Raw genomic sequence first — 122,604 nt, forward strand, 5'->3', positions numbered from 1 at the left:
GACGCGTCGTTTGAAGCTTTGTAAGATCCCAAAAGACGCAGGAATAAGTAGTAGGATTTAAGAGTGTAATAACGGACTAAAACAGAAGATGGCAGCACTGCATGTACAAGGATGCCAGCTGCCGTTAAACCCCGAAGAAGAAGAAGCTCTGTCCCAGAATTCATAGCGCAGCCCAGCTCAGTTTCCAACAATGGCGGCAGCTAGTTAGTTTTAATATTACTCTTATTATTCTTTCTGGGTCACAAAATAAACGTTTAACATATTTTCAGGCGAGAATGTAGCTGTGTAAACCTCAAATATCTGCTCAGTTTATCAAGACACCACATATTTTCAAAAGCGCTCCGACGTTTTCGGAGACGTCTCTTACCCACTAGCTCGATAGCTAGCCGGGGGCTAGGCTAACTAGAGCCGTGAGAACACCGGACTCCCGGCTAATCGTTTTCAAGCCCTCCGCCGTCTTTCGCTACTCAGGTTAAATATATATAAGTCACTTAGATAACTTAAAAATGTTATTGTTTGGCTTTTTTTAGTATTTTATTTGTTCCTGAGTAAATCGGTTTGCCTGAGATTAAAGTTATAGTTTTCACACAGCTGAATAAATGTCAAGCAGATTAAACTCCATCAAAACAATCTGCAAATGTCATTAAAATTTAATAAACTATCATCTTGTCTTTATTTTTAGTTAGCACATACCTTAAACACTTAAAGCTGTAAGCTAATGATAGTTATATAAGAGCAGATGCTGCTGGTGCAATAAGCTGTACGTTTTACGTCCAAAGGATGATGATCTGATTAGTCGACTATCAAAATAATCGTTTGTGGCAGCCCTAATGCACAGACTGATTTGTGCTTTTAGGCTTTATAGGGTAAAAGGTAAAGACCCTACAGTAATATAGAGAAAGCCCAACAATCAAAAGACCCCCTATGAGCAAGCACTTGGCGAAAGTGGGAAGAAAAAATGCCCTTTTAACAGGAAGAAACCTCCAGCAGGCTCAGGGAGGAGGAGCCAGTTGGGGGTGAGGAGAGGAATACTGAAGAAAAGACGCGCTGTAGATGAGCTCATTTCTGCCACATGAGCTTTCATGCGTTGGATGAAATGAATAAATGAACAGAACAATGAACTTTTATAGAAAACCTTATGGTGGCCTTTATTTACCATGTCTGCAGAAGTTATTGACTTGTATTTTATGCTTTGTTTGTCTTTCTAATGCATTCTCTTTGATAATATAATTCTCATATTCTAGTACAAAGCCTCATTTTGATCCTCTTCTTTTAGGCCATGGACATAACTGGTTTTTAACTACGCGTTCATATAGAAAAACTGCAGTTTGTCTTATCAAACTCAGATCTGGGGACAAAGATTAATTGTCACTGATCCACAGGGCCCAAGGTTTATTATTTAGGATTAGAGATGTGGAGATTTTAGGTATATTTTTAAATCATTAATGTAATTCCATCAGAGGTCCTTTCTTTATGAAGTGAAGTTCTCTAACCTCCGTGAGCTCTTTGCCAGTACTCATAGTTTTTGTGTTTGTTTTGCAGATGATTCCTCTGGATTCCTTTGTCGGGCAGAGTGCAGATGGTAAAATGGTCCCCATTATCCCAGGAGGGAACAGCATCCCTCTCACCTTCTCCAACAGGAAGGAATATGTGGAAAGAGCTATTGAGTACAGACTGCATGAAATCGACCGTCAGGTACAGAAAAGGCCTTTACACACCAGACATGTCAAATCCATGCGAATATTTTGTGTGTTAAAAATATTTTTCGGACTCACCTCTTCAGTACAACAGCACAAACTAAACAGATCTGACCAATCAGATCACTGCCTTGGGCAACAAATGCAATTTTAAGTCAAATCATGTAATGCCATCTGTCACGGTCTGTGGAGACAGGCCGTGCGGTGGTGTGTGTGATGGACCCAGGTGCGTACACAAGTGAGTAGACGGGAGTGAACTTAACAGAAAGCGAGCCTTTATTATGGCTGAAGACAAAGTGTACAAACACAGCAGGGATAGGTGACTAAACTAGACTATAACTAAACTGGGAAAACTAGTAAGTAAACCTAAATGCAGTGAACAAAGAACACCAGACTCTTTCAAAATAAAACAGGAAATCCAGAGACATGAAGATAAATCATGACATGATCTTAACATAACCACACAGACATGAAACATGACAGGTAGACGCACGAATCAGGGAGACTGAGTACAGGAGGAGGTGACAGAAACAACTAAGAAATGAAGGACTAAATAGCACCTAGAAATTAACTCGATCAAAAATGGATACAAAACACTGGGCCACATGACCCAGCCCATGACAGTATAGAAATAGTAAAATGTTTCTATTTTACCTCAGATTGGATGGAGTCAGATTCTCAGTGTTTTATGTTTCCTGTTTAGAAACATCAGGACGAGCTCGTCGATGTCGACTCTTTTCACAGTGGGGTTTTTTGAGGATCATTTTTACTTTCAGCGTGTGTATACATTACACCGCATGTTTCTGTTTGGAAAATTTGCAAAATAAAGGGGAAAAAAAGGATGACTAGTACAACATAAACTCTTTTTCTTTTCTTTTTTTTAAAAAACAAACAAATATGTGTTTATTAAAAACATGGATTCACTTCAAAGTCATAAAAAAGAAGTGCGTGTGGAAGTGTATTAAACCTGTGTCGGGTCAAAGACCCACTTATTGGCCATAGCTGTAAATAAAGACTTCGGATAGACGTCCGGGAAGCATTTTGACTGGACTTTCCTTTGGAGTTTATTTGGGTCATATTAAATTGAATTGAACTTGTACGTCTTGGTCATACTGCTTAAGGACGTCTCAGTCACCAGTTGTTAGCCACTGAGCATTCACAGGGGGATGTATGGATGATCCAGATACAGGACCACAGTGTTTGTCTGCTGTTTCAACATGGAAACCTTAATAACAGCAAGCTGTGAGCAGGAAACAAACAAACGTCTCTTTAGCTGATCTGACCGTTAGATAAAAGTCTTCTCCTGTGGGCTCTTCCAGGTGGCAGCAGTGCGTGAGGGCATGTCGTGGATCGTGCCGGTGCCGCTGCTGTCCCTGCTCACTGCCAAGCAGCTGGAGCAGATGGTTTGTGGCATGCCGGAGATCTGCTGCGATGTGCTCAAGAAGGTGGTGCGCTACAGAGAGGTGGATGAACAGCACTCCTTGGTGCAGTGGTTTTGGCAGACCCTGGAGGAGTTCTCCAACGAGGAGCGTGTCCTCTTCATGCGCTTTGTCTCAGGTCGCTCGAGGCTCCCTGCTAACACGGCTGATATCTCCCAGAGGTTTCAGATCATGAAGGTGGACAGGGTAAGTGAAGCAGGGCACTGTCATCATGAAAAATGCCCAATTATTTTCCTTAAATTCCTGGGGAATCTTAGTGATATTTAGGATGGTTTATCTGCAATGAGCTGAGCAGGTAAAATAACCTTTCTCTGGATAAGGAAGAGACAGAGGACCTCAGTCTATGTCAATCTGGGGCATTTTGGTTCTTTTGGTTCTCGCATCTTCAATGGACCGCTGCGTAACTCAGGACACTATTAGAAAACTATCGCTATGAGTGTACAATAACATATTTTTGCATTTCCTAGCAGTGGGAATGCTGAAGTGTTTAAAAACATTTGAAATAGTCAAAGCTGAACTTCCTGAATGAGCTTAATTTAATTAGATTACCAAATTATCAGCCAACGTTAGTGTAAAAAGTAGAAGCACAGAATTGAAAAATGGGCTAAATAAAACCAAAAAATCCATCATTTTACTCTAAAATAACAGCCACTGGTGTCTGCTTTCATCCCCGGTTATTGTGATAGATATTTGTCTCTCATAAATGTCCCCAAAGCGCTGCCTCCTCCGTCCAACTCTCCCACAGGGAACAATGTTAAAACAGTTAAAACTACACTGTCACGACATCCACATACTAAACTCTACAGATGGGAAAATAAAGAATTTGTAGACTAGGAGTTGTTGGTGCTCACGGTGAAAGAATTTTTCTCTTAGGAAACATTTCAGAGACAAATTTCTGTCTGTTTAAACCTGAAGCTGACAGAAGTCTGGGTCACATGACAAGAGTCACTATAGCAACCGGTCCTCACACCTGCATCCTGATGGCGCTCTCTCATCCAGCCAAGATTCATCTCAAATTCTATCTTTTAGCTGCTGCTGTGTCCACAGTTTTTACTCTCCAGCCTTTATCTTAATCTTCAAACGTAGGACGGTTCGTCTTCAGCCTCACAAACCGACTCTGCCTTCAGGCTCGGGCTCATAGTAGCCCTGGCCTGCATCGTAATTAGTGAATTAATTAAAAAAACAACACGGTGCTTCAGAAACACTGTGCCGAGGCTTAGTTCATCAGCACATCACTCCTTTAGTACCTGATTCATTGCTTTATAAGGAAGTGAATCACTGGCAGGATGTGTGGTGCGTTTTCATGGAGCTGCTGTGACATTGAGATGTGGAGTCAGCAACAAAAAGATGTTCTGCCTATTCCTAAATAAAAACCTCTTTAATAAGGAGTTCTACCCACAGGTCTGAACTGTACATATATAGTGATAGAATTATAAGCATCACTAATCTGGGAGTTAAACGGAGGCAGATCTTAAACTTCAGAGCTTTCGTAGGGTCCAGCTTTTTTTAATTTGAGGCAATTAGGCAAAATAAAGCCCAATTTATCAAAGCAGCTTTTTCAGACAGTAATCTATGCCTTTGTTACATCCAGGCTGGGTTATTGTAACGCACTTTATTGTGATGCAGTTCGTCTTTTAACTGGAACAAAAAAGTCTGAGCACATTACCTCCATTCTAATTTCACTCCACCAGCTACCTGGATGTTTTAGTTCTTTTATTTGTTTTTAAATCTCTAAATGGCCCTTACCTCTTGGAGCTACTACAGCCATACACACCTGCCCGCTTCCTTACGTCCGCCAATCAGCAGCTCCTTAAGGTACCAAAAGTATAAATTTAGAGGTGCTTTTGAGGAGGCTGCTCAAAGGGGCTGCAGCTGCCCCTTTGAGCAATTTTATTAAATTAAATTTTATTTTATTTGTTTATGCTATTTGTTTATGTACAGCACTTTGTGAACCCTTTATGTTGGTATGGTATTATATTTTGGTCACTGGTGAAATACATAATCAAGCAGAGGCCTCACAGTCCCAGCCGATTATAAGATTGTGTTGTACATTATTATATAGTCTTTTTTATGAATAAAAAATATCAAGACGTCACAGGTTCTGTAGAGTTGACAGTCGCAATAAAGCAGTTCATTTAATTTTTAGATTCAAGCTGCGCTTCATATTTTTGGCCACCAGAGAGGACGGTGCTGAAAAGCTTCGAGTCATGAAGTTTCATCTGTCCATTAACCATCTTAATTCTACTATTCACAGAGCAACAGACTGTCCATCATAAACATATTTAAGCGACGTTATCTTGAATCTGTGCCACACCTGCACAGAGACACTAAATATCTTGCTTGTCGTGTGGGCTACAAGTAGACCAGAGTCAGTGCAATCAAACACACCTGCCTGCAGTTCATACAACCCCATCAAACCACTGCCAACTAGTGCCCACTCCCCACATGGAGAAGAGGTTATCTAGGCAACATTATGTTACACCAGGGTATTTAAAAGCAGAGCAGACTGGGAGGCGGAGCCTTGAGCTTTCACGTCCGTCTTCTGTGTCATCACCACCATTTTTTGATAAAGCTGGGATGACGTGAATCCTTCTCATGATGCATGACCACTTGCATGTTTCTTCTTCACTCACATTCACTCACTTTCCATTCAATCATTAGTGTACTGTTGTTTGTTCTTTACCTTATTATAAAGGCCTTGAGGCGACTGTTGTTGTGATTTGGTACCAACTGAATGTAGAAGAAGAGAGCAGCGTTTGGCCACAGAATGAAACTGTATGAGGTTTAAGTAATTTTGAATTTGTTGTGTGTCCTCCACAGCCCTACGACAGCTTGCCCACCTCTCAGACATGTTTCTTCCAGCTGCGCTTGCCTCCGTACTCGAGCCAGGCTGTCATGGCTGAGAGGCTGCGCTACGCCATCAATAACTGCCGCTCCATCGACATGGACAACTACATGCTCTCCCGAAACGTGGACAATGCCGAGGGCTCTGACACTGACTACTGATCCAAGCGGTTCCACACACGCACACAAATCGGCAGAAATGAGCAGGAACAGCCAGTATTATCCAAACCGCACCGTCATAGGAAACTCTTAAGCAGATGGGCCATTTTCTAATCTATTTTATGTCGATTAAACAGCACAACTTTTCATTTCTCTTTGTGGTTTATTAGCAGTTTTTATTGACACAAATTCAAACGAGAAATGCATTTAGTGTTTTATTATCTTTTTTTTTTGTGCACATCCCATTTTCAGGGTTTCTGAATGGAGATCTGTTTATTTGTTTGGAAATGTGTATAGAACATTATCAAGCAAGCTGTGGAGAAAGAAACACATTGTACATTGTGTAAAATGCTACATTAGGGAAAATGTCATATTTATTGTTTTCATTGCCTATGCCAAGTTTCCCAAACCATATAAAAGACCTGACAATAAATGCTGCATAATTGATTTGTTCTGTTGCTGGAGTTTTTCCATGGTAAAAAGAAAAACCCTTCATCATAAACAGATTAATTTATGTGAGAAGTACAAAATACCACAAATGCCACTGTTTGACAGGAGGAAAAAAAATAGTAATCAGGGGGAAAAACGACCGGAGCAGGTGAACAGATTCTCGTGACACGGCGCTTTGGGAAGTCCCTCCTTCCCATTTCCTTATTTTTTTGCATATTAGTCATATTTTCATTATTTCGATCAAACAAATGTTAATGTCGAACATAGATGTCCCTAGTAAATACAACATGCAGCTTTTAGTTGATTCCATTTATTACACAAAACAGCCGTAACAAATGTTAACTCAGTCAATCTAAAATGAAATCTTCACTTTAAAAATGCAGAGTTTTTACTGCAGTTATCTTTATGTGATAGTAAAATGTTTTGATGATCTGAAACAAAGTGAAAAATATGCGAGAACTCAGAAAGGTCTTGATGCAGGCTCAATAATCCAGGTAAGGAAATCCCAAAAGGTTGAGTCTGTTCATCTGGACGTTTCAGTGGGAGAAACGTTTCATCGCTCATCCAGGTGACTTCTTTGGTCTCAGCTGACTGCAGGTTTCCCCGAAATTGAATTGAAACCAGACCTAGTTTTATTCTTGAGATCATCTTCTGCTGGTCTAACAGCACAGGTATACACGGAGCTAGTCTTCTGTAGTTCAACAACCAAATCTGTGAGATTAATATCCTTTTTTATCCACGTTTAAACTGAAATATCATCATGCATCATTATGCCTTTGGATCACTTTTCTAAGGGTAAATGGAAAATGGCCTGCATTTGTATAGCGCTTTACTTAGTCCCGAAGGACCCCAAAGCACTTTACACTACATTCATCCACACATTCACACACTGGTGATGGCAGCTACATTGTAGCCACAGCCTCCCTGGGGCGCACTGACAGAGGCGAGGCTGCCAGACACTGGCGCCACCGGGCCCTCTGACCACCATCAGTAGGCAAACGTGACCGATCTTGATGAAACTTTGCATAAAGAAAATTAAATACATAAAGCACATATAAAAAATATTTTATACAAATTCCACAATATATTTGTGCATTTGACAGGTCAGCTGAGTACAGAATGGGATGTCAGATTAGAAAGTTAATAATATAAACATGCACATATTTGCATGCACTCACTGAGGGCAGGCAAACTGATGATAATGACAGTGAGGAAGAGCAGAACCCAGAAACAGTTTTGAGGTGCTGTTAGGAGGTCAGGGGTCAGTTCAAGGTAAGATCTGTGTGTTGGTGTATTTGTGTTAGGAACAAATCTTGTCAGAAATACATGCGCCTGAATTGTATTGACAAAAGCATTTAGAGCTGCAAAGTATTGTTCGCTCTGATTTTCTTTCCTGTGCAGGTTCCCAAAAGATAAAATTAGAAGTTTAGTGAAATGAGTAGTCTGCAACCCTCATTCTTAAATCAGACTTTGACTAGACAGACAACTTGTTTAAATCATAGTACCGATCCCATCAGTTTTTACATTTGTTGGGATTTATTTCTCAAGTTTTATTTTTTACTTGGCCTGTAGTTGTATAGCGATGTCATTTACCATAAAATGAACCCAACACATTTTAAAGTCACTTTTTACAGCAGAACTTTACAAAAACAATTTTCCATATTCTCCAGAATTCTGTTGTTCATGTTAGGCATGTTAATCATGAACATCACACACAGTACCAGGTCTTTCCAGTGGTGCCAAAACCTGGACGTTATGCTGGAGCCCCAACCTGCGCATCCAGTTTAGGCGCTGGCTCCGATGGTGTCCTGTCTGTACCTATCGGCTGCCTCCGGAGTCCCACAGGCTAACCAAGCCCGGTAGGTTGGTTACCACCACGACAGGCACCAACTACCTTGCGGCCGCAGCTCCGTGCAGCAGCTTCGGCAATGGAGGTGCTGAACACGGTCCATTCGGACTCAATGCCCCCAGTCTCCTTCGTAATGCTGTTGAAGCTCTGCCGGAGGTGTGCGTTGAAGATGTCGCGGACTGGGGCCTCTGCTAGACGTTCCCAGCACACCCTCACTACGTTTGGGTCCTGATCCAACTCACCACCAGGTGATGATCAGTTGACAGCTCAGCCCCTCTCTTTACCCGAGTGTCCAAATCATATGGCCTCAGGTCTGGTGATACGATTACAAAATCCATCATCGACCTGCGGCCTAGAGTGTCCTGGTGCCACGTACACTTATGGACACTCTTATGTTCGAACATGGTGTTCGTTATGGCCAAACTGTGATTTGCACAGAAGTCCAATAACAAAACACCGCTCGGGTTCAGATCCAGGAGGCCGTTCCTCCCAGTCACGCCCTTCCAGGTCTCACTGTCGTTGCCCACATGAGCATTGAAGTCTCCCAGTAGGACAACAGAGTCCCCAGGGGCAGCACCCTCCAGTGCCCCACCCAGGGACTCCAAGAAGGCTGGGTACTCTGAACTGCCGCTCGGAGCATAAGCACAGATGACAGTCAGGACCCGTTTCCTGACCCAAAGGCGAAGGGAACAAACCCTCTCGTCCACTGGGAGAAACCCCAACATACCAGTAGCAAGCTGAGGGGATGCCAAGATACCCGCCCCAGCCCGACGCCTCTCACCAGGGGCAACTCCAGACTGAGACGGAGTCCAGCCCCTCTCCAGGAGACTGGTTCCAGAGCCCAGGGCAAGCGTTGAGGTGAGCCCGACGATATCTAGCCGGTACCTCTCAACCTCACGCACTAACTCAGGCTCCTTCCCCACTAGAGACGTGACATTCCATGTCCCAGTTGCCAGTCTTGGTAGCCGGGGACAGGGCCTCCGCTCCTGGCCGCTGCCTGACTCACATTGCACCCAACCCCCACGGTGCCTCCTGCGGGTGGTGGGCCTGCAGGAAGATGGGCTCATGTCCCTTTTTCGGGCTGTGCCCAGCCGGCATCCATGGACTAAGGCCCGGCCACCAGATGCTGACCCTTGGGCACCCACCCCGGGCCTGGCTCCAGGGCGGGGCCCCAGTAACCCGAACCCGGGCAGGGTAAACTGTTCCCTCGATGGTCTTTTCATAGGGGTCTTCTGAATTGCTCTTTGTCAGGACCAATTTGCCATGGGAGACCCTACCATGGGGCGAGAGCCCCCACACAACATAGTCCCTGGGATCCCTGGGACACACAAACCCCTCAACCACGATAAGGTAGCGATCAGCAGAGGGGCAAAAAAAATCCAAAACAAGCAAATTTAACCCGACATCTATGATTTGATTTCTTTGCATGTGTGGATTGGATGGGTTGTTACTGAGATCAGGTGATGATTTCATGTCAATAGCGCCTTTAGAAATATATTTACTAAGAAAACTGGTGACGTATTCAATACTTGCACTGCTGTATGAAAGGATATACTGTGTTTGGTTGTGATTGTCTGTAAAAAACTAACAAAGGCCTCCACTACCTTACAAAGGTATCGACCTAATTAAAAGGAACGACAGTAACATCTCACATCCTCTGGAAAAAGAACGAGCAAACACGTATCCTTTAGCAAAGCTTTTATTTAGGTCTCTGCTGGACAGGTGGGATTTAGATTCTATGTAAATTTACAGGTTTGTGTCTGTTAATGTATATAAATATATAAATTTCCTCTTCTATGTGCAAACCAATAAGCACGCCAAAGCATGAAGAATAATTAGTCTCCAGGTCAGACCTGAAAAGACAAGGAAACATTAACCATCATGTGTTGTTCACACTATTTATATCCAATGAAAAGTAAACTGATATATAATGTTGGATCTGGAGACTTTGCTATGTCCAACTGTTTGTATTCACTTACCAGACACTTTATTAGATAAGCTTGCTCAACTGCACATGAAATCAAATATTTAATCAGCCAGTGACATGGCAGCAACTCAGTGACATGTAGGCATGTCAAAAAACCCTCAAGTTCACACTGATAATAATTTAAGTGATTTTGATAGTGGCGTTTAGTGCCATATAGGCTGGTCTGAGTATTTCACAAAATGCTGATCTACTGGAATTTTCCCACATGATCACCTCGGGGGTTTACAGAGAAATAGCTGCAGTTCAGTCTTTTGTTGGTTTGCTGGTTAGATTTCTCTGACTTTCAAAGTGATAAGAAGAGAACAGTGCCTCAGAAAAACACTGAAAATGTAATGCTTCTTACCTGACTGATTCATTCCACCTGTTGGTGCTGAAGTCACAGAGTCTAGAGGAAAACAAATGCGCCTGGTTAGCATTAGAGCTGTTAACACTAACACAGTTGACTCCCTTTCTTTCAGGCCTCAGTTTGTGCCATGATCCCAAAAAGAAATGACTAATTCTCAGGTATAAATAAAAAATAAACAAGACTCAAGTTTTCCTTTACAATAAACAGGATGGAAATTAAAATGAATACATCCTACCCTAATACCTAATACTTAAAATATTATTTACAGGGTGGGCCATTTATATGGATACACGGTAATAACATGGGAATGGTTGGTGATATTAAAGTCCTGTTTGTGGCACATTAGTATATGTGAGGGGGCAAACTTGTGACATTATGGGCGATCGTGGCTTAAGATTTGGATGTTTGTCTTGTAATCGGAAGGTTGCCGGTTCGAGCCCCGGCTCCGACAGTCTCGGTCGTTGTGTCCTTGGGCAAGACACTTTACCCTACCGCCTACTGGTGATGGCCAGAGGGGCCGATGGCGCGATATGGCAGCCTCGCCTCTGTCAGTCTGCCCCAGGGCAGCTGGGGCTACAACTGTAGCTGCCTCCACCAGTGTGTGAATGTGAGAGTGAATGAATAGTGGAATTGTAAAGCGCTTTGAGGGGTCCCGAAAAGCGCTATATAAAATGCAATCCATTATTACCAATAAGTTTGATGTGTCACATGGCCCTCTTCCTATTGAAAAAACAAAAGTTGTATCCAAGATGGCCGACTTCTAAATGGCCACCATGGTCACCACCCATCTTGAGGAGTTTGCCCCCTCACATTCCCAAAAAACAAACAAACAAACAAACAAACAAACAAAAACTGTCACAATTATATAAATGAGAATAGTTACTGTGATGTTTACAAAGTCTTGTTTGAGATCAAGAAAAATGACGAGTGGGTCTGACTGTGAAACACTGCTTCTTCATTTGCTAATGAGGTGCACAGAAAAATAATATGACAGATTTTCAAATTACACATGATTCATTTCATTCAACATGACCCTAAACTAGCGATGAGCAAATGAAGCTTACTGAAGCTTGTATTTAAAAAAGGTTCATCACTCAAAGCTTCCCAGTAGCTTTTGGTGCCACCTGGTGGGCAAAACTATGAAGAGCAGCTTGAATCTACAAATTAAAATGAACTGCTTCATTATGATTGCCCACTCTACAGAGCTAACAGCTAATAGCAATCTAATATTGGGCTGCCATTGTGCTGCCTGTATGTGCCTCAGGTCCTTGTTTCAAACTGTAACAGGGGATTTGAGGTTTTAATAAGATGGACAAGTGTCATAATGCTGGATGAGCTCATTAACCATTACAACTAAGTAAGATGCAATACAATAACTACAACTTGAAAAAATAACAATAAAAAAAATAAAATAAAAACTAATGATAATACGTTCAATTACGTCCTTTGTTTGTTATGACTGGTGTCTGTCACATAAATGTGAGATTATGTGGGTCATGTTTAGGATGCTTCTATTTTGACCTTTTCAAAATATTTGTTCTAGCTACCGTTGGGGCACGTGGTGACCCGATTAAATCATAGTTTCCGGTCCTGTTTCATCTTTATTTGTCACATCTACGTTCTAATGTGACTTGGAACAGTCTACTGTAGGTGTGTTACTTACTGGCTAACTGCCTCATTATACATATTCCCATCCCTTGTGTTGGGGTTCCATCTAGTGATACGTTTGGGAAGTGGTATACTAAATGTGAGCGCTCCTGAAGAGCAGACTTTCCCCATATAAAACTGATAATTTAATTATGTCTGGTGCAGGCTGGAGTCTTCCACAAACAGCATCAACATGCTGGTTCAGACGTTTTATTTTGAAAATTACTTCACTACATTCTCGGCTAAAAAATATTTAAAAAGTGCAGGTGGTGACACACAAACAGGTTATTTTAAAACTTAGCTTCCAGTTTAGAGTACCACCACCACTGCCGCTTGTGATTTGAAATGTTAGAGTCTGTTGACAAGCTGCAGTGACAACATTAGCCCCATCAATTTGACGTGTGAGGTTGACATGTATTAATTAATTAGTTATTACATTAGGTTGTGTAATATAATGAGTTACATTTAATGTTCCTTGCTAGAAAGGTTTGATGTCAGCTGGCAGGCTTGGTGCAATGAAGAAGGTGGCTAAAAAGTACAGTAGGCTGTCCAAACAGCCAAGCTGCTTGAAGAGGAACACCAGAGAGATAGAAGGCAGGAGAATAAACCAGCTGTTCTCTATAGAACCAGCCACGGTTTACTCTCAGTGGCAGGGGAACAATATGAGAACAGAACCACCGAGGCTGGCGATGGAGCGATACTGGAAGAGCATATGGGAGAAGGACGCAACTCATAACTGCATGCTCAGTTTCTAGTGGATCTAAGAGCAGACCACAGCGACCTCCCTGAACAGGATCCAATAACCATCACAGTGGCAGACATCCAAGAAAGCGTCTCCAGTATGAAGAGTTGGACAGCACCAGGCCCAGACATGGTTCACGCCTACTGGCTGAAGAAGCCGACTGCACTATGACGTCACAATGATGCCAAAACAGGCTGAGAGCAGCATTTTCTAATAAAAATATCCTAAAACAAAGTTTCATATCTCAGCATGGTGTGCAATGTTTCCTTTAAAAAATGAGGAACCTGGACAAGTAGAGGACAAAAACAAAAAGACCTGGCAGGCCTAAAATGTCTAACTACAGTTGATAAACAATATCTGAAAGTCATATCTTTAAGAAACAGGGATATTTCTTAAGGATAGGACCAGCGAGATACTCTATTGCCCATGTTTACTGCAGCAATTCAGTTCAATTCAATTTTATTTATAAAACCACCAATCACAACATCATTCCCCTCAATATACCTTACAATAAACCTTATATTGTGAGGTAAAGACCCTACAATAATATGTTAAAACTTCAGCAATCAAATGACCCCCTTTGAGCAATCACTTTCTCACCTGTCAAACTCACCTGACATTCTGGCCAGCTCAATGCTGTAGTCAGAGAACTCATGCCGTTTGCTCACCGAGCAAATGTGAGTCCCAAAGTCCTCCAGTCTGACCTGCAGGATGGTGAGCGTGATGTTGCCTGGGCTGTAGCTGATGGTGTAGCCAGCCGTGCAGTTCTGAAAGGCTTTGTGTTTGATATAGTGACACAGCAGCTCATTGAGAGGACTCCTCCACTGTATGGATAGCTGGAAGATATGCATCTGGTCCTCATAGTGGTATGAGCAAGGCAAAGTGGCGCGCTGGCCCGGCAGGCAGAGCAGTTTCCCAGAGCTACCTTGAGACACAAGAACTCAGGGTTAATGTTTGTGAAGATGCTCAAATCAGCATTTTTTAATTTTTAATTTTATATACGTACTGTGGTGGTTCATTTACAAACACAAGTCTAACTTACGTGTTTTTAATTAGAAATAATCAAATTGTTACATGCTTACATTTACACAAAATGTCAGAAATCTGCACTGTCATGAACGTGTTTTTCACCAAAAATTGAAAACCAAATTTTTCATGATTTGTTGGGTTAACCCTTTGGGGTCCAGGATATAATTGGCTATAATTTGTTGTAGTTTTTCCTTCCCACTGTCGCCAAAGTGCTGCTCATAGGGGGTCATATGATTGTTGAGTTTTTGTCTGTATCTATTATTGTACGATCTACTGTAAATATAAAGTTCCTTGCGGCGACTGTTGTTGTGATTTGGCGCTGTGTAAATAAAATTGAATTGAATTGAAAATACTGTATTAACACAATTTATCTGTAATCACACAAAAAACAAAAACTAGTAGGATTTCTTTTTACTGTAAAAACCACAGACGTGTTTAGTGAATGATTTCATAACTTGAAACTCAAAAAAACTGTAAACGATAAATTTATATATAACTATTTACCTAAAAATGCAGCCAATGCCTCTGGCGTTTTTTGTACAACCATTTAAAAATACCCTATTGCCAGTCTTGGCAACCGGGGGTCAGTCCGCCAGGGCCTCCGCTCCTGGCCGCCACCCGGCACACAATGCACCCGACCCCTATGGCGCCTCCTGCGGGTGGTGGGCCTGCGGGAGGATGGGCCCATGTCTCCTCTTCGGGCTGTACCCATGGACTAAGGCCCGGCCACCAGACGCTCGCCCTCGGGCACCCTCCCCGGGCCTGGCTCCAGGGTGGGGCCCGGTAACCCTATCCCGGGCAGGGTGAACTGTTCCCTCTGTGTTCTTTTCATAAGGGTCTTCTGAATCGCTCTTTGTCTGGTCCCTCACCCAGGACCAATTTGCCATGGGAGACCCTACCAGGGGGCAAAAGCCCCCAGACAACATAGCCCCTGGGATCCCTGGGACACACAAACCCCTCCACCACGATAAGGTTGCGATTCACGGAGGAGGAGCGGCGGAAGTGAGCTTCCTCCGAAGGGTAGCTGGCCTCTCCCTTAGAGATAGGGTGAGAAGTTCGGCCATTCGGGAGGGGCTCAGAGTAGAGCCGCTGCTGCTCCACATCGAAAGGAGCCAGCTGAGGTGGTTCGGGCATCTGACAAGGATGCCTGCTGGGCGCCTCCTGGGTGAGGTGTTCCAGGCATGTCCCACCGGGAGGAGGCCCCTGGGCAGACCCAGGACACGCTGGAGAGATTATATCTCTCGGCTGGCCTGGGAACGCCTTGGTGTTCCCCCGGATAAGCTGGAGGAGGTGGCTGGGGAGAGGGAGGTCTGGGCCTCTTTGCTTAGGCTGCTGCCCCCGCGACCCGGCCCCGGATAAAGTGGATGAAGATGGATGGATTTAAAAATACTAAAACTAAAATTAGAGAACAATCAGGTTTTCACAATAGGTGCCACTCCAAAAAGTAGTTTTTCCGCCACAAGACAGAGGAGAACACCACAGGAACCTGCAGGCCTGATCGCTCCACCGTTTACACTGCAATCTGCTATTGGTGGCTTTTCAGCAACATCTGTGATATTCAGCAGTGCCCTCAACAAAATAACGACTACACTACCACACACTAACTGCACACTCCAAACACACTAAAAGACACAAATTTCTGCCTTTTACACCAGCCACCCTCACAGATTGGTGAGCAGGCTGTAGGATTCCCATATTCCAGCTGCTTTGGATTAAGGACTTTCTGACAAACACAAAGGGTAAGGGTGGGCCCCCAGCTCTCCTGTGTGCTGAGCCCCCTGCTCTTCACGCTATACACACATGACTGTGCCCCCGCTCACCAAAGTAACACCATAGTCAAATTTACAGACGACTCCCCTTTGGTGTGGGTCATCTCTGGGGAGCATGAGTCTCTACAGGGATGAACTGGAGTGGCTGACAACGTGGTGCAGGGACAACAACCTAATCCTGAACACATTTAAGGCCAAGACGATTAAGACCACATTAAACCAGTTTACATCAATGGGGATGGGGTGGAGATGGTGTCGGAGCTCCTCTTCCTGAGAGTTCACATCATGGAAGACCTGTACTGGGGTGTGAACACACGGAGATGGCAAAGAACTAAACACCCTCACTGCCTCATGAAAAGCAGGAAATATTATAAAAAACATCGCTCATAATCTGTAACTGCCGCCATCAGGCAAAGATAGAGACGCATCAAAACAAAGACAAATAGACTGAATAGCAGTTTCTACTGTGTAACTGTCAGGGCATTAAATGACATGTAATCACCTCCAATTTAACCTGATAAGTGCAGTGCAATGGATCACATCCTATGCAACAGTGTTACATGTGCAATAAGGTTTTATACATGATACTGAGAGCTTGTGTGCAACCTCTTTGTTTTTATAGTATCCTTTTGTAATCATATTCTACTTTGTGACACCACAGGGACTGAATTTTGTTGTACTTGTTACAACGACAATAAAGATTTTCGGATTCTGATCACTTCCTGTTACAATGCACAGTGGTGCTTTTGTGTAGCTTATCTGTGTTTAACTAAAACTTACGCTGTGAAATAAGACGTTATGTATAATCTTCACGTGTTTTATCCAAAGTACACTCTCTGTTAGCTCTGTTAGCTCTGTTAGCTCTGCAGGCAGATCCAGGAAAACAGGATGTCTGGGAGGAGGAAGTGTACTCTAAATAGAAGCTATCTGAACGCTACCCCAACAGAGGTCGATTATCTTGTTAATAATTTCACCTCCTCACTTCGTACGACTCTGGATACTGTAGCTCCGGTGAAAACTAAGGTCTCTAATCAGAAGTACCTGACCCCGTGGTATAATTCTCAAACACGTACCCTAAAGCAGATGACTCGTAATCTGGAGAGGAAATGGCGTGTCACAAATTTAGAGGATCATCATTTAGCCTGGAGAAATAGTTTGTTGCTTTATAAAAAAGCCCTCCGCAAAGCCAGAACAGCTTACTACTCATCACTGATTGAAGAAAATAAGAACAACCCCAGGTTTCTCTTCAGCACTGTAGCCAGGCTGACAAAAAGTCAGAGCTCTTTTGAGCCAACCATCCCTTTAACGTTAACTAGTGATGACTTCATGAACTTCTTCACAAATAACATTTTTATCATTAGAGAAAAAATTACCAATAATCATCCCACAGATGTAATATTATCTACAGCTACTTGTAGTTCCATTGATGTTAAGTTAGACTCTTTTTCTCCAATCGATCTTTCTGAGTTAACTTCAATAATTACTTCCTCCAAACCATCAACGTGTCTTTTAGACCCCATTCCTACAAAACTGCTCAAAGAAGCCCTGCCATTGATTAATTCTTCGATCTTATATATGATCAACCTATCTCTAATAATCGGCTATGTACCACAGGCCTTCAAGGTGGCTGCAGTTAAACCTTTACTCAAAAAGCCATCTCTAGACCCAGCAGTCTTAGCTAATTATAGGCCAATCTCCAACCTTCCTTTCATATCAAACATCCTTGAAAGAGTAGTTGTCAAACAGCTAACAGATTATCTGCAGAGGAATGGTTTATTTGAAGAGTTTCAGTCAGGTTTCAGAGTTCATCACAGCACAGAAACAGCTTTAGTGAAGGTTACAAATGATCTTCTTATGGCCTCTGACAGTGGACTCATCTCTGTGCTTGTCCTTCTTGACCTCAGTGCAGCGTTCGATACTGTTGACCATAATATCCTGTTAGAGCGATTAGAACATGCTGTAGGTATTACAGGTACTGCACTGCAGTGGTTCGTATCATATCTATCTAATAGACTCCAATTTGTGCATGTAAATGGAGAGTCCTCTTCACACACTGAGGTTAATTATGGAGTTCCACAGGGTTCAGTGCTAGGACCAATTCTGTTTACATTATACATGCTTCCCCTAGGCAGCATCATTAGAAGACATAGCATACATTTTCACTGCTATGCTGATGACACCCAGCTCTATCTGTCCATGAAGCCAGATAACACACACCAATTAGTTAAACTGCAGGAATGTCTTAAAGACATAAAGACTTGGATGGCCACTAACTTTCTGCTTCTTAACTCAGATAAAACTGAGGTCATTGTACTCGGCGCTGAAAAGCTTAGAAATATGGTATCTAACCAGATTCTTACTCTGGATGGCATTACCTTGGCCTCCAGTAACACTGTGAGGAACCTTGGAGTCATTTTTGACCAGGATATGTCCTTCAACGCACATATTAAACAAATATGTAAGACTGCGTTCTTCCATTTGCGCAACATCTCTAAAATTAGAAATATCCTGTCTCAGAGTGACGCTGAAAAACTAGTTCATGCATTTATTACTTCCAGGCTGGACTACTGCAATTCATTATTATCAGGATGTCCAAAAAACTCACTGAAAAGCCTTCAGTTAATCCAAAATGCTGCAGCAAGAGTACTGACAGGGACTAGAAAGAGAGAGCATATTTCTCCTGTTTTGGCTTCCCTTCATTGGCTTCCTGTTAAATCCAGAATTCAAAATCCTGCTCCTCACATACAAGGTCTTAAATAATCAGGCCCCATCTTATCTTAATGACCTTGTAGTACCATATCACCCTATTAGAGCACTTCGCTCCCGCTCTGCAGGCCTACTTGTTGTTCGTAGAGTATTTAAAAGTAGAATGGGAGGCAGAGCCTTCAGTTTTCAGGCCCCTCTTCTGTGGAACCAGCTTCCAGTTTGGATTCAGGAGACAGACACTATCTCTACTTTTAAGATTAGGCTTAAAACTTTCCTTTTTGCTAAAGCATATAGTTAGGGCTGGACCAGGTGACCCTGAATCCTCCCTTAGTTATGCTGCAATAGATGTAGGCTGCCGGGGGATTCCCATGATGCATTGAGTTTTTCCTTTCCAGTCACCCTTCTCGCTCACTATGTATTAACAGACCTCTCTGTATTGAATCATATCTGTTATTAACCTCTGTCTCTCTTCCACAGCATGTCTTTTATCCTGTCTTCCTTCTCTCACCCCAACCGGTCGCAGCAGATGGCCGCCCCTCCCTGAGCCTGGTTCTGCCGGAGGTTTCTTCCTGTTAAAGGGGAGTTTTTCCTTCCCACTGTTGCCAAAGTGCTGCTCATAGGGGGTCATATGATTGTTGGGTTTTTCTCTGTATCTATGAAGCGCCTTGAGGCGACTTTTGTTGTGATTTGGCGCTATATAAATAAAATTGAATTGAATTGAATTGAATTAAATAGAAGGCCGCAGTTCACTACCAACCCATCCATCTCCCAATTAATTTTTCCCACTCGCCAAGGAACAAACTCCGGTAACTGGTGATTCTGTTTTGAGACATGTGAAGCTAGAAACGCCAACAAACTGGAAAAGAACTGGTGTTGTTGGGAGACCGTCCATCCCACTTTGAATGGAGCAGCTCTCATTTCTAGAAATCTGGCCAAATTTATTTAACCCACCAAAACGTCACTATTCAGAGTTGAAACCAGAAAGCCGACCTACCTTTAAAAGCAGGGTCAGACCATCAGCTCTTATTACGCTGCCTTGATGACATCAAACAGTGGATGTCCTTAAATTTTCTAAAGCTAAAGGAAAATAAAACTGAAGCTGTCATTTTCAGCAACTTTGTCAATAATCACATCGACAGCACTCTGGGCCTCCTTTCCTGCTGCTGTCAAACACATGTCAAAAACCTCGGTCTCTGCCTTGATGGCTCTTTTAAATTGAATAAGAAGGTGAGTGCAGTGATCCAATCCTGCTTCTTTCAGTTAAGACAGCTAGCCAAGGTAAAGCCAAACCTCCTAACGTCTTACTTGAAGATTAGACTACAGCAATTCATTGTGTTTTGATCTCGACCTCCATTCATCATCTTCAGATGGTTCAAAATGCAGCTGCTCACCTGCTAACTGGTACCAAACGGAGAGAGCATATAACGCCAGTTTTAGCTTCTCTACACTGGCTTCCTGTCTCCTACAGGATCCAATTTAAACTTTTACTTTTTCTTTCTAAGTCACTAAACGCCCGAGCCCCTTCTTACCTGTCTGAGCTCCTCTCTGTTTATGCTCCAGGAAAAACTATGAGGTTTAGCTCAAAATTAATGCTGTCCATCCCACGGACTAATCTGAAATCTCGTGCCGATAGAGCCTTCTCTGTGGCAGGTCCCAGACTTTGGAATAGTTTTCACCTAAATATTAGATCCGCACAAACATTTGCAATTTAAATCACGACTAAAGAGACATTTTTATGCCCTGGCTTTTAACACACTATGATCCAATCATTTTGGTCTTATTTAATAGTCTTAGTTATTGTTTTAATTCTTTTATTGTCTATCATTGTTTTATGTTGTTATTATTGTTTTACATTGTTTCTTTTTAATGGCATTTTTATATTGTTAAGCACTTTGTGCAGAAAATGTGCTATATAAATAAATTTGATCATTTCTTAATAACATTTACAATAATGTCAATTATTGTATCATTACAATAACATAATGTTCCCTTACAGGGAGGAGGTCAGCGCCCTGACCCACTGGTGCCAAGACAACCATCTCACCCTCAACGTCACAAAGACAAAGGAGTTGATGGTGGACTTATGGACTTCCAGAGTTGTAGAGAAGCACACCCCGATTACCATCAACGGCGCTGCTGTGGAGAGAGTGAGCAGCTTCTGTTTCTTAGGTTTACATCTGGCGGGTGATCTCACATGGTCTGTTCACATGAACAGAACAGAACAGTCTTCTTTCTCAGGAGACTGAAAAGATTCAGCATGAGCCCCCGCATCCTCAGGACCTTCTACTACTGTGCCATTGAGAGCATCCTCACTGGATGCATCACCACCTGGTACGGCGACAGCACCGCTTACAACCACAAAGCTCTCCAGAGTGGTGCCGTGTGCCGAAAGGATAATTGGAGGTGAGCTTCCCTCCATCCAGGACATCTACAAGAAGCGGTGCCTGAGGAAAGCTGGGAGGATCATCGAAGATTCCAGTCACCGCAGCCATAAGTGTTCAGACTACTTCCATCAGACAGGAGGGGCTGCAGGACCCGGTCCCAAACCAGCAGACTGAGGCTTTTCCCATCAGGCCACCAGACTGCTGAACACGTCATAGAAACCTCACTTTCACTTACTGGAACTCCATATTGCACATATATACCATTTCTTTTGCACATCATTCATACTGCTGACCTCTGCATATTTTATATATATGTATATACATATTTAGTAATGTGCATACATTCTTATATTTGTACATATATTTATTCTTATAATTCTCATATTCCTGTTCTTATATTTGGCTTGTATCTTATGTTTCTTGTATTTTTCACATCACTGTTGCTTGTGAAGCTCGCACACAACAATTTCACTCCCATGTGCTGCACCAGTGTGCCAGTAATGTGATGTGACAATAAAAGGGATTTGATTTGGTTTAATGGATTGCACAGCAGTGGTGAATAGAGTTGAACACAGTAGATGTCTTTCTGAAAGTGCTGTTACTAAGTCTGTTATCTTCTTCAATGCCATGTGCCAGCACAGTGCAGAGCAGCTACTTGAATGCTACTCTGACAGAGGCTGATTACCTTGTTATTAATAATATTAATATGAATATTTACATCTTCACTGTGTATGACTGGATACTGTAGCTCCTCTGAAAAAGAGAGCCTCAAATTAGAACTCTCAATGCTCATCTTACAGCAGATAACTTATAAGTTGGAGAGGAAACGGCGTCTCACTCATGGCGTCATTTAGCCTGGAAAGATAGTTTGCTGCTTTATTAAAAAGCCCTCTGTGAAACTAGAACATCTTACTATTCAAAACTGAGGAAAATAAGTTCAGCACTGTAGGCAGACTGAGCAAAAGTCATAGCTTTGTTGAGCCAACCATCCCTTTAACCTTAACCAGTCCATTTACCATCAATGTGTCTTTTAGACCCGTTAATGACATTAATGACCCCTATAATGCCCTTTGTATCATATAAATGAGTTTCTGAGACCTGAGTCTCATCAACATGATCAATACTTGCCATCATTTCAAAATGTTATGGACAAAACTCTTTTTTGTCTAAAATTAACATTGTTGTTAACAAAAAGTTGCATTTTGTATCAAATGTGATACAAAAAATATAACAAATATATAATTAAAATAATACACAACATGACATAGTGTGGATTTTGTTATAACGGTTATTAAACATCACAGCTCCAAAAAGTCTGAATTGTTTGATTGGGCGGGGTGTTACAGGTTAATGCACTAATCCTAAATATGATCATCTCTGTTAATTAGTCTTAGCTAATTATAGGCCAATCTCAAACCTTCCTTTTATCTGATCATGTTTTTCAAGTTAATTTGTTTGTGTCTGTGTGGTTAAACCTACCTCCTCCACCCAAGTGTGACAGAATCAGTCCAAGGTACAGTGCAGCTGTCCTGCTCTGTTCGAGAGGTGTTCTCCACATTTGTTAACAGATTGACTCCACAAGTTCAAATACAAGATTCGAACACAGAGAACCGCGAGCCCGAAGATGAAAAGTGCTATCATTTTTGTTTTTGCTGTGGTGTCAGTTTACAAGCTCTGGCTGTAGGAGAATCTGAAGACTAGGTAGACGTAATCTGATTCTTCTGGATCACAGAAAAAAAATCTTGTTGGTGTTTGTGAAAAAGGAAAAATGAACTTGGATTTATACCGCATGTTTCAGTAGAATTCAAGAACAGTGTACATGGACTACAAGATGGCAGAAAAACATCCAAACTTCTAGTGAGAAGACCTTCAAGAAAAAAGTTCAGCCAATAGAAACAGTCGCCAAATCATACCACAGAAAATACATGAAGACTGCTACTAAACATTGTCCCAACAACTCTGCCACAGTTGAGGAATTATGTTTTGTCTTATGTCAATCCTTTTACCCTTACTGTAGGTTGGCCAAGCTAAGAGAAAGGTCACCAGGCTTCTCCGGGCGTTGCACTATTGGGCGAGGGCTCAAGTTCCTCAGAGTATGTTTTTTCCTGTCCTTGTGATCCCATGGCATTTCTGTACCATTGGTGTTTTCCTTATACGAGTTGTCAGAAGATCTTCAAATGGACCAGCCTATTTGTTCAGTGGTTATACTGACTTCATTGTTTGTAATGTGATCACTGTATGAGATGCCCAGGATCAGATGATATTTGATTTTCCTTTACAGTCCTGCTGCGAGGGTCAGGATTTGCAGGAATATAAAAAAATGGACTTCATTGAAATGTGAAATATGTCATCTTCACCTGTACCAGTGTAGACGAACATAGCATAGCCAGCAGATGGTCCTGAATACCTGGGAAAACAGGCTGGCTGGGTGACGGTGAAGAGGAAGTGTAGTCCTAAACAGAAGGCCCCAGTAAACTGTTCATGTCTCTAATCATTTTTCCCCACTCGGTGACACACCTGCCGAGGAACAAACTGGTATTTTCAATTCGGTTTTGAGGCACGTGAAGCTGGAAACACCAGCAACCATAGTGAAATGTCTTCCAGGCGCCAGAACCGGCGACACTGAAGGAACCTGAAACTACTGACTAAAGATATGTAAATGATGTAAAATTATTACACTTGACACCTGGTTACGTCAATTGGAGTTCATTACAATTAATATTGAATCGGTGTGTAACTTTGTGAAAACAATGTCGTAGTTTTCTCTTGTCCCCTTCCCAATCGGACCAGGAGGGACATGTTTAGCCACATGCTCTCCTTACATTACTGGCTCTCTGTGTGGTGTCCAAAAAATTATGTAGGCTTTATAGATAAAGACTGCATCTGCTCCCAGACCACCAACCCTCTCTATTGAGACAATTCAAACTGATCAACACAACCACATCGACTGACGGATGACAAATTCTGTGTGCAAGCACTTTGGCGACAGTGGGAAGGAAAAACTCCCTTTTAACAGGAAGAAACCTCCGACAGAACCAGGCTCAGGGAGGGGCGGGGCCATCTGCTGTGATTGGTTGGGGTGAGAGAAGGAAGACAGGATAAAGACATGCAGTGGAAGAGAGACAGAGGTTAATAACAGATATGATTCAATGCAGAGAGGTCTGTTAACACATAGTGAGTGAGAAAGGTGACTGAAGAAGAAACACTCAATGTGTCAAGTCTACACCTCTTGCAGCATAACTAAGGGAGGATCCAGCCCTAACTATATGCTTTAGCAAAAAGGAAAGTTTGAAGCCTAATATAACAGCGGAGTTAGTGTCTTTGACACACCACGGACCCACACAGCGTTCAATTATAGTTACACAGTTCATTTTTACAGCGTGTCAAAACACTAGATGCTTTTCTTCATGGCAGCTCAGCCACACAGCTTCCTGTTCGGTGCTTCGACTGCTCTCGACAGCTTTCCAGCTGTCTCTGCAAACACCCACACCTCCTCTGCAGTCACAGGTAATCCCTATTAACCAAAAGCTCAGGTGTCAGATTGCTTGATAGAGTGCTTCATACCCACCTTCCCCGTGTGCTCATACACCTTGAAGAACAGAATTTGGTGTGGATGAAGTGTTTGATAAAGATGGGAAAATGAAAGCAAAACAGTGGAGCTGAAAAGCTAAAAGAGAAAAAGAAAACAGATGAAATCGAAACAGATGGAGCAAACTTTGTCAAATTAACCAACATATGGAAACATGGACATGCAAAGAGAACTGAAAATAGATAGTGGAGTCAAACTCAGGACCTTATTGCTGTGAGGCAACAGTGAAAACCACTGCAGCAATAACATCAGTATCAGCAATGATTGGTAACTAACCCTGGCAGTTCCAGGAGATTGCTGTTATATAGGTGAGGGGGGTGTACGTAATGCGGTAAGAAACTAGACAGAGGGACAAGGAAGAGATTCAAGTGAAATAATGTTTCCTTTGACCATGGGCCATTCCTCATAGCTTTTAATTGTAACAGTTTTACCGTAAAGGTTGTAACATTGAAAACATCCTGACACAAAGTTTGACATCTTGGTTTGACAGCTGTCCAATGAGAAGTGGCAACTTAATAGGATTGTTAAGACTGCCAGGAGGATTGTTGGTGCTCCTCTCTCGTCTCTGGAGGAGATCTACAAACAGTGCTGCACACGCAGAGCTTTCTCCATCATCAGAGACCCCCACCACCCCTCTCACGGCCTGTTCTCCCTCCTGCCGTCTGGCACGAGGTACAGGAGCATCAGCTGCAGAACCACCAGGATGCTGGAAGCGTTCTTTGCACAAGCCGTGAGACTGATAAACACGGTGCCTTGGTTGTACCTCAGGAGGTAGAGCAGGTCATCAACTGATCAAAATGTTAGTTGTTAAATCCCTGGCTACTCCAGCTAACCCCAAGTTTTTCCCAGTCCATCCATTGTAGCGTGTATGCTAGATAGAAAGCACTTAAGGAGAAGAGAAATAAAAGGCTGCTTGAATGAATGGGAGGATGAGGTATGTTATATAAAGCGCTTTGAGTTATTAAACTATAGATTATGTTAATTTTACACATTAACTTCATATTTTAAGACCAAAGAGTCTTGCTGACAGATTTCTTTCATTTACTACTGTATTTATTTATTTTTACCATGTAGGAAAAACTGGCCGAGGGCCGTTTTCCTATTGTCCTGATTGCTCCTATTTGCAATCAGGAGACGCCCCCTGCTGGTCATTAGAATGAATGCAGTCTTTTGACTGCAGGATAAACTTATGTAGGTGCATAAACAGTGTAATCTAAGAACAACAACCACAACAATGGTGTCAGAGATGAAGTTCTGAGTTAGAGACATTTAGAGAGCATGAAAAAAAAGTTACACTACATTTAAAAAATATATATTAACAACATCGTGAGCAACAAGGAATCACACCGAAGTACTGTAATCAGTTTATTGGCAAAATGAAATATGAATCCATTTGTGAGTACATACTTATGACACCAACAAGCTATAATTGAAGAAGGCCATGTACTTCTAAACAGATGTATCCTTTTGTGTCTTACAAGGTTAATGGGATGTTATTTACGCGACTGTAAACAAAGCAAAAGAAAAAACAGGCCACTGAGAAAACCACATACTGGCTTGAAATTAAAATTGTACACAAATGAATGCCAAGGATCCGTGCTAAAAAATAGTTCCATCATGTCACACAGTTCAAACACAATTAATGCGCTACTCTCAAACATCTGGATTAAACAAGGTTCCATACTTAAGCCTAAAAATGCTCTATTTGCTTGTTTAAAAATGCCAATAGTAAACGGCAACACTTTTAGAAGACAAGTATATTTTTAGTACCTTATTATTTCCTTTATTCTTTTCAGACTTAAAAGCAATTAGGAGAATGGGAAAGAATATCGTTTAAAAATTGAAGGAGAGACCTGCTGCCATAGAAAATACTGGAAGGAATACTTTGGGGACTCAAATTCTTACAAATAAACACTTAAATTCCAGACAAACTACTATAACTTTACACAATAACTCAAAACACTGGCATATAAAAATAAAACAAAACATCCACCAAGTGGACTTTCCAGAATCGTCAAAACGTTGCTTTTCTCGGCATTTTTACAGTGCTGCAGGCATCTTATCATTAAAAGTAGATACAAACACAGGAACTCCTTTTTCTGCTTTCTTTTTTTAAATGGCCATCATGTGAGATACATGCATATATATTTTTGAATGATTTGCTAACAATAGTTTGTGTTTCTTTTACAGTATATTGTCAAAAGCATTGGAATGATTAACCATAAAGGGTAAAACCTCTGAAATGATTCCAGTGGTTGAATTTCTCACAGCTGTTTACCTCAAACGAACATGATGGCCAAATTGGAAATTCTGAAAATTCAATGGCTAATTTTGCTCATTAATGCCTCCAAAGCAAAGGTGAATCCATTTTTGAAAGACTGTTTCACTATTACACATGCACAGATGGTTTACTTTCAGATTTTCAAGGGAAACTAAAAGCATGCAGCAGCAAGTTGGCACTGTGGAAACCAGCAACACTGGCAGGGAAAGAAATCCTCCAGTACGACACCTTTCTTTATTAAAGTGTCCTCTCAGCATTTTTCAGCTTTGCGCTTTGATCCAAAGTTTTTAAAATAAAACCAGACTGACAAAAAGCCTTAGAGGATAAAATCTAATAAAATCTAAGGAAAAAAATAGACATATTTCATTATTACCCTTGGATACAATTTCACCAAATACTTTGCTCCCTATTTGTGTGTTTCTTGAGTTCAGTAATGTAAACTTCAGTATTTTGGCACTTTGGTATAATCCTCCATGTGGACGTTCCTGCACAGGCAGATGGACAGGATCATCCCCAGCAGCTGTTGACCAGAGAAAGACACTTTTAAATTTCTCATTTTTAAGTTATTTATTCATAAACATCTTGAACAAACTCAATCTACAGTTTCAACACATCGGAATTACCAAGATTTCAGCACGATTACTTCTCTAGTCTGATATGAGCTCATTCTTAGTAGCAAACATTAAAAAACACAGTAAACTAATAACACGAAGAGTCTTTATTCCACACACTGAACACCTTTTTTTTTTTCTTCAAAACAAATATTTGTGACAAAAAATTGTCAGAAATTTGTGAAAAAGTTCTGCATAGCGTAACGCCACAGAAGTGTATGAAAGTGTGTGAGAGCAAAAAAACATCAGATCTTTGTGTCACAACTAGGGATGGGTACCGGTGGCACCGGTTCTGACATAAACGGTAGTAACCAGACCGAAAAGCAGCGCACATTTCGGTGCTTTATTTTTCCTGAATGTCATGCACTTTAGATTCTAGCCAATCATTTTACGTTTCCGAGGATAGTGGGCGGGTCCAGGTACGTACGTTCTTTTAGAGCAGAGCTACAGATTAAAAATGCCCAAGGCGAAGCGGTCAAAGTCTGGCTGTACTTCACAGCAAAAGATGCAAACTCAGCAGCTGCAACAAGTGCTTTAAGCTGATACTGTGATACTGTCAAAGGAGGTAACACCTCAAATCTGATGAAACACCTGGCGACGCATAGCGTTTTTTTTAAAAGCCGAGAAATGCGCCGTATTTGATAGCTTGCTGCGAGACCTCACACCGAGCACATCTACTGCGGGTGTGGTGCCTGTTATCGACCCGGAGTTAGCAACATCCCCCAAAAACCCGAAGAGGAGAGTCCTGGCCCCTAGCCCTGCCAGTGTAGCAGAAATGATGAGGATGATGATGCAGCAGCAGCTGTTCTTCTCTGCGTGAGTAGCTTAATGTTGTTCGTGTGTAATTTACGTTGAGTAGGCTAACCACGTTATTACATTAATGCATGTAAGGTGAACTAGCAAACACCATCATAGCTACATGCGGCTGTCTTCTTGTTTGATGGCAGATGCTCCCTTCACCCTGGACAAAAAGGCTAAAATGACCAAAGAAAAAGTGGAAAACAGTTAAACATGAGAGGTTTTTGGACAAAGTTTGTGTTTTTTCCATTGTTTAAGCTGCTTCCAGCCAAGAGTGATACCATATATGCCCCATAGCTGCAGAAAAGGCTAACATTGTTATCTTTTTACAAAAAAACAGCTGAACATGAGAGGTTTTTGGACCAATTTTGTGTCCTCCATTCTTTAAGCACCGGTTTGAGCACCGTTTAAGCACCATCACCGTTTCAAAAGTACCGGTTTGGCACCGGTATCGGATAAAACCTAAACGATACCCATCCCTAGTCACAACACTGTAAATACAGGAGCTTTTTTGAGAACTGCTCAGCCTTCACTGAGAGATTATTCAGTGTGTTCAACAATGACATGAAAGGTGCAGCTGCTTGTTTTATTCGTTTTGTTAAATTTTTTAAGCCACTGTAACAGGTATTATTTTGCATATCGTTTGTTTCTTTCATGGAAACCCAGCTAGTTATAGGTTAGTGAGAGTTAATGACGTTGTACCTCAATAAGAGTCACTCCAAGGCAAACGCCTAACACAACCCCAATGTTGGTGAGGAGCCATGTCTCCACGCTGGCGGCACATCCCTGATTAAGACAAGAACCTTATTGACTGGAAATGCGTCTAAGAGACAGCAAGTATGTGAACGGAAAACACCATTTACCACATCGTATACAGGCCAGTCAGGTGTCTTAGCCTCACAGAATCCACTGTCAGAGATGTTTCCAGCAATAAGTGAGATGTTCTGGCAGGAGCAGGGAAACAGCAGCTGCGAGCTGTTGACGACGATCATGTTACCACTCCAATCTGTACGATCAATCCAGCCACAACACTCCATCTACAGATGGGGAGAGTTAAGCACAGGTTTCATTTGTAACAGCCAAGGTTTTACTCCCAAGGACGTTTGACTGGAACGGCTGATGAAGAGGTTGATACACATAATCTTATACTCGTTCTGGAACAGCTACTTTGGGCCTGATTTCATGTTTTTCAATTTAACACCCATGTAAACATTTCTGAAGAAAATATCAAGGTATTTTATTTACAAATGTTATTAATATACTTTCATATTTTGGACTGTAGGTTTTTATGTTATTATTTTTGAGTTTTTCTCTGGTGAGAAAGTATTATATTGTTATATGAAATTCCTGTTAATGTCAACATGTTGCCGGGGAGGTTCTGACATCACACAAACCTTAGTTCTAGCTACTGTTTCACTTGGAAAACACTGGTGTGAACCAGGATTAGACAAGTTAAATGTTCAGTTTCCTCTTATGTAGTGTGAGAATTTTCTGTGATTACAGATGTCTGGAAGCCTTTAACCCTTTAAGACCTACCATAGAACCAAGTCCGCCAGAGGTTATATTATATTTTTACATGCTGTGGAGCCATTTTTGGGAGCATTTCAAGTTGCTATACATCAATACAACCATTATAGCCCAAATTTTAATAATATGTCTGCATTAAGTGCATAGTAATTACATAAATTGCAAAAAAGTGCAATAAACTACAAAAAAATTGAAAATCGTTTTTGCTTTTTTAACATATATTTCTAGTTAGAGAAATTTAAGAGGCTTATCCCTCAAAACTGTAAATACAAAAAAGTTGCACAAAATAGTTTCCCACCACAGGAAATTTATTTTGAGTGTCTTCATACTTTTATTTTTGAAATACACCAATTTTTATATACTGCAGGAAAAACAAAAATAAATATTATAATGCAAATTTGCAAAAAAACAGCATATGCATCAAAATAAACTATTTCCAGCAGTGCAATATGAGTCCTAAGCATCCCAGAAACCACACAGAAAGTCATAAAGTCAAACAGAACTTTTAAAAACACCAGTATAGGCTCATGAGGCCCTGATGGTATAAAACTACATTTCCGCGAAAATTACGTCACTTCCGGTTTCGGGCAGGTCATGGTGGACATGTAAAAGTTCGCGCTGACGTCTATTCCAACGTAGGAAGTGTTATGAACAGCTGATCGGATCGGCAAAGCGTGTTTCTGGAATATTATGTTTTTGTTGCTGCAAGTGCTTTTTATGCAGTTTTTGCAAAGCTATATGTGGAAGGAAACTGTGACCGAGGACAAGCTGATGGCATAAGATGTAAGTACAACTCCTCCGGTTTCATATGCAAAAAAAAATTATTGCGCTAGCTTATGTGGTTGCAGAGCTACCGGGATTTAAAAATAGTTACGCAAAACAGAGCGTGCTGCTCTGACCAGTTTTAAAGGGTTAAGATCCACACAATGCAGTCAAATGGAGTATTTACATCATGCAGCTATCTTATATTAAAAATGATATTGTAAGTGTGTTGAGATAAGGTGACTACACACTAACAGTGCTGAAATTTAAACTCAGGAAATCTGCTGATTAAAATAACTGAGGTTTAGATCACTGAAAATTAAAGGTTGATATTAAGTCATTTTTGCTTATCAAGACTGCAAAGCTATTTTGTCACGAGTGACAGAATCTGTTCATATAAAAATGAAATTTGATTATTTCAGAAGAAACTGGCTGAAAAGAGAAATCTAGAGAGCTATTTCAAGCTACATTACCTTCTTTTGGAAACACATTGATGGAGAAGTGGTAAATGGCAAAAGTCCTGGTCCTTTTATAACCCTTTACTGCGTTACCTGAGCACCCTTCCAATGCCCTGCTCTACCTCCTGAGCTCAGTGGAAATTAAGATTGTTGTTGCTCAGTTCCAGACAGTGTTGGGGAGTAACGGAATACATGTACCGCCGTTATGTATTTAAAATACAAAATATGAGTAACTGTATTCCGTTACAGTTACCGTTTAAAAAGGTGGTATTTAGAATACAGTTACTTTGTTGAAATAAATGGATTACACGGCGGTACTTCCCTGTTTCATATTGTGGCGGGTCAGGACTGTTTGGGTTTTGTTTGACAGCTACGTTCTGTTGTTCCAGGCGGCAGCGTTACGGTTGCCATGGTTACAGGGTGACGCTCTCTCTCTGCGTGTTTCCTGGGTGAGAGAGGCCTTTATGTTGTTGTTGTGCTAAGCTAATAGGCAGAATGCTACAGGTATAGCTCTAAAGAATGTAGCATCATAGGCAGTGTAGTCCGTGCTGCAGGGAGAATGGACTGCCATACACGTTATGTGTCTGTGAGCGAGGGAGGGAGAAAAAGGAAAAGTACGAGCTGTCATCGAGCAAAAACGGGAGCTGGAAGCATGTAAATATAATAATAACCACTGCAGCCAAGAAGAGAGCCTGACGAGCCCAGCTGTAAGTAAGCTATTAAGACTCGACTGTACACCGTGTTCGTGTTTTCCTCTGAAACAATAAGTTCCGTTGGAGCAGCCTTTCAACGCCTCTCTCTGTCTCTGCTAGCAAAGTTGACCCAGACAACAAAGTAAAGCTAGTTTTCGGCTACGAGCCGACACAGAACCCACCGTATTAGCCAGAGGTCCCTTTACTACGGTTCGGAGCCGCGGACCTTCAGTAACAGTAATAAATCACAGCAATAGTACATTCATGTAGTTGTAAACAGCATGATAATATATTAAGTAATCCAAAGTATTCAGAATACGTTACTCTCATTGAGTAACGTAACGGAATACGTTACAGAATACATTTTGGGGCATGTAATCTGTAATCTGTAATGGAATACATTTTAAAAGTAACCTTCCCAACACTGGTTCTAGAGTACAAAAATAAATTTTCTAATATATTTCAGACAGATTCTTATTAGTCTCTTTAGAAAACTTAATTTGTCTTCTTTGTCTCATTTAGGTTTTCAATGCATTTTCCAGCATCAGCTGACAAGAGCAAGTCTAACTGTATAGTTACAAAGTGTAAAGCATCAAACTCCCCCTGTTAAAAATGGATTTCCTGTGTTTCTTGCTTCTAGCTAGGACATTTCTGCCATTTTGTACCACTGAAGATATTTTTATTGATGGCTTTGTATTTCAACTCACGTTAGTCTGGATGAAGTCCCAGGCCTGCTCTGTGGTTGAGTTGTTCCCAGAGTATTTGTCCAGTACCTTAGTGATGACCTTGGAGATCTGCTCGTTGACCTGAAAGACAGCAGGCTGACAGAGTTGGTGAAACATGTATTACATAAACATATAAGCAGCGTAATATGCCCACACTGTATCCATGTTTGAGCCAATGTGTCTCTTTTGTGTCTTCTTTTTGTGAATATATTGTTGGATGGATACCATTCAAATGAACTAAATTAAAACACCCTCACTACATGCTATGCCAGACACTAAGTAAAATAAAAATTTCTCAATGTGGCATGTTTTAAATCTTATTAATTAGAAGGACTATGTGAGTTTTTGTCAATCATAGCAACAATATTTACAGCCCATCGTATCTTCATTTCAATTATGATGACTAACATCTTGTGTAGGTCTTTCTTGGAAATATTACAGTTCATTTGCAAGAAAGTACAAAAAAGGTTCTTCTGAGAATAATTGGAAAACATAGCTATACTTATTTTACACAAGTTTAAAAAGTTTATGAATGCAAAAAGACAAAAGAAAAAAGAGACGGACTGTAGGAGCAAAACTGTATTCTGTTAGCAAAGAGTGTAAACTAATATAAATTCTGGTGAAAGGTTTGGATGCAAATGTCTGCTGTTCAGCCTAAACAAAAAGAGAAGCTTATTTTGAGATAAAACATCTGCTGACCTGAAGAAGCTGACTGCACCCTACAAGCGTCTGGCAGCACAAATGAACCTGCTGCTAGTTCAATTCAATTCAATTTTATTTATATAGCACCAAATCACAACAAAAGTCGCCTCAAGGCCTCAAGTTGATGAGAGACATCGAAAAAGGCCAACCGAAGACCGGACAGTCCTGATCCCCAACGACCCCCAGAAAGGGCCGGCCCCATCCAACTACCAGTCTCAATAACCTGCTTCAGTACCACATGGAAGCTCCTGTCAGGCATCATAGCGGCTAAGATGAACAGGCACATGGCTCAATACATGAGTGAGGCATAGAAAGGACATGGCAAGAATACCAGAGGTGCGAAACACCAGCAACTGGTAGACCGAGCAGTTACCCAAGACTGCAAAACCAGACTGACCAACCTGTGCACTGCCTGGATTGTGACAAGAAGGCCTATGACTCGATGCCCCACACATGGATCCTGGAATGACCTATACAAGAGCAGAAGAACCCTAAGAGATTTCATCAGGAGCTCAATGGGGATGAGGCCAACTTCGGGCCAATAGCACAAGTCACCATCAAGTGTGGGATCAACCAAGGAGATGCTCTGTCCCCACTGCTGTTCATAGGTCTGAACCCCCTCAGTGAGATAACTGACAAGACTGACTACAGATACTGACTTCGGAGCAATCGTCAGCCACCGGCTTCATGGATGACAAAAAGCTGTATGCCAAGAGAGAGACATGGATTCGCTGATCCACACCACCAGGATATACCGCAACGACATTGGAATGTCGTTCGGACTGGAGAAGTGTACTTGGATGATAACAAAGAGAGGGTAGTCAGAATTGAGGGGATCGAACTACCAGAAGGCAACATAAAGCGCCTTGGGGTGACTGTTGTTGTGATTTGGCACTACATAAATAAAATTGAATGGAACTGAACATTGCAGACATTGAGGACAGCTACAAGTACCTGGGGATCCCACAGGCAAATGGGAACCATGAAGCTCCCCCTAGGAAAGCTGCAGTCACCAAGTACCTGCAGAGGATCAGGCAAAAGAACAAGATCCAGGCTATCTACACCTACACCCTGTGGGGTTAGGTTAATTGGTGATTCTTAATTGCCCATAGGTGTGAATGTGAGTGGTTGCCTGTCTCTCTGCGTCAGATTGGTGATCTGTCCAGGTTGAACCCTGTCTGTCACTCTATGGCAGCTGGGATAGGCTTCAGTCACCCAATGACTACAAACTGATGTGAAGTTAGTTTAAGTCTGATACATAAAGATTATGAGGAAGAATAAATCACCAGCCAAAACAGAGACTGAACTGCAGAGGTAGCAAAAGTACAAAAATTCTGTACTTAAGTAGAAGTACAGATACCTAAAAAGTACTCGAGTAAATGTTGAAGTACTGTATGAAATGCACTCAAAGTAAAAAAGTAACTCTTTCGAGGACGTTTTTTTTAAACAGCTATATTTGTGTAAAGTTAACTGAACCTGTTATGTTAATGTAATAACAAAATAGCAAGTGGGAATACAAACTTTATTTTAGAGTTTTTTATTCTAATTGTCCTCAGCTTGAACCAATTAAATAGAAAAGAGCAGAGAAAAAGAAGGAAATCTATTAAAATCTAAAATCTATTTTCTGTTGCCTACATTGTAGAGGGTGACTTTGCCTCTAAACAGGAAATGAGTGCAGGGTTAAAGTGGGATACAGCAGGTGGGGGAACCCTAAAACTGATTGTAATGGCTCAGTGTGGGGAAAACAACTCATAACTGGCAATAATTTCTCATGTGAGCTCCAGTAAACTCTTGGCTCTGACGGAGGCGGTCGCATCTTTCCCCGTGTCCCTCACCTTATCTTTCCTGCTTGGCTTCTCATGTCCGTCTCTAGTCTCAACTAACGTTAAGAGAGAACCTCAGAGAGCCTCTCCATCTTGTTCTCTAAACCCTAAAGAATTATGGATTTGATCAACTGGTCCCTCAACCCAATTGACACCCTTTTGACGACGGGAAGCCAGGGTTCGAGAGAGCCTGATTGTCCTGGAGGGACATTTCCTGCCGGATAAACGATGGATGGGTGGCAGCATTGGCACGTTGTTTGCCTGGCGGGACTGTCGATTGAGGACATAGAAGATTTATACCTATTTGGAACCATGATAACAGGGTTCTTGCTGATCAGAGCTCGGCTCTGGCTTATCAAAGATTAAAGAAAGCGATTACAGCTGGTCAAAACCCCACAAGGCTGGCCGCTATGATCGAAGCGACGGGAAATACCGCTTATTGACACCTGCAGTCATTGTGCAAAAAACAAAACAAAAAATTCCCCCAAAAAATCAAAACTCTGAGCCAATTTAAACTCTAACTAGAGTGCATGGTTGTGCCTTCTGTTATGTGACATCCTCTGGGATTTACACGTACAGGACTGCCTTTCATGTGTTGCTGTTTAGGATCAAATCGGTTTGATGTTTGAAGCCTTAAATCTGTCAAATCAAAATTAACGAGCCTGTTCTGAAAATGTAAGGAGCAGTGTTGGTCAAGTTACTTGAAAAAAGTAATCAGTAACTAATTACTGATTACTTCTCCAAAAAAGTAATCCCGTTACTTTACTGATTACTTATTTTCAAAAGTAATTAAATACTTAGTTACTTAGTTACTTTTAAAAAACACGATTTACAACCTGAATAGGTGATAAAGTGATAGATCTTTCAGCCCAATTCTACTTTTTCTACATAATCCATCATATAAAATGTAATCAAATGGAAAAGTCTCTTTTTAAAACTTGTTTTATTAGTTTTAATCTTTTAACTTTATGCATCAAGCAAAAATTTAATTATCTGCAACATTCTCTGACTGGAAGAAATTAGTTTAACATTTAAACCTATTTTCTGCACATTCCAGCACATAAAATAAAATATTTTTTGTGTTTACACTCAGTCTTTCAAATAGATGCAAGTAAAACACAGCAGAAAATAAATAAAGTCAAAGACTAGCGGTCCTGTTGCTCTAGTTTCACCTGTAAAGCAGGAGTGGGGTAGGCGGAGGGTTACCCTGGTGCAGGTGTGCAGCGGTCAGTGGAAGAATCCGCGAGTTTCTCTGTGAGTTTCCCATTACGTCGTAGCTACTCGGTGCTTGCTCGGAAGTTTAGGGGTTTTTTCGCTGTAAAAAGAAGTTTTCTTCCCACGCACAACGGACACTAATGTTTTTGTCACTTTTTATGGAATCAAACTCAAAGTAAGGTCAGTACTTCCACGCTTTAAACGCTGCACGCTCATACTCTCTCTGCACTCGATATATGATCCATTGTTGATCTGCACACAGCTGTTGTCACGAACGTCGCACTCGCTTACGTCACTGTCATGAGACATTCTCGCAAAAAAATCACGGTTTTAGTAACGCAGTAACGCAGCGTTCCTACAGGAAAGTAATGGTAATCTAATTACCGTTTTTGCAATAGTAATCCCTTACTTTAATCGTTACTTTAAAAAAGTAATCAGATTACAGTAACGCGTTACTGCCCATCTCTGGTCCTCAAAATTAACGAGCCTGTTCTGAAAATGTAAGGAGTCAATATAAAGAGAACTACTCAGTTAAAGCAGAGATACATGAAAATTCAAAGTACAGTAACAAAGTATTTGTATGCCATTATTTAACACTTCTGCTGAACTGATCCAAACCACCAGATGTAGGTAATCTTCTGCTTCATCAGCTAAGCATTTATTGTTGGACCAATGACTGAAATAACTCATAGCAGGAGTAGGGGAGGTTTGGCAAAAGGACTGACTTTGCAGTTGATATAAACTAAAGAAAACCTCAACCCTCATCTCTCAAAATAAACCAAGAAAAAAAAATAGTAAGCACTTTAAAAACTATTCTTAACCATGAAGCTTTCACTGTGTTTTACTTCTGGCTGAAATACCTCAAACTAAATAACTAAGTCTGAACACTGTCACTGCTACTGTAGGTTTTTTTTTCTTTACACGGTGGGTCCATTTATCACAGCATGTGGATGAACTCAAGTTTGCAATATTTGAAATGACATCACTCACCACATCCTTCTGAAAGTAGATGAGGGCACCAGCTGCACACTGAGTGATGAGGATGAGCAGGAGGACGCTGAAGTACTGCGGAGGATCACAGAGAACAGTGAATACAAACATTTAGGGGCGTGTGAACAGCTATATGTTAGTTAGTGGTACATACACAAGCATATCCCTCTATTATGTTTTACTGTTGTCAAGAGGGAGAGCAGCAAATAAACTCCATATCCAAATGCAGTTTTCCCCAGGCTGCCGGCCATGCCAGCGCCATCTTACCCTCCGACTATACATACATTACACAAATGGAGAAGACAGGTCAGAGAGGTACAACATGGAAAATGCAAAACATGAGGAAAGACGAGAAAAAGAAAGAACTCCCGCCAGACTGAGCTCCAACGGGGAGATCAGTTTGAGAACAGAAAAAAAGAAAGTGTCCCTTCACCCGGTTAAGCAAAAGTCAACAATCTTCGATCAATGCGGACGGCCTTGAAGGAGGAACAAAGAGTTCTGACAACAATCCTGTTATCATGGAGATTTTTGTTGTTCCAGTCAGCTTAGACCTTGGCAGCCTTCAGCTGGCGCCAGTGGGATAGCCGCATGAGTGAAGATGGTCAATGTTTGGGTTTAGTGCGAACAACTGCATCCAATTTTTACAGCTGCTCTAATGTCCGTCACTGGTCACCAATTCTCTCAATTCCCATTGTTCTTCTCCAAGAGCCCTGCCAATCGTCTGTCATGTCGGCCAGCCTTGTGGGATTTTGAACAACTGTAGCCGCTTCTTGTTCTTCGATAAGCCAGCTCCAATCAGCCAGAACTCTGTTATCATGGTCCCGAATTGGTAGATGTCGTTCAGCGTCCTCCATCGAGAGCGTCACCAGACACACGACGCAACCGACCATCGAGTATCCGGCAGCAAACGTCTCCGCGGGACACTCGGGCTCTCCCAAGCCCAGGAAGGTGTCAATTCCGTTACGGGACCAGTTGATCAAATCCATGATTCTTTAGGTTTTAGAGAACAAGACTGAGAAACTCTTTGAGGGTCAGAGAATAAGCAAGACTATACAAAAGATGAGAAGCCAAGCAGGAAAGATCATGGAGAGGGAGAAGGAGAAAAGTGTGACCGCCTCCGTCAAGAGCCAAGAGAGAAAAGAGAGCTCAGAGAGAGCTTTTGTGCTCAGAGCTGTTTGTTTGTTGGTCTGAGGCAGCCATTCCCTAAGTTAAGAGCGCTGTGGCCCACTTTAAAAAAACAGAATATGAAGATAAAAAGTCTTTTCCTCCTTCCTGATTTTGTTTATTTTAAATATATGCAACCATGTTTTAAATGTTTGATTTTTAATGGCAACAAAAACTAAAATTAAGCATTTGTGATAATCGGCAATGTGTGTTTCACATCATTGGGAAGGAATTCTGGCCCACTCTTCTTTGCAGAATTATTTTAATTCAGCCCTGCTGGGGTTTCAAACATGAACAGCTTGCTGAAAGTCCTGCCAGTGCATCTCAAGCTGATTCACGCCCAGATTCTAACTTCAGAGGTGAACCTGCTGGTGTGCTTTGACTCATTATCCTAACCCAAGAGCACATCCTGTCATTCTCCTTCAGGATTTTCTAGTAGAGACCAAAACTCATGGTTCCATCGATTATGACAAGTCGCCCAGCTCCTGAAGCTGCAAAGCCGAACACCACACTACCACCACCACGTTTCACTCTGGCATAATATTATTTTTGTGCAACACTGTGTTAGTAACCAGATACCAGATGTAACACCAGTTGTAACAGGACACAAACCTTCAGTCCAGAGAATATTATCCCCCAAAATGTTGGGACTTATCGAGATGTTTTTTTGACAAATACACTTTTGTGTTCTTTTTGCTCAGCAGCGCTTTGCGCCTTGAACTCTCACGTGGAAGCATTTTTTGCCCAGTCTCTTTCTTACTGTTGAATCACAAATGATGAATAACTGAGGCCCTATTTATTTCCCCTAATAAATGAAATGAAAATTTTGCATTTATTCAGGTTATATTTGTCTTATATATAAGATATATTTAGTTTTATAATCTGAAACATTTAAATATCACAAATAGATGAAAAAAAACAAGAAATCAGGAAGGGGGACAACTTTTGACAGTATTCTAAATAAATGATGTACAAAGTCTGCTTATTGACAAAATCTCCTATCATCAAGAAGAATTGGCTGCGTGAAGCCTCAATCACTATTTTCACAACACTTAGAAGAAACATTGTAGAGATGCTAGAAAAAAAGCCACAAAAATTTAGAGTGGACTGCTGAACACTGGATAACAATGGTACTGATAAAAGGGCACAAGTGCTCACTGGAAAACATGGTGGCATGTTTCAAGTATGCAAGAGACTAACCCAGGTTTAGCCTTACTCTGGCCTGGGTGTAGCTGCTGAATGATGATATTGGATAGAAGTTGGTAGATAGTTTGGTAAATGCACGTGCAGATACCAAAGTCCAGATCTCACTGTTTTGATGTCCTTTCTGTTTGTTTCTCTTCAGCTATCTTCTACCTGGTCTCCCTCAGTAATGTATTTGCAGCTATTACTCCACAAGAGTGTGATGCACAATCTCCTCTCAATAGCCAATGCCAAGTTGTGTCTTCTTTTTGAACTCTGGGAAACACTGATGTGAACTTCTCTCCAGGTGAATTGTCTACATATCGTTTGATGTGTTTTTTCTCCGTGTGACTGAACTCGTAGACACTTTTATTGTTGTGGAAAACTTCTGGACTTAAAGTACTGCGATTAACTGAACTGTTCTTTCCAAAACATGCAGTAGTTGAATAGGCTCTTAAAGTAACACAGCTAATGGTCTTCAGTAGTGGTGCAACGGATCACGGTTGATCCATAATCCGAACCGATCCCACTCCACGGTTCGGTACGCATGTGATCCGAAGATTTGAAAAAGAAGGAAAAAAAGTATGTGTATGGTGCGCGTGATGGGTCTGTGGTAGTTATGGCCAGCGCTAGCGGTCCAAATGGAGGAGCAGAGGAGTTTGCGGTATTTAAGCAGCCCTTTGCTGCCCAATCCGACCGGGCTAAAGCTATTACAGAAGCTACTGGGGTGTTTAGCTGCAGACGGGAGGCCGTATTCTGTTGTGCAAAACAAGGGGTTTAAACTGATGGACGTGCTTGAGTCACGCTATGATATCTCGTTGCGCGTCCACTTCAGTGACAAGATCGTTCCAAGCATGTATGAGCAGGAGAAGTTTAAAGTTATGGCTGAGCTGTCCCAGGCATCTTCTGTTGCCCTAACTACAAACGGGTGGACCTCCAGGGCAACGGAAAGCTACGTGACCGTGACCGCTCGTTATATCACAGCGGAGTGGTAGATACAAAGTCCTGCACTGCCCTATACTGCACCTTAATTTGTTTTTTAATAATTGCGTGGATTGAGTCTTGAGTTGAATGTTTTTAACAGGCAAAAAATACTTAAATAAGTTAATAAGTTATGTTAAAATTGTCTTTTTGTCGATCCATGACTTAAAACCGTGATCCGATCCAAACCGTGAGATTTTTGATCCGTTGCACCACCAGTCTTCAATAAGGATGCAAAAATCAGTTCACTATTGACAGGAAAACCTTTACATCATTTATATGTTTTCATTATCATGTCTGGACGGTACACACACATACTCACCAGGCTCAGCAGAGGGCGGATCTCATAAATGGCCCCCAAGCAACCGAGGAAGCTTATGAGAATGGGGAAAGCTCCAACTCCTATCAAAATGTAGCATGCCAACTTCACATCTGTGGAGTTTTCTGAGGATCAGCAACACAGATCTCAGGTTACAAACAGCAAGCTGTCAGAGCATGTGACTATGGCTACCATACTGTTAGGATATACATTATACTTTTTGTTTAAGTAGCAAAGCACATTGGTCACACATCCATGTTTGAGTTGTTTCTAAGGCGATTTCATCACAGTGGTAAGTTTACATTATTCAACTATAACCGAGCAACGTGGTCAAAAGACTGAATTTAAGAATGTTACAGCTGACCTACCAGATTCCGACATCCATGGATTGGAATTACACAGTAATTGTGTAAATGTTTTTTTCCTGTATGCCATGAAATGCTAGATATTTACTAAAGTGATTTTTATGTCGTGTAAGATTCAGAAAATAATCTAAGAGACTTTCGATCTTTCTAAGTCCCATTAATTAAACAAAACAAAAAGAGTGAGACAAGAGTTAGTACTTTCCCAGTCATGCTAAATCTAGCTGTAGGGAGTTATACAAAATATACCTAACATTACAGTTAGACAATAAAGTAAAACAGACTGTGTGGACTTGTTATCAGTGTTGCAATTGATCAACTTTCCCATTAACTGAAGCATTTTGACATTTCAACATTGTATAGTACAGAACTGAGAGAAGAACAAAAAACAAACCACATGAAGGTGATCTGAAGTAGATGACTGCACGTCTTCATTATGAACACATTTCCAAAGTTTGACTATAATATTGGAAACACTGCAAATCCATCAGATAACTTAAAACAAATATTGATTCCCGGTCTGCTTTTGTATTGTGGTTCCCATGTGAGCTCTAAAACAAAATCTAAATACTTATTTGAGTTTGACCTCAATAATAACGGAGCCCACAGGGCAGATTTAATAAAGCTCTGCACAAGTAACGGCGTTACTTTTTTCAGTAACGAGTAATCTAATTACTATTCCTATTGTTACAACGCCGTTACCGTTACTAACAAGAAAATGCGGTCGTGTTATTTTTCAACAAACAGGCGGCTGAAGCTGCAGCTTACTGCATCTTATATCAGTTGCACGGAAGTAGCTGTAAGTAATCTGGGCGATAACTTTTTGGCACAACACGAGCTAAGGCGGCAAAACAATCGCATGAGTGCTGCTGTTTGGCTGAGGTAAAACCAGAGTCATGATAAACGATATATACGCGTGTTTTTTTCTCAATAGTTTCGTCATGTTTAACGTCTAAGGACAGCGCAGCGAGCACTCTCTGCTTATGACCAAAAAAATAAAAAAACAAACAAAAATCAGCCCTTTGTGTTGGTGGAAAAATGTCAACCAATCAAAAAATTATATGGTTAGGGAAAGGGGGACGTTAGGAGTGACGGTGAGAGAGAGAGAGAGTTTTGAGATGTGAGAGATTTGTGATGTTTAGTGTGTTTGGAGTGTGTACTTAATGTGTTGTCTTGTGTAGCTAGTGTGTAGTGTTGTGGATAGTTTTGTGTTGTGTGAAGAACAATGACGTGACTGCTGTCTCCAGCTGTGGACAGAAATAATTTGTGTGGCATCTTATTGAATGCAGAACAGCTGATTGTTCTGTAAATAGTTTGAAATGATTATTAAAAACTTTGTTGTTTGCAAAACATGTGCGTATGATTTTAAAATTGACAATTTATATTTGGATTTAAAGTTATGAAATATGATTCATTAAACATTTTTGTGGATGTTACAGTAAAAAATATCACTTTTTCTACTCAGATTATTGGTTTTCTGTCTGATTTTAGATCAATTGTGTTAACACAGTTGACAAAATGACAACATAACTGTAAATTCAGACACGTGAGGTTGTGCTGAAAAGAATGAGACCAAACAAGACAAAGTAAACAGTTTTTAAAGGTGAAATGTTGAAGTAAAATCAAAAGTAGTCAAAAATGGCGAATTATAACCTGGGCCTCAGAGGGTTAAACATTTTTTGAAAGTAACGCAATAGTTACTTTTCAAGTAATTAATTACTTTTAGAATCTTATAACTCAGTTACTTTTTTGAAGAAGTAACTAGTAACTATAATTAATTACTTTTTCAAAGTAACTTGCCCAACACTGTTCATCTGTAACACATGGAAGGGTCAAAATCTGATGGTAAATAATGTTTGATGTTATTCTTCTCGCCTCACAGGTCAGCTGTGTCGGAGTAATTTATAATAATGAAGCTACTGGATGACTGTGTAGCGTCTCAGTCCTCAGGACCAAACACAGTCCTCATCAATTTCTCACAATGAGATGAAAAATCATACTGATTCTTCTTCAGCCTGTTTTCAGAGAGACACAGGTCTGAAACCTGCACTTACACAGGATTATTTTTGTTGGGACAACACTTCCTCCCTAACTTCCTCATTGGCTGCACGCATTTTTGAGCTGCTAATCTGCTCAGTTCTTGGCTGGTAATTGTTGAAATGAACTGACTGCGTCTTTGTTTATAAATTAGGGCACTGTTAGTAGATTACGCAAAGATTTTACACTTCCATGGGCATTTGTCTCCAGCTTCAGTGACAAAACTGACACTGCAGCTCTTTGGTAAACCCTGACAGCAGCTTTTTGATACCAAAAGAGTTTTTTTGCGCTGGTCAAGACTAAATCTGGCCTTTATCAGGCATCCTAATGAATTGGGTGGGTCACTGGGAGGCTCCCATTAAGTAGGCGAAGGCATTTTCATTTTCTTCTACTTCTCTGACTTCTTTCTGTCAGTGTGTGCATACAAACAGAACAATCAGGCCAGAACATGGATTTAGCGGAGTCTGGTGAAGTCATTCGCTCTTTAGCTGTCACTTAAAAAGCCATCGCTAGACCCAACAGTCTTAGCTAATTATAATCCAATCTTTAACCTTCCTTTTATCTCAAAAGGTCTTGAAAGGGTAGTTATCAAACAGCTAACAGATCATCTGCAGAGGAATGGCTTATTTGAAGAGTTTCAGTCAGGTTTCAGAGTTCATCACAACACAGAAACAGCTTTAGTGAAGGTTGTTAAATTAGTGAAATTAGTTAAATTGCAGGAAAGACCTGGACCTCGAACTTTCTGCTTCATCACTTCAGATAAAACTGAGGTCATTGTATTCAGCTCTGTAGTATTGTAGGGCCCATCCTGCTCGCCGCTGTGGGCGGTTTATCCTTCAAGCTCGGGTCCTCTACCAGAGGCCTGGGAGCTTGAGGGTCCTGCGCAGTATCTTAGCTGTTCCCAGGACTGCGCTCTTCTGGACAGAGATCTCCGATGTTATTCCCGGGATCTGCTGGAGCCACTCGCCTAGCTTGGGAGTCACCGCACCTAGTGCTCCGATTACCACGGGGACCACCGTTACCTTCACCCTCCACATCCTCTCGAGCTCTTCTCTGAGCCCTTGGTATTTCTCCAGCTTCTCGTGTTCCTTCTTCCTGATGTTGCTGTCATTGGGAACCGCTACATCGATCACTACGGCCGTCTTCTTCTGTTTGTCTACCACCACTATGTCCGGTTGGTTAGCCACCACCATTTTGTCCGTCTGTATCTGGAAGTCCCACAGGATCTTAGCTCGGTCATTCTCCACTACCCTATGGGGCGTCTCCCATTTTGACCTCGGGACTTCCAGGTTATACTCGGCACAGATGTTCCTGTACACTATGCCGGCCACTTGGTTATGGCGTTCCATGTATGCCTTGCCTGCTAGCATCTTGCACCCTGCTGTTATGTGCTGGATTGTCTCTGGGGCATCTTTACACAGCCTGCACCTGGGGTCTTGCCTGGTGTGATAGACCCCAGCCTCTATGGATCTTGTACTCAGAGCTTGTTCCTGTGCTGCCATGATTAGTGCCTCTGTGCTGTCTTTCAGTCCAGCTTTGTCCAGCCACTGGTAGGATTTCTGGATATCAGCCACCTCCTCTATCTGCCGGTGGTACATACCGTGCAGGGGCCTGTCCTTCCATGATGGTTCTTCGTCTCCCTCCTCTTTCTTGGGTTTCTGCTGCCTGAGGTATTCACTGAGCACGCTGTCAGTTGGGACCATCTTCGTGATGTATTCGTGGATGTTCGTTGTCTCATCCTGGACGGTGGTGCTGACACTCACCAGTCCCCAACCCCCTTCCTTCCGCTTAGCGTACAGCCTCAGGGTGCTGGACTTGGGGTGAAACCCTCCATGCATGGTAAGGAACTTTCTTGTCTTTATGTCAGTGGCTTCTATCTCCTCCTTTGGCCAGCCTATTACCCCAGCAGGGTACCTGATCATGGGCAGGGCGTACGTGTTGATGGCCCGGATCTTGTTCTTACCGTTCAACTGACTCCTCAGGACTTGCCTGACCCTCTGCAGGTACTTGGTGGTTTCCTAGCGGCCTCTTCATGGTTTCCATTTGCCTGCGGGATCCCCAGGTACTTGTAGCTGTCCTCTATGTCTGCAATGTTGCCTTGTGGTAGCTCGACCCCCTCCGTTCTCACTACCTTCCCTCTCTTTGTTATCATCCGACTACGCTTCTCCAGTCCAAATGACATTCCGATGTCACTGCTGTATATCCTGGTGGTATATATATATATATATATATATATATATACACACACACACATGTATATATGGGGATACTGGAGCGAAACATTGACACAGATACAAAAATGCATCTGTACTAGAGATGGCACGATACCACTTTTTTATGTCCGATACCGATATCATAAATTTTGATATCTGCCGATACCGATATGAGTCCGATATAGTGTTTTTTAATCAATAAAACTGTTTTTTAGTATCTTGCTGCATTTTGTATAAGTTCATACTCAAGTTTAAATAAACAACAACACTAAAGCTATTCTGTTGTACCTGTATGTAAAAAATACAACAAAATATTTCATAGTTCAGCAAAACTGATCAATCTAATAAACTTAAACCTGCTGCATCCTCCCTATTCTGGTATTTTAAAGAGTACTTAGCAGAAATATTAAGCAACCTAACTAATAGGGTTGCAAACTCCAGCAAAAAAAATAAAAAATAGGGAACCACCCCCCACCCTCCACCTCATGATGCTTAATCGACGTAATCAAATTTAATTTGATGCAGTGTGAAAAAAAATGCACAGAAATAAATTATTTTTCAAGAATAATTAAATAGATTCAGCATCTTTCTTCTACAGAACTGCAGACTGCACAGATGGTACCTTCCCAAAGGAAAAAGTACTATAGCTTACTAGGGTATATTAGACTTAACAGTTACTATATACAGTAATGGAATTCTATATATTTTACATCAGATTAAAACTTTGGGTGAAAGATTCAGATAATTATTTATTAAAAGCTCGACATTTTAAATGAGAATAAGAAAGAAAAGTATGTCTTTGTGCCCCCTTTTCCCTGTTCATGCCCTATCGGCCCCCCTGGCTAAACTTTGCTAGATCCGCCCCTGCACAGTTACGTCAGCTGTAGAAAAAGATCCTGGTGTAGAAATAATATTAAATAAATTCTAACAACAGCTGATCAAGCTTAAACGTGCTGCTGTTGTTCAGCCGCTGGTTTCCTCTTTCTGGTGCAAAGTGGGCCAAAAACAAACAAGAGAGACGGACTCGCGACAGAAAAGCCGATCAGCTGATCATTGATCAGTTTCATGATTGAAGTAGCAACAGGAGAGAGAGAGAGAGAGAGAGAGAGAGAGAGAGAGAGGCAGTCGCTCCATATATCGGTTGTTAAGCTTAACGTGGGAATGCTTTACAAACATTCAGAGATGAACTTACACACTTGCTTTACTTCTCTCTGGGAAAACTTCCTCGGAGATGAAATGCTGGTTTGAGGCTACAAATACACACAGCTGCTCTATCACGTGATGCATACTGCTGCGACGTGCTACGGTTATGAGCCGAGTTACGCCGTGTCGCAAGTTTTGTGAGGTGCTTTTTTGATATTTAATGGATCGGATTACATTTTTTATTTCTCTCCGATATCCAATCCAGTAATTTACGTCAGTATCGGACCGATACCGATACGTAATATCGGATCGGTCCATCTCTAATCTGTACATAAGTGAGACATTTCATACGGTTTGCGCTGTATGACCACATTCCTGAGCTCAACTCTCTGGACTTGTGCTATCAGGCCGTCTGTCTATCCTTTCAGCTTTGTCCAGCCAGTGATGTATTGTGGGTTGCGAGTGTGGAGTGATGAGTAAGGGAGTGAGCGCACTAGGCTGATGTGATGCATACTGATGCTGGACAGAGCTGAAAGAGCCCTGTGTCTGATGAGGGCACCTGCTGAGCAGCCATGGCTGACAAACATCCTCAGTGATGTTCGCTGTTCTATTCTTTCTCTATTACACTTGGTCACTGTCTCTATATGTCTTCACTGAACCCTCTTCAGTCATGTCTGTACCTTTTTCCCCTCATGGACACAACTCATCTTTCTCTTAATCTCTTTTTAGCATCTTGATATATTATTACTGCAGGTTAACCTTGTAAGTTTTAAAGATCTTTCTGATGTTAGATTTACAATCTGCTATGTCATAACCAACAATGGCTCTTCAGTTACTGAACAACTACAAACAGATGCGTTTCCAAACTGAAACTTTTGGTATATGACTTTGGTTTAAGATTCAGTATAGTCATGAAAATGTTTCTGTTTTAGTCAGACTTCAAACATCTGACATTTAACCTCCTAGGACCTGCGTCCACATATGTGGACATCACATTTTGGGTTATTTAGACCAAAATACTAAATCTTGCTCTACAAGGGCCTGATATCGACTTACAAGGACACTATACTGCTACTCTTCTATCGAAATTTTAAATTAATATCCTCATGTGTGGCTCTGATTTTTCTTAGAAACAAAAATTAGGTAAAAAAAAAATAAATCTGGTAATTCTTTGTTTTTACATTCATCAGGTCCCAATCAGCCCAAATATCAAAGAGAAATTAAAAATGCATGTCATGGAAGAGTTCGGGTCTTAGGAGGTTAATCCAGTTTTCCTCTTTGACATTTTAGTATTCATTCATGGGCTTTAATTTTGTATCCCTCAAGAATTTTGATGTCCCACCAAGTGTTCTTTTGATCTAAAGCAAGGTTATTGAGAATCCTTAGAGACCCTCTGGTCTGTACTGCACTGATACAGACACACAGTCCTCTGTCAGGGTTAAGGACAGATCAAAGTTTTAAGTTTTGATACCAGTATTAAATCTGTATTTCTATTTGGAAAATATTAACTATTATTGTTAATAATAACTGTTATGTGTAAGGTAGTATCATGCCCAACTTGAACACCTGCAGAAGCAAATATCTGTGAGAAAAAAAAAACCCTTCCTAACAAGCACTAAAATAATCATACCCGTTGTTTGTTTTTTGTGATTTTTCCTGACTGACTGAATTCATTAGAGGGTCCTTTGTCCCTCTTTGGGGGGAAACTCCCACAGGGTTTAAATCTGGGACTCTCCACCATTTGACCCTAGAACTGAAGAAGCTTCTCGGATGAGAGGTGAAACGTCTTCAAGCAACTTAAAGAAGTCCAGACGCTTTTCTTTCCAAGCTCCTTAGTTGAAAAAAGCACTTCACAAAAACTTCATGAGAAACTTTAAAAGAAATGTCACTGACTGTTATATCTTCATTTAATTATCTCATTTAATCATGGCTCAAGGTGCTTTACATCTTAAGGTAAAGACCCTGCAGTAATTGAAAGAAAACAGAGAAAACTCCAACAATCACATGAACCCCTATGAGCAAGCATTTTGGCAACAGTGGGAAGGAAAAACTTCCTTTTAACAGGAAGAAACCTCCAGCAGAACCAGACTCAGGAATGGATGGCCATCTGCCGCGACCAGTTGGGGCTAGGAAAAGGAAGATGGGACAAAGACACACTGTGGAACAGAGCCAGCGATTAATAATAACTAATAATTAAATGCAGAGAGGTGTGTAAACACGTAGTAAGGGAAAAGGGTCACAAAGAAGAAACACACAATGCATCATGGGAATCCCCAAGCAGCCTAGATGCACTGCAGTGTAACTAAGGGAGAATTCAGGATCACTTAATCCTGCCCTAGCTATAGAGTACAATAACCTCAGTTTGATCTGAGTTAAGAAGCAGAAAGTTAGTGGCCATCCAAGTCTTTATGTCTTTAAGACATTCCTGCAGTTTAACTCATTGGTGTGTGTTATCTGGCTTCATGGACAGATAGAGCTGGGTGTCATCTGCATAGCAGTGTAAATGTATGCTATGTCTTCTAATGATGCTGCCTAAGGGAAGCATGTATAATGTAAACAGAATTGGTCCTAGCACTGAACCCTGTGGAACTCCATAATTAACCTCAGTGTGTGAAGAGGACTCTCCATTTACATGCACAAACTGGAGTCTATTAGATAGATATGATACAAACCACTGCAGCACAGTACCTGTAATACCTACAGCATGTTCTAATCGCTCTAATAGGATATTATGGTCGACAGTATCGAACGCTGCACTGAGGTCTAGCAGGACAAGCACAGAGATGAGTCCACTGTCAGAGGCCATAAGAAGATCATTTGTAACCTTCACTAAAGCTGTTTCTGTGCTGTGATGAGCTCTGAAACCTGACTGAAACTCTTCAAATAAACCATTCCTCTGCAGATGATCTGTTAGCTGTTTGACAACTACTCTTTCAAGGATGTTTGATATAAAGGAAGGTTGGAGATTGGCCTATAATTAGCTAAGACTGCTGGGTCTAGAGATGCTTTTTGAGTAAAGGTTTAACTACAGCCAGCTTGAAGGCAAAGAGCAAAACAAACAAAAAATTAAGAAAAGTAGCTGGATATATTTGTTTAACTCAACATACTTACAAGATATTTTTAAGATCAATCACTGATAATCTTGTTGCTAATGGAATAACCACATAAAAATGTACAGGTAGTCCATACTACTACTTTGAGGAAGTTTAGGAAACAGACAGTTTGTAGCACATACTTCATGTCGATTAAATTATTATATATTATATTTGACCAGCCCCCCAAAAATCACAATCTAAAGCCAAAACCTATAACTCATCAGTGTCATGGGCTGTAACATAGTTTCTCTGCACCGGTTTATTGTCTATGGTGTATAGTCACAGAAGTATCGATACACTGGATGTAAAAAACATAGATTCATCACTAAAATAATGACTGTAAAAGTGATTTCATGGTAAGCCGTCTCTAAAAATAGATTCTGGTTTTGTTTTACAGATTTTAACCTTATTTTAAACAGGATGTGATGATTGTTTAAAAAAACAAAAATCAATTATACAGAATTTGCTGAAAAGTGTTAAAAAAAATTTAATCCTTTGACAAAATATGAATGGTATGCTTATGACTGATCATATATTGATACAGTTTTGAGTTTCATAGTTTGTGTTTTAACAATTCAAATAAGTAAAACATAAAATCTGAGGTCCCCAATGTTTGCATTTCTTCTTTTTTCTTCCTGTCACACAAACAAACAGTGATACTTGGAGCTAGAACATGGCCACATTTAGGCTCTTAATCATAGCTTCTTGTTATTTTGACCTAAATGCAATCCACAAGGGGTTTAGTGGGAAGTATCCACTGGAGAAAATACAATATAGCATTTCTGTTTTAGTAGGACTCACACCAAACGCTGGTCAAGACAGCAGGTTGTATCTTTATACTCCTATTCAATAAGAGCACAACACACAGGAAAGTGACTTAAGTAAAGTTAAAACCAGAGGAGGATAAAGTACAGACTTTCTTTACTTAGATAGAACTATAGATACCTGTGTTTTTTAAAAAAAAAAAAAATACTCCAATAAAAGTAAAAGTACTGAAGCATCTTTTTTACTCAAGTAAAGTGAAAAAGTATAGGCTCTGAAATGTACTCTAAGTAGGAAAGTAAAAAGTAGCTCCTTGAAGGACATTTCCCTGTGCTATATTAATATAATAAAATAATATTAGTACATAATAATTCAAATATTTAAATATAAATTCTAATTCAATTGAATGCACTCAGTTTGAATCTGTTATGGATTCAGCAGGTGGGGAACCCTTAGCTCTGTGTAGTGTCTCCGCATAGGGAAAAGAATCACAACTCAAAACGTCTTGGCCGATTCCCATTTTCTAAACTGACTGCATACTGTATATTGTGTTGTTACTAAACTGTTGGTACAAATGTGGATTCAGCAAATTAATCTAACCATGACGGCCCCAAACAGCTGGAGGATACATATGAGAACTGCATGAGAACTTAAATGCAAAACATAAATGCATATTAGCATGTTACAGTTGATTTAAACCAACACTGACCATGGACACCACAGCCACTGTGCACCAGTCCAGCACAGGGCTTTACAATAAATTAACCACAGTACGACAAGCTAACATCTTTATTTCATACAAACGACTATTTTCAGCAACACACTCAGCGTCAAACTGCACACAACAGTTGGTATGTTTATTTATGTTTGTTAAGCTTGAATTTCAAATCACCTGACACTTAAAAAATGTAACTCCCTTCATGTTTTCTCCATGTAACGCTAGCTAGATTTGAAGTACCGCAACCACAACATACGGACACCCGCACTCCTTTCAGCCCACTTTGACTCCCAAGTATACATGCTCTAGATCAGCGGTCCCCAACCCCCGGGCCTCGGACCGGTAGCGGTCCGTGAGTCGTTTGGTACCGGGCCGCGAGAGTGAGACTCGGGTGTGAAATGTATGTTTTTCAGGGTTTTTATCGGTTTTCAGCGTTATTTTGTTATCGCTTTTTATCGTTAACTCAGTTTTCCTGGGTCTTTTCACGTGTGTTATGAATAAATCTTCTTTTTTCGGTACCGGTACTAGTTTTATTTGTTGTATTTATCCGCGACACCTTAAAGGCCGGTCCGTGAAAATATTGTCGGGCACAAACCGGTCCGTGGCACAAAAAAGGTTGATGACCGCTGGTCTAGATAAGCGGTCCCCAACCTTTTTTGGTCCACGGACCGGTTTAACGTCACCGGTTTAATGGATCGACCTTTCAGGTGTCGCGGATAAATACAACAAAATAAAACTATACCAACAAGACAAAAACTGTTGTATTTTGTAAATATATTAATAGACACGAATTCACTGTGTAATCGTGTAACTTTATTAGCAGCGTCCTCCTGAAATGCGCCAACAATATGAAGAGTTAGATCCTCCTATCTGCCCCTTAATGCTCTCTGGCTGCTATGGTTACATGTAAATACTTCTTTCAAAATAAGACACACAACTACAACATGGGAAAAGAGTCAGGGAAACCAAGTTAACAATAAAAACCCTGAAAACCATCAATTTAAATAAACACTCAAGTACAGATACCTAAAAATTCATTCAAGTACAGTAACAAAGTATTTGTACCTCGTTACTTCCCACCACTGGTTAAAACACACAGAGAAGTACAGATGACCTCAAACCTGATCAAGCACTTACTCAGGGCAACGATGAAAGTCTGATTGTCCAGGAGAATCCAAAATCCAAAGCCAACGATGACGGCCCCAAACAGCTGCAGGATACATATGAGAACTGCATGAGAACTATCAGAATGAAAGGATGTCACAAGAAATTTGATAGTTACAAACACCACGTCATTTCAATGATTTTCATGTATTTAAAAAAACACTTTGATCAAAATTGGTGCTAAAAACTCACTAATGACAAGCATGAAATGATGTGTTTTCAGAAGTATCTAAGGTAAACTGTAGGTGAAATCTCTGTCAGAACAAATAGGAACGCAGTGGAAACTAAACCGTAGGGATTATGTCAAAAGCTGCAAATGCAGAGGGTGAAATGCAGGTACAATGAAAACACTTCTATTAAGAGTTTTAATGCAACACCGCAAATTGTCCTGAGTTGATTAATTTCTTGACATTTTACCTTTATTTTGACTGAAAGTTGCTGTATTGAATATTCCTAAATATTAGCCAACAAGCCAACAACATGTTTGTCTGTTTGTCTATGTTTGTTTGGAATTACATTTACATCCCACTGTCTCCAATTCTTTATTGAAAATTATGCAGTTTAACATCACATTTCACTCTGAAAAGAAAGCAAACCTTTGACTCATCAAAGTAGCCACCTTTGGCAGATATAACAGCTGAACACACCTGTGGCACTCTTTCCAATGCAACTCATCCTGTCAAACCTGCAGCTCAAAGTCTTGTCTTCATAGTTGAAACTGAGACTTGCTTACGCATATCACACAAGCTGTTAACTCTCAGAAACTTGTCCTCTGATTCAGTTGTGGCTTTAGATCTGCCGGACCTCTTCCTGTCAGAGTTTGTTTCTGAGTGTTGAAGGAAACTGTACTCAATGACACCTGGACTTTCTTTGCTATGATGGTCTGTCTCCATTGATAATGGCCCTCTCACCATTTTTGCAGCAAAGCACTACTTTCTGCAGTACAAGACTGTTCAGCTGATTTTTACAGAGCGTTCCAACACTGCTAATATGCACACAGAGGGGGTTGTAAGTAATCTGAAACAGTTGAAACAGCTGTAGGAATTAGTAGCATCAGCTCTCAAGGCTTGATGAACCTCCGTTGCTGCAGAATAGCTTTAAATTGTTAACCCATTTTGAAAAAAAAAAGCCTTTTTGTATAATTCTAACATGTAGATTACTTTTCAGTTCTGGGTAACCTTACCTTTTTTTAAAAAAGGTCTGGCAGTTCACCCACTTACCTTTGTATCATTTCGAGCTATTCATTGGACATGAACGACTTGAATTGCAATAAATAAATGGACAAATCGGGGTGTTCTAAAACTTTTGACCAGTAGTGTATGCCAAAAGTTCAGTGCGCGAAAACCACCCCCAAACTATTGCAAGCACAATTAAATTCCTTACATGTTAATATTTATAACATGCATGCATAGAACTCACAGCCACTTGCATAAAAAAGCCATCATGCATATGAGAGTGTCTGCGTTGCACTCGCTGCAGACAGGTTGCTTAATGTGCTCAAAGCTGAATCCTGCTTGCATAAACTAACTTAACTTTTCACTGTTTGGAGGGCAGAGCCCAAAGGAAGATTGGTCACTTTGGTGGACTGTTAATGTTAGTGCCTTAAACTGCCTTACACCGTCAGAGCAAAATAAGCGCTACTTTAAACCATATTTATATATCCATCCTTTTTCTTCTGCTTATCCAATTTAAGGGGGTGGAAAGTCTATTTCAGCTGTCACAGAGCAAAAGGGAGAGTACACCCTGGACAGGAATGCCTTAAATGCCTGGGCCCTTGGTATCCCAACATAACATTGCATTATCTTCTTACAAATCACTGTAACTGACATTGAGACTGCACTGGCAGTGTTCACAAAGTTGAAGGAAGGATGAATGGCAAAATGTACCAGGACATTCTTGATAACAATCGGCTGCCACCCACCAGGATTATGAAGACCAAATGAGGGAGTATGCTTACAAATCATTGTAAGAAGATGATCTGTCCCTAACCACCTGTCAGTGGTTTAATCTTTTGTCATTTTAGTTATATTTACATGTTCAAAATAAACTCTATTCTATTCTGTTCTGTTCTATTTAGCACCATTTGACACAATCTAAGATTTATAAAATTAGATCTTAGGCCAAAGCATGATATTCTACAATACAAGCTGGGCAGTTTTCCCATGCTTACTTATGTGTTATCAAATGTACTTTGTTATTGTCGGGTTTTTATCTCACTATATTAAGCGCCTTGAGGCGACTCTTGTGATTTGGCGCAATATTAAATCAAACTGAAGTGAACTGAATGGAGTAATAAACTCAATCGCAAACATACAGCTGCTCTAACACCATCCTAAAGGTGCATTTTTCTCCAACAGAACACTTTTATGAGTCACTAGTAAATTTAAAATACTTACAAAGAAGATGAGGTTGAAGAGGAACAAGATGTACTTGCTCGCTGTCATGCAGCCTTTCCCCATGGTCATTTATCTGTGAACATGAGACAAATGAAGAGTCACAATAGAAATTTACATTAACAGAAGCGGAGATTATTACAGGATGCAGTTTAATTGTAACAGCTTTAGATCAGGGATAATCTTGATGTAAAGAAGTGGCGACAGATGCTGTAAGAATTAGAGACCGCTGTGGATCATGATGATCAGATCAGGACCAGGGGCTCAAATCTAAAAGATTACAGCAGCAAAACCAGTACGACCTCAATCTGTGAGCATGGGGAGACTGCACTGGCAGTCTTCATAAAGTTGAAGGAAGGATGAGTGGAAAAATGTACCAGGACATTCTTGATAACAATCGGCTGCCATCCACCAGGATTATGAAGACCAAATGAGGGAGTATGCTTCAGCAAGACAATGATCCCAAACACAGAGCCAAGGAAACTCTCAGCTGGCTTCAGAGAAAGAAATTAAAGCTGCTGGAATGGCCCAGCCAATCACCTTCATGGATGTTTGTAAGGCTATCATGGCCCAGCGGATGTACAAAAAAACAAAAAGAATAATAACTACAATAATTAAACAGCAATAAAATAACAGTGTCAGTTACCCACTAAGTCAAAGGCCAGTGAATAAAAATGAGTTTTTAATCTGGATTTAGAAACCAGCACTGATGCAGATTGCCTAATGTGAAGAGGAAGATCATTCCAAAGCTTAGGGGCAACAGTAGAGTCTCCTCTAAGTTTCAGCCATGATCTACTGTCTGAGAGCAACAGCTCAGCTGACTGGGGTGAATGAGGGGGGACAATGAGGCGCCAGACCATTTAAGGATTTTATAACCAGTGAAAGGATTTTAAAATAGATTCTACATTCAATTGGAAGCCAACGTAAGGAGGCCAGAACTGGAGTAATATGCTCAAATTATCTTTTTACCAGTTAAAAGTCGTGCCGCAGCATTCTGCAACAGTTGCAGGTGTGACAGAGTGGATGCACTCAGATGGAGAAAACAACAGCCATCGCATCCTGCCCGCGTCCCAAGACCAAAAAAGGTTCTTGGGGCTGGCTGGGTACTACTGTTGGTTTGTGCCTGGGTTTGCAGAGTTATCCAGTCCCTTGACTGAGCTCACCCAAAATGCCAGATCTGGACCAGTGGATGGAGCAGTGCCAGAGGCTGCGGGCCATTTTGTCCCAGCAGGTAAGGAGGCCAACCGGTCCATTGTGTACATTAGCCGAAAGCTGTCAGAGAGCGTAAGGCCACATATATCACGGTGGAGGAGTGTCTGACCACGTGGTGGCCAGTCCACTCTCTTCGTTATCCGGTCGTTAAGTGATGACGTGACGAATCCTACTTCCGGGCCTAAAGTAGTCTGCGTTTAATATGGCTTTTGTGTTGTTAACATGTTTAATGTTTTGTATTTTCTTCTATTTAATCTCAAAAAGCTCCTAAAACAGTCAGTGATCACTGTTGACCTCCCTCGGCTTTTATTACCGCTAATCATTTATTTAAGCTCAGTTTTTAAAACCTTAGGATGTAACTACAGCCCAGCCCATGCAGCAGTATATGAATGACTAACCTCGTATTGTGGATGGATTATCTCAGTTGTTCTCCTGGCTGAAGTTTGGTCCTTTTACAGCATCCTGCCATGCGATTACATTTGTTCCTGACTACCGAGAACACTCACGTTAACTTTTATCGAGTGGAAAAAAGTTAGCTTGTTTATATTATGCTAACATAGCTGTGTCGCTAGCAGTCACGTAGCACATCATTATATACCAGCTAGCCAAACTTCAGTAACCCTACAAACGTCACTGCTGTTTAGTTTTCTGTCTTCATTGATGTTGGAAGTGATAACAGAGCTGTACGTTTGAATTTGTTTCCAAAACCCCGCAGTCAGGACATGCTATATTGTATTTAGATAGAAGCTAGCGAGCTAACTTCCTGCTAACTTCTAACTCCGTTAAATGTCATAAATTCCGTTTTCATGGATGCCTGGATGTTAAACTCAATTGTTACACCTGGTAGAGCAGAACGCTGATCATTTTATTAAAGATGAAAGACTTTAGACAGTTTTTCAACTCTCAGTGATGCCATAGTGATCGTTTGATATATTGACCTGCAGCGGAGTTTAGGCCCAGACACAGCTAGTGACGTCAGACTTAACGACCGGATGACCTCTTGGGACGCTCACTTGCCTCGCTGCAATGACTCCACTGCATGAAGGATGCCAACGCCCGGATCACCTGCTGAAATCTGGCCCTATAGCCTTTTAAGGTCAAGGTGGTCAATAGGGAAGGGGTGCAAATCGTCATGGTCAATTTTCTCTCTATTTGCAGGTGTAACTTACTGGATTGCCGTACCAAACTGCAAATTACTTCTGTGTGGTGGCTCATATCTGTGGGGGAAAAAAACAAACCAACCTGAATGGACCATCAATCAGCCCTCACTCCACAGAGTAGTGGCATTTACTGTCCAATAAATCTATGGGAATCTGGGTGAGATATGGAAAACTTGCTCAATGCTTCCCCTGGCAGTGGAGCCCTGTGGGCGACCCACTTTCCTGTTACTGTAAATCGGTTACACCAGTGTTTGTTCCAGTTTGGAAAGGGTGGTACCTGCAGGGATGGCAGTGGCACACACACACAATTAAGCCGATCTTCTATGGTCTGCTTTCAAACTTTGGATCTTTTAAGGACAAATTGTTAGTGGGGTTGGGTGATCTAAAAGTGAAAGTCAAAAGCATAGACATTTTTTATGAGCCACTCAAGTAACTCTGGCATTCATTTTGATAATGTCATTAACTTCCATGATAAGACCAACAATACAGTGGTTAAATAAGTATTGAACATGTTTCCAATTTTCAAAATAAATATATTTGGAAAGGCGCTACTGAGATGAAACTCTCACCGGTTGCTGGTAACAACCCATCCAATCCACACATGCAAAGAAATCAAACAATAGATGTCCATAAATTATGTGTCATTATGAGAAATGACACAAGGAACAATATTGAACACTGTTACTGAAATGTATTTATTACTTTGTACCAAAGCCTTTGTCGGTGACGACAGCTTTAAGACTCCCGTACGGAGAAACTAGTTGCATGTGTTGCTCAGGTGTGATTGTGGCCCATTCTTCCACACAAACAACCTTCACATCCTGAAGGCACCTTCTGTGAACTGTGAGTTTTGGTTCTTTCCATAGATTTTCAATTGGATTCATGTCAGGTGATTGGCTGGGCCATTCTAGCAGCTTTATTTTCTTTCTCTGAAACCAGTTGACAGTTGGCTGTGTGCTTTGGATCATTGCATTGCTGAAAGATCCACCCTTATTTCATCTTCATCATCCTGGTAGATGGCAGTCAATTTTTATCAAGAATGTCTGGGTACATTTTTCCATTCATCCTTCCTTCGATTTTTAGAGGACTGCCAGTGCCATATGCTGATAAACAGCCCCACAGCATAGTTCCACCTTCAAACTTCACTGTTGGTATCGTGTTTTGGGGGTGATACGCAGTGGCTTTCGACCTCCAAACAGGATCTGTATTGTGGCATCCAAAGAGTTCAATTTTGGTCCGATCTGATCAGACTCTCGCCAGTATTTCACAGACAGTCTAAATGTTGTTCAGCAAACTTTAAATGCACTTGAACATGTTATTTCTTCAGCAATGGAGTCTTAATTATACAAAGAGCTGAAAAAAAGGCTGAAACAATCAGCCTTTGGTTTTATTCTGAAGCGTAATAAATGAATAAAACTAAGACACGACAAGCAGACTTAACTCTCCTCCTGCCTCTCCTTTTCTACCCCCTCCTCCTTTTCCCAGCCTCTGCTAGTACCAGGCACAACCCTACATAGCTCAGCAGCTCTCAGTGACGCAACACACTGTGAGATTAGGGCACAAGGGTATACTATGAAAGAAGCTCAACACAGCGAGGCTTTCTTTGCATTTATTGACTTGGCAAGCCCAGTCGAGACAGTAAGTATCACAGTGGTGGTTATCAGCTATATCTGTTAAACTAGGCTTCTTGGTCCAGGCTCTGTGCACACTCACATATAAATGAGCATTTCACACGTCATATGCCTCTTCTTCCACACAAAATTATCCCTAGTGAGTCACGCAGGAGGAGAAAGCAGGATAAACATGCTGGCGTAAAGTTGCTCCTGAGAAAACACCGGCTTCCCCTGCTCTTGGTTATCATGGCCAACGTTCTGAGGAGCAAACTGAGTGTGCTCCAGGAAAACATTTGATTCTAAAAGGGTTTTAGAGATTGTGGCATTTTAGCCTTTATAGAGACATTGCTTAGTGGGGCCAAACAGGATTTCAGACCTTTTTCTGGAGGGATTCAGATTACCCTTTTGTCTAGATCGAAAGGCCGAGGTGACCCAGAAAACTGAAGGAGGCGACGTATGTCATTATTTTACTGAATGAAACTGTAACTCTGTGACTGTCATGGAACTAATCTGCACAGCAGATGTTGAACTTTTATCAGTATCAGTTTGTCCATTTTACCTGCCCCGAGAGTTTCCACAGCTTTTTATAACAGCAGTGATGTAGTGAATAAACGGCAATCACTTTCACCAGAGGCACCTAACTTCATTCTAGATGATTTTAATCACGTCTCGCTTAAAGAGACACTATTTAACTTCTATCAGTTTTATTTTATTTTATTTTATGTATACAGTGCCAAATCACAACAACAGTTTCTTCAAGCCACTTTACATTGTAAGGTAGACCCTATAATAATACAGACAGAGAAAAACCCAACAATCATATGACCCCCTATGAGCAGCACTTTGGCGACAGTGGGAAGGAAAAACTCCCTTTTAACAGGAAGAAACCTCCGGCAGAACCAGGCTCAGGGAGGGGCGGGGCCATCTGCTGTGATTGGTTGGGATGAGAGAAAGAAAACAGGATAAAAAATGCTGAGGAAGAGAGACAGAGATTAATAACAAGTATGATTCAATGCAGAGAGGTCTATTAACACATAGTGAGTGAGAAAGGGGACTGAAGAAAAACTCAATGCATCATGGGAATCCCCCGGCAGCCTACATCTATTGCAGCATAACTAAGGGAGGATTCAGGGTCACCTGGTCCAGCCCTAACTATATGCTTTAGCAAAAAGGAAAGTTTGAAGCCTAATCTTGAAAGTAGAGATAGTGTCTGTCTCCTGAATCCAAACTGGAAGCTGGTTCCACAGAAGAGGGGCCTGAAAACTGAAGGCTCTGCCTCCCATTCTACTTTTAAATACTCTAGGAACAACAAGTAGGCCTGCAGAGCGAGAGCGAAGTGCTCTAATAGGGTGATATGGTACTACAAGGTCATTGTTGGACAAATGTATGTATGGATGTCTCCTGTCCTACCAGACAGTCCTACTAGACAAAACGTTGGCTCACTGTACAAGTCAGTCCCACTACCCACTACCTCCACTTGGTACTGCAGACCACAACTGTGCCCACTTATAAAGCAGTCTTAAAAAGACAGAAAGCACAGATAAAGGAGATAAAGAACTGGACAGAACAATTTGTGCTCTGCTTGCAAGAGTATTATGACTGCACACACTGGGATAAGGGATTTGCTGGAATGATTTGGACACACTTACTCATGTCATATGTTCTTATACTGCACTTTGTAGAGACATGATTATTCTTTCCAGGCAACTTAAAACGTATCCTAACAATAATAATACTAACAATAATAAATCTGTAAAGTCAAGCATACAGAAAAGAGTCAGTAAGAACAGTAAGGACTTCCTCCCGATGTCTAATGTCAGTGTGCTGCTGCCTACCCTGTGGAGGTCTGTGCTTCCCTCCATGGATATGCCTCCCCAGACCATCACTGACCCACCACCATGTTGAACGACATTAAAAGCAGCATAAATACTCCACATCTTACCCAGACGCTTTCATGTTTGTCATATGTGCTCATAGTAAACAGGCTCTAATCTGTAAAAAGCATAGGATGCCAGTGGTGGACCTGCCACTTCTGGTATTCTATGGCAAATGCCACAAACATCGAGACAAGAAGGCTCCTTACCATACATGGAGGGTTTATTTCCAAATTCAGAACACTAAGCGGAAGGAGGCCGAGGATTAGTGAGTGTCAGAACCACTATCCAACAACATGAGCACATCAGACAGATGGCCACAACTGATTATGTGATTAATGAATATCTCAAGCAGCAGAAACACGAGAAAGAAGAAAGCAAGAAGACGAACCATCATGGAAGGCCCAAACACTGCCCGGCATGTTTTTCCAACTGATAGAACAAGTGGCTGATGTTCAAAAATTCTACCAATGGATAGACAAAGTTGGACTAAAAGACACCCCAGAGGCACTAATCATGGCAGCACAAGAACGAGCTCTAAGCACCAGACTGATAGAGGCTGGGGTCTACCCAAGGGCGTAGATTTGGTTTAGGCGTTGGTGGGGACGGATGATTCAACCACCGAACCCTGCACCGTTTCCTTTTTTTTCCCTTTTTGTCTTTGCTTCTTGATAAAAAAAAAAGGAAAAATACACTTGCCTACATATGCTATTCTACATGCTTTTAAACCATTTAAAATCATAATTCAAAGTTTTATATGTGAATTATATAATGTTAAATTACTATTAAACAAATGACTGACTAAGTATTTTAGGCTTTAGTTTACTTCAGCCATATTCCATATAAATCAGGTATCATACAAAAATAAAAATATCTTCAAATAAAGTCATGACAATAAAAGAATATGACTTTAAGGACTTAACAACACTACTTCAGTTACACCAACATCTCTGACACATTAGCACTAAGGGAACACTGAATGACCTGGTGGGTTTTGTCCATAAAACTACTCATCTAAGATGACCACAAAGTAAAAGATCTCTTAGCAAAATTAGCAACATTTTAGGCACTATTGCCCCGATCAAATCAGTGAGCTGGGATTTTTCATTCTAAACACAAACTACTGTTACAGCAACAGACATGGACTACTGCTGCCCCACACAACAACTCAATGTCCACTATGTGAAGGGGCCTGCTCCTCTCGTTAACTGAGATAAACTGCTGGCATATTTGTTTTACATCTATACTGTCCAGTCTCTCCTGGTGGACACAGCAACACTTTTTTCATGGTTACATACAATTTTAGACTGATGTGGGCCAAAGCCTAGCACATACTTGCCAACCTTCAGACCTCAGAATTAGAGAGACATTCAAAAGGACTGTTGGGGGGGGTATACATATACATACCAAACAATTTTACAGTGTTTACTTATCGGATAAAATAAGTTAAATGTCACCATTATTATTGTCCGGCCAGAAACAGGCCGGGGGTGTCCAAATTCAGAAGCTGCGTCCACCTGAGGACCCGGCTTTCGCGGTCTAAGTAGGCCGGGTCGTCCGAAAGCCAGGTGGACCGGAAATGAGCGACTGTGAAATTGGACGGTCTAGCCTTCAGAATTACGTCACCTCTGCCGTCTGCTCCTTGCTGTCTAAAATATAACCGGATGCTGGCGTAGATTCTCGACCATCTCACACTTCTGTTTAATCAGTTTTCTGTTTAATCAGTTTTCTGTTTGACGTTTATTCAGCTGTGTGAAAACCCCGGAGGAACCCTTCCGATTTAATCTAATCTAATCTAAGATAATAATTTTAATCTCAGCCAAACCGATTTACTCACGAACAAATAAAACACTGAAAAAGGCCAAACAACAACATGTTTAAGTTATTTGACGTTTACACAGCTACATTCTCGCCTGAAAATATGTTAAAAGTTTATTTTGCGACCCAGAAAGAGTAAGAAGAGTAATATTAAAACTAAGTAGCTGCATGAGTAGTAGCCATTGTTGGAAACTGGAATTGGCTGGGCCAATCTGGGATATGGTTTTTCAATTTTGTTGTCCGGGTGGAAAATCGGGAGAATGGTGGCTCCGGGAGATTTTCGGGAGGGACACTGAAATTTGGGATTCTCCCGGAAAAATCGGGAGGGTTGACATGTATGGCCTAGCATAGCCTGTAATGTTATTATGACGGACACATTTTATGAGTGAACTTGACTTTAAGTGACTTACAGGTTTCTTTGAAAAATATTGTTTTATATCCAGGTTCTTCCTTTGTGCTGCCGTCCTCCTCTCCTCCTCGCAGCGCAGGTTTGCCACTGCTAAAACTAAACAGAGCTCCCTGAAAGGCTCAGCCAATCACATTGGCCATATTTGTCACATGAGGTAGGACTCCAGTAGAGAACATAATTTAACTCTTTCTGCGCCGCTGGGTGAATGAGACGTTGACAGATTGTTTTTTTTCTTTCTATCGGGTTTGTTTGTCTTTACTCGAAGAGATCAAATTATTGGTGGGGAAAATTCAATAATCGCTGGATATTGGTGGGGACACGTCCGTTCCGTCCATGCCAAATCTACGCCCTTGGGTCTACCAAATCAGGCAAGACCCAACCCAGATAGGAAGAGAGTCCAGGGCCAATGTGCCGTCAGGTCAGCAGATCCGCATAAATTTCTGGCAATCTGGAGAACGCATTGTTAAACAGCAGACCCTCCAGATAACATGTTTTCTTTTCTTTTTGTTTTCATTCTTACCAGCTGTTCTCACAAAGAAAGTATTGACTTTTCTAAAAGATTGAGTACTGTAACTATGTATCAAACACCATTTTAGTGAAATTATACTGGAATGAGATAATTACAGTTACGGGTTATATTCAGAAATGTGAGAAGATTGTTGCGAGTGGAGTTGGCTTATAGCACATTAGCTTATGTGCTCATGCAGGTGGATGGTAATGGAGGAGAAGGAAAAAGGAGGATGAGGCTCCATATCAGGGCTCATCATCGCCTTCTTTCTCTCTCTCTCTTTCTTTTTTTTTGAAAAGCATGATTGGTCTGCCTATAGTTAGAGCACTGAGTCTTTGTTACCTTGTCATGCATTTTCCTTTTGTTTCTGGCCATTTGACAATACAGAAATGTTTTTATGCTTGAGTAAATTAAAGCCCCATTTTAAAAAATCTGGGTAAAAATGTTTTTTATTGCAATCTTCCTTTGATTGGAGGCCAAAACCTGTTGGGATGGGTACCAGATATTTTTTGCATGCAGGAAAAACTCAAAACAGCAAAAAACTTTTTAAAGCATACTAGTAGTTGTCAGTAGTTGTCAAACAGCTAACAGATCATCTGCAGAGGAATGGTTTATTTGAAGAGTTTCAGTCAGGTTTCAGAGCTCATCACAGCACAGAAACAGCTTTAGTGAAGGTTACAAATGATCTTCTTATGGCCTCTGACAGTGGACTCATCTCTGTGCTTGTCCTGCTAGACCTCAGTGCAGCGTTCGGTACTGTTGACCATAATATCCTATTAGAGCGATTAGAACATGCTGTAGGTATTACAGGTACTGCACTGCAGTGGTTTGTATCATATCTATCTAATAGACTCCAATTTGTGCATGTAAATGGAGAGTCCTCTTCACACACTGAGGTTAATTATGGAGTTCCACAGGGTTCAGTGCTAGGACCAATTCTGTTTACATTATACATGCTTCCCCTAGGCAGCATCATTAGAAGACATAGCATACATTTTCACTGCTATGCAGATGACACCCAGCTCTATCTGTCCATGAAGCCAGATAACACACACCAATGAGTTAAACTGCAGGAATGTCTTAAAGACATAAAGACTTGGATGGCCGCTAACTTTCTGCTTCTTAACTCAGATAAAACTGAGGTCATTGTACTCGGCGCTGAAAAGCTTAGAAATATGGTATCTAACCAGATTCTTACTCTGGATGGCATTACCTTGGCCTCCAGTAACACTGTGAGGAACCTTGGAGTCATTTTTGACCAGGATATGTCCTTCAACGCACATATTAAACAAATATGTAAGACTGCGTTCTTCCATTTGCGCAACATCTCTAAAATTAGAAATATCCTGTCTCAGAGTGACGCTGAAAAGCTAGTTCATGCATTCATTACTTCCAGGCTGGACTACTGCAATTCATTATTATCAGGAAGTCCTAAAAACTCACTGAAAAGCCTTCAGTTAATCCAAAATGCTGCAGCAAGAGTACTGACAGGGACTAGAAAGAGAGAGCATATTTCTCCTGTTTTGGCTTCCCTTCATTGGCTTCCTGTTAAATCCAGAATTGAATTCAAAATCCTGCTCCTCACATACAAGGTCTTAAATAATCAGGCCCCATCTTATCTTAATGACCTTGTAGTACCATATCACCCTATTAGAGCACTTCGCTCCCGCTCTGCAGGCCTACTTGTTGTTCCTAGAGTATTTAAAAGTAGAATGGGAGGGAGAGCCTTCAGTTTTCAGGCCCCTCTTCTGTGGAACCAGCTTCCAGTTTGGATTCGGGAGACAGACACTATCTCTACTTTTAAGATTAGGCTTAAAACTTTCCTTTTTGCTAAAGCATATAGTTAGGGCTGGACCAGGTGACCCTGAATCCTCCCTTAGTTATGCTGCAATAGATGTAGGCTGCCGGGGGATTCCCATGATGCATTGAGTTTTTCCTTTCCAGTCACCTTTCTCGCTCACTATGTGTTAATAGACCTCTCTGCATTGAATCATATCTGTTATTAACCTCTGTCTCTCTTCCACAGCATGTCTTTATCCTGTCTTCCTTCTCTCACCCCAACCAATCACAGCAGATGGCCCCGCCCCTCCCTGAGCCTGGTTCTGCTGGAGGTTTCTTCCTGTTAAAAGGGAGTTTTTCCTTCCCACTGTCGCCAAAGTGCTGCTCATAGGGGGTCATATGATTGTTGGGTTTTTCTCTGTATCCATGAAGCGCCTTGAGGCGACTTTTGTTGTGATTTGGCGCTATATAAATAAAATTGAATTGAATTGAATTGAATATAAAAGCAGTTAAAATACAGTCAGACAATTTTATTATGACTCTTACATGTCTGACAGACTAAGGAATGGAATGATATGATATGATATGATATGATATGATATGATATGATATGATATGATAGATTTCCTCCCTGACCTTCATGTTTTTGATTGTTACCACTGCACTGCATAGGCTGGGTTCCAAAAAACTAAAAAGTTGAATCAGACTAAAGTTTTTCTACCAAGCAACATAAGCACTTGGCAGCAGAAGAGCTTTAAGTTGGTCCTGATATTTGCATGTGCATATTTCAGGTGGACGCTGTGGCTTAATGTCAAACTTAGTATTACTGAGAAACTGAGGAACTGACAAGGAGACCTCTGGGCTGTAGAGTGGGGGTTAAACAGAGATCGAAGAGGCCTGTGTGCCGGCAGTCATTGTGGGGAATGTAAGGTCCCTAGCTCACCCAGACCCAGAGAAAGTTCAGAGAGTCCAGCATAGGGGTGGCTGTAGCTTAGGTGGTAGAGCAGGTCATCTACTGATCGGAAGGTTGGTGGTTCGATTCCTGGCTTCCCCTAGTCTGCATGCCAAATATCCTTGGGCAAGATATTAACCCCAAATTGCTCTCCGATGCATCCATCGGAGTATGAATGTGTGTGAATGTTACTTAGAAAGCACTTAGATCAATGTGCTTGTGCGAATGGGTGTGAATGGGTGAATGCACAAGTTGTGTAAAGCGCTTTGAGTGCTCAGAAGAGTAGAAAAGTGCTATATAAGAACCAGTCCATTTACCATTTACCATAATGTGCTTCACTGAAATGTGGCTGAACGATCAGATACCGGACTCTACTGTTTTGATCCCTGGCTTCTTCACGGCTCGGATGGACAGAGACACCGACGCCAGCGGCAGAAAAAAGGAGGTAGGTGGGTGTGTTTGTGAACTGCTGGTGGTGTAACCCGAGGCATATCTCTGTTAGAGTGTTTCTGCTACTGCGACGTCAAGCTACTTGCCATCAGACTTTGCTTATATTATCTGCCCCGGGAGTTTACTTCTCCTTCACCATCTATACAGCCGACTTCAAGTACATCACAGAAACTTGTCTCCTCCAGAAATTCTCTGATGACACAGCCATAATTGGAAGTGTGGAGATGCGATGGGAAAAGGAGTACAGAGGATTGATCGTTTTGTGAGATGGTGTGAGGTGAATCACCTGCAGCTGAATGTGGCCAAAACAAAGGAGCTGGTGGTGGGCTTTGGCAGAAACAGATCCCGACTCTCCGCTTTGTGCAATAGTCACATCCTACAAGTATCCGGGAGTTCAACTGGATCACAAGTGATCTGCCAACACGGACGCCGCCTACAAAAAGGGTTCGAGCCGGCTTTACTTTCTACGAAGGCTCAGATCTTTCGATGTATTCAGCAGGCTGCTCGATATGTTTTATCAGTCTGTTGTTGCGAGCACCATCTTCTTTGCTGTGGCGTGCTGGGGTGCACGCATCAAAGCAAAGGACACAAACAGACTGAACAAACTCATCAGGAAGGCAGAATCTGTTGTTGGCATGAAGCTCACCTCCCTGGAGGTGGTGATCAGTGACAGAAAGCAAGACTGCTGGCAATCATGGACAATGACTCCCACCCCCTTCACAACATGCACGACAATCTGAAGAGCAGTTTCAGCAACAGGTTCCTTCAGCCTGGCTGTCTGAGGGAACGTTACAGGAGGTCGTTCCTTCTGCTGCTGTCAGAATCTTTAATTCATGCACTTCGGTCCACACATGTGGGGTGCATTGGAACCTCAATGCACCCTGTCACTTTTGCACACCAGAGTCCTTTTATGCTATGACAAGTCAATTTCCCTCTGGGATTGATAAAGTCTCTCTGATTCTCTGACAAGAAAAAGCCTGCTGAAGCACATTTAAAAAAAAAGAGAGAGACAGTGAAATACTAGGAGAGTACAGTCTGGTCAGATGAGACCAAAATTGAACTCTTTGGATGCCATATTTGGGGGTTAAAAGGCTCAGCCAATCACCTGACCTGAATGCAACAGAAAATTTATTGAAAGAACTAAAGTTCAGAAATCATAAATGGGACCTTCAGGATTTGAAGACTGTGAACTATAAGTGGCCAAAATTACACCTGGGCAATGCATGCAACTGATTTCTCCATGCAGGAGTCTGTCATCGCCAACAAAGGCTTTTGTACAAAGTATTAAAATACATTTCAATAAATATACGTTCTCCCTGTGTCTTTACTCATTATTATACATAGTGTAATGTATGGACATCTATGGTTTGACTTCTTTGCAGGTGTGCATTGGATGGCTTTTTACCAGGTATAGGTTTGATTACAATTACTACCATAATGCCGTTAAATTGGGATGCAACGTCATCTAAACAGCTTTGACTGGCAGAGACGGAGAAACTTGCATATCTCTGTTGTGCAAATGCTAAGAGGAAGTCCAGCGTTTACTTTCCCCCAAAAAAAACCCAAAACAAAAACTGACTAAAGAAATCACTCTGAGGTCAAACACTGATCAGGTCAGTGCTGTAGACGTCACCCAGTGGAAATTTGTATTTGTTTTAAAGTCCGTTTTATCCTGATTTTAGTGTGTTTATTTGTATGTGCAGTTTTGATTTTATTTACATGATTTTCACTTTGATTCTGATATTTGTGTTGCATGTTTTTAGTATTTTTGCATGATATTTTATATCATATCATATATCATATTGTTTTAATCCACTATGGACTGGTTGGACAATAGACAAATTAGCAGGCACCTGTTGAGCTGTGGGTGTGCCCCGAGGTGGCCAATCCGGTCTTTAAGTCTGACTGGGCCCGAACTCCGCTTCAGTTTTAGAACAGGAACTTCTATCTTTCTTAAAATATAAACAACATTCTTCACTAACTGACTGTAAAATCAGTCCCAGTTTCTAGCTGATATCTCAGTTTGTTACTAACACAGCTCATGTCCAGGAAACCCCAGTGCAGGACCATCACTGAAACGAGACTGGAAACCTCCATCATCTCATCTTTGCAGCTCTCCGTTTAGTAGATAAGGCTTTATCTTTTTTAACAAACAGCCCACATGTCAGCTGTCAGAAGAACTGAAAGAACTTAAGATCCTGAAGTGTGTGAGGAAAGGATCAGCTTTATTTGAGATCTGAGTGACAATCATCACATTTCAGTTTGTGATGATTCTGTTCTCTTTGTGATTACAGAAGCTACTGTAAGATTAGACCTCAGCACCACCCAGTGAGCTCCCTGTTTGTAGTAACTCCAAAATTAACTGATGAAAAAGGCACAAAGGCCATATTACATGCATACTACTACACCAACAAGCAATATCTCTACTCAAAGGAGACATCTCACAGATGCCAAACGTGCAAGTTTTGTCACCCTCAGATCAAAATTCACTGAACCAGCAAAACATGACCAAAACGATGCTTCAAGCTTGAAAAACATTAGTATGAATTCTTTCATACTCGTGCTGTCTTGCTTCCAAAACCTAAACCCACCGCAATTAAAAGGCATTAACTGAATAACTCGATCTCCCACAATGCCTCAGAGCAATTCCTTTGCCAAAACAAAACAAAACAAATTAATTTTATGCTTGGTTACAGAGATTTGTGTGTGGGTAATAAAAAAAATTAAAAAACAAGCATTGTTTGGAGGCATGTCAATAAAGTTAAATAACTTCTGCTATTCAGTATTTAAGAAACAACTCTCACAGATTGTGCCAAATGTGTTCAGTAAAACCTCTGTAACTTTGCTCTGTTTCGCTTCAGCAGCATCAGTCTGTGCAAAGATAATGTCAGGATATTGATTCACGATTTTCTGGAGTTTAATGTCTACTGCAGCATATTTTCAAAAGGGATATATTCTATAAGATACAAACAGAATTAGGCGAGGAAAAAATCTCTGTAGCTTTATTTTGATATACAGAGTTTTTAAATTGCATGTTGGTCGTGTCATTTTCAATCAGGAGCCTCAGAAAGGCTCTTAGGTTTAGAGGTTAAACTCATGCTCACATGTTGTTCGTTGTGGAGTAGAATTTGAATGAGGGAGCTAAAAATGGGTAATCCCATAATTAGCTCTAAGGCAATTCCAAAAAGGAAAAACAAGTTGTGGACTCACTGTGGGCTAATGTTTGAAATATACCCCTTCTGTTATCATGCAACACCGGAGAGGTGCAGTACTGAGTTAAACTGTGAGGCCCCCCGAGTCTTCTCATCAAATCTGTCTAGAATGTAGCCAAACTGTTGCAGAGCTCGAAGAGATGAAAACATTTTTATCTAACAGTCATTTAGACGTTTAACCTCCAGCTGTGTGCAGCGCAGTCCAATTTATCCAACAAGACATGCTTTTCTGTTCTTGGTATATGGAAAGTCACCAAAGTGAACCGTGGAGCTGAACCGATTTATTGTCTCACATTGTGAGAAAGAGATGAAGGTCCTCTGATGAGCAGGCAGCTAAAATATTGGCTGAGCATTGACGCCACCGTGGAAAAAACAAACTGACCCACATTTTCATCTATAACAGAAACATGTCCTCAAACAGACCCCAGCTCTGCTTTCAGTGAGAGTTAGAGTACACTGCGAACATTAATTTATTAATTATTAATTTGTCAGTGTTTGCTGAACTGTGCAGCATGACTGCAAAACATCCTAAACATCGTAATATAGTAAAGATGGAGAACTTGGAGAATTAAAGTGAAAGTGCACTGAAGCTTCTGGCTACACGTTTCAGTGGTCAGTGTTTGTCTGTTTTGTTTGTCCTTTAGTTTAACTCCTGCTGAGAAGGCCAACGTCACAACATACAAGCACCTTCTTTGTAGTGAAGTGAACTCTGCAACCACTGTCTATACTTGTGCTGCTTTTCTGATCTCTGATTTCTTCATGCTTGTTCCCTTTTGCAGTAAACATGCTATTGTTTCCTTTCCCGTCCAAGCCCATTTTCAACTAATCCAGCTACATCATACTTGCATATAGCATCACCACCATCCACTATTAGACTGGACAGGACTGGACACAAGAATGTCTAAATACCCTGAATCATTCACTCCACAAACTGATATAAATGAGGTCAAATAAATGTCACGTTAGTTATGTGAGGGGATACAAAACAAATCAATAAAAGTACAGATCCATAAACAGACAAAGGTTTGGTCTGATGAACAACGGATAACCTGTTCGCCAAACTGGTTTACATAAAAGTGAAGTTCAGCATAATGTGAAAAGATGCAGCATTGGTGGCTCGTTCAGTGTAAACTTAATTATCCACAAATGGATATGATGATGTCACACATTTCTTTTGTTTAGTTAAAAAAATTAATTATTTTTACCAATTTGCTTAAATACACTTCTCAGTAATTACCTTGCAAAACGACTTCTATTTACCTACAATATTAATGGATCAAGCATAAAAGCTGGTGTAAAAACGTATTTATTCTTTAATTTAAAGTAGATTTATTATAAATGCAGTATCCTGTTAAGTACACCGTATGCATACCATAAAGGCAAGTTTCTTCCTCAGTTTAAACCATTAAATAGTAAGTCGTGCATTACCGAATATTGGGAATAAATGCCTGGCCATGATAAGATCGCAGATATTGACTGTACCTGATCAATAAAACTGCACTTCAACAGAGTCCAATGAGTTCATCAAGCCTGCCTTCTGTTTCTCTTTGAACCACATTTGCTCAGGTTTTAAACAGATCACTGCATTTCTGAATGACAAACTTTGCAGCAAGAAAACTTCTGACGTTTATTTTTTGTATTTTATTTTATTTTTGTGGGGTTTACTAAAGAGACTCTAAGAGATGAGTTTCTAAGCCGTGTAAAAGGAGACTAAACTTTAGCTGTAGAGCAAAGAATGGTCCGACACACAAATCCTCTCCAGAGGCGCCATATCACCAACCCCTTCATCTACAGCATCCACAAAGCAGCTGATATGTGGCCGATTTTGCGAACTTCCACTCGTGATCAGCTGAACTCAATCACCACAGCTGCTACAGACCCTCACAGGTAAGGAGAACAGGGCTTTAGAGAAGCCTCTCTAAACGCACACAGTCGGAGCAGCGGTTACTCACGTGTTTCGGTGTAAATTGTGAAGAAGAAAAGGTTGAGCGCGACTTCTGTTAGGATCCTGTGCCCTCTGAAAGACCCGCTGCTGGGACTGAAGACGCAGCGTGCCTCGGCAGCAACAACTGTCAGATACTGTCCCCATCACCCCCCAGGAGGAGGAGCTACGCCGCGCTGTAGCTTGTCAGCGTCGGAGCGCAGGACTCCTCTGTCACAGTAAATACTTCCATTCTTCTGTAGAAACGGCTTGTTAAACCCAATCCCTTCATACGGTTACACTTATAATCCCATTTTAACACATTGCTGCTCGAAACGTAACCGTGGAACAGACCTCAGCACGGTGACTATCTTATTTAGTCACCAGTGCAAATAACATCCCGCTGGCCGAGTCCACCCTGCCCTTTCTAAAATGGCAAATGATGGGTAAAATGTTAATAAAACTAATAATAAAAATACATTTTGTTTATACACCTGTATTGTCAGTGTTGGGGAGTAACGGAATACATGTACCGCCGTTACGTATTTAAAATACAAAATATGAGTAACTGTATTCCGTTACAGTTACCGTTTAAAAAGGTGGTATTTAGAATACAGTTACTTTGTTGAAATAAATGGATTACACGGCGGTACTTCCCTGTTTCATATTGTGGCGGGTCAGGACTGTTTGGGTTTTGTTTGACAGCTACGTTCTGTAGTTCCAGGCGGCAGCGTTACGGTTGCCATGGTTACAGGGTGACGCTCTCTCTCTCTCTTGTTGCTGTGCTAAGCTAATAGGCAGAATGCTACAGGTATAGCTCTAAAGAATGTAGCATCATGGGCAGTGTAGTCCGTGCTGCAGGGAGAATGGACTGCCATACACGTTATGTGTCTGTGAGCGAGGGAGGGAGAAAAAGGAAAAGTACGAGCTGTCATCAGCAGAAACGGGAGCTGGAAGCATGTAAGTATAATAATAACCACCTGATGAGCCCAGCTGTAAGTAAGCTATTAAGACTCGACTGTACACCGTGTTCGTGTTTTCCTCCAAAAACAATAAGTTCTGTTGGAGCAGCCTTTCAACGCCTCTCTCTGTCTCTGCTAGCAAAGTTGACCCAGACAACAAAGTAAAGCTAGTTTTCAGCTACGAGCCGACACAGAACCCACCGTATTAGTCAGAGGTCCCTTTACTACGGTTCGGAGCCGCGGACCTTCAGTAACAGTAATAAATCACAGCAATAGTACATTCATGTAGTTGTAAACAGCATGATAATATATTAAGTAATCCAAAGTATTCAGAATACGTTACTCTCATTGAGTAATGTAACGGAATATGTTACAAAATACATTTTGGGGCATGTATTCTGTAATCTGTAATGGGATACATTTTAAAAGTAACCTTCCCAACACTGGTTGTTGTGTACCTTCAGCATCCTACTGAAGTACCAGGCTGGACGGGGACTGTTCCCGTCCTTTTGTAACCCAGTGTTAATTTGGTTATCTGATATTGTGTGATATTCAGTATATATGTATATATCTATATTGGGTGTTCAGTTATAAAATGTTCTTCAATGATTTTGAGTTTTTTTTTTATTGCTATTGGTTTGCGGCTGCTTCACGACAGTCAACTGTGGTAGTACATCCTAGCGGGAGGGGCTATGAGCTCACGTGGCTTGTAGCTGTGCCAGAGAGCAAGCTTGGGTGAGCTAGCGGGGAATATCTCCTTCTGCAGTAGCCTTAAAAAAGACTATTGTTCGTTCTCCTGCCAGACGCTTCGCTGCTGTGCTGTCTTACTACTGTGCTGCCTCGCTGGTGCCATTAATGGACCGGCGGCTGCCATCCATCCGGACCTCGATTATTTCGACCGAAGTACTCACACACACGCCCGCACTCAGTGCCATACACTCTCTTTATTTTGCTGGCCAGCTAACACCATTGTTTTTTTTTTCTTTTTGCATTCACAAAGACTATCCAAAGACATTTTGGTTATTGTCAAATAGACACTCTCTGATTACAGACTGAGGAGGTTGTGGTGTTACAACCCCAGGACTGAGAAAAAAAAGACTCTTTACATAATATATTCATTTGTCTCCTGGTTAGGAGAAGTGACTATTGATGGAAATATTTTTTCTTCTTCTTGTCTTTATTTACATTGTATCCCAGAGAAGTTTTAAGTTGTTCAGGTTTAAACATTTGCACTTAAAGTCTGTTAAGTTTCCTTTGATGTATCAGTGTCAAGCTGATGTTTAAGAGGGTATGTTAAGGACAGATGTGCTCCAGTCCATCAATCCTTTTAAGTGCTGGACACCGATGGTAAATTGCCATCAGACCCTAAATAAATTGTCCTCTGCTGTTATCCATATTGCTTCACTCATTCTTTTGTGAGTAGACGTATTGGTTACATTGATAGATTCATTGATTAAAAAAATGCAAAACTTTACATAATGATATCATTTCATCTGAAATAGAGCTTGTTAAACTTAGCAAATATGTTGGTCCAACTCAGCATATTATGCTGTAAGAATTGTGTACAAATATTAACACATGACATCTAATGTCTCTCCTGTTACAGAACATGCTCGTCTCTGTTAGTGTTTGGAGTGCTCAGTCACTTTCATGTCACTGACATTACAAAGTGTGTTATGAGAGTGTTCATAAACAAGTAATATCTGAAAAAAAGTCTGAACTATTTTGAAGAGGAATATAATTTCAAACCAATCTAAAGATTTCTTTTGTTGTTGGAAAAACAGTTCATTGAACCACTTTCAGGGTTTTTTTTTCTCACATTGAAATCTGGCAATTTTTGAACATGAATGTCTCAAAATGCCTCCTGTACGGAGAAACTAGTCACGTGCATTGCTCAGGCGTGATTTTGGCCATTCTTCCACACAAACAAGCTTCAAACGCTGAAGGCACCGTCTATGAACTGTGAGCTTTAGTTCTCTCCATAGATTTTCAATTTGATTCATGTCAGGTGATTGGCTGGGTCATTCTAGCAGCTTTATTTCTTTCCTTGAAACCAGTTGAGAGTTTCTTTTCTGTGTTTTGTCATCATTGTTTAGCAGAAACATCCACCCTAGTTTCTTCTTCATCATCCTGCTACATTTGGTACAGATTTTTCTCAAGAATGTTTCAGTACTTTTTTCTAGTAATCCTTCCTTAAATTATATGAAGCCTGCCAGTGCCATATGCTAAAAAAACAGCCCCACATGATGTGCCCACTTACTCTTTGCAGGGTACTTTTGGGGGTGATATACAATGTGTGTTGACCTCCAAACATAGTGTTTATTATGGAGTCCAAAGAGTTCAATTGGTGAATACCTCATTGTTCCTCATGTATCCAAGTTTTGACTAACGGAGGACCTTCCCAGGGAGCCTGAGGAATGTGATCCCCCAGTCGTTGAAGCACACCCTCCAGTCCCCCATCTTAAAGATGGAAACCACCATCCTAGTCTGCAAATCCAGAAGCACCACCCCAGATCTCCACATGATGTTGCAGAGGCTTTATCTAGAGCAGGGGTGTCCAATTCCATGCCAGTGTCCTGCAGCTTTTAGATGTGTCCTCATCACAGCTGATTCAAATGGCTGAATGACCTCCTCAACATGTCTTGAAGTTCTCCAGAGGCCTGTGAATGAACTAACTATTTGATTCAGGTGTGTTGACCCAGGGTGAGATCTAAAGCCTGCAAGACACTGGCCCTTGAGGCCTGGAGTTGGACACCCCTGATGTAGAGCCTTTAGGAACTCAGAGCCAACCTGGTCCACCCCAGGGGTCTGGCCACCAAGGAGTTATTTACAGATAAAGCCACTTAAAATAGCCGCCTCGTCCCTGACAGGACCATGTTGGATGGCTGGACGATTCCTGACTGATGATCAGCTGATGATCAGCGGTAATAATATCCCCGCTCATGATGTAGATGATGCAACTGTGAGTAGTAAAGCTGCTAAGTATCTATGAAAATCGGTGGTAATGTTTTGGATATCCACCAGGGGGAGCAGTGTGGCAGCACATTCATTTACAGGCTTCCTGCACAGTAATACAACAGAATCACGCTTATAATAACAATAACTATAAAATACTGATATAGATATTTACTTGCACCAAATAAAATAGATAGAAGACATAAAGTGACGCTTGCAATCTATAACTTGAAGCATAAAATGATTATTTAACTGCACCACTAATGTTCTTATATGAAATGTAAAAATGAAATTTAAACATGAATTAATTAATGGCTGGATCATGCAATACCAAAGGTTTTTGGTTGTTTGGTTGTGTTTAGCCTGTCCTGTTCGGCATTGTAGCAATCAGAATTGTTCAGTTCAATTCAGTTCAATTCAGTTCTATTTATGCAGCATCAAATCACAAAAACTATTGCCTCAAGGTGCTTTGTATTGTAAGTTTAGACCCTATAATACGGTGGCCCTGAGAGGCCAAATGGACTGCAACTTAAGAAAACACCAGCAATAAGAAAAATGCTGCAAAAGCACACAAAACACAGCGGAAATAGGAAAAACAAAAACTGAAACAGGAAAAAATGGATTTCCAAAAGCACAAGGGAAGTGTTTCTGGGGAGACAATAACCCGGCGGACCAGTTGCAGGAACCAAAATATGCTAAGAATTGCACTGGGAGACACTTCCAAGAAGTGGAGGATCTATCACTTTTGTGAGGAAAGAAAATATGAGAGGTAAGTGTGTTAGCCTAACTATTAGCCTAAAAATCCGTCATCAGTATTATATGAATCATGAGATCAAAACACACTTAGCTAGCATGTTTTTGTTCCCGCAAACTGGTCCGTCGAGAGGCATGGAGGAGACCTGGGCCCCAGACACCCTGAGGCCCACCAGAGAATGAGATGTCTAAGAGAGGTGGAGTCGAAGACCCGACCTGACACATGGACATAGACAAACAGGCACACACAGAAACAATTATGCATTTCCACCCTCATGCACACATATACATATACTCACACACTCGCCCAACATGGAGACACAGGTACACCTGCAGCAGCAGGGAAGCCCACCAGTCCAGACGCTGACCAGGTGGTCAGCTCCTCCTCCAGGCCCTCTGCGAACAGAGAAAAGGCTGTGAGATGACTCCATGCCTCCCTCCGCCTGCACATATGTGGAAAATGGAAATATAATCTATCCACTTTTATCTTCTTCAATGCCAGGTGCCAACACAGTGGAGACCAGCTACCTGAACGCTACTTTCAAAGAGTTTGGAATGAAAATTATAACGAAAATTAGTTTCAACTGTGACAAACAGACTTTTAAAAAATAAAAAATATCATTAAGTTAATCATGAATAGTGATAATATTTTGCATATAGCCACTCAGTGCACACACGCTGATCAGGGGGCTCGAGGGTTCTGGTGAGATCAGAGCCAGTTTGAAGAGAACAATGCTTCTCCACAGACCACAGCATATACAATAGTGTAGAACATGAGCTGCGTCCATCTGCCTGTAAATGGTGTCATTCTGTAGCTGAGACACACAATCATGCTTGCTCGCTTCAACGTCAAGCTGTACGAGTCACTTGTGGATCTGTAGGCTTCGCTTGGTTCATGGCAAAGCGTGACATTAAAAACTGGTGACAATCTCTGAGCTCTAAAGCTGAGGACTGACCTCAGAATCGCAGCTGGGACCTCTTCACTCATCGGGTTGCAAAGAGGCTTCATTGATTCTTTCATACATAAGATGTTAAGAGACAAAACTTGAATTTGGATTCTTGAATCTACAAAATGTACTGGGCATCTTGTTTTAATACTCTGAGGCTAAAGATAATGATACATGAAACTTCTGGAAGATTTCCATCGGACATTTATAGAACATCTTTAAGTCGTACACATTGTGACTGCAAAATAAACACTTTTAGCAGCTTGTTTAATTCTATCCATTTACTTTGGTCAGATATGATTTCAGTGACAAACTCCTTATTTCATGCCAAGTCCTTTACGCCAAGCAACAAAATCTTAGGTAGTGACAGTAAACAAGTGAGTTTTCAGTAAGGTTCATGATTTACTTTGGGTTTATGAGGTTATTTATTTTCCAGTTATTCAGTGTTTCATCCTTGTATTTATTGTTGATCTTAGTTTCCCATCTAGCCTTTAGCTTTCTGTTATCATTCCTCCCCGTGTTCCCCGTCCGCTTGCGTCTAGTTTCCTGCGTTCGTTCTTTGTACCTCCCTGTGATTTCATTTCCCCAGTCATGTCTCAGTGTCTCTCGCCCTCTCGCTCTCCGTGTCCCTCTTTGTCTGCGTCATCCTTTGACAAAGGTCTGTCACGTGCTCCCATTTCTGTTTATCCCCTGTCCTAATGTCAAGCTTACGTGTCTTTGTACCCTCTTTATTTTGAGGGTACCTCATCTCATGTGTGTTATGTTCAGTTTTGTTCTCCATCCTCTCATTATCATGTGTATTTAAGTCCTCGGTCTTCCTCTGTTCCAGGTAATGTCATTTAATCCTGCATTTGGGGTCCTAACCCTGCCTGCCACCCAGCAAACCCATAATCCTGACACATATACATGTATTCTTTTTGTATCTTTATTTTGAACATGTTAGCATAACAACAACAGAGAAAAAGAGACAAAGCAAAACAAAAGGAAAGCAAAACACCAATTTAATGTTCTTTCTTTAAGATCAACTTAAATGTTCAAAAAAGGAGTTGGAATAAGCATATGATGCTTATTTTACCCCATTTTCACTATTTAGTAACTAATAGTCAACATTTGTTCTTCCTGTTTATGCCCTATCCATCATAAATTCTTCCTTACAATTCGTTACATGTATTTGCTTTTATAACGCCAGTAACACATCAAAAGATACAAATTTACAGATATATAAATTTGTATAAATAATGATGCATATATAAAAAACAATCTGTTCCACAGCTTCACTCCACACACACACACGCAAAAACTTCAAAGTCAAAGTAAACTTTATTGTCATCTCTGCTATATACAGTACAGTATATAGAGAAAGAAACTAACAAGATAACGTGTGTTTTACAAATACAGGATTGTTTTAAATTGCATCCCCGTTCCCTTTTGGAAAACCATTTTAGAATATTGTCCGGAACTAGATTGTTTATGACTTTAAACATTCTCTACGCAGTGAGAAAATGAACCAGATCTGTGAATTTTAATTAAGTAGATAAAATGTTTACCACATGAACTTTGCACAACATGGCAAACACATGGCCTGCAGCTATTTTTAAATCTACTGGTTATGCATGCTGGTAGTGAAGTTCATCTAACTGGAAGGTTGTCGATTTAATCCCCGACTGCCCCAGTGCTGGTATGAATGTGGGTGATCATGAGGTATGTTGTATAAAGCACTTTGAGTGTGCATGTTAAAAAATAAATAAATAACATTCACTGCATGCCTCCATTCAACCCGATAGATTGATTCTAATCAGTTTACCAGACCAGGATTGTTTGGAATGGTTTGGAATAAAAACTGCAGCCACAGTAAACTCCATGTCAGATTCCAAAAAAGATTGGCGAAAAGGATGATGGAGCGTAGGGACCACGTTAAGAAAAAAACAAACAAACATTATAATAATTGTCAATATTGTTTTTCCTTCAGTTCTATGGAACCCGTTTTATTTTGGGTTATTATTGCTGCCACATGTATGTGTTCTTTGTATATTATTTCTGCAGATGTTTATATATATTCTACTTATATAGTCTACAATAATACATCATCTTTTATCTGCTTTTCGATCTGCTGTTGAGATGGTCAGCAGTGTGAAGTTCCTGGGTGTGCACATATCAGATGACCTCTCCCGGAACCTGAACCATCATGAAGAAAGCCAAACATCTTCACTTTCTTAGGAAGCTGAATGAGACTTCTCCCATCATTTTACCAGGGAACCACTGAGAGTGTCCTCTGCTGCTACGTCACTATCTGGTACGGGAACTGCACTTTCGCTGAAAAGAATTCTCTGCTGCGGATAGCGAGGACAGCAGAGAGCATCATTGGAGACAAACACATCATCCGACGTGCAAACAGCATAGTGAAGGACGCTTTCCACCCCTCACATGCACTGTTCCCCCTCCTTCCATCTGGCAGATGGTTTCGCAGCATCAAAACCGTGACAGCCAGACACTACAAGAGCTTTTTCTCCCAAGCAGTCAGAACCCTCAACTCACTAGGACTGATAAACACAAACCCTTTTACAAACATTTTACAGCACTCACCAAAAGACTCAAACAACAAAAACTTCCACAAATCCACAACAAACTGGACCTTTTAACAGTATGTTTATTTGCACACCTCAGTCACATCCTGCCTTAACACATCTGTATTATACGATCTCACGTTACTGTAATTGTACATGACCACTTTGTATTATATCGGTCCTGTCTTTGTTTATTGTACATAGATATAGTTAGTAATAGTACCTTTTTATCGCTTAATTTTTCCCAAATTTAGCGAGTTATTATTTATTTGTAATTTCTAGTTTTATATCTCATGGAGATGTTTTTTATGTTCTTATAAATGCACCACAGGGGGCTTGGGGTGAAGCAGCATTTGGGTATGCTGTATACTGTGCATATTGTTGTATTGACAATAAAGACCCTGAATCTTGAATCTTTATGAGGATGCTGTGTGTTTCACCTGCCCTGCTAGACCCACTTAGTAAAAATAATCCCGTTTAAGGCTCTGATATCTTTTCATAATGTGACTTAAGTCAGTTAGATGGTATGATTTTCCTCACCCAAGAAAGGGAATATTTAATAAATCAGCCTACTCTTCAGTTTATTAGAAACATGCAACTTGTGAGTTTTCTTTTTATCCAAAATAATGTAGTGGTGCAGATATATTAAGATAATATCCGTCATTCATATACAATATCACCATATATACACTGTATACATGTTTCAGCAGCTAGTGTGAGCTGCTAACTGACAGGCAGAATTGGAAACCACCAGTGTTGGAAATTACCATTTAACAATACAAAACTATAGGCTACAGTCACACACACCAACACAAACCACTATCCTAATGAGGAGACACGTGTTATCTTTCTCTCAGCATTGGCGTATAGCCACTGTTATGTTCCCACCCCCACATGGTGCGGGCTAAGGCAGTTAGGAGACAGCAGAACATGACAACCAAAATTAATGAAAGAGAGCAGGTTTAAAAATCAGGCAGTGTTTATTTATCATTTTTCATGCCTTAACAATAATACACTTACAGGAAAAAGGTGGGGGAGGAGGACCAGGGGTTTGAGTCAAATCAAAGAAATGAACAAAACAAAAGAGGCCTAGGGCTTCCCTAAAAGCTAAATCAACCAATACTCAAAACTAAAGGCTTGTCTAAGCTGCTCTACAAAAAGGTCAGTCAAAACCATACAAAAGTGGCATCAACCACATAACCTAGTGTTTCTAACAATTGTTGCTCTGTTACATGTGTAGCAGGTACCCCAAACTTACCTGTCCAGCCTCCAACCACAAACACTATTTGCACACAGAACCTACCAAACAGAAGTCAGAGAGACTCAGAAGCAGCCCCAGGGAGCTGCCCTTTTGCAACCATTCCTGGTGAATGATTGGCCTACTGTGCCCAGATCAGCCAATAGACACGTGGCAATTAACTTTGAATGGGCCAATAGGTCGAGGCTTTACACCTGAAAGACAAGAGCAACAGAAAAACAGCAGTGCCACTCATTGTGGCATGTAACACCACAAAGCCAACAACACAAAACAAAGATGAAAACCAGCACAAAGAAACTTTGTGTGATCTCAACAGTGACAAGAGTGAAATATGAAAGAACTAAAACTCAGTTTACAGAAGGTGCCTTCAGGATTTCAATATTCAATATTGTTCCTTGTGTCATTTCTCATAATGACACAATTTATGGACATCTATGGTTTCAGTTCTTTGTATGTGTGGATTGGATGGGTTGCTACTGACATCTGGTGAGAGTTTCATGTTAGTAGCACCTTTAGAAATATATTTAGTTACAAAATTGGTGATGTGTTTAATACTTATTTTACCTGCTGTATGGTTCATATTTGACATTTAGCTCTGTCAGAGCACATTTATGAATAACAACCCCGTTCATTTTTGTGATAGATTGTATTAAAAAAAACAAAAAACAAAACTAGGTCATGACCAGGATATGGGTGGAAATAAGCATGGTTATACTGAAGAAGAAGAAAAACATTACATAAATGTCACATTATTGTGTACTGGTATTATAGTTGTTCACCTAAGGGATTTCTCAGGGTCAAATTTAAGCACTTTTTAAGCACTTTCAAGGTCCATTATCAAGCTTTTCCAGCACATTACCAAAAAGAAGAATGCATGTTTCACTTTGCATCACCTCAGTAAGACCATGTAAAAATTAAAACAAATCTTAGGTTGACTTAAATGTTCTTTGTTCCTCTTTTGTTAAAACAGAGAAAAATGCACCACACAAAAATACTGAAAAAGGAAATGTTTGTCTTATATGCATATAGTGCACAAACTCAAACACATTTCTCTCAAAAATGCAGATGTGCAAATGTGAACAAATCAACTTGTTAGAGATGCTCATCTCCACTTGGAAAAAACAACCACATAAAACAAGAAATCTGCACAAATGAATAAGTCTGCTCATCAGATATTGATGCTTCTTTCCTACGTGACACAAAAACAGGAGACAGATGATTGTTACTGTAACTAGTGAAGCACCCACACCACCAAAAATGGGGGAAAAGGGAGGAGATCACATTTAATCGGTTATAACACGAGGTCAGAAATATAAGAGCAGACATGAGTCGTGTCCACAGAAGCCTCTGAATCTCAGCTGGAAACCATTTCTACAAACACCAAACAGTTAAAAGAGCAGTTACGTCACCATGAATCTGTGGACAGGTAATATCCATATTTTGATTTATGATTTTCTGGAGTTAAATGTGAACCGAAACATATTTTCAAAGGTGTTATAAGCTATAAAATATGTTTAAATAAATCATTTCTTTCTATGTTTGAGTCACAGTAACTTTGACATAGTAACATCTGCAGTAATATTTACCCCTCTGATGACACAAGCGTTAGCTTTATTTTGATACCAAGACTGTTTACACAGAGTTTGTAATTGCAGAGAAATACTCCGTTTAATTTGGCCTCTTCGAGCAGGAAGCTCAGAAAACCCCTGGGGGCCTAACAGGTTAAAGTTCATTCCCAATAAAACTAACTGTGAGATGTTTGACTACATTGCTGTCTGTATTATTGTTAAAGTGCTAAATGATCAGCTTTAAAGTGTTTGTGCTAATAACACCATGTACAGCACTGACTGGGAGGCTTTGAACAGATGACTCAGTTCAACTCAACATATAAGACTTTAAGAACGCACAAACATCGACCTAAAATCTATTTATTCAGTCTATCAGCTGTCATATAATCATGTCAAATAATAATGTATTGTTCATCTCCCTTAAATAAACAGGCAGCCTTAAAGTATGAAATATTTATTCATTAAAACACTAAAATGTGTCTGTTGTCTCAGTGGCTGATAGAGCCCCACAGGCATCAATGTGAGCTTAAAGACATTTATAATTTTTAAATTGTTTAATGTGTAGGTGCTCACGATAAACACATTTTGAATGAAAGCCAGGGAACTTCAGTAGCACAAAAATGGCTTCTTTGTGCCCACATGGATCAGTCCCTCTTTTTACCAATTTTTCTTTAAGTCTTAAGTTGGCTGGTTAAGTGTTGCACTAACGTTTAAAGCTTTCACTTGAGTGAAGTAACTAATATTACTGCTACTGCTAAGTAATGTTAGCCGAGTTTAAAGCATACTGCATAAATCACCATGCCATAACTAACTGCTGTACTAGCACTGCCATACTCTATCACACTCAGTGCATTTCAATCATTTCTCCAGCAAGTTTGATAGCTAGCAAAATAATAATAATAGTTTTAAACATTAGCCTGTGTTATGTACACATACTCGAAATTATTTACTAGGACTCAGCTGTCATGTGACTCAAATCCCGCCAGTGTCGTTTTCCATCAAACACTCATTAAAACAGCAGCATCAAGTTAGTGCGCTCACCCCCGACTGTCCGTGGGAGGGGCGGGGTCACACATTGAAACAGACTGACATGCGTGCGAGGCAGCCAGGCGGAGAAATTTAGCTTTTACACTTTGCGACTCATTTTATTTCTCTATCTGATAAGAAAACTATTCAGTCAGATAGTTGTTTGTGGTGAATGAAATATGGTTTCAAGCACGTTTAAGCACCACATCTGAAATTCAAGCACTTTTCAAACCTTGAAAAGACAATATTAAAATTCAAGCATTTTCAAGGACTTCAAGCACCTGTACGAACCCTGTGTACTCTGGTTTCTTACGTTCTTCTTTCGTTCTTGCTTATTTTCCTCTAGTTTTTCCTTCTTCTTTCTTTCTGTGTCAAGCATGCATGTCTTAGGAAGTAGCTAACACTGACACCTGGACTGTCTTACATTGATAGTCTCTCCTCCTGTGTGCATTGTGTTCGGTTTTGCTTCCCGTGTCTCATTAGTGCACGATTCGTTTCAGCTGTGTTCCCACCTGTGTCCTGTTCCCTCATTATCCTCTGTGTTTATATTCTCTCAGTCTTCCTTTGACCTCTTTTGCAATATCCGTCTAGACCAGGGGTAGGCAACTCCAGGCCTCGAGTGCCGATGTCCTGCAGGCTTCCACCAGTTTGAGCCACCAGTTTTAACAAATTCAAACGTACAGCTCTGTTATCACTTCCAACATAAATGAAGACAGAAAACTAAACAGCAGTGACGTTTGTAGGGTTAGTGAAGTTTGGCTAGCTGGTATATAAAGATGTGCTACGTGACCGCTAGCGACACAGCTATGTTAGCATAACATAAACAAGCTAACTTTTTTTCCACGCGATTTAAGTTAACGTGAGTGTTCTCGGTGGTCAGGAACAAATGTAATCGCATGGCAGGATGCTGTAAAAGGACCAAACTTCAGCCAGGAGAACAACTGAGATAATCCATCCACAATACGAGGTTAGTTATTCATATACAGCTGCATGGGCTGGGCTGTAGTTACATCCTAAAGTTTTAAAAACTGAGCTTAAATAAATGATTAGCGGTAATAAAAGCCGAGGGAGGTCAACAGTGATCACTGACTGTTTTAGGAGCTTTTTGAGGTTAAATAGAAGAAAATACAAAACATTAAACATGTTAACAACACAAAAGCCATATTAAACACAGACTACTTTAGGCCCGGAAGTAGGATTCGTCACGTCATCACTTAACGACCGGATAGCTGAGGACGGCAAGCCACGTACACCGGCGCCATCTTGGAATTAATATTGCAAAAAAAGTACTTTGATTACTGTTACTTTCCCATAAGCACGCTGCGTTACTGCATTGCTAAACTGTGATTTTGTTTGTGAGAGTGTCTCATGACAATGACGTACGAGCGTGTGACAATGGATAAATGCAACAATGGATAATATGGAGTGCGGGAGAGAGTACGACCATGCAGCATTTGAAGCGTGGAAATACTTTGAGTTTGATTCTGTAAAAAGTGACAAGAACATTAGCGTCTGCTGCACACTCTGGGAAGAAAACTTCTTTCTACAGTTATAGTTAAACTTCAAATTTGAGCAAGCACCGAGACCACCGCCACAAGAATATGAAATTCACAGAGAAACCCCGGGATCCCCCCACTGACATGACCGCTGCAGCACCAGGCAAACCAACACCGGCCCCACTCCTACTAAACAGGTGACAATAGATTTAAGAGTTGCTGAATCTTTGATTTTTTTTTTTTTTTTTTGCTGTGTTTTACTTGCATCCATCTATCTATTTGAAAGAGTGAGTGTAAACACAAAACATTATTTTATTTTATATGCTGGAATATGGAGAAAATAGGTTTAAAGAAATTTCTTCCAATCAAACACTGTTGCATATAATTCAATATTTACTTGAAGTCAAAAAACTAATAAAACTAATAAAAAATGTTTTAAAAACAGACTTTTCCATTTGATTCAATTTTATATGATGGATTATGCAGAAAAAATAAAATTGGTCTGAAAGGTCTATTACTTTATAATGTATTCAGGTTGCATCATATTTTTAAAAAGTAATAAAGTAACTAATTAGATTTGAAAATAAATAATCATTAAAGTAGCAGAATAACTTACTTGGAGAAACAATCAGTAATTAATTACTGTTTTCAAGTAACTTGACCAACACTGTAAATGGCAAAATCTTAACTTTGTTTTGATATCTTCACTTTTTGCATTAAATCATACTGGGATGTTTGCTGTAACAAGCGTGGAACTTCAATATCAGAACTCGAACAAGAGATACAAAGAAACTTCATATAGCTTACAGATATTTTCACTGTGCACAACTCACCTAAGACCCCATCAATTGGGTTAAGGGCATTACTTTGACTGGACCTTTCCACCACTTGATTATTTAGCTTTCAGACAGATAGCTTCACATTTATATGTAGAATACTTTGGTATATCGGAAGTTTAATCAAATTATCAACCCGCACCACTGCTTGACAGCTGATGGGGGGGGGTATCAATATGCTGTTAAGCTTTCTCAAAACATGGTACTGTGCATTATGGTCAGATATTTACATATTGATTTATTCTTTTTTTTACTGTGATGAACTTCAACATTTTTTTTTCAACATTTAACATGCTGAGGCCCTGAGAGCCTGAGACTCTTGTCTTCAGATTTTTAAAAATTATTTCACTATTTCATGGTTTCACCTTGGGGTAAATTTACTGAAATGTTGACTCCCGGGAATACTGACTGTCTTAGGCATTTTCCACTTACTAATCTTTCTCGCTGAAGAATGACACTTTAAACTGTTTGGAATAATAAGTTCATCCAGCACATCTGATTAGCAGAATCTGGCTGCTACCTGCCCTCTTAATAGAAGCAGTAAAGGCAGACTTAGTTTTCACACACTGCTTCTACATTCTGGCTTAGTTTTTGTTGAATAATGGCACTGTGTAATGTGCTGCTATTTATCGGAGGTTGATATGTAAAACCTTAGAACTAAAAGGTACATACTGTTTTTTAGCTATTCCAGTTGAAGTGCTTACAGCAGATTCAGAGCATTTTTAATATTAGGAAATAACATGCTATATAGAACTTTCATCACAATGGTGTGATTAAATAGTTTGCATCGTGTGTTTAAACTGTTTTCTAATATTAGTTTGCACTTTCTTCGGAAAATGCACAACTGAACTTTTCAAGGTACATGTCCTAGCACCAATAGGGGAAAATTGTACACTTTAACAGCAGAACTCAAAACGCTCAAGGAACAAGAGTCACAAAGAAACTTTATATAGTTTTCAAGTATTCAAAACTGTTAAATAAGTACAAGATGTGTTCACATGATTTACATATTGGACAATATATGCACTGCCCATTTTTATTTGTCTTTACATGATTCCCACTACCCACGCAACACGCTAAAAATTTCCGCAAATTATTCACATTTGTTTAGATGTTTTTCTTTTTACTTTTTGAGTGAGCTGGTTATTGTGACAGCTTTCTATTGGACAAGGACCACACAGATGGTAACACCTGGAAGAGTTTACAGTGTGGGATGGACAAGTCCAAAGGAGGGGATATTGGGGCCACACTGAGCATGGTCAAAATGGTGATTAGCTGCTGGTGATGTCAACAGTACATATTAAACACAGGAAATAAGATTAACATTGAGTCTCAGTCTTGATCCCTTGGGCTGTTCATTTACATCCACACAACAAGAAAATAATATACAGAAGGACTGACGGTGGGCTTTTGATGAAGTGTTTCTCTGGGAAAAACAGATGGCTTAGCATTTACACTCTTTCATGATTAGCTATGTGAGAAATTTTGTCAAAATGCTCTTTAAGGCACCTAATGCTGTTGGAAAGTATATGTGCTCCTGTAAAGGAAACTAAAAAACAACAAGTGACTAAACATATAAGTGATACACTGTATTTCTAAATTCTAGGTTAATGCTGCCATTCGTACATGGAAGAGAAAATCAAACAGGTAGGAAGGAAATTAAAGTAGCACCACAGAATGTATATTGGGAAAAAAAACAAAAAAAGAAAGCCTCAGTACAAGATTCAAAAGTTCAAGAACATTTGAAACAGTGAAAGGTTCCTCTGCAAAGTCTAGTGTCAACAGACATCACTTCTGATTTTACAAACTCTCACAGTAAAGAGTGAGCGTGGGGAAAAACATCATTCAACGGTGACACGGAAGCCAGTCATTCTGTACATTACTTTTAACATTTCGGATTTCAAAAGCATATACTGGTAGCCTTTAAAAGTGGATCTGAATGACCTTGAACTACCACATGTGCCATGTTACCATTACAGAGTAGCTCCAGAAATGAACAACTTTGAAGAATGCAATTTTATGTATGCTGGATTATAAAATAGTTTTTGATGTTGTTGTTTTTTAAATTACGCTGCTCAAGGTGTGTATTTACATCACTGAACAAGCTACAGGGATTTACCACAAAGAAATGTGCTCAATGTCTGAACAATGAAAAACACACGTTCCTTGCTGCTAAAGCTGGATTACTTGTTTACTCTGTCAGTCGTTTCCAACACATAACAGAGCCTGACCAATATATAAGCCTACCACAGATCTATCTGTAGACCCACACATATTGTTTGAGAAACCTCAATATAAATACCTTTTATTTAAAAAAAAGAAAGAAAAGAAGATCCTCTTGCTGTCCATATCACTTGCAGCAAAGTAGCATCACAGCGGGGGGAAAATGGTTGCAAGTTCCTAACTACTTTGTGAATTACTATAGACTAAATATAAAAGTTTATTTAAAGCCTCAGCATTTGCATTGTGGCTTGCTTTACTTTTTTTTTTTTGGTTTGTTTGTTTCTAGCCAAAAGAGAATGAGTGGCTGGAGTGCTATGTTAACAGCTAATGCTAGCTTTGTTTGGTAGAAAGGTGAATCGCACCTGTTCCTGCAAATTAGTACTGAGTAACACAAAAACACAGGAATCTGACACCCTAAACCTGGAGAACAGACTTCTCAGAAAAATAACCACTCAAAAAAACATTTTGTACTAAAACAGACAACAAAAAACACAGACAAGAGATCCAGTTCTGTGACTTCAATCACCTGAGGTGACATCCTGCAGACAGCATGTGGCACTAACTGTGAGTTATACAAAAAGTGATGCATAATCTTAAGTCGATAAAGACTTGAGCAAAATCTAGAGTCACACAGTTGTTACGAAGGGAGTAATAACCTCCCAAAGTAGCTACCAAAACTCTGCTGTAAAATGTGTAATTGTTCAACTGTGTAACACTTTTTATCCTGGGAGTCCACAGAGATCAACTAACTTTTGGAGCTGGAATCATATTACCACAACTTTTGACATTTCATTCATTTTTCACTTTAAACTAATGCATGTCCCTCTTCCAATACAACTCACATGCTATTTTTATTTAAGCATGCAACACCGAATTTTTGGGTAGCAAAGATTTAGTATAAGGATCGATCAGGCTCTACCTACCTGATATACCATAAATAAAAACTGTTCCTGTGGGTAAGCCCATGATAGCCCAAATTTAACATCATAATTCAATTCGACACATACATACACATGATGAACTTAAATTATACTCTGAAAAAAAGACATTCTTTCCCAGGAAAACTACTGGAATAATGAGAACATGGCACCTGCATCCTAAAGGACTGTCTGGATGATGTTACAATGCCTCTGGACCAACCACTCTACACTGTTCATTCAGTGCAGTTTGCCTACTGAAACTTACCAACTAGAGACAAAAACCAAAAGTTCAGTAAAATACCTGCCTATGAGACAGAGAGGAATAATCACCATACTGTACACTTTCTACAATATCCACGTCCATTATGAATAAACAAGTGCATTTACTTAAAGGAATAGTTTAGCTTAAAACAAATTCTGTTTTCACTTAGGAGCCAGCTAGATTATTCCCAAAAATGAGAAAGATTCCTATCACGGGATGGACTTGTAAAATTTCCATTAATCAATATTTTGGGTGGTTGGTCTTTATATGAAATAAAGTGACAGAGTGAACAACAAATTTGTTTCAAGTTAACAGCACCCTCTAATAACGTTCAATTTCTCTCTCTCTCTTTTTAAATTACTGTACTTCTTTTACATCAACACAACAGTTGATTAGCAGGTCGTCTATATTTACAGGGAAAAGTCCACCGCTTATGCATTGAGCCTCAGAGACTGATCCTCTCTCCTCCTGGAGGAGATATCAATGTCTATGGAGTCTTTACCCACAATGAGTCGGAGCCGCTTTGCTGGAGGAAGTGGAATGAAATCGTCTTCAAACTCATTATCAAAGTAGTCATCGTCATCCTCCACTTCCTTGTCCTCATCATCAGACGAAGGGTCTGCCAGGACCTTTTGGGTCAGATGTCCACCATTCCTGGTCTCTAGACCTTGACTCATGTCTCCATTAAAGGAAATCTGGTCCACCTTTGTCTGTGATAGTCTTCGTGCATCATCCTCCCGCTTCAACTGGATTTTCAGCTTGGTGGAATTGCTGTGGACCACAGGGGCAAAACCGTTATTCAGTTTGGCGATGTAGGAGCTGCCTTTATCCTTGTCATGATCCTTGCTGAACTTTATGCTAATTTTGCTCGAAGACGGTGAATTGACCGTAGATGCAGAAAGATGGGAGGAGCCAACAGGATCGTTGGGGTCAGTGGTCTTGCTACTGCTGCTATCCCTCCGCCGGCGGAGCGTCAGTTTGGGGATGCCTGTGTTATTCTCTAGGATCAACTGAGCATCGTATCTTGTGATCCGACGCTTCTTCTTCCCCTTGTCCTGAGACCGGCAACTACCCTTTCCCTTGTCCCGGTGGAAAGATTTGCTGCCATGGGTGACGCAATTGTAGTCTCTATGTTGGTCAGCAAAGCTCAAAAGCATATTTCCACAATCTGAGAACTCTGCAGCGTGGCTGCCAACCACTTGCATGAAGGACTCCCCATATGTGTCTTCGCATTTAATTGTCCGCTCGGCCCTGAGCCGTGCTGGCCGTTTCTGCCTGGTGCTTGAGCGTCTTCTGGCATAGCCAGCATCTAATGATGGATGTTCTAGCTCAACTCCGTGGTGGAGGTACTCCTCCATGTCAGCGGGCTCTGTTTTGATGACCACCCCACCAGGGACTGGACTCAAACCATCCATGGCGCTGGGCTCTAGCTTAACACCAGATGCTGTTTCCCGAGCCTTTACAAGGGTCCTTGTGGACCTGCGAGTTCTGTACATCGAACACTGGCTGCCTTCGCTGCTCTGCACAGCTGGGACGTGGCCATTTTCCTTGGCAGTGTGACGTGTCAGATAGCCTTGCTGGCCCAGTGTCTGCTGCACTAGCTCCTGCCCATCCTTCTCCTTCTTTACAGTGACGCCTTTACAGAGCGACATCTTTGAGTCCGTGAGACCCAACTGGCAGGTCTCTCGTTTGGCCAGTGCCTTGGGCTCTGCACCCCTCTTCCGACTTCGCAACTGGACTTTACTTAGCGAAGGCTTAGATTGGGATCTTAGTCTCTTTGGTACCCTGTTATTGTTTGCGCGACCTTGTTTTGAACATGAGGTAGTAAGGGCTCTTGACAAAGTCTGTCTGGTTTGAGTCCTGTTTTTATACTTCAGGCCAGATGATGATGACGATGAGGATGTTCTTTTTCTGGCAGCTGGAGGAAAAACAGAAAAGGCTGCACATTATAATGTTTTTAGATAAGTAACTGCATATAGAAAAAAAGAAATAAAATGTAACATTTTGGACTTCTAGTGGAGTCCTGCAGCACAAATAATACAGATTACTGGGGATGATTCATGGTACAATTAAGAGATATAAGACAGTATTGCCCAAGGAGTTTCAAATTAGAAGAAATACATGTTAAACTGTTAGAGGACTCTTACATTGATGTGTTTTTGGCATTTCCTGAGAGTCTACATCGGTGTGCGAGCCTACAGAGTGACTGTCTGAGGTCCTATTTCCCTCCCCTAGCTTCTTCAGCCTGTTGAGGCGCTTGTCTGTCTCCCGCAATCCATACTTGCTGTTGATCACCGGCACTTCCACTGGCAGTCCAGCTTTGGATTTGAAAGCACCAGTACCTCGTCTACATGACAGAAGGGGGGGAAAAAGAAAGTATGATTTAATTGTTCTTATCGTACTCAACTGAGATTCTGAGTTCGTTTTACTCAAATTCTTTTGTTTTTCCAACCCACACTCAAACACTGTGTTTAGTTTTCTCATGACGTATACTCCTACCTTTCACACGTATAGCATTCACAAAATTCATTGTTTTCCCCAAAAAACCCATCTCCATAGTAGCACGAGATTTCTTCTCCTGGCTCAATGTCCCTTAAAACCTTCACACAAGCTGTGTCCCGACCTGTTGACACAAACTTAGAAGACAAACGGAAAAAGTCTTAATAACCTGAGTTTCCACATTTAAAAGTAGGGCTGCTCAATTAATCGAATTTTAATCTCGATTACGATCTGGGCTTTCAACGATCATTAAAAATGACTGAGCCGATTATTAGCCCCTCCCTCGTGCTTTACTCTCGAGCTGCTCCGTGTGGCACATCGAGCGCACCTCTCTGCATTTCGAACACGCGTCACAACAATTAAGAGCAGCGGTCTCCAACCTTTTTTGCACCACGGACCGGTTTATGCCCGACAATATTTTCATGGACCGGCCTTTAAGGTGTCGCGGATAAATACAACAAAATAAAACTAGTACCGGTACCGAAAAAAAGAAGATTTATTCATAACACACGTGAAAAGACCCAGGAAAACTGAGTAAATGATAAAAACGATAACAAAATAACGTTGAAAACCGATAAAAACCCTGAAAACTATACATTTCACACCTGAGCCTCAACTCTCGCGGCCCGGTACCAAACGACTCACGGACCGGTACCGGTCCGAGGCCCGGGGGTTGGGGACCGCTGATTAAGAGGACCGAGGGAAGCTCGGAAAGCTAAGCAGAAGTTATTTGGAGAAGAGAGTGACTGCTGTTGGTTGAAAAGAGGTAAAAAAACTTCAGTGGTGTGGAAACATTATGGGTTCATGAGTCAGACGTGGATCAAGTAGACACAGTGTGTAAACTTTGCTACAGTGTCGTAGCTGCACCACAGAGCAACACTGCAAAGTTAAACATAGATGTTTACATTTTTCATTTCTTTCTTATATTGCAAACATTTGCACTGTTATCAGTATTTGCACACTATTTTATATTATTTTTTGACAATCTTTAAAGTCATTACATAAATAAATATCGTCAAATAATCGAGATCTCAATTTCAGTGAAAATAATCGTGATTATCAATTTTGCCATAATCGAGCAGCCCTATTTAAAAGTGACTGATCCCAAAAGACGCTGAAGAAAGCCTACCTTGCAGTTTGGCCGACAATCTGTGGGGGGAGGGCACAGCAATTAGTATACTCGTGAAAAACAGTGATGTCAAAACTTTTAACAAGTGGGCGTGATAAGATTTCCACAAGTAAAACGAAGATTACTACCATGATTGATGAATGCAGCTGGTCCAAGCCACAGCTGCGCACAGTTCTTGCGGGTCGAATACATGACACTGAAGTCATTCTCTCCATGCCGCAGCAGTAAGTTCTCCTCGCTCTCTGAGAGCTCAGCAATGCACCCAACCAAGTACTCAATCTTATCGTTTCTTTTCCTGCGATATTAAATTAGGCAGAAAGGGTTATCACCCAGGTTGAAAACAAGTTTGTAAGTTAACATCACATCCTACCATAACTCTGGTTATCTGTTTCTTCCAACTTCTAATAAACTGCTTATGTTTCTTCTTTTTGCAGTTTTATTTTTTTATGTTTTAATATATTTTACTCACATCCTGTGACGGACTTTTAATAGTGTTACAATTATTATTATTAGATCAAAAGTTTGAAATCACTGTAACTGGAATTATCTTTGAACTAGACAATGGCCAAGTTTAAACAAAACCAAACTTCACAGTTATTAATAACATATATCAATTGGTTCTCACCATTCCTTCGTTGCCACAATTTTAGCTCCATTTTGCTCAGATGAGTAACGGTTACAAGGGAGAATCTCAAACCCACTGTCTGTAGCAAACATGCGCAGATAAACAAACACCTATGGAAAACACATAATGAGCTTTGTGATTGGATGGCTGGCTTGCACAATAGTGGGAAAATAATAATAGTGTATTTACATGCTGCTTGAAGAGCTTTTCTTGAGCCTTCGTCTTGTGGAGAAATATATTTCGAGCCCAGTCTCCTGATGTCAAAGCTTTGAAAGCTTTTTCCAAGTTGTCGTGTTTCTTGAAGCGCTCAATTATCTCTTTCAGCTCTTCTTGCCTTCCCTTAATAGGTCGAAATCTATCAGAAGACATTTGAGATACAAAAGTAACTACAAGCTTATCATCTGGGATAATCTCAGGAGAAGCTGCAAGAAAATTAGCAGATGCATATTTGCTAACCTGGTGTTCATTTTGTGTGTCTGAAAGCCCAGATATGGATCCAGTATGAGGCTCGTGGTTAGATCGTCATTCTCACACAACTCCTTGGCAGTCATTCCAGAGGAGGGTACATAGCGCCTTTCTGCCTCCAGACTGGCTGCATTAAATCCTACAAAAAGCACAAGCATGCTAAAGTTAAAGTATGCTGCAGCTGAAGAATCCTTGGATTAGTAAAAGCAAGCATATTGAACTCACTGCGGCTACATCTTCGGTTTCTGGTGTGGCTCTTGCTGTGGCGCAGAGATGCACGTTGTGGATGCTGAGAGCGAGTCTGGCTCGGGCTCACAGTCTGCTCGCCAGTCAACTTGTTTCCATGTCGTCTGCCATTTAATACCATGTTCTTGGATTCGCCCAGCCACTTCATGCCCACAAGACCCCTGGTCCAGTTGCATTTAGTCTCTGAGATGAAGCAACACTCTTGAGTGGGGAAGACTGGGGACAAGACTTTGAAACCTGGTGAAAGAAGAAACGGACGAGAAATTTTTAAACTGCAAAAATTCAATTGGTTAACAGAAAATATCTTATATTGAATTTGCTGGCTACAAACTCTTCATGTTGCATTAAGAACACTATTTGCTCTGTTTAGCATCGCTACATCAAGGCATCTTCATTTTAGATACCTCATTACCTGGGTTTGTAATGAGAACACAGCGGAACACAGTTACTGTAGGGTTTGTACCAAGGTAACCAATGCTGTGAAATGACGCTATATAAAGAAGACTGATTTGAAAAGTTACTCAGATACCATTTGGCAATCACAGAGGTAGAACAGTGAAGGTAAACATATTTCTTGCATTTCTTTCCTTTCTGATTTCACTAATATCTGTACTATAAATATTATTCTGTTAATCAATCTCAAACTAATTTCAAGAAAAAAGAACACATTTGCTACTTTTAGCTTTTCAATGATGACAATTTGTTATTATTTTTGTTTGCCCAGTAAACTGCCATTTAAAACACTACTGGCATAATGTGATCAGCATCAGTGAATGAACCCAGCGCTGTGAGACACTTCAGGTTTGGGCAATGTCAGTACAGAAAAATAATCCTCGAGCGCCGCTTAGCGTTAATTCCACATACTGCATTGGCTTACTGTCAAGTGCACCAGAAATGACTTCTCTCCTGTCATCCATCCACACAGTGCTGCCCTGTTAATGTATGCATCATATGACAGACACGTTTTCGGCTTCATTACCATGCCGTGGTGTTTATAAGTCTGTCATACGAGCAGTTTCCAGGGCGCTATAGTGTGGCATCATCGCAGTTGTGATCGAAGCAAATGTGCTTCGTCTTTATGGTTCAAAAGCTAACGTTAGCTACTAGAGAACACAACATCCTCGGGGAATGGGAGAGGCAGTAGAAACCCGGAAGGCCACACCGAAATCTGAGGCCGAAATTGTACCAGAGTTGTGAATATAGCAGGGTATTGTTTGCTGACAACTCCCCTCTCTCCAACCGTTCGCTTCGTTAGCCTGAGGCTAATTACCACGAACGAGGCCTGAGTGGTTAGCTTGCCGGCTACATGCCTAGGTATTTTCCAAAGACTAAGCACGTCTCACAAGTACTACCCATCAAACGCAATTAAAACAAAGGATGATGTCGAGTACTGTTAGACTAGTGCACATATTTAAGGACCATCTCATGCCACAGTATACCAATTCGACATCACAAACTGCTCTGACGTTTCCCTATTAAGCTGCTAAATTTCAGCAAAAAAAGGACCAAATACGGCTAGTTTGCCGGGCCTGCTGATTTAAACCCTCAGCGTATCCTCAAGCATTAACGCACTGCCCGATTCATGTTAGCCGACATGAAACTTCACCTACTAACTTAACTTGATCGTCAGTGAGCAACGACTAATTGCAGTTATTCAGTCTCTCCTCATCAAATTCATGTCGTCTCAAAAATCATGAAATATTCGGTGATTACACGGCATTTAGCTCCCAGCATGTCCCAGTAACTAGTTTACGGTATGCAGTCTACCTACAAACAACTGGAATACACCAGCTAACGCACGCTATCAAACTGCATTAGCACAGGTTGTTTGATATGGAAGCCATTAGCTAGGTCGATGGGCTAAATATTCAGTTTCTCAGCGAATTAAAAGTTACTTAATGTACCTGAATCCATGTAGATACAATATACTGTCGTTATCAAAGAAAGCAAATAACGAGTTACCGGGTGTAAGTAATGTTATACATCATAATGAGTTCAAAAGGAAGCTGAGAGCGTTACACGGCTTGGTATCGTTAAATAACCCCAGTCGACAACAAAAAAACCCCACCAAACACACAAAATACTTACAATCTTAAAACGCTAAACCGTCGCGTAACAAAACAGCTCTTCTTTAAACTAATCCAAATGTAGCACGATACCCTAAAATAAAATAACACAGGAAACACATTTTTTAAAAGAAATTAACATTAAAATTCAAGATGGCGGCCACGGACAACAGAGGGACAGAGAAAAACGCAGCACAGCCATCCTAAAGAAAATAGGTCCAACAAATACGACGCAATCTCTACCGTCTGTGCTTAAAGGATAAACATAATTAGAAAACGCAATGTAAAACTTGAAAAATGGTCACGATTGGGGATTTTTCTAAACCTTTTTTTATTAAACAACGCCGAAAATTGGTATCTTAGTTTGTAGCAGTAATTGTCGGAGGTACACAAAAGTAGTGCTGCATAAACAAACCTCGTTACACTTCCTAAAGAATCCACCGGTGTGGGAAGAGCTGGTTCTGCTGCATATTTTATGGAGAACCGTATCTGAACGACATCGGGGTATGGAAACTTCTCTTCCCCTCTTCCCAAACACAAAAGTCCTTCTTGTTCTGCACTTTTGTTTTTATCCAACATCACTTTGCAATGAGAGTAGTCCTCATTCATATAGGCTTATCCTTATGTATTTATACGCAGAATAGCTCTAACCAATTTTTTTTTATAAAATATATTCTGACGTTCCAATATTTGTTACCTTCATTAATTACACCTTACTAATTATAAATGGGTTTCAAAAGTACCCTGCCAATTGGGGTTTATGCATAAACCCCAATACTCCATAAAGAAGAATTAGTATGGGGACTGCACCCTCAGCTCTGTTTCAAGAGGACGGGTATGGAGGACCAGAAGCGCCAGATGTATCAAAATAAAGACTGTTTGTGCTTTTGTAATGAATTGTAAAATAAAATATGCATTTTAAAATTTAATCACCATTTATTTTGATTATTTAAACATGACTAAAGTAATTTATTATTTGATAATTTAATTTAAAAGAAAACATTACTTGAGCCAATATTTCAAAATTGATTAATCCATTAATAAACACTTCAAATCAAAAATGGATTTCACATTAAAAAATTAACCTTTCAATAAAAAACTTGTTATCCGAATTTCAAATCAAATAATAGATTTTAAAAATCTTCTTTAAAATACAATTTAAAAAAAAGAGAAATAAGTAAAAGGATTTAAAAATCAAAGATTTATTTCATGGTATTAAGTATGGGATTACTTCCATATTAGCTAACAAATTAACAATCAAATTATCTTTCACATTCCCTTTCCCCCCTTTCTATTTTATTATCAGTATTGACAATAAATACAGTTAAGTATATGATATAAAAATATCAATTCGAGACTTATGAAGTTGAGAACATTTACAATGTAAAGCAATAAATAAAAGAAATAGAAAAAGAAATAATGAAACATACAGGAAATACCTGACATGTAGCCCACATATGAGATATTTTAAACACAATCTTTAAAGGCATTAAAGTTACTTTTTATGGCTTTTCAAATCTGTTAAACCTTTCAAAGGCCCAAGGTGAGTTTTCAGTTCAGCCTTGAATTAAGGGGAGTGGAGTTTTGTATCAGAGTTTTCCAAATAGAATCTAAAAATAGAATCTATTTTGTAGGTTCATTTTAATACTAAAACATAGTTGAAATAATTGTTCAGTTTCAGTCCAAAAAACAGAACATTAATACAATCGTAAAAAAAAGATGCAAAATTGATTCTCTGACTGTTTTACAGAAGGTAAAAGATTCATCCAAATCATTTCTATATTTTTTAATAAAATGGTTTGTTGTATATATTTGATGAATTATTTCAAAGTAAATGTCCTTGACCTTGTTGGTGACTAAAGACTTAAGTCACCAACAATTAGTATTCATAAAGTTACCATTCCAATAAAACTGACAATGAGCAGTTACAGGACAATGGATCATATACCTAAGAAATTTTTTATTAATTTTTTGTATCCTACATATTAATGCAATTTATGAGAACATCTTTATATCTGGTCCATTTCTGTCATGTAGCAGCTTTAAAAAAAAAAAAAAAAATTGCAATTGCATCAAAAACTGTACTGTGTTCTCTCACAGACCCTGGGACATCAAAAGTCCTCAACTCCTGACGTTTTTCATTCATTAGTTTGGATGCATAATTAATATTATTTTAGATCCATTTCTTATAAAACATTGATTTTTTTTTATATTTAATATTTTTGTTATTTCAAATCAGAGATTTATGTTGGGAAAATTTATGTTTGTAGACAAGAATAGAATAGAATAATGCTTTTATTGTCATTGTCACATGTATAACGAAATTAAAACTGGAATAAAACATAAATAGTAAGACAGCACCAATAAATGACAAAAATGAGAAATTAACACAATCAAGAGGAATATAGACAAACCATAGGAATATATATAAAACAATAGAAAGGCACACTTTGGAGAAAAAAGTGCTTGGAAGTAGTTGGACTGATTGCAGTCAGTTGGTAAGGAAGTCTTTGATCCAGGAGCAGGTGGCACGGGGGATCTGAAGGTGAAACAAAAATGTGCAGAGTAGAAGCCAACATGATCATGCCTGTCTGTGAAAAATAGATAAGTGAATGGGAATTTTGTTGACATCAAAATCACATTTAAGAAGGAATTCTTAAGGTTTGGTGTTAAATATCATAATCTATGTTTGTCTCTAATGAAAATTTTTGATTCAGTTCATCTTGAATATCACATCTGATGTATTGAAATTTAACATATTTAAACCCCCTTGATTATAACGGTAAGTTCATTCATTCTTCTTTTTAATTTTCAGACTGACCCGATGAAGCTGCGCAAAAGCTAGCAAGCCCGCCTACTGTCCCGCTATTTTCCCACTGATCTACAAATACCATTCTGGTTTTATGCATGTTGTCATATAGGAATATATTGTTTATTAATAAACAGCACACAGTGGTCCCGAACATCTGTCACTGCCTCGCTTTTTCACTGATTTTTTATTGCACCGTACAGCATTGCATTGTGCAGCCTGATTGACAAACCATGTAACTTGGATGGATTCAACACTGGCGTGACCACAGCGCACACGTCTGCTGTCGCTCACAGTGGTCCAAGGGATCCCTCAGGGAGTTTGTGTGTTTGCTCAGACACGTGGCTGGCCCATGATCAGTGGTTGTTGATCAATGGTCATGAGAATTTGCATAGTCATGATGAAGGAACTGACCTCCCAGCCCATTGTTCCTTCAGTGGGCTGGTTTCAGTCATTATGCAAATGTGCTGTTTATAAGATTGAAACCTGCAGCTGAGACTGAAGACGTCACCTGGATGAGTAACGAAACGTTTCTCCCACTGAAAACGCTTCGTCCAGATGAACAGAATCAACTTTTGGACAGTTAGCAAATTTAACATATTTCAATTTAAAAACTGACATTCTCTTCCTCGCTGCGTGTGCTTAAAGGCTTATATACCGGGGAACAGGGAGACAGACGTGAGGCACATTCAAAAGGTCACGTGATTAACCGTGGACATGGCTTCCATGTAAAACATGGCTTCCTTGTAAACGTTATGGTTCCTGTAAACCTATGTAATACATTGGAAGAGCCGTTTTGTCGGCCATCCAAACGTTCAGCAGTAGTACACCCTCAGCAGCTGCAGTCTCCACTTCACAATCGCCAACGGCTTGATAGCAGTGTTAGCTAAACTAGCATAACTAAATTACTTAGCTAGTCCTCACTTTTTCTTTTTAAATTTGGTAGGCAGCAGACAGACATCGAACAAAATACAACTTAATTTATTTATTTGGTAGGCAACAGTCATTCTTGATGCAAATATTTCCTTAGGAATCCAGCAATGCACCTGGACCAACAACACCTGCCGTCTCCACTGGGATATCATACCGCTTGGTAGGCTTTCTTACACATGTAATTTAACTGACTGTTTTTTGTAAATTGTAACTGACAAATAAAGGCTTCATACATCAGAAAGGCTTCGTACATCAACCCACGGATGTTTGAACAATCAACATCAGTGGGTTGTACAAACATCAGTGGGTTGTACAAAATGATTGCATAAAAATGTGACAAAATAAAGTATTTTTAGCGCATTCCCTTCATCTCAGAGGCTCAAAAAGTCCACAACTGAAGTAACTGAAAATAAAATGATCAATCCTATGACTTTATTCAAAACCCTTTGCTGGCAATGGCAGCAAACTGAACTGACGGCCTGTCATGGTCCTGGGTTGGTGACCCAGCGCTTTGAGTTTATTATTATTATTTTCTAGTTTATTCTGATTTTGTATTAGTTCTTAGGATTTGGTTCTTGTGTTTAGTGCTTGAGTTTTGTATCCACCCTACCTGTGTCTGTCCTGTGCACTCTGTTCGGGTCCCCGAGTTTTGTGTTGTAAAACAGTCTGTGTGTTTCCTGTTTTACTTTGTAGGTCTGTGTCTCGTTATGCCCATTAGTTCCAGCTGTGTCCCCTCCTGTGTGCCATTTCCTGAATGCCTGGTGTGTGTATTTATAGTGCGTGTCTGCCTGTGCTCATCGTCGTGTCGTCTGTGTTTCTCTATGAATCTTCTGTGTACCCAGCATTATTCCGTGTTTCACCGTGTCTCTCTGCTCCTCGCCCCGTGTCCTCCTTTTGTGTTAGTTTTCCCAGTTTAGGTTTATGTTTCGGTTCTGCCCATATCTTGGTTATTGCTCACTGTAAATAAATCTCACTTGCACCCCCACCACTCGCTGCTATTTGGATCCTCCTTCTCACCTCCACACGAGTGCCACCCCAGCCGTGACACGGCCATTATCAGAGGCTGGGTTTCCTCCTTTAAATGCTGTGCCAGGCCTTTACTGCAGTGGCTTTCTGTTGCTGTTTGTTTGTGGGCCTCAGAGGTTGTCTAAGAGAATATTGGGAGCAACAACACCATGAAGTCCAAAGAACACACCAGACAGGTCAGGGACAAAGTTATTGAGAAATTTAAAGCAGGCTTAGGCTACAAAAAGATTTCCCAAGCCTTGAACATCCCACGGAGCTCTGTTCAAGCCATCATTCAGAAATGGACGGAGTATGGCACAACTGCAAACCTACCAAGACAAGGACGTCCACCTAAACTCACAGGCCGAACAAGGAGAGCGCTGACCAGAAATGCAGCCAAGAGGCCCATGGTGACTCTGGACGAGCTGCAGAGATCTACAGCTCAGGTGGGGGAATCTGTCCATAGGACAACTATTAGTGTGCACTGCACAAAGTTGGCCTTTATGGAAGAGTGGCAAGAAGAAAGCCATTGTTAACAGAAAACCATAAGAAGTCCCGTTTGCAGTTTGCCACAAGCCATGTGGGGGACACAGCAAACATGTGGGGGACACAGCAAACATGTGGGGGACACAGCAAACATGTGGAAGAAGCTGCTCTGGTCACATGAGACCAAAATGCAAAACGCTATGTGTGGAAAACTAACACTGCACATCACTCTGAACACACCATCCCCACTGTCAAACATGGTGGTGGCAGCATCATGCTCTGGGGGGGCTTCTCTTCAGCAGGGACAGGGAAGCTGGTCAGAGTTGATGGGAAGATGGATGGAGCCAAATACAGGACAATCTTGGAAGAAAACCTCTTGGAGTCTGCAAAAGACTTGAGACTGGGGCGGAGGTTCAGCTTCCAGCAGGACAACGACCCTGAACATAAAGCCAGGGCAACAATGGGATGGTTTAAAACCAAACACATCCATGTGTTAGAACGGCCCAGTCAAAGTCCAGATCTAAATCCAATCGAGAATCTGTGGCAAGATCTGAAAACTGCTGTTCACAAACGCTGTCCATCTAATCTGACTGAGCTGGAGCTGTTTTGCAAAGAAGAATGGGCAAAGATTTCAGTCTGTAGATGTGCAAAGCTGGTAGAGACAGACCCTAAAAGACTGGCAGCTGGAACTGCAGCAAAAGCTGGTTCTACAAAGTATTGACTCAGGAGCTGAATAATTACACACACCCCACTTTGCAGTTATTTATTTGTAAAAAATGTTTGAATCATGTCTGATTTTCGTTCCACTTCTCACGTGTTCACCACTTTGTGTTGGTCTTTCACGTGGAATTCCATATATATATATATGTGTATGTATGTATGTGTGTGTGTGTGTGTGTGTGTGTGTAAAGATACAATATATGAATTCAGCTAACTACAATAATTTCATGAGTAAAGCTGCTGATATGATTTAATTGCACTTTTAGTAAGTGTTGAACTTTCTTTGCAATTTCTGTTTTTAGAATCAATAGCCCACATTCTGATTTATTTTTGCAAGTTGCTGATTTCACACAGATCCACTGCTGAAACATGCCTTTGAATTTTTCATCATTTAACAAGAACAGTCTCAGGCAATAATTAGGCTTAATGCAAGCGACAGCACAAAATGACTTTCATGTATCTAAATCCAGATTTTAGTCCCTTTTATTGTTGACCATAATGAAAAATATATACTCTTTAGTATATATATTCACTCCTGGATGTACAATAATATATAGAAAAGGAATTCTGAATCACATTTAGTGTTACATTTTAGATCACCACAATAGGATATCCACGATTTAGGATTCAGGCGTTTGTTTTAGTTCGATATCACAATCATTGAGTAGTTTACAGAACCAGCAGTTAGCAGCAATAACTTCAGCTGCTTCAATTCATTGACATTTACAAGCATTCCTTTATACACAGCATTTAAGTCAGGTTGAGGTCTGGAGATTTGCTGCTGTGCTTGGGGTCATTATCCTTTTGCATGGCCTAATTTATAAGAAGCTTTAGCTGACACACAGATGGCCTCACATTTGACTCTAGAAAACTTTTAGAAACGGATTGTTTGGCAGTGACAAAAAGGTGTTATGTAATTGATGCTTCCTTCCTTGTGAAAGTGGGTTCCACTGGACCTGCGTCTGTGAACCATCTATTGAGGGTTTTTTTTTTCCTTTGCCTGTGTGTAAGGATCAACCACCAAAGTTTTAGATCTGTTGCATTTAATTTTATGTTCTTTGTAAGAATATTAAGAAAATAGTCAGAATGCTGAATTCTCTGCTATCTAACATGCTGCTCAGTGTCCTTTGCTGCCTGCTTTTAAATCAGATGTCACTCTGAACATAAACACAAGCTACATGCAATGACTCTGATGTGTATCTGTTTCTACCCGTGCTGATGCTAGCATGACTAAAGTTAGCCAAGCAGCAGTAAATATGTGAAGCAAGGCAGAAGGATATACTCATCAAATGAACAGGATCATAAGAATATAAGACCACAAGCACTACAAATGTAACAAAAATATGTTGACATAAAATGGCATGTTATTTGAAATCTACATGAAACAATGACACAACTACTTTTTCCAATTTATTTATTTATTTTTACCAATTGTCCAAATTAGTCTGTGATTGGCTTTAGTGTCCCAGAAATCATATTTATATACAACTAAATATGACTCAGCAAACATGTTTTAAATGGATGATTCCTCATCCATTTATATATTTGCTGAGTCCTAAATTTGATGTCAGTGAGCTTATCAGTGGTTGGTGTTAATAAAGCCCCCAAATCCCCCATGAGCAAGCACTTGGCGACAGTGGAGAGGAAAAACTCCCTCTTAATAGGGAGAAACCTCTGACAGAACCGGGCTCAGGAAGGGGTGGCCTTCTGTCTCGACCGAGTGGGGTTCAAATGTTCACTGACAATTTGGTTGTATATAAATATGATTTTTAGAACGTGATGTTGAGACCAATTAGGTGAACTTGGGGACGCAGCCAGTTCCGCTTCTTCTTCTTCTTCTTACTTGGTGGAATCTCTAGCAAGCTCTTAACTTCAGCCTCGAGTTCAGCCACCTTCACAGTGAACATTTTCTGCTTGTCTCGTAGACTTTGCAAAGATTCCTGCACAGACAATGCAGGCGAGTCCTCTTTTTCTTCTTTTTCTTGTTGTCTGGTGTCTTTTTCTTTCAGAGGCTCCTGCAGAGACATTGCAGTGGATGGCAGTGAGTCCTCTTTTTCCATCTTCTCTCCTCCAGCGTGTTTTTCTTTCAGAGGCTCAGATGTTTGCATTTCATTTGCATCGGTGGAATTTTGTTCTTCCGGCTCCTGTGCGATTTTAAGTGAGGAAGCTTTGGCCTCTTTCAGCTCTTGTCCAAGAGACTCAACCTTCAAATCATGAAGGGCCTTGTTGGGGCAGAGCTGGAATTTCAGGCCACTGATTTCCAGGTTGAGTGTCTCCTGCTCCTGCCTATGTTTAACGGCCTGCTCTTCAAGCTGATTTTGAGCTGCTAGGAGCTGTTTCTGGAGCATCTCAATCTGCTCTTGCTGAATTCTACATTGGACCTCAAATTCAGCCTCCTTAGAGGACATCAGTCCTACAGAGTCCGTGTGTGAAGCCTCTGTGGTTGGAGTGGCAGACTCCACACACTGCTCTGTGGTAGGGTGGCTGATTTGGTCCTGCAGGGTAACCATCACTTCATCCAGTATGACAATAGCTTCACTGTCATTTGTGAGAGTGTCTGTCTCACTGATGTCATTGGGCTTACTACTAGAAGCCTCCTCCAGCTGCTCTATGAGGTCTTTAATCGTTTCCTCATGATTTCTGTTGTTGTCCTTCATTTGTGCATGAAGGTTGTTCACCTGAAACTGGTGATAAGAGGCCCTCTTGTTTGCAGCTACCATTTTCCAGTAAAGGTAGTTCTGATGGTATTGGGAGGCTTCCAGTTGCTGTCTGAGAGCAGCAATCTTGTGCCAGGGATTAAACTGGACACTGCTCTGATGGGGTCTAAATGTGGGATTGGGTTGATATTGCCAAGTCCCTCGATTAGGCCCAGGGTTTGGTCTGCTGGGGTTATTCACATTTCCCTCTCTCTCCATATTCATGTCCTCCTTTGCCTTTGAAATGGTGAGGGATTCAGCTTTTTCCCTTTCAGAAGTGGCTTCAGTGTTTTCTTGCATTTCTTCATTTTTCAGGTTTGCTCCATCACCCATGCTGTTTTGAGCTTCAAGAAGAGTCCGGGCATATGCCCGAGTAATTGGTCTTCTTGGTTCTTCGGCCACTCTTTTCTGTTTTTGCTTTTTTTGTTTCTTTGGTTTCACAACCATTTCCTTTTGTGGTTGTGCCACAGGAGACTTTTCAGGATTTGGTTGTGCGGCTTTTTCAAGCTCAGGTTTTGGCGTTTGCACGATTGTTATTTTTGGTGTGATGACCATTTCTATTTTTGCTTCTGCCATTGTAGATGCGTCAGCGTTTGCATTTCTCTGCGTCTGCCTTGTCTTTTTTTTAACAACCAGGTTGTTTTGTGTTTCTGCCATCCGAGATCCACTAAAGTTGGTTGAATGTCTCCCCTATTTAAGGGTTTTTCCAATCAAGTGCCATGATTGGAACAATTCAAAATAAAATGCCCACGAACCTACTGTAAAGGAAAGGCTTTTATTTTGTAGCACATACTGAATCAACACTATAACCGCTACTCTAAAGGAATTGCAGTAAAAAACAAAACAAAAGCAAAATATACGTTTTTTAAAAATGGCTGTTAAAAAAAAAAATAACCAAAGTAGAAGATGACTGTTTAGTGGAAACGTATTCGACATTTGCCAGATTCTCAGGCATAATAACTTCTTTCATAATCTAAACAAGGACAGGTAGAAAATGTTCATATTTAGTGAAATATATTTATTAACACTATCCAATGAGAGTTACTGAATGTCTGTAGGCAGTGAGATCTTGTTGGTTGCCGAGGCGACAATGTTATCTATGTTTTGTTTCATATTCAGTTTCATTGCTGAATCTAAGAAACAACAGGCTGCAGAGGGAGACTTTAATGGAGGTTTACTAACTCTTACTATCATATCCATTGTGGAAAAATCTGTCTATATTTAGCATAATATATTTGAACAATCCAAGTATGCAAACTTAAATTGACAGGAGAGCTTATTCAATTCAATTCAATTCAATTTAATTTATATAGCGCCAAATCACAACAAAAGTCGCCTCAAGGCGCTTCATAGATACAGAGAAAAACCCAACAATCATATGACCCCCTATGAGCAAGCACTTTGGCAACAGTGGGAAGGAAAAACTCCCTTTTAACAGGAAGAAACCTCCAGCAGAACCAAGCTCAGGGAGGGGCGGGGCCATCTGCTGTGATTGGTTGGGGTGAGAGAAGGAAGACAGGATAAAAGACATGCTGTGGAAGAGAGACAGAGGTTAATAACAGATATGATTCAATACAGAGAGGTCTGTTAATACATAGTGAGTGAGAAAGGTGACTGGAAAGGAAAAACTCAATGCATCATGGGAATCCCCCGGCAGCCTACATCTATTGCAGCATAACTAAGGGAGGATTCAGGGTCACCTGGTCCAGCCCTAACTATATGCTTTAGCAAAAAGGAAAGTTTTAAGCCTAATCTTGAAAGTAGAGATAGTGTCTGTCTCCCGAATCCAAACTGGAAGCTGGTTCCACAGAAGAGGGGCCTGAAAACTGAAGGCTCTCCCTCCCATTCTACTTTTAAATACTCTAGGAACAACAAGTAGGCCTTGTTGTTCCTAGACCACAAACACTGTTGAGGTCCAGTTCAGAGACACAGGTTTTGCAGAGGTGAAGCCTAGAGGGGAGCTGGCAGCTACAGATTTGCTGATCGGCTTTTTTCCACACAATATCCACATTTTGAGTAAACAAATGCATGTATGAGAATCAGGCATAGGCTGTGTTTTGAAAAGTGTCTATTAAAATCTGTATTAAATGTATATGTATTACATTTTTAAAAATTAGAATACAAATTTAATGCCACAAACCTGAGTTGTCATATACATCTGTGAGTTTATGTGCACAACAGTATGCACATGTGGTCTGTGCATGTACACACATGAAGAATTTGACATTGCAGCATCTATGAAAGTGTTCATTGTGTAAAACTCATAACCCAAACCTCTACTAGAAAACTGTCTAAAAGACTAGTTTCAATATTTAAACTGTCATTTGTAGTTTTTCTAAGCAAAATCCCCAACTGTTAAGATCTAATTGATATGTGTTGATGCTGTCTCCACTGAGTGAGCAGCAGCGCCCTCTGATGTTTGTGTGTAGATTACAGCACCTGGTATTGCATAAACAGATTATTTGGATTTTGTTCAAGATTGATGATTATTTCACATTTTAATATTTTTAATGATAACATTATAAGTTCTGAATATCCCTTATTGCAGAATGAAGATCTCTTATGAAAATCTGTTTGGTTTTATCTTTAGCTCCATTCTAAGAAAATACCAGCTTCAAATGTCCTCAGTGTAGGACACATACAGAATATCATGTTGAAATATGGAGCACTTACAATAGAAGCCACTAGAAACAAATTATTCCAGCCTAACTGATTAAATTTATGGCATTTTTTATATGCTGACTGATATGCTGCTCAGTGCTTTGCTCCCTGCTTGTATCAGATGTCAGTCAATGGTCAACAGCGGACATACGTCACAAGAAGGTCAGAGGTCGAAGTTTATTGCTGACGTAGGAGCTTCGTGGTAGTTGGAAGATTCGCGGGAAATGTCTGAAAACAAGTCGGCGCTGACGTGAACGCGTACAACTTCAACCGGAGTTTGTAGTTTAACCTTTCAGACTTACCAGATAAAATATCAGTGTCTTCATTGAACGTACGCCCTGAAACGGAGAGAGTTTTAACGTTGGCTTGCTTAACCGAGGAGCTCCACGCACACAGCATTGTCAACGACGCTAATCGGTTAGCTTAGCGGTAACAGTCCTCCACAGCCTTTTAGCAACGATAACGGCTAAATCTGTTCTCCTAGGACGGCGGAAACAGCGGCGCACATACAACGGACCCAGATAAATGCACATTAAACAGTGAGAACAATGGCAGAGAGGCCAGAAGACCTGAACCTTCCCAACGCGGTAATCACCCGCATCATCAAGGAGGCGGTGAGTGAACATCGACACACGGTAGCAGTCACAATGTCGCGCGCGCGGTTGGTCTTTTTGTTTTATACACGCCGGGGATGGTTAAACACGCTAAACAAATACACGACGCAATTCTGGGAGGTCGCCGGTGACCCAGATTAACTGTTTTTACGTTAACCGGTTAGATTTGTTTACGTATTTCACTCTCCGTTTTTCAGATGTTCCGTCCGCTGTCTTTCTGTAACATAAATAACGTGGTGACATTTCCCTCACGACACCATCGATCAGCTCGCCGGTGTTCGAGATTATCTGGCGTCGCGAATTAACTGGTGACGGTCGAACAGACGTGTGGCAGACTTTGTTTTCAGGAGCCGCTACCGACAAACCAGCAAATAAACACTAAATAGTTCATCTGTGACATTTGTGAGGTTACCTCAAACACAGTCCGTCCTGTTGCTGTTGAACAAGATATTTAAAAATGTTGCGGGTTTACCTGGTGATATTCTCGTGCACGAGGCGACCGGGAAAACAGCAAACACATAAACGTCACCACGCCGATGCTGTTCACAAGACAGCAAGAGTAAACGATCTGGAGAATCTCGTCTTCGTTATCGTTCCCCTCGTGCGTTTTATTACTCCGATTTCAGCGTTTTCGCTTCACAACTAAAGCGTGCAGTTTGTGTGTACTCAAATGGAGTCGAGTCAACTGTGGCCAAGTGTCATAGTCTACAGCCAGATTAACTTGTAACACACATCTGCACCACGTTTCAATTTGTTTCGTGCACAATACGTTTGTAACTTTCATTTTTTTTCTGTTTGTGTGTCTTGCAAATAAACCTTTAAACTACATGAAATGGTATTATGTATTTATTTTTGGCCTACATCAGAAGGAAATGCCAAATTATATACACAAAGTTATAGAAGTCACCACTCCCATCGTTCATCATGATTTTAATTTTTTTTCCCATAACAAAGGAATATGTCTTGAAACAAATATATTACACATTAGAATTCCACTAGTGTTGTAACATCACATCCTGTTAGCATAGTCTGCCTGTGTTTTTTCTCTGGAAATCAACATTTTGGTCCAATATAGGTAATACATCAACATGGCTGGAGAGAGTTGGTAGTTATATACAGTCTGTATAAGTGTGGTTAATTTAACAAACACTAGTAAGGAGATGGCAGTTACTGTGAATTGTTTCTGGGGTTTTTTTGGACTTGCCCTGTACTGAAGGCAACTACAAATGTTCCGAATGCTAAATAAACAGAAAAAAAGATTCCTGTTGTCTTTGCGTAATGACTGGTTTTAGTCCTGACAATCCACGTTGCTGGCATCGCATCTTTCCACATGTTTGTGGGTCAACTTGAATGCTCCAGGTGTAAGTGCAGCTGCTCAGCCTCTACTGCAGCTGTGTTACAAGTTAATCTGGTGGTAGGCTATGGCACTTGGCCACAGGTGGCAGTAGTGGACTGAACTCCATTTGAGACTGCTCCAGCTGCTATGTGATACGTCAGTCATCACTTGCACCATGTGAAAATTCTGGAAATTAAATTATGAATATTCTTAACTTAGCTTTAAACCAAAAAATATAACTCACCTCAACACTCAAAAACACATGACAAACTAACTGACACACTTGAGCTCTACTCAATCACACTGGCGCTGTTTATTACTAATCACTGTCTAACTGCTGTAAATTCACAGTAACTGCCATATCCTTACAAGTGTTTGTTAAATTAACCACACTTATACAGACTGTATATAACTACCAACTCTCTCCAGCCATGTTGATGTATTGTCTCTATTGGATCAAAATGTTCATTTCCAGAGAAAACACAGGCAGACTATGCTAACAGGATGTGATGTTACAACACTAGTGGAATATTAATGTGTGATATATTCGTTTCACGGCGTATTTCTTTGTTATGGAAAAAAATATTAAAATCATGATGAACGATGGGAGTGGTGATTTCTATAACTTTGTCTATAATATTTGGCATTTCCTTACTCTGACTTCAGAGCATGTTGATCCTTTTTCTGAGCAAGAATCCTGACATTCCTTCACTGTCCAAATGTGTTTAACTTGTTTTTGGCAGCAATAAACATGACAGTTTACTTATTTTAATTTAAGACATGTTTTATTTTAATTAAGTTTAAAACTTTTTAATTTAATGTAAAATTATATTTTGTTTTAATTTACTTTCAAATTCTTCAGTTGCTGAAGGGGCTGCATAGTTTTCATAAACTGCATAGTTCAGAATAGCTATAATTGTACCAGATGGTTGATTCAGTTAAGTTGGACTAGACTGTAATACAAACCGTTCAGTTTGTCAACAATAAAACTGAAATGAGAGAAAGACTGAGTGTGAGACTTTGATATTAGAGAAAATGAATATTGATAAAGTTTACCTTTATGTACAGAATCTGAATATCGCAAAATATTTTAAAAAATTGCAATAATATCGTATCGTGCGTTAAGTATTGTGATAATATCGTATTGAGGGATGTATGGTGATTCCCACCTCTAATAGATGTAGTGCTGCCTGTGAAGCTGGATTTAAGACACAAGTGCTTAAAGTTTTTAGAACACATCAGCTTGTCATTACAGAACTTGACATTACTGGGTTGGTTGTTTGCGGCTAACAGACTTAAATTAGTTTATGTTTGCGATGTTGTTGTTTGGCTAGCTGCACTCACATGGGAAAATCCAGCTGTTAGGATTTGTAAAGCACATTATAAATGAGAACAGCGAGGAGAGCCCAGTCACCAGACAGACAATTTGAAGTCCAACACTTTAGGTTTTCCTCACTATGCTGTGTGTAAATCAGTCTGACTCCAGCCAGGGAACGACCTGTCACCCGATTCAGACAGGCTCTCCTTCACACGGGCCCCATTTATAAAGTGCTTTACACACCCAACCATTACAACTAACAGCTGGATTTTTGTGTTTCAGTGCAGTTGGAATAAAACCATAGAGCCACTTACTGCTTAAGGGACAGTTGTTTGTTGGTAGTCTCTGCTTTACAGTCCAGATGAAAAGGAATACCAAACCTTGTCAGCTGTAGGTCCTTGCCCCAGTACACAAGTGTTCCTCATTTCATGTTTAAGTGAGTCAAGCTTATAGCTTGTTAAGCTTATAGCAGTCTCTAAGGTTTGTGTACCTGAGTCGCCTTCGAATTTCACCCATTCTCCCTCTTTTCCTACATGAAGATTTTCCGTACAGTCTGAGCTCTGGAGGAATATTCACCGGCTTGACTCAGCTGATAGACCATAGTGACAGGAGGAACCCTCATCTAAGAATGAGTTTACATGTTGGTTGTGGCCTGATATATATTTATTTATTTATTTAAATCCAAGATACAGTTCTGCTCAAAAGCAAGAGGAGATAAGACCACAAATAACCTCGTAATCAGTAAACCGGCTGACCCGACCGATCATTTTTGGCAAATACTGGAAAGCACATCTGGTACCGGAATTATATAGAGGGATATAAATGTATACAGATTCCATCTCCACAATGAGTCCTAATGGCCACGTTTGCTATCATTACACCTTACTGTAACAAGCATAGCATATGTAAGCATATATGTCTCTGAGTATATTATCTCCTAACCTAATGGGCCTGTCTCAACAAAACTTTGTACACATACGCAGGTTATTGACATCTTGCTTTCTTTTTTTAAAGCATTTATGATAAATTCCAGTTGTTTTGATTTTCATATTCATCATCACCTGTGAATGTAAGCTACATTACGTTCTCTGTTTTTGTTTGTTTTTATGTTCAATGGCGATCACCCTTATGTAACGTCACAGTCACCACTCGAAAAAGTAAAGCAGTCAGAAATGTGTTGCATTATCAATGCAGAGAAGCATGGATAAGAATTGCACAGCTCGAGACAGAACTACAGTGGGACCCCGATTTACGAAACTAATTCGTTCCTTTCGTAAGTCAAAAAGTCGAAGCACCCATCGCGCCTTTTTGACTGAGGCGATGCTGAACGATAGGCTATAGGCTAATTGCTAACTAGAACAACAATACGTCGTTCAAGTGGAACAGCGAAGCGCAAGTATGGAGGCCAAAGAGTTGTCACATGATTCGGAAGGCATTGTAGGCTCAGCCAATCAGAGCCAGCGGATTTCGTTGCATTTTGCCGTAACACGGGCAAAAATATTGCCGTTCAGTGCCTTCGTAACTTGAATTTTTCTTCGTAAGTCGGGGTTCCACTGTACTTATAGAACTAGACTATCAATAATTATGATTGTGTTGTTGGAGAAAAGATAAATGATTATTGCAGGCTGAGCAGGTTATGCTGTGACTAAAAGGTTGTGAATTATTATGCTCTGCCTGACTCAGCTGGTTATGGTTATGGCGTTGCCAACAGGGAAGATGCAAAGTGCCCTCAGGTGGGCAAATTTTGTAACATCAACTCTTATAACCAGGTTAAATGATGTTATTCTTGTTCCTTGTTTCTTTATTGGCTGGTATTGATACTGATTGACTGATATATCAGTCAGGCTCAATGTTGGACCTCATATTGTGTTTTGGTGAACAACCACCAAATAGAAGTTCAACACTTGGAATCGTCTCCAGATGCAGCTTCATTTGCTTGTTATTTCATGGAAAAATAATTTAATGCAATACTGGCCAAGCCCTTATGGGCCTTTGTTGGCTGACTGTGTTTTCTGATAATGTGTATGTAGTGCACCGTTGAGATAACACTTCTGTAATGTTTATTTTCAACAGCTCCCAGATGGGGTGAACGTGTCAAAAGAAGCAAGAAGAGCCATATCCCAGGCAGCCAGTGTGTTTGTGTTGTATGCCACCTCCTGGTAAGAAGTAATAAATCCCATTTACATAATGTGACCACTATTTATTTATTTTAGCAACTATAATAGGGGCGGGCGATATTTCGAATATACTTGCTGTATCTCGAGTTTTTCCACGTATGATGGTTAAAATGGCTTAAACGTAACCATCGAGTATAGGTTGCCATGGAAATATTAAGCTGTCTGCATTTAAGTTTTTATTTCCTCTCACATGTTGTGAATTCTTCATTAACCCCCCCCGCCCAACACGGCCCAATGCTCTGAGCATGCGTGTTTATATATATTTATATAGAGAAAAATATGTCAAAGTACGGTAATTTGCAAAACATGCCGTAAAACTATTGGCGCAAAAGGTAGCAGTACCACGAAATTATTCCACCAGCTGAAAAGTCATCCAAGACTGTTTTAAACTCGGCATGTGAACGTCTCCCCACACACCAAAGACAACTTTAAACCCGCTGTCATATGAGCTACAACGGCTATCGGCAAGAAGCTGAGACTCTGAGGTTTCTGTGGACCACACATGCTGAGATTTTCTTTAAAAGAACAAACAAACAAAAAAAAAACCTGACTTCACTGAGGCTTACACTGCAGCTCAGCCCCTTTGCCCACAGGGGGCATTGGGGCTCAAGACATATCGCGAAATATATCATGTTTTGCGGTACAGCCACACACAAAAAAAATTGCGATGTTACATTTTCCTCATATCGCCCAGCCCTAAATTATAATGACTCCGACATACATGCACATATATATATTAGGGGTGCAACAATACACAAAATTCACGGTTCGGTTCGATACTTTGGTGTCACGGTTCGATATTTTTTCGATACAAAAAAATGTTCATGCTTTTTTAATTTGTCATTTATTAAAATTATAAATATATATTTTAACTCAAAAGTACAGTTTTTAAATTTAATGTTGCTGAAACAACAAAATAATAAAAAAATAAATCTATCTGATGGAGAAATCCCTCATCTTTGGAAAAGAGAGTTTATTACAGAGAAATAGCTCTTTCCAAAATAAAAGCTCTACTATACGCTTCTTCTGGGCTATATTCTCAGCAGCATGTTAAACATATCAGGTCCCCATAAGGAGAATCATGTGCTAACGGCTGTCTAAATGACTCGGGTAAAGTTTGTAGCATGCTGCTTGTTGTTTTTGTCTGCTTCCACTTGTCTTTGCACGAGGATGATGTCGGAGTAAATGTGCAGTCATATTCGTTGTGTTCCCACTAGTGCTGTCAGCGTTAATCTGAAATGAGGTTAATGCCATAATACGGCAAATCGTCCCGTGCGTGAGGCTGGACGGTGAGAACAATTGAACATTGCGTGGCACATTAGACATACTGTTTTACTTTAGTCCATGACGCGCTTACCTTCAGGGTCATACTTCACATGAAAACCAAAATAGTTCCAAACGCCAGATCTGAATGAGGGTGGGGGAAGTTCAATTTGCCATGTTGCAACAAGCTTAGCTTCTGTCTTGCTAGCTTGCCCTGCGCTCAGTGGATCTGCGCTCGACAGTGCAGCCTAGGCGGAGTAGTCGAATGCAGATCCACTGAGCGCTCAACACAGACAGCATCGTCAGAAGGAAAGTTGATAAAATAAATTAAAAATGTTGTATTGTTCGATACATATGCGTACCCAACCGAAAGCACTGTATCGAACGGTTCAATATCGATACGAGTATCGTTGCACCCCTAATATATATATATATTTTTTGTACTTTATTTATTCAAAATTCTCTTTTTAAATTTGTTTTTATACATAGAATAAAAGTTTATCAAGAGTGCATGCAATTTTGTTGTGCTTTTGGCACGACAATAAAATCAATTTTTATTCTAATTTCCAGCACAGCAGCAAGCTAAGAATGCTATGATGTGAATGTTAATTCACAAACACTGAATCAAAGAACTGCTTCAGTTTAAATGTGTTTTATTGTTTCCCCCCTGCTTTTTTTTTCTTCTCCTCAGCGCAAATAATTTTGCTATGAAGGCCAAGCGAAAAACTCTGAATGCAGGAGACGTCTTGGCTGCGATGGAGGAGATGGAGTTCGAAAGGTTCCTGGAGCCCCTCAGAGAAGCTTTGGAAGGTGAAACTTTGAAAATACTCTCAGCTTTTAAAGATATTTTAATAAGTTCACAATAAGTTCAGTGACATCAGGACTTTTTATTCATTTCCTTGTGAAGTTGTGAAAACAACACTAATGTATGTATTAGGGATGTTTTTGTGACGAGTTTCTTAGGCGCCTAAATGAGCGGGACGAAAAGTAAACTCACCAGACTAAAACTGAGAAACGCTCAGATATCAAGTGAAATTTGAGAACGTTTAATGGAGAATGTCAAAAACTAATAACAGACAACTCCAAAGCTAATATGCACTCTGATAGTAAGTTAACTTTAATATTTATGTATTGCCCCAAACTCTCTAAACAGGCATTTTAAACCATTTCTCACATTCTTCAATAGTATATCATGCTTTTTAACAATGCAGCACCTCTCATTGTGCATTATCAACCTTACACATTACACTCCAGACAGACAACGAAGAAGGAAAACACTTAAAACACTGATGTTAAATTGCAACTAAGTAGTGTGGTGCATGCATTATAACTAATAGATGTAATCTCTCCAGCGTGTCCCGGGTCTACGCTGGGGCCGCCTCCTGGTAAGACATGCCCATCTGGAGCTTAGCTGGCTCCTTTCAATGTGGAGAAGTAGCAACTCTACCTTGAACCCCTAACCAATGAGTGAAATCCTCACCCTATTGCCCATCCACCTTTTGGAGAAAGCTAATTTCTCCATTAACCCTTTAAATCCGGTCGGAGCGGGCACGCTCTGTTTTGCGTAACTATTTTTAAATCCCGGTAGCTCTGCAACCACGTGAGCAAGCGCAATAATTTTTTTTGCATATGAAACCGGAGGAGTTGTACTTACATCTTATGCCATCAGCTTGTCCTCGGTCACAGTTTCCTTCCACATATAGCTTTGCAAAAACTGCATAAAAAGCACTTGCAGCAACAAAAACATAATATTCCAGAAACACGCTTTGCCGATCCGATCAGCTGTTCATAACACTTCCTATGTTGGAATAGACGTCAGCGCGAACTTTTGCATGTCCGCCATGATCTGCCCGAAACCGGAAGTGACGTCATTTTCGCGGAAATGTCGTTTTTTACCATCAAGGCCTCATGAGCCTATACTGGTGTTTTTAAAAGTTCTGTTTGACTTTATGACTTTCTGTGTCGTTTCTGGGATGCTTAGGACTCATATTGCACTGCTGGAAATAGTTTATTTTGATGCATATGCTGCTTTTTTGCAAATTTGCATTATAATATTTATTTTCGTTTTTCCTGCAGTGTATAAAAATTGGTGTATTTCAAAAATAAAACTATGAAGACACTCAAAATAAATTTCCTGTGGTGGGAAACTATTTTGTGCAACTTTTTTGTATTTACAGTTTTGAGGGATAAGCCTCTGAAATTTCTCTAACTAGAAATATATGTTAAAAAAACAAAAACAATTTTTTTTTGTAGTTTATTGCACTGTTTTGCAATTTATGTAATTACTATGCACTTAATGCAGACATATTATTAAATTCTGGGCTGTAATGGTTGTATTGATGTATAGCAACTTGAAATGCTCCCAAAAATGGCTCCACAGCATGTAAAAATATAATATAAGCTCTGGCAGACTTGGTTCTATGGTAGGTCTTAAAGGGTTAAACATTAAAATCACATGTCGACCCTTTTTAAAAAAAAAATGTATTTATTTATTTTTTAGTCAGTGTCATCAATTATGTCAACAAATCATCATCGCAGCCCTAAAGTAAAATATAATTAACTGCGAGTAACAGCAGGTGTTTGTATTTGTCAACAGTGTATAAACAAGGACAGAAGGGAAAGAAGGTGTCTGAGCAGAAACGGAAAGATAAAGAGAAGAAGGTCGACACAGAGAATAATAAGAGCAGAGATGAGGAAGGCGAGGACGACGATGAGCGCATGGAAGAGGAGCCTGAGGTCGAGAATGAAGCAGAGGAGGAGGAAGAGGTGGAGAACTGATAACATTCTCCCCACAGAGAACTCCGTCACATACTGTGAGATAATTCCTGACCAAATGGGATGTGTGTGCGTGCAGCTCGGCGTCACTATGTATCAAATGATAATGAAATGTGAGCTGAAAACAGGCGACTTCTAGCCTGAAAACATGCAACACAAAGCACAAAGAGGTCACCTGTCTAGATATGTCATGTGACCTCCAATTTTGGATAAAAGAATAACAGACAAAAAAAATGCACACTTGATTCTGCTCCCTGATGTGACAGTTTTTCTACATGACAATGAAGGGAATACGTCTGGTTTTCAGACAAAATCAAACATTTAAAAGATGTCATCTTGTTCAAACGTCTCCCCAAAAAATATATATTAAATTGCAATGAATAGAATTAAAAACTGTTACCTTTTATCTGTTAAGAATTGAAAAGATGAAATCACTGATTTCTTTGCATAGTCTCCTAAGCCGAAGTTCTGAAAGTAGAGTACGTGTTATCATACAGGAACTTTAAGGCAGATTCTGGCAACATTTGGGTTTAAATGTGCGAGATTGAAGTTGTCACTAATATTGGGTACAAAAAGCATGTTTCCAGCTTATCCCACAACTACAGCTGATGTGCATTGAGACTGTGTTTGTAGTGAGCTGCTGTTGGGTTTTATACATAGAGAAACTAGTTGTTTTGTTGTTTTTGAACCATTTGTACTTTTGTAGACTTGTATACAAGTGGCTCAGATTTTTAATAAATTTGTATAAAAAGCATACTTGCGAGCTTTGTCTTGATAAAACCGGTACCTCGGGCTGCTTCTAAAAAAAGCAAAGGTGGAGCTGTCTCTAACCAGGTAATGCATGTCCAAATGGTAAATAGTCTTTTGTATAGTGCTTTCCTACTCTGTGAGCACTGAAAGCACTTTATACAACTTGCCTTATTCTCCCACTCATACATGCATTTGTCCTCCTTTTTTCCAAGTAAGTGTTTTCTAGCGTTCACGCAAATTTGTACTCTGATGGATGCATCGGAGAGCAACTTGATACCTTGCACAAAGATATTCAGAATGCAGACTGTGTGCGGTCAACCTTCCACCAACCCTCTGATTAGTAGATGACCTGCACTACCTTCTGAGCTTAAAGGATGTCAGCCACTAGCCACTTTTTAGCCCACAACATGGGACAATAGGGAAAAAAAAAACGTTATCTGGTCTAATGTTTCAAGTTCTACTGTGACATGGGCACACCATGCGGCCAATCGCATGCAAAGACCGACTGGGATCATACCATTTTGTGAAAGAAGAAAACTGTGCAGATGTTCAGAATACAAGTGTAGATGAACAGGCCAGGTAGAGAAACGAGGAGTGGATTTAAATGCAAGGTTGTCAGGAAGAATTGAAGAAAAGAGTGAAAATGTAAAATCAGCAGCATCTGGCTGCATTTCAGTCGTACTGAAGACTGCAGAGCTGAGTGCAGAACTGATTAAATTAGGAGCTGGTTAAAGGGATACCTGTTTTTGTTTTCAGCTATTTTCCATTGTGGGGTTGACAAAAGGCTTCTAACTTGTTCTGATGTATGTTCTCTCAGTAGTAAATGTCTTTTATGAAAACACTGAATAAAAAATGGCGCCCTTGTGGAACCCCACAGGGGAGGGAGGCAATGTTAGAGAACCTGTCTGTTCTAACAGAGATGGTCCGATTAGACAAGTAGGAAGAAAACCAGTCTAAGGCATTTTCAGATACACCAGCCAAAACCTTCAGCCTGTTAAGTAGGATTTTGTGGTCAATAGTTTCCTCCATTAAAAAAATCATTATAGGCCATTATAGGAGTGGTTTCAGTGGAGTGCTGCCTCTGAAATCCAGAGTGAAAAGGGTCAAAAATCTCTAATCTGTAAAGATCTGAACTGATTTTCTAAATTTTTTTCTAATAATTTGCTTATAAATGACGATTTTGAAATAGGCCGATAATTATCAGCAGAGCTGGCATCAAAATTCAGTTTCTTCAATGTGGAGTTACCTCAGCGTGTTAAAAATAGGATGGAACATGACCTTGCCTCTGTGAACTCTCGAAGATAGATAGCAATGTGGGACCGATGCCGGTGAGAGTCCCAGACAGGACAGGGAGGTAATTTATCTAAGGAGCACGATGAAGATTTAATTTGACCTATTACTTTAGTTAAGTCATTCGGTGTAACTGGAGTAAAAGAAGTGTGTCCTTATTTCCCAGAGAAGGCCACGTTGTTGTCAACAAAGAAACCTACACACAGAAATCAACTGAAAATGTAAACATCATCATTTAATAACATAACTTTATGAACTCTGAAAATGATTTCCACATCATTTATTGTATACATTACAGCATTCAGGGCCTTTATAGACACAGACCCTACAGAGAAAATAATAATAATAATAATAATAATAATAAACTGAATTAATTTCAGCCTTGGTTTTTATTAAATATATTTTATTAATAACTACATGTCATATATAATATCTGTATCTTTACCATACTTTTGACTGGGTATGGCACTGTGGTAGAGAGGCTGGGTTTAGGAGAATATGGTCCTTAATGATCATCTTGACCTTGATGTCCAGTTGAGAATGAACATGCACTTCTCAGCAGGTCAAAGCTATCGGGACAATCAATAATGTAAAAACATCCAGGCGGCCAGCATGTCTCTCTAACCAATCAAAGAACTCCTTAAATTGCACAGCGCGTCTAAATTGCTTTTTTTTTTTTTTTTTTTTTAAAGGAAATGGTAAAAATGGGATAGCTAATCTGGTAGTTAGTCTGTTAGCTAATCCCGTAGTGAATCCAAAAGCTAATGCATTAGCTAATATGATAGCTAATCCATGAGCTAACAGGGAAAAGAAATACAGTTGGAGGAAATGGATTTGAAAATGAGGAGTAGAATTTTAAATGTCAGAATCGATTATTTCTCTTTTTTAAATTAAACACATTAAACACAGTCTCTGTTTTTTAAGAAAATGATTGAAAATCTTTAACTGAGAAATCTATTTTTGATTTGAAGTATTTATTAATGGGTTCATAGGCTAAATAAGACTGAAATATTGATGCTTAATCAGTGTTTTTAACTCAATTCAATTCACTTTTATTTATACAGCGCCAAATCACAACAACAGTCGCCTCAAGGTGCTTTGTAAGGTATTGTAAGGTAGACCCTACAATAATACATGCAGAGAAAAACCCAGCAATCATATGATCCCCTATGAGCAGCACTTTGGCGACAGTGGGAAGGAAGAAACCTCCAGCAGAACCAGGCTCAGGGAGGGGCGGGGCCATCTTCTGCGTGAGAGAAGGAAAACAGGATAAAGACATGCTGTGGAAGAGAGTCAGAGATTAATAACACGTATGAAACAAAAGCATCGGGACTTCTTTAAGTTTCGTGAAGACGTTTCACCTCTCATCCGAGAAGCTTCTTCAGTTCTAAGAGCAAAATTTTAAGCCCTATGGGAGTGTCCCCCCCCCCCCAAAAAAAATCTGGGACTCTCTACGACTATTTGCTCTTAGAACTGAAGAAGCTTCTCATACAAGAGGTAAAACGTCTTCAAGAAACCTAAAGAAGTCCAGATGCTTTTCTCTCCAAGCTCCTTAGACTACAACGACCTGAACAGTGTTGGTCAAGTTACTTGAAAAAAGTAATCAGTAACGAATTACTGATTACTTCCCCAAAAAAGTAATCCAGTTACTTTACTGATTACTTATTTTCAAAAGTAATTAGTTACTTAGTTACTTTTTAAAAACACGATTTACAACCTGAATAGGTGATAAAGCGATAGATCTTTCAGCCCAATTCTACTTTTTCTGCATAATCATCATACAAAATGTAATCAAATGGAAAAGTCTCTTTTTAAAACTTGTTTTATTAGTTTTAATCTTTTAACTTTATGCATCAAGCAAAAATTTAATTATCTGCAACATTCTCTGACTGGAAGAAATTTGTTTAACATTTAAACCTATTTTCTGCACATTCCAGCACATAAAATAAAATATTTTGTGTGTTTACACTCAGTCTTTCAAATAGATGCAAGTAAAACACAGCAGAAAATAAATAAAGTCAAAGACTAGCGGTCCTGTTGCTCTATTTTCACCTGTAAAGCAGGAGTGGGGTAGGCGGAGGGTTACCCTGGTGCAGGTGTGCCGCGGTCAGTGGAAGAATCCGCGAGTTTCTCTGTGAGTTTCCCATTACGTCGTAGCTACTCGGTGCTTGTTTGGAAGTTTAGGGGTTTTTTTCGCTGTAAAAAGAAGTTTTCTTCCCACGCACAACGGACACTAATGTTTTTGTCACTTTTTATGGAATCAAACTCAAAGTAAGGTCAGTACTTCCACGCTTTAAACGCTGCACGCTCATACTCTCTCTGCACTCGATATATGATCCATTGTTGATCTGCACACAGCTGTTGTCACCAACATCACACTCGCTTACGTCACTGTCATGAGACATTCTCGCAGAAAAATCACGGTTTTAGTAACGCAGTAACGCAGCGTTCCTACGGGAAAGTAACAGTAATCTAATTACAGTTTTTGCAATAGTAATCCCTTACTTTACTCGTTACTTGAAAAAAGTAATCGGATTACAGTAACGCATTACAAGTAACGCGTTACTGCCCATCTCTGGACCTGAATGACTGAGAACCTTCACAGACAACAAGTATGATTCAGTGCAGAGAAGCCTATTAACACATAGTGAGTGAGAAAGGTGACTGAAGGAGAAAAACTCAATGCATCATGGGAATCCCTCAGCCACCTACACCTATTGCAGCATAACTAAGGGAGGATTCAGGGTCACCTGGTCCAGTCCTAACTATATGCTTTAGCAAAAAGGAAAGTTTGAAGCCTAATCTTAAAAGTTGAGTCTGTCTCTCAAATAACTACAAATTGAATTCATAAATGAATTTACTAATGTGTTGCACAATTCATTATTGAAGCACAAAATGCTTCTGGTTTCTGGTCTTTTCGCTGTTTTTTGCATTCAGCAGATTCGTACATCATCCATTTCGTCCGAATCTTTGAGGACTGCACAGGAGCGTTTCATTTCTGGGAACGTAAATTATGTTTCACAGTGACCCAAACAGCAGGATTTTTCACACCTCCCCTTCCCTCTTCTCAATGGCCTTTGTACCATAGCAACTGTGTCACCCTTTCTCTCTCAGCCTTGAAGTCTTTATGGCTGTGTGTGTGTGTGTGTGTGTGTGTGTGTGTGTGTGTGTGTGTGTGTGTGTGTGTGTGTGTGTGTGTGTGTGTGTGTGTGAGATAAACTTTTAAAATAAACACTTCTGTGATTGATGTTGTTTCATGGAGTTTTCATGAAGGAATTGTCATTCTCTGTTTTTGGTCTTTACCTCACA

The 122,604-nt window shown here is 40.4% G+C and overlaps 5 protein-coding genes across 14 annotated transcripts in view; 2 read left to right on the forward strand and 3 right to left on the reverse strand.

Annotated features, from left to right (window-relative positions):
• The window catches only part of herc1 (HECT and RLD domain containing E3 ubiquitin protein ligase family member 1), a 93,515-nt gene extending 86,929 nt beyond the window's left edge, over positions 1-6,586 (forward strand). For all 7 annotated transcript variants that reach the window (XM_087842764.1, XM_087842755.1, XM_087842801.1 and 4 more), the window contains 3 exons: positions 1,543-1,695; positions 3,017-3,322; positions 5,957-6,586. In XM_087842764.1, coding sequence (XP_087698890.1) covers positions 1,543-1,695; positions 3,017-3,322; positions 5,957-6,142 — 645 coding nt within the window. In that variant the 3' untranslated portion in view covers positions 6,143-6,586. The remainder of the gene's footprint in view (positions 1-1,542; positions 1,696-3,016; positions 3,323-5,956) is intronic.
• A 19,403-nt stretch (positions 6,587-25,989) lies between these two features.
• On the reverse strand, positions 25,990-72,084 carry LOC102795729 (CD82 antigen-like). The gene is made up of 9 exons (XM_006808088.3): positions 71,694-72,084; positions 54,758-54,830; positions 52,335-52,407; positions 40,871-40,992; positions 37,222-37,296; positions 32,474-32,572; positions 29,191-29,364; positions 29,030-29,113; positions 25,990-27,438 (listed from the first exon to the last, which is right to left on the reverse strand). The coding sequence occupies exons 2-9, from the start codon at positions 54,824-54,826 to the stop codon at positions 27,361-27,363; spliced, it is 774 nt and encodes a 257-aa protein (XP_006808151.1). The 5' UTR covers positions 54,827-54,830; positions 71,694-72,084; the 3' UTR covers positions 25,990-27,360.
• A 14,869-nt stretch (positions 72,085-86,953) lies between these two features.
• kmt5b (lysine methyltransferase 5B) lies at positions 86,954-96,648 on the reverse strand. 3 transcript variants are annotated; one of them, XM_006808086.3, is made up of 10 exons: positions 96,485-96,648; positions 94,376-94,633; positions 94,142-94,289; positions 93,875-94,040; positions 93,686-93,795; positions 93,189-93,355; positions 93,061-93,080; positions 91,932-92,068; positions 91,580-91,779; positions 86,954-91,350 (listed from the first exon to the last, which is right to left on the reverse strand). In XM_006808086.3, exons 2-10 carry the CDS (start codon positions 94,542-94,544, stop codon positions 89,864-89,866), a joined length of 2,604 nt encoding a protein of 867 aa, XP_006808149.1. In that variant the 5' UTR covers positions 94,545-94,633; positions 96,485-96,648; the 3' UTR covers positions 86,954-89,863. The 3 variants fall into 3 exon arrangements, with proteins under 3 accessions (XP_006808149.1, XP_006808150.1, XP_006808147.1); XM_006808087.3 differs by lacking the exon at positions 96,485-96,648 and adding an exon at positions 96,359-96,434; XM_006808084.3 differs by lacking the exon at positions 96,485-96,648 and adding an exon at positions 95,274-95,633.
• Positions 96,649-104,184: 7,536 nt separating this feature from the next.
• On the reverse strand, positions 104,185-105,768 carry LOC148106522 (uncharacterized). Its single transcript, XM_087843626.1, has one exon. It carries the CDS (start codon positions 105,766-105,768, stop codon positions 104,185-104,187), a length of 1,584 nt encoding a protein of 527 aa, XP_087699752.1.
• A 2,168-nt stretch (positions 105,769-107,936) lies between these two features.
• pole3 (polymerase (DNA directed), epsilon 3 (p17 subunit)) lies at positions 107,937-118,009 on the forward strand. 2 transcript variants are annotated; one of them, XM_087842834.1, is made up of 5 exons: positions 107,937-108,189; positions 108,257-108,386; positions 113,114-113,199; positions 115,172-115,290; positions 117,077-118,009. In XM_087842834.1, the coding sequence occupies exons 2-5, from the start codon at positions 108,321-108,323 to the stop codon at positions 117,256-117,258; spliced, it is 453 nt and encodes a 150-aa protein (XP_087698960.1). In that variant the 5' UTR covers positions 107,937-108,189; positions 108,257-108,320; the 3' UTR covers positions 117,259-118,009. The 2 variants fall into 2 exon arrangements, with proteins under 2 accessions (XP_087698960.1, XP_087698951.1); XM_087842825.1 differs by having other exon boundaries at positions 107,937-108,386.
• Positions 118,010-122,604: the final 4,595 nt, after the last annotated feature.

Source organism: Neolamprologus brichardi, chromosome 1 (genome assembly GCF_056152115.1).
Source record: "Neolamprologus brichardi isolate AB-2024 chromosome 1, ASM5615211v1, whole genome shotgun sequence".
In the NCBI taxonomy this organism is placed as follows: Eukaryota; Metazoa; Chordata; class Actinopteri; order Cichliformes; family Cichlidae; genus Neolamprologus; species Neolamprologus brichardi.

Coding starts and splice junctions, on each gene's coding strand:
- kmt5b (XM_006808084.3), bottom strand. CDS start 95,313: ATGGATGACAGGAGAGAAGTCATTTCTGGTGCACTTGACA. Junction 94,290..94,375: donor AAACCGAAGATGTAGCCGCA/GTGAGTTCAATA, acceptor TGCTTTTTGTAG/GATTTAATGCAGCCAGTCTG. Junction 93,081..93,188: donor AGCTGCATTCATCAATCATG/GTAGTAATCTTC, acceptor CTCCCCCCACAG/ATTGTCGGCCAAACTGCAAG.
- LOC102795729 (XM_006808088.3), bottom strand. CDS start 54,826: ATGACCATGGGGAAAGGCTGCATGACAGCGAGCAAGTACATCTTGTTC. Junction 37,297..40,870: donor TCCGCCCTCTGCTGAGCCTG/GTGAGTATGTGT, acceptor GATCCTCCGCAG/TACTTCAGCGTCCTCCTGCT. Junction 27,439..29,029: donor TTGGAGTGACTCTTATTGAG/GTACAACGTCAT, acceptor TCTGGTCAACAG/CTGCTGGGGATGATCCTGTC.
- LOC148106522 (XM_087843626.1), bottom strand. CDS start 105,768: ATGGCAGAAACACAAAACAACCTGGTTGTTAAAAAAAAGACAAGGCAG.
- pole3 (XM_087842825.1), top strand. CDS start 108,321: ATGGCAGAGAGGCCAGAAGACCTGAACCTTCCCAACGCGGTAATCACC. Junction 108,387..113,113: donor CCCGCATCATCAAGGAGGCG/GTGAGTGAACAT, acceptor TATTTTCAACAG/CTCCCAGATGGGGTGAACGT. Junction 115,291..117,076: donor CCTCAGAGAAGCTTTGGAAG/GTGAAACTTTGA, acceptor ATTTGTCAACAG/TGTATAAACAAGGACAGAAG.